The sequence below is a fragment of the Hemiscyllium ocellatum genome, chromosome 18 (genome assembly GCF_020745735.1).
Source record: "Hemiscyllium ocellatum isolate sHemOce1 chromosome 18, sHemOce1.pat.X.cur, whole genome shotgun sequence".
Taxonomy (NCBI): Eukaryota; Metazoa; Chordata; class Chondrichthyes; order Orectolobiformes; family Hemiscylliidae; genus Hemiscyllium; species Hemiscyllium ocellatum.
In genome coordinates this window covers 1957451-2101629 of record NC_083418.1, presented here as the reverse complement: position 1 = coordinate 2101629, position 144179 = coordinate 1957451, and positions in this window count along the sequence as shown.

The following is a 144179-nucleotide window of genomic DNA, read 5'->3' as shown; positions in this document are numbered from 1 at the left end:
TCAGTCAGAAAGGAACCATTCGTGAGGTCAGGAATTTGTTGGAGAAGCACAGGCTGGAGTTGCATGACAGGCCCCTGCAGAAACCTGGAAAGAGACACTGTGGTAATCAACTGTGGAGCTGAAGACTCTGATTGGGAGACCCAAATAAAGAATCCACTAAGGTTCAAGAATTTGGAGTGTTCCACTTGGAAAGTTACTCATTGTCCAGGAGATACGAGACAAAGAATGCTTTGACCCAACAACATTTGAATAGTCACTTTGGCCATGTCCTGCTCTCGACACATGCACAACATCTCGCTCTGCTAACCCTGCCATTTTTTGAATTATTCCAACTCTCCAACAACCCCAAATAACTAGCCCCAAATTCCTCACACCGTTCAACTCCAGCCTCCTTTAATCACTTTTATGACACTCCAAATCCTGAACAAACTGCCACCTAACCCCACAATTATCAAAATACGCATTCTTTCACGGCAGGTGTCAGGGTTTGGCTGTGGATCTGTGTATTTAAATCACGGTCACTGTACAGTCCTGCAAAAGAAGGACATGGCTTGACTTTGCCCACTACACATGAATTAAAGAGTACTGTGTTCATTTCAATTGTACTTTGTATTTTTGATGGGATTGGAATCGGAATTTACAACTGGATGTTCGGAGCGCAGTATAGTCAGTTCTTCTACAACACGATGGTTGCATTTCTGTGCAATTACGGGGTATAGAAACGTTCCTACTTAGTAATCGCTTAAGATGTTGTGTTGAAATTGTGTGACAGATAAAGCACATGTTTTAAAACTTTGTTCTGTAGGAGCAACATCCCAAATTCATCAATCGGTACTGTAGTTTTGTGTTGACGTTAAAGCAGAATGTTATAACAGTACGACCCGTACTAACACTTCAAATCATAAAATGATTGGTGTAGCAATGACAGTCAAAATAGCTGGAGCAATGGATTTAGTGCAGACTCTATCCCATTGATAGTGGCGTCATTTTCAACTGAACGCTGAGTTTCCTAACTGCAGAAAGGGCACATGACATCTGGAGCGTATCAGATAAAGAATTGACCAGGTAAGTTCTCCTACAAGCTCGAAAAATAACAAATGTTACTGTTTCAGTTTGAACTATATTTCAGGAAATAGGCAGGCAGTGCCTGCATCTAAAAGACTGTGGTTATAATGCATGGCTCCTGGTCTTAACAGAACAAGCCTATTTGCAGATCAGCAGAGGAAGGACAGTTTGATATTCTGGGTCAGATTCCTTATCTCATCACTCTGTTGTATTGATGCTGTTTTCATGATCTCATGACCTTATAATACAATACATTACATCTTGCTTTATTTTACACCCGAATCAGATACGGTTTGTCCATTTGTCTCCTCAGGCTTGCATAGGAAATGGCAAAGATTCACTGTATTTATTAGACGGCAGGAATTACGGAACGGTAAGAGATAATGACAGTTAATCAAAGTTTCAAGAAGATGGCAGAACACCAAAAATTCCGTGCAGTTTAGTTCAGTAAAGCTTGCAGCATTGAGTTCATTTGTTGTGGCAAACAACACCACAGGAAGGCAATGAGGCTGAGCTAGCAAGACGGCTGTCAGAAGGTCACCTCGTTTTATTCATTCAGAATGTGGCCTTCACTGGCTGCTCTGTCAGTTATTCCTCCCGAGAAGATGGTAGAGAGTGGGCTCACTTTGTTAACCACTACAGATTATTGGAATTTTGTGAGCATTTGCTCCTAGGGTCAGCACCTTCAATTATGATGATGGATTGGAAGAAACTGAGACTTTTCACATTCTGAATATTTTGGGACTTCCAAAAAATCTTTAGACGTCTGCGAGAAACTGTTCCCCGAATATAAGGTTCAAGCATGATACAACAGGGGCTGAAATTAAATGAAAATGTAACAGATATGTTGTAAGAGATTGTTTTTTGTTCCCACAATACCTGATGTGTGTGTGGAGAGAGTCTTCTGGAGTTCTAGTGGAGGTTGCTTCAACTGACTCTTTTAATATTCAACTAGATCATAATTTGATTTTCATTGAGGGGTGGAGAACGAATGGACAGAGCAGAGTGTCACAGTGCTTCCGTTTCTGAATCTCAACCTTCCAGTTTGTAATTGAAGATTTGGTCTCAGGCATCAAGAGATGTCAGCATGCTGAACCTTGGTTTGGGAGTCTTTGTTGTGGACTTTGAGCTTTACATACTGTCAACCTCCATAAAGCAGGACTGGTGTTCAGAATTTGCAAATGACACAAATTGACATTGCAGGAAACAGGGAAGAGAAGAGTAGCAGAATTTAGGAAGACACATACAGAAACTGTTTCTAGTCGGTCTGAGGATGAAAGCATCGGTCGGATTCCTGATATCCTCACAATGAATCAGTCAGAGACAGGTTTCCTTGTTGTTCCTCTTTGCTGGTAGCCAATTAGTATGAAGTACACAATTCCAGTGAAACAGACACGAAAGAAATGACAACTTTCTTTTTGTCATTTTCCTGTGAGAGTTGATTGTGGACAGTGTTGTGTGATTTAAGAAAATCTAACCTCATGCTGAACGTGGCCTGAGTTTTCATAGAGTTCCTGTCTATTGTTAGATTACTAGACACTGAACTTAGTTATCGAGTCTAGAAGCAGCAAAGATATTTTTCACTATCTAATCCCACAGTTCCTATATTGACTCTTAAACATTCATCATATTAGATGATTCTGAATTCCAGAGATACAGTCCTGCACTTGTTTCGTTTCCCTGGCCATTTAACTCCTGCCATCCATTTAAAGTTTTGTGAATCTACGTTGCATTCATTTGCACATAGACTCCCAAGTCCCCAGCTCGTTCTTGCCTTTCTATGTTTATAAAGTCGCTCTCAGCCCTGTTCTAACATGAAATGGCTGCCCTTAATAAATCTAAAATGGCTAAGTGAGACTTTTTTGAAATCAATTGTGCTGGTTTGGCAGATTAAAACACATTTTACGCTTTATACATTATCATCTCTCGGCCCCCTGCAGATGAAATAAGCTGAGATGTGAATTGATGCTTTTTCGATGTCAGAGGAGGGATAATCTGATCCGAATGAGACAATGTTAAACTGTGTGTAGGAGCAGAGAGACTTCAGTTAGAGTCTGAATTCTGTCAGCAAAGGAGAGGGGCAAATGAGTGAAAAGCATTTATTTTTCCATTCATACATTCCTGCATTGTAGAAATTTTAATTTACAAAATTAAACTAAAAAAAAAACAGGATATGGAGAACTCTGTTACACAGTTTCCATTGATTAAGATGCAGGTTCCAGAATCCTTTTTAAAGTCCGTACCCTGAGATTTTTAAAAGTCTGTCTAATATTCCAACCATCAAGAGGAAAATCGGATCGGAATATGACAGGTCTGCTTCTGAATTGTAGGTGTGTGGTCTTGCTCAGAATCTGGCAAAGCTTTCACATGGAGTCAGATGTATTTTATCAAGAAAACAGGGATTTATCAAGGACCATCCTGAAGTACACTGCCTTCAAATATTATGTTCCCCAAAAATAAATAAATTGATTTACTATTAAGCAAGCCTCCTGGATCCTTCATCATTTGCATATATTTATGATAGAGGACCTGTGTGTGTGAACAAGCGAGTTTGGCTGTGAGGTGTCTGTGACTGAAGGACTGAGAGTTGGTGGCTGAGATTGCTTGAGTGAAAGGTTGTGTTCGAGTGTAAGATTCTGAAATACGGAGATCGTAACGCTCTACTGTGTGTGACTGAACATGTGTGACTCCATGATAGTGTGTACGAGCCATCTAAGTGTTTGTGAGACACACTGCCAAGGCAGCTTTACTCTGTAACTTAACAAAGTGCTTCCCATGAGACGGGAGAGTATTTGGATAGATCTATACACTGTATGTAACCCTATTCTTCCCAGACCCTTGGACGTTTAGGTGGTGAAACTGCACAGGGAAACACACTCTGCGTCTAAGCCAGTGAATTAATTTGTTAAGTGTGTTTGATCGGGACGGTGTGGGGACAGGGGTTGATTGAGTCATTATATAATGCCATGGTGAACATGGTCTCCGAGTTTGAAAAGCTGCAGTGGAGAGACAGCTTTACTCTGCACTTAACCCCATTCGCTACCGAAATACAATCTGAAAAGAACTTCAGGTTCTGTCAATCAGAAAGAAAACCAGAAGTTGCGGAAAAACCTCAGCAGGTCTGGCAACATCTGTGAAGGGAAATCAGAGTTAAATTTTCAGGTCTGGTTCAGAGAAAGAGTGACCAGATCCGAACTGGAAACTCTGGTTTCTCTGCACAGATGCATTCCTTATGTGCAGGAAGGAGAATTATTTCCAAGTCTCAGATCAGTTCATGTCCTGAGAACAGCAAAGTTAATGTTCTACCCACTTAAAGAAGAGGAAGCTGTCTTGACTGTCTCTGCTCATTCGGACAATTAATCCTTCTTCATTCTACTTTAATTTCACTTCTCCAAGAGTTTCTGAAGATTCACAAAGCTGTAGACTGAGTTTATCGTATTCCTCCTTCATATTTTTCCCATCTGCCAACGGAAAATATTTTCCCAATATCTCTTCACATTCCTTGGCCTTACACCATTCCAGGGTCTAGAGAGCCTGGAATTTGGAGAGATTCCCGATGTTTTCTTTGGAGCAAGGAAAGTAAACTGAAGGTTTCCTACGTGATGCAGGAGGATGCGGAGGGGAATAGCACATAGACGTGTAGGAGGGAGTATTGCCACTAACCAGGTTCAGTGTCCATGAGAACTGGGATTGAAGGAATGTAATGAAATGCAGCATTTGTGCAAAATACAAGAACAGTATATTGCAGAAACCCGACGGGTCTATTGGGAACTGTGGAAAGATAAAAAGAGGTAACATTTTGAGTGTGATATATTTCTGATGAAGGACTCGGGTTTGTAGCACACTACACCACCAGCGAAACAGCCATAGTGGTATTTTTGAATAAGATTCAGGTCTATTTGTTCATTCAAAAGTCAAAAAAGAGGATGATGAAAATACTCACAGGTGGCACTCGACAGTGCAGACCGAACTTGAGGTTTTTTTCCTTCTCTGATATGCATCAGGGATCATGTGGTACCAGAAGGCCTCATCACAGCGGAAGGGATCAGCAATGTAAGACTCTGATGTGGAAATTTCCTCTTTCAGAGGGTAGCAAATCTGTGGAGTTCTTTACATCAGAGGTTTGTAAAGGCTGTGTATATGCAAGGCTGAGATAGATAGGCATTCAGTCACTTCGGGAATGTAAGGGCACAGAAATGAGGCCGAAAGTGAACTTGAGGATTAACCAAATCAGCCGTGGTCTCATTGAAACTTGTGGCTGACTTGATGTGTTAAATTGCTTTCATCGGTTCGAATATCTTTGTTGTCATTTCGAAATTGTGAATAAAAACATTGCAAATGAAGAAAAGCAGAAAGATAAGAAGACATGATTACAGTAAAACTGATAACATTTTTTCAAAGGAAAGTCACACTATGGCAATTTAGTGAAGGAGGATGCTCAGTAAAGTCCACTTGAATTTTAGCAAACAATCAATAAGGGGATATATAAAAGTTCATTGCATAATAAATTATTTCTTGGTACTGGATAATAAAGCAGCATTGTCTGCCCATTGTCTATTTAACAGAAATCACCGAATCGAGATTAATGAGCATTTTTCAAGTTGGAAAGATATATTTAGTAAAATTCAGATCGATCAGTGATTGGACTTTAGTGTTTTACCTGACTGAATGACTTGGAGGAAGTGGTAGAGTGAAATGCGTCCAGTTGTGCTGCCGATCCACAATAGATGGGCGGTCATATTGTGATGAGGATATGGAAAGGTTTGCAAACAGATATTAATAATGCGAGTGAGTGGAGAAGTTTTGTTAGGTGCAGTTTCATGTAGATGATATGAGGTCGTATACTTTCTTCAAAGAATCAAAAGTCAGACTACAATTAAAATCGATAGAAATGCACAGTAAGTGCGGTGCAGAGGCGTCTGCGTGTTCTTGGAAAGTAAACGAACAAAGGTTAATGATATATTTATTTCTTGCTGTCAAAAATGGCATTTTCTGATGCTCACAATGACAGAGATGGTTTCCAAGAAAATAGGAAAATTAATTCCCCAGTAAAGCAATCGATTAACAAGAATGCCATCTTTTGTAACTCACGCACAGTTTTTTTTTTCCCGTGCACGTTTTGTTTCGAAATTTGATTAATGCGAGTGGGCTTGTAAACTGCACCTGCTGGAGAGATCTTTCCTCACTGTTCCTCAACTCTACCCAAACAGACTTTACATCCTTATCTCCTGAATTAAGGAAATCTCTAATCATTGCATAAATGTCATTAAAACCTTTGTATTCCACATGCCTCTGTAAGTCATCTTACAATATTAATTGATCATTTAGTATGTTGCAATTATGCATAATAAGAGGAAAATAAAATAGAGATTAGTGGACCTGTACTTCACACTCACGTTATTGAATGGAAAACCCAGATTACTGCCCACAATACGATCAAGGAAGCATTCAGCGAACCGTCATGAAGCACAGAATGACTACAGTGTCAGCGGGCATGTCAGGGACATTACCAGAAACACAACAGAAATGCTGCTCTGGGCTAGTATTTTGGATGTATTTCCCAATAACCAAAAGACTTTTTCATGTGTTCCATCAGGAGTTACCACACATAAGGAAGTAACCATTGCTGCAGGCGTTCATATTATCCCACTTCCAACCCACGGAATCAGAGGCATTTAGTATTCTGTGTATAACCACAAGGATCAGCTGTCCGTGGCGTTTACTGGCCGGATGAAATTTATGAATGCATCTCGCTAGTTGTCAGCCTCATTTTCTTATGTCGTGTTTCGTGCAGTCCCTGCGTAGAATCTCGTCAACACCATTTGTCCTGCACATGTTGGGTATTGGGTCTTGTGTTCTGGTGAGTTGTTGTCTAAATGAGGATCCGGTTTCTGTGCTGTCGTAACGGAGGAGTTCGGATATTGCTTCCCAGAATTTTTTATAATACAGGGAAGCATGATTTTAAACTTACCTCTTGACATATCCTCGTTGCGAAGTTTGTGTGCCATGCACTTGCAAATGAACGTATGGGATATCAGTTCTTGGCAAAGAATTTGTGTGGACGTCAGTCCAGCAGTTCCTCGTAGCAATACGTACAGATGGCAAGGATACAAAATCCTACCTAACAAGGAAGTTAGTCAGAGCGAGAACAACAGCTGAAACTGTCATTGGCAGCCACAAACACTCTCTTTGAAAGTTACCTTCTCGTACAAAAATCTGTACAGCAATAGAATACTGGCCAAAGCAGCTTTTGCTGGGTATTCATATTCCGGACAATGTGAGTTTTTCATCGTTTTCCCTGAAAGTGAATGGATGTTTTTATTCCAACGTTGTTGTGAGGCCAGATCCTGCAATGAAGCTGCTCTCTGTTTTGTTATAACTTTGTTATATTTCTCTCATTGCCTTCACTACTGTCCTGGTGAGGGAGGCTGGAGATTGACTCTCCCGATCGGATGGAGGCACCAGCGCATCCACGACCTAATTTAATTGAAAATAAAATTACTAATTTTCACTTTTCATGGTTGATTGTTCTGCTTTGTTTTATGTTACTGGAGCACTTTCTGTACTTGGCAACGCACTAAATGCCTTTCTGTCGGAAGCACCGTTTGGAGTTGCTCTGCTGCCATTTGTATGAGCAGTTCTTGACATACACGACTTGTGCTGCCTCACAGACCGTGCACCAAACTCTGCCACTAAATGTGGAAATTTATTCAAAACGCACAAACGTTTTGTGTGGAAAAAAATGTGTACCTCACATCCCTTTCAAATTTTACCGCTCTCGCATTAAATCTATGATATCTAGCTTTGTACTTGCGTGCCTTGTGAAAAAGTATTGCTTGACTATGTACTCTGCCCGTCTTCCTCATGATTTTATAAACTTTTAAAGGATATCCCTACGGCCTGAAGCCGCAGGGAAAATTGTAGAAGAATATTCAGCTTCTCAGTAATGTCCAAACCGTGCAAACTTTTCAATTCATTGTAAATATTTTCTAAATGAAGCGAACTTTGTCATTGAATGTGCCATAGGTAACTGCCTGACGTGAAGCGAAGCGGTGGTGATACATTAGTCATGACAGGTTTGGTGCTTCGTTGTCGTTGCTGAGTGTTTCAAAGTGATGGATTTATGCTCTAGTCTCTATTGAGTTCTGGGTTCAAAACCCGCTGCTACCAAGTTTGCAATTGAACTAGCGCAAGCATCTGTGCATAACAGAACTACACAGGTCCTGATTTTGGTTTATTGGAATGTTTGTTGCTCCTCACTGCGATAAACACGGGAAAACTAGCGACTGACTCTAAAAAAAAATCGTGAGAGGACATGCTGTCCACATCCTCTCGGCCACTTCGCTTTTGGATGCATACGTGGATAATTTTGGTTCCAGTTTCTGTGTCTCAAATAGTCAGAGCGTTTGGCTGAAAGGGTGGTAGTCCTAGCCCACACAGGGCACAAAGCCTCAATTATTTCAAGTCAAGCGTTGAGACTGACCATATACCAATATTACAACCACGAGAACTTATTCGTGATTGACCCTGAGTGTGCAGTGAGTGAGAAGGTTACGTGCGTCAGACTGTGACCCCACTCTCTGCAAGCCCCCACTGCCAACAGAAAGTGGCCAATGCAGCTTCAATCAGTAGCTTCCTGCCCAGCCCTGGGACACAGCTCATGTAAAACCATTCCTCAGTAACGGCTGTTACCGTGTGAAAGAGTCAAAAAGTCCACTTTAAATTGGAAGTGGCCTCTGAAGATTTTCCTGTCCTTGAAAGGTTTTATAATCAATACTCCTGTTTCGGAAATAAGAAGCGGTAATAGTTTTAAGCAGGAAGAACAAAGAAAGTGTTGATTGTAAGGACACTGTCTCGTCAGCAGATGAGATTCCCTGCACTTTATCAGAAACGATTTAGATTCCTTCGGTAATTTACCGATTGATTTTCTGTCTGCCCGAGTAACTGGGCAGACCTAAGGATCAGAGTCAAAATATGAAAGTATGAACATAGACTCTTAAGTCCCAGCCCAAGTCCTAAATGGATTGTAATAGTCTGAAGGAATAACACCTGAGAATTGAAAAGTGTGAATAATATTATTTGTAATTGGGAGGAATGAAACAAATTCTTGAAAATTGCCAGATGAACCACACTCAGTATGAAATAACAAGCTTGCCAATTGCCACACTGGTCTGACTAGTTTTGTCGATAAAGCTTGAGACACTTAATTTCAGTGTCGTCGGTTTGAGCACCGCGGTGGTCACTTTTATTTGTCATTAGGTTCACAGCTCTCCATTAATCTTGCAATGTTGCAACCCAACAAAAGAGCAAATTTGCTCGCTGTTGCAGATTTTGGTCAGAGGTTGGTTTCTGAGAGAACACTGTCTCCACTGTACAGGAGGTGCCAGAGACAAGTTAATTGGTTCAGGCAAATATACGATAAAGGATGTCACTTTCAAATCGTGAGGTTCTATTCCAACAGTGCAACAACCAATTTGTCCAGAGATATGGAATGCGAATGGCCATTTACTGCGGGGATTGACAGTGCGGACTCTATGTCACATGGTGCTGAACCAAAATTAATTGATTTAGAACGCTCCAATGGAAACAGAGTTATGACATCCAGACCAGTGACCAGGAATAATGTGATCAAGATAGCCAGCATGGTTTTTATGAAGGGCAGGTCATGCCTCACAAAACTTATTCAATTATTTGAGAAGGTGACTAAGGAGATGGACGAGGGTAAAGCGGTAGATGTGGTCTATATGGATTTTAGTAAGGCGTTTGATCAGGTTCCCCATGGTAGGCTATTGCAAAAATATACGGAGGTATGGCATTGAGGGTACGTTAGAGGTTTGGATTAGGAATTCTTTGGCTGGAAGAAGACAGAGTGTAGTAGGTAATGGTAAAGGTTCATCTTGGAGTGCAGTTACTAGCAGTGTTCTGCAAGGATCTGTTTTGAGACCATTGCTGTTTTTCATTTTTATAAATGTCCTGGAGGAGGGGCTAGAAGATTGGGTGAGCAAGTTTGCAGATGATATCTAAGTCGGTGGAGTTGTTGACAGTGAGGTAGGATGTGGCAGGTTACTACGGGATACAGATGAGCTGCAGAGGTGTGAAGAAAGGTGGCAAATGGAGTTCAATACAGGTAAGCGTGAAGTGATCCACTTTGGTAAGAGTAACAAGAAGATGGGGTACTGGGCTAATGGTCGGATACTTGGTAGTGTCGACGAGCAGAGAGATCTTGGTGTCCATGTACACAGATCACTGAAAGTTGCTCCCCAGGTAAATAGTGCTGTGAAGAAGGCATATGGCGTACTGGCTTTCATTGCAAAGGAATTGAGTTCCGGAGTCCTGAGGTCATGTTGTATAAGACTCTGGTGCGGCCGCATCTGGAGTAGTGTGTGCAGTTTTGGTCGCCATACTATAGGAAGGAGGTGGAGGCACTAGAACGAGTGCAGAGGAAGTTTGCCAGGATGTTGCCTGGTATCGTAAGAAGATCGTATGGGGAAAGGCTGAGGCAAGTGGGGCTGTTCATTGGAGAAAAGAAGGTTTAGGAGTCACTTAATAGAGGTTTACAAGGGGTTTAGATATGGTTGACAATGAGAACCTTTTTCAACGTATGGAGTCAGCTATTACGAGGGAGGGGGCATAGCTTTAAATTAATGGGAGGTAGGTAGAGGACAGACGTTAGGGGTAGATACTTTGAACAGCGAGTCGTGAGTTCATGGAATGCCCTGCCAGTAGCAGTGGTGGACTCTCCCTCTTTTTGGGCATTTAAACGTGCATTGGATAGGCATATGGAGGTTAGTGGGCTTGTGTAGGTTAGTTGGGCTTGGATCGGAGCAACATCGAGGACCAAAAGGCCTGTACTGTGCTGTATTTTTCTATATTCTATGTTCTATGTTCTTTTTCCATGTCCATCTCCCTTTGCCTTCCCGCACCCTTCCTGTTTTTTGAATATTTCTTGACTTCCAACTTTAGACGCAGCTTTTCTTTTATTATATCCTCTTCAACCATTTTCCCAGTCTCTCAATTTATATCAGACCTGTTCCATCTCTCACTTCACCCAGATATGACCAGGGGACTTCGAAATGAACAATTTAGTCTGTTTCTATTTCCTTCGATACCGGATGGCCAGACACCAGAAGGCACTGGAGGACAGTTCGAACTTTCGGCTCATCTAGTCTGCCCGGCCATTCGATCATGGTTGATTTCGTTCCCAACCCAATTCGCCAGCCTTCTCTCTATGACACTTCACCACCACCCCCGCTACTGAAATTATGATCCTGTCACTTTTCGCAGCGTGGGTCTGAATCAACCCCAAACGTCTCCATATCCGCTGGAACCTGTTACACCGTCAGAGTCAGGAAATGAAGATTTATTTCTCTTCTTGTGGATTATTTGAATGAAAACCATTTCTTGATTTCATGAAGAACACAGACACAGAACCTGCCAGAATCATACCAGCGATTGTTTGAATCTACCTAGAAGGATAATGGCAAAAAATACACGAGACAACTTTCAACGCAAATCCCCTCAAAGGACCTCGGCCTTCTGAGCTGAAACTATGTCGCTGTTACTTCAATGTCGCTGGGTTTAATTCCTGGAACACCCTCCCTAGCGGCATCATAGCTGTATCTCTGTACTGAGCACATCCAGGATTCTGTAAAGTTACTTAATATCTCAATCTCCGCAGTAATTATGGATGGGCAGTGAAGCCTATCCCACAGAGTGTCGTGCATACTCCAGAAAATCGTGTTCAAAAGCTGCAGTATCTACGTGAACACCCAAAATTGGTTGGCAAGAAGTGAGATGTTTCGAAGGTGAAGTAGGGTTAACTGAAAGTCAATGATGACTGGGAGGCATGAGGCGGGAAGTGAGTGAGGAGCTTGAGGTGTAAGGCTCAAAGTCGGTGCGTATGGGTTGGGCCTTACTGCTCACTGTTAACACAGACAGACACACCACTCCTTGTCAATTCAGCACAATTACCCTGGTCTCTTGGTTGGAAATTCCCTTGGGACTTATACACGTGGTTAATTGACATCGAGGGGATGAACGCATCGTCTTTATCCTGTCAGATTAAAGAGTCGAAGGCATCAATTTGAAAGCAACGCAATACGAGATTGTCTCTTTCTGCTCATTTTCAATGAAGGATAACAAGCTGTGAACTTTTCGTTTCTGCATAATCGGAGGTTGAGATAAATTCTCATTGAACAGCTTTATGATAGAAAACAAGTCCGAGTTACTGTGAAAAACAGTGTCTGTGGCTTCGGCAGTTAAAGAATCTGGCAATAACCAGTCGAGTATGGTGCCAAATGCTGTCAAATGTCCTGTACATTGAAAGTTCATTGCTTAAACATTTTGTAAAAGCAGTATTGTTGACCAACATCGCCAAAGTGAAGGCTCAGCATGGTTCTTGTGATGAGCTCAGCCCGTTGTTATTTCCTGCTAGCAAGCACTGCCGCATGCTGTGGATCCATTAGTCAATGTTCTATCCTGCTAATTCAACGCAGAGGTTGTTTACCCTGTTCGAAAAGGATTTCTCCATCTCTTTTACTTTTATTTTCATCCGTCATTCAGAGGTTGTTGTGAATAATGAAGTGAGGCAAAAGACACTGCAAACTTGTCGGGCAATGTTGTGATAATTACGCTCCCACTGCGAGATGATGCCTCTCATTGTCTGCTCTCACCATTCATTAAGTTTAGACACACAGCATAGGCATCATTAAATTCCGATAATTGGACTGAAACTGTTTTTCTTTAACTGGTCAATGTGTAATTCTATTTAGAATTGTAAAAGCTCATAATGTTTTTAGTGAAGAAATGTCACCTGACCTCAGACTTCATTGACAGAGACATTATCTGGAAAACGTGAGCCCAGTTCTACACACTCCAGCCAAGGAATGGGATGGTGTGGGGAAGGGGGTGGGGCGGGAGACAGCCATTTCACAGGTATACTCTCAGACTGTCTCCGAATTTCAGATGTTTCCAAAAGTAGACATGGAAAATCAGGGGTATTGACAGACAGAGAGTTGGAAAATTAGAACGGAGAAGAGAGTGAGATGGTATAGATGAGACAAACGGAGACAATGAAGCTAGACACTGAAAGCAGAAATTATCCATTCAATGTGTCTGTTCATGGACAGAATGGAGAAGAAAGCGGTAATGAATGAAGAGCAGCCTTTCACCAACTCAGGGCCATAGTAACCGCATTGCAACTGATAAAGACATTTTACAATTTTAAGATGAGATTCTGATAAATGTGCTGATTCGCGAAGTGAAACTGACAGTTAGACAGGAATTAAAACAATAAAATGAATTAGTACCCTGATTCTGTAGATCTAAAACATTAAAATCTTTCTCTCCGCAGTTGTTGTCGGGCCAGCTGACTTTATCTGACAATTCCTGTTTTCCATCTCGATTTCCATGATTCGCAGTTCTTTGTTTAATGCTGGTCTGAACAGTGTTTGGGACGAAACTCGAGAAATTGCCAGCTCCATTAATCATTCCCGGCTTTGGGAAGGCTGTCAACACGATAGACGGTCAGAGGAATAGTCTCTTTGTCACAGCAGTGAGTGTACTGAATCCTTAACAGTTCACTTGCAGGCAGAGTGAAAAATGGCGTTGAATGTTTTCTTAATGAATTCACTTTTACTCTTTTCATTTGTGATCAGTTTGGCTGCTTAACTAATTCTTTCTTTCTTCCATTTCTTTCAGCGTAGAAAATGCATTTCCGCCCATCTGCATTGCGGGTCATCGGACATTCATCTATTACAGTGCCAGTTTCCAACATGACGCCCATAAAGTTGCATGTTCTGATATTTCCAGTGCAAATGTCAAATAGATTCTCTTTGTGCTCTTATATGACACAAAAAATGGGAGTGAACTTTGACATGGTCACACTGTTTTGTAACGCCCCTGAGGAAGTCTTCCTAATTTTCATCCACACAGGGGGAAACACAGATAAATCCTCCAAGAGAAGGAGAGATCTCAGGATTAAACCAGTTTAACGTGTCTCACATCAGCCAGTTGCCCGGACCACCTCATCGCAGCCGTTCAAAGATTTCTACAGCACGGAAAATGCACTTCAGCTCAACAAGTTTGCACCAGTGAAGCGCAGGTCTCTGACTGTTCTTGTCGCCTTTTCCAACACTTGGCTCACAGCTTCAAACGCAGTTGGTGATAGAGGTATGCATTTCAAGCCTCTCTGGAGACTTATGCTTGTTGCATCCTGACAGGCAGTGGGTTGCAGATACCCACCACTCACAATCCTTCCGTTTTGTTTTTCATTTCAATTTGACTCATACAGTCGAAGAAAGGGAGCAATCTTCCTTTCCATTTATTGATATTTCACCATCACAATAAGTAGGATTCGAGGCTGCATGGTGAAAGGCCTATCAATTTCAATTCTATTGCCTTAAACACTCATCCACGACGACAGGACAACGCTGGCGACTTCATTTTCCAAGTCTTCCTCCTTGTGGATCTAAGGAAGTGTAAATCATTATTGGGTTTGTTTGAATTCAATCATTTCACAGCTCACAATCGCGCAAAAGTTTGGTGCATGGTGAGTCTGATTGTATCATCCTGACAGTTAGAATGGGCATTCAGTTAAAATATAAAAAAAACAGAATTTGCAGGAGTAACTCTGCAGGTCTGGCAGCATCTCTGGAGAGACAATCACAGGGAATGTTTCAGAAATTCGTCAGCACTGTGCTTTCTTCCACAGGTACTTTCGACAGCTTTTTCTGTTTGGTTTCAGATTCCCAGAAAGAAGATTGATGAGTTCAAAGCAGTAGATGTGGTCGAAGTGGGCTTCAGTAAGGCGTTCGAGAAGGTTCCCCATGGGAGACTAATTAGCAAGGTGAGATCTCATGGAATACAAAGATCTAACTCACCATTTGGATACAGAACTGGCTCAAAGGTAGAGGTCAGAGGGTGGTGGGAGGAGGGTTGTTTTTCAGTTTGGAGACCTCTGACCAGTGGAGTGCCACAAGGATCAGTGCTGGGTCCTCTACTTTTTGTCATTTACATAAATGATTTGGAAGCGAGCATAAGAGGTACAGTTCGTCAGTTTTCAGATGACACCGAAATTGGAGATGCAGTGGACATCGAAGAGGGTTACCTCAGATTTAAAAAGGATCTTGACAAGATGGGCCAATGAGCTGAGTCGTGGCAGATTGAATTTCATTCAGATAAATGCGAGATGCTGCATTTTGGGAAAGCAAATCTTAGTAGGACTTATGCACTTAATGGTAAGGTCCGAGGGAGTGTTGCTGAGCAAAGAGACCTTGGAATGCACGTTCATAACACATTGCAAGTTGAATCGCAGGTAGATAGTATAGTGAAGAAGGCATTTGGTATGCTCTCCTTTATTGAGTACAGGAGTTGGGAGGTCATATTGAGGAGATTGGTTAGGACACTTTTGGAATATTGCGTGCACTTCTGGTCTCCTTCCAATCAGAAAGCTGTTGCGAAACTTGAAATAAATCAGAAAAGATTTACAAGGATGTTGCCAGGGTTGGAGGATGTGAGCTACGGGGAGAGGCTAAACAGTTTGGGGCTGTTTTCCCTGGAGCGTCGGAGGCTGAGGGGTGACGTTATAGATGTTTACAAAATTAAGAGGAGCATGGATAGGATAAATAGACAATGTATTTTCTCTGTGGTCGGGGAGTTCTGAACGAGAGGGCATAGGTGTAGAGCGAGAGGGGAAACATTTTAAAGAGACCTAAAGGGCAACCTTTTCACGCAGAGGGTGGTGCGTGTATGGAATGATTTGCGAGAGGATGTGGTGAAGGCTTGTACAATTGCAACATTTAAGAGGCATTTGGATGTGCATATGAATAGAAAGGAGGGGAGGGATATGGGTCGGGTGCTGGCAGGTAGGACTAGATTGGATTAGGATGTCTGGTCGGCATGGACAGTTTGGACCAAAGGATCTGCTTCCATGCTGTACCTCTCTCTGTGACTTCGTCACAGTTCTTGACATTAATCTTGAAAGCAATGTGGAAATGTGTTTGTGGTTCGTCACACGATAATGGTTCCACTTGGAGAATATCTTTCTGACCTCATTAGAAATCGAAACCGTGCTCTAAGGAGAGCTATCACTTTTGCATGGAGGCTCTTAAATCAGCTGTCTTCCATTCAGCTGCCTAATGCGCTGAAATTTGCGAACCAGCACCTTGCACGATCCTCTAAAGAAGATTGTTACTGAATCTTAACTTCAGTTTGCCCTTCCCAGAATGACAACTATCCTCCATCAGTCGTATTTTTTCAAACTAAAGCGTGGGACATGCCTTATGGAGACGTAGGAAGAATCTGATTCCACCCACCCATGTCTCTGGGAACCATCCTTCCGACAACTGGGACAGACAGGGTTCAAGCCTCTCACTGGTTGTCTGGTCCCAAGCTTTTTGATTGTTCAGGAGTCCCGATGAGGTTGGAATTCCTCATGTTCAAGAACGAGAAATGTTTGAATGTCTCAGATCAGTTCATGTCCCGAGAACATCAGACAGAATGTCCCATCCTCTTAAAGAAGGGGAAGATTTCTTGATTGCCTCTGCTTCGTCCTACAGTTCACCCTTGCTAATTGCCCTCCGATTTCCCTTCCCAAAGAGTTTCTGAAGAATCACAAACCTGGAGATTGGTTTCCATATTTTGCCTCCTTCATATTTTTCCTCTGTCATATGACATTATTTCCCCAAAATTTGTTCACAATCCTGTCTTGCACCATGTCCGGGGATGACAATTCCCTTCATGAGGAGAGATGCCAGCTGCTGGTAAGTTTCACTTCGGTACGAAGAAGGTTAATCAGAGATTTTCTGCGGTTGTTTATAATGATGAGGGAGGGAGCGGAGGGGATGGGCACTTTGATGAGCTGGAGAAAAACTTGCCACTTTCCCGGGTCTGGAAACAAAGGACTGGGATTAAAGGAATCTAACGTGAAAAAACAATCGAGCACAGTATATTCAGAGAATACTGCAGAAACTCGATGAGTCCAGCAAAATCTGTGGAAAGAGATATAGAGACAACATTTGATAGTGGTACGTTGCTGATTCAGGACTCGAGTTTGTGAACTGCAACAAAACAATCGGCCTGGATTGTTAAGGTAATTTTTTTTCTTCATGTTCGAGAGTGAATTCGACCTGCAGGAAGTCATTAAAAACACAGTCAACAGGATGCTAACCTATATCGCAAAAGTCCCGATAAGATTTCTAATCCATCGCCTTAATTACTCGGCCACGACTATGCATCTAAAGTTGTCGCTTAACATATCCTTTGGAATGGAGGTTTCCAACCTGAAACACCAGTATTTGGCTTGTACAGTCCGCAGCATGACCCCAGTATTCGTCGTACACCTCTCTTGATTCAGAAATGAGTAGGTTGCTGGGGAATCAAGTTGAATTACACGCATTGATGAAAGATAATTGTTGCTCAGTAGTTAGCACAGCGACCACACAACACCAGGGTCCATGGTTTACTTCCAATGTCGGGCGACGTCTCTGTGCAGTTTTTACGTTCTTCCCCTGTCTGTGTGGGTTACATCCCACGTTCCAAAGATGTGCACGGCAGGTGAATTGGCCATGGTAAATTGTCCATTGTGAAATGGGACTGGGTGGGTTACTTTTAGGAGGGTCAGTGTGGACTGGTTGGGCCGAAGGGCCACACTGGAGGGAATCTAATCTAATAAAGTTCATGGGAATGATCAATTTTCAGATACAGAGTGATTAACAAACATAACAATATATCGGGAAAGAAAAAATGTCCTTGTATCTGTCAAGCACTTTAACCACCAGGTGAATTGCAGCCAATGAAGTGCATTTGAAGAAGATTCACAAATCTAATGTGCAAATCAGTTCAATTTATTTAATCAGAGGGCAAAATATATGAAAATGTTGCAAATACCTATAGCTGGCTCTGCCACGTGCAGACCGAACTTCAGGTGTTCATTCTGCTCTGATGTACACCTGGGAAGATGTGGGAACAGAGGACCTTATCACAGCAGAAGGAGTCAAACACGTGAGACTTAGATGAGGAAGATATTCTCTCTTTCAGAGGATAGCAAATCTGCAGATTTCCATTCAACAGAGGGCTGTCAAACTGGGTGTATTCAAGGCTGAGATAGACAGATATTTCGTCGGTCCACAATCAAAGGCTACGAAGATAAGGCTGAAAAGGGGAGTTGAGGATTAAACACATCAGCCGAGCTATCATTGAAAGCTGTCGCTGACTTGACGGGCTAAATTGCTTCTATCTGCTCTGACGATTTTGCTGTCATTTGGAAAATGCTAGAAACCATTTCAAAAGAATATAAACACAAAGGTAGGAAGAGACGTTGGTGGACCTGAGCTTCAAACGCACGTTATTGCAGCTGAAATGCAGATTACTGCCCACAATACGACCATGGATGCACTCCCTGAATTGTCAGGAAGCACAGAATAAATACAGTGCTGTGGGGCATGTCAAGAGCAGCACCAGAAACGCAACAGAAATACTGCTCTGGGCTACTATTTTGGATTTATTTCTCAATGACCAATAGTGTTTTCCACGTGTTCCATTAGCGGTTACCTCACACAAGGAAGCAAACAGTGTTACAGACGGTCATATATTCCCAGTTCCAATTCGCGGAATCAGAGACATTCAGTGTCCTGCATGGATATATATAGAGCAGCTATCCATGGCATTTACGGGCTCGATGAACATGATCAATGCAGCTTGCTAGTTGTCTGCCTCTTTCTTCTACATAACGCTTCTTGCAGGCCTTGCGTGGAATCTCGTCTACTATATTTGTACTGCAAATGATGAGTATTGTGTTCTGACGAGTTGTTGTCTGCGTGATGCTGTCGGTTCCATTACCTTTCTAAATCTGAGTGTTCAGAGGAGTCTGGTAGTCAGGCCCTAACGTTTGTTTGAAAATACAACGAAGCATGGTTTGAAAATCACCTCATGACATATCCTCGTTGAGAAGTTCGTGTCACAGGCATCTGCGAATGACGTTGTGGGGATATCCAATCATGGCAAAGAATTTCAGTGGCAGTGACTAATTGCCACGACTAGCTGTCCCTAGAGACGCCAAGGGCCACACATTCGACAAGTACAGCACAACAATAATAGGACAGGGCAAACAGAAGGCACTCATCCACGGATTCCACCAATAAACATTTTGTTCTGGAACACATATGCAACCCCAACGAGGGGGAGCAGCGTGATGAAACTCATTCAATTCATACCGACACAGGTCAGCAGCGCTTCACAGGAGCCTCCTCAGCCCTGACAATGTCAGAAAGGGGAGGAAAAGGCTGCAAACCATCTTCCCAGCTCCGCTGAAAATTCGAACAATAACTCCGAGGCACCCGACCTTCACAGCTTTCCACTCCAAAACTCTTTGGTTTTCTGCAGCAGAGAATTGCATCCTGAACTCCCACGTGCAAGGTAAGGGTACCAACCTCTACACTATCAAGGTCGTTCGTAAGTGCGTGGGTAACAGCTGCCACTGTCATATGGATAGCCACAAGCACTGTCTTGTCATACCAAATTCTGAGCAGCAGTAGAATACGTGTGATTATATTCGAGACAATTTGCGTTGCACACCGTTTTCCCTGAAAGTGAATAGATATCGTTATTTCACCGCTGTTGTGAAGCCAGATCATGCATTGCATTTGATCGCTTTTTTTTAATCGTGTGGCGAAGCAGTGTGCAATCGCGTTGTGAAACGTTGTTAAACTTTTCTTATTTCCTTCATTACTGTCTTTGTGAGGGAGGCTAGTGATTGGCTCTCTAAATCAGATGGAGGCACCATTTTTGACCTATTTTAATCAAGAATGTAATTGGCAATCATTACTTTTCATGGTTCAGTGTTGTTCTGTTTTGTTTCCTTTAACTTGAGCACTTTCTGAGACTTGACAATGCCCTGAATCTCCATTATGTTTGGAAGCACCGTTTGAATTTGCCCCGCTGCCATTTGTGTGAGCAGTTCACGACATAAACGGCTCGCGCTGCCTCATCGACAGCATTCATGCTTCGGTGTGTCTGAGAATGGCTCCGCCTTTTCAGTTTTGCTTCTGCTCCACATGAACACCTGTAAATTTCTGGACTCCATTCAAAGTTGTGGGGGTAACATGATTTCTGAGGTATTTTTCTTCAGGCAAGACGTTTGGTGGATAATTTGGGAATGTATCAAGGAGAATGGTCGTGGGGAACAAAAGTCCAGAATAGCTTCATCTCTCGGTCGGTTTGAAGCGTCCATCACCCAGGAAAATAACCAAATGCGCTGACTGAGTACCAATCTGTGCGTGATTGCAAGTGCTCTATTCAAACTTGCATTAGTTGTTGAAGCATCTTTGAGTTTCCGAGCATGGAAACAAACCCTCCTATCCAAGTTGGAACTGCTTGACAGATAAATGAATTTAATCTGAGTATATTTGCCAATATTTGTCCCTTGTGTCTCCTGTCCATATACCCATTCAGATGCCTTTGAAATGTTATGAGTACACGAGACTCTATTACCAAATGTGGAAATTCATCCCACCAAACAAAGATATCTGTGTGTAAAATTGTCCCTCACATCCATTTTAATGTTCACCGCCCACATATTAAATGTATGCTATCTGGCTTAGAACCTGCATGCCTTGTGAAAAAATACTCATTGACTGTTTACTCTGTCCGCCTTCCTCATGATTTTATGAACGTATCTATGGTCATCCCTGAAGTTCCAGGAAAAACGATCAGAGCCTAATCAGCTTTGCGTTAATGTGCGAACAATTTAAAGTTCGCAAATACTTATGAATATTTTATAAATTACGCCGAGTTAGTCATTTAATGTGCGATGTGTGGCGTGGTGGGAGTGCATGAAGTGAAGCAATACTGAAACACTAGCCGTGACTAATTCAGGGTATGGAAATCCTGTGGTACATAGAACATAGAACATAGAACAATACAGCACAGAACAGGCCCTTCGGCCCACGATGCTGTGCCGAACATCTATCCTAGATTAAGCACCCATCCATGTACCTATTCAATTGCCGCTTAAAGGTCGTCAATGATTCCATGCCCCCACCACTCTCTGGGTAAAGAACCCACCCCTGACATCTCCCCAATATCTTCCACCCTTCACCTTAAATTTATGTCCTCTTGTAACACTCTGTTGTACCCGGGGAAACATTTTCTGTCTACTCTATCTATTCCTCTGATCATCTTCTCAAACTCTATCAAGTCACGCCTCATCCTTCGCCGTTCCAACGAGAAAAGGCCGAGAACTCTCAACCTATCCTCGTACGACCTATTCTCCATTCCAGGCAACATCCTGGTAAATCTTCTCTGCACCCTCTCCAAAGCTTCCACATCTTTCCTAAAGTGAGGCGACCAGAACTGCACACAGTACTCCAAATGTGGACTAACCAAAGTCCTGTACAGCTACATCATCACTTCACGACTCTTGAATTCAATCCCTCTGCTAATGAACGCAAATACACCATAGGCCTTCTTACAAGCTCTATCCACCTGAGTGACAACTTTCAAAGATCTATGTACATAGAACCCAAGATCCCTCTGTTCCTCCACTTGACTAAGAACCCTACCGTTAACCCTGTATTCCGCATTCTTATTTGTTCTTCCAAAGTGGACAACCTCACACTTGGCAGGGTTGAACTCCATCTGCCACTCCTCAGCCCAGCTCTGCATCATATCTAAATCCCTTTGCAAACGACAACAGCCCTCCTCACTGTCCACAACTCCACCAATCTTCGTATCATCTGCAAATTTACTGACCCACCCCACGACTCCCTCATCCAAATCATTACTAAAAATTACAAACAGCAGAGGACCGAGAACTGATCTCTGCGGAACTCCAATTGTAACTGGGCTCCAGGCTGAATATTTACCATCTACCACCACTCTCTGACTTCGACCAGTTAGCCAGTTTTCTATCCAATTGGCCAAATTTCCCTCTTACCCATGCCTCCTGACTTTCCGCATAAGCCTACCATGGGGAACCTTATCAAATGCCTTACTAAAATCCATGTACACTGCATCCACTGCTCTACCCTCATCCACATGCTTGGTCACCTCCTCGAAGAATTCAATAAGACTTGTAAGGCAAGACCTACCTTTTACAAATCCGTGCTGGCTGTCCCTAATCCAGCAGTGTCTTTCCAGATACTCATAAATCCTATCCTTCAGTACCCTTTCCATTACTTTGCCTACCACAGAAGTAAGACTAACTGGCCTGTAATTCCCGGGGTTATCCCTATTCCCTTTTTTGAACAGGGGCACAACATTCGCTACTCTCCAGTCCTCTGGTACCACCCCCGTTGACAGTGAAGACAAAAAGGTCATTGCCAACGGTACTGCGATTTCCTCTCTTGCTTCCCACATAATCCTAGGATATATCCCGTCAGGCCCGGGGGACTTGTCTATCCTCAAGTTGTTCAAAATTTCCAAGACATCTTCCTTCCGAACAAGTACCTCTTCTAGCTTACCAGTCCGTTTCACACTCTCCTCTTCAACAATCCGGTCACTCTCGTTCGTAAATACTGAAGAAAAGTACTTGTTCAAGACTTCTCCTATCTCTTCCGACTCAATACACAATCTCCCACTACTGTCCTTGATCGGACCTACCCTCGTTCTCGTCATTCTCATGTTTCTCACATACGCATAAAATGCCTTGGGGATATCGTTGATCCTATCCGCCAAGGATTTTTCATGCCCTCTCTTAACTCTCCTAATCCCTTTCTTCAGGTCCCTTCTGGCTATCCTGTATCCCTCCACTGCTCTGTCTGAACCCTGTTTCCACAACCTTATGTAAGCCTCCTTCTTCCTCTTTACTAGACATTCAACCTCCCACGTCAACCAAGGCTCCCTCACACGACCATTTCTTTCCTGCCTGGTAGGTACATACATACCAAGGACACGTCGTATCTGCTCCTTGAAAAAGTTCCACATTTCCACCACATCCTTCCCTGACAGCCTATGCTCCCAACTTATGCTTCTCAAATCCTGTCTTACAGTATCGTAATTTCCCTTCCCCCAATTGTAAAATCTACCTTGTTGTGCGCACCTATCTCTCTCCATAACCAAGGTGATAGTCACAGAATTGTGGTCACCATCACCAAAATGTTCATCCACTAACAAGCCCATCACTTGTCCCGGTTCATTACCGAGTACCAAATCCAATATGTCCTCCCCTCTGGTTGGACAATCTACATACTGAGTTAGAAAAGATTCCTGGGCACACTGCACAAACACCGCCCCATCCAATCTACTTGATCTAAAGAGCTTCCAATCAATATTTGGGAAGTTGAAGTCGCCCATGACTAAGACCCTGTGGCTTCTGCACCTTTCCAAAATCTGTTTCCCAATCTGTTTCTCCACATCTCTGCTGCTATTGGGGGGCCTAACGTAAACACCCAACAAGATGACTGCACCTTTCCTATTTCTGACTTCAGCCCATACTACCTCCAAAGGCAGATCCCCCTCAAACTTCCTTTCTGCAGCCGTTATACCATTTCTAATTAGCAATGCCACCCCCCTCCTTTTTTACCACCCTCCCTAATCTTACTGAAACATCTGCAACCAGGAACCTCCAACAACCATTCCTGTCCATCAGCTATCCACGTTTCCGTGATGGCCACAACATCGTAGTCCCAGGTACCGATCCACGCCTTAACTTCACCTACCTTATTTCTGATACTCCTTGCGTTGAAGTATACGCACTTGAGCCCATCTCTGTGTCTGCAAGTATCACCTGTCAGTGCTACCTTCTCCACAACCTCTCTACATTCTTGGACATCCTGACACACAGCTAGCTTACTTGCTGGACTACAAGTCCGGATCCTATTCCCCCTGCCAAATTAGTTTAAACCCCCCTCCCCCACCACGAAGAGTGCGAGCAAACCTACCCCCCAGGATATTGGTGCCCTTCTGGTTCAGGTGCAACCGTCCTGTTTGTACAGGTCCCACCTTCCCCAGAATGCAGTCCAATTGTCCAAATACCTGAAGCCCTCCCTCCTACATCATCCTTGCAGCCATGTGTTCAACTGCACTCTCTCCCTATTCCTTGCCTCACTGTCACGTGGCACCGGTAACAACACAGAGATGACGATTCTGTCTGTCCTAGCTTTTAGCTTCCAGCCTAACTTCCTGAGCTCTTGAATGACCTCCCCACCCCTCTTCCTACCTATGTCGTTAGTGCCAATGTTTACCACGACTTCTGGCTGCACACCCTCACCCTTAAGGATTCTGAAGACACGGTCCGAGGCGTCTCGGACCCTGGCACCTGGGAGGCAACAAACCATCCGAGAGTCTCGCCCATGTCCACAGAACCGCCTGTGCGTCCCTCTAACTAGAGAGTCTCCTATGACTAGCACTCTCCTCCTCTCCCGCTTTCCCTTCTGAGTCTCAGAGCCAGACCTCACGCCACAGACCCCTTCACTGCAGCTTATACCTGCAAGGCTGTCCCCCCCAACAGTTTCCAAGTCTGTATACTTATTGTTCAGGGGAACGACCACAGTGGAACCCTGCACTGCCTGCTTCTTCCCCTTCCCACCTCTAACTGTTACCCAGCTACCTCTGTTCTACGGTGTAACTATGTCCCTGTAGCTTCTATCAATCACCCTCTCAGCCTCTCGAATAATCCTCAGTTCATCCAACTCCAGTTCCAGTTCCCTAACTCGTTCAGTGAGGAGCAGGATCTGACTCCATTTCCTGCAGACGAAGTCGGCAGGAGTATGGGTGGTCACCCCTTCCTCAAACATCCTGCAGGAGGAACATTCCACTGCCTGCGCTGCCATGACTGTACACTTTGTCTCCAAAACAAGAACACTGAGTCAATAACACTGAGTCGCTTACCTGTGGACTTTAAAGTTAGGTTAGAGGAGGAGGATGGGAGGGAGGCCCTACGAGGTAGGGCCTGGGTTCTAGAACACACCCACTCAAATATCAATCACTTACCTTCCCGACCAGCTCTGCGCTCCAACCTCACTTCTGCCAGCTCGCGCCGCTCTCTGCGGTGAAAAGACCGTTGTCGTCGAGGTAAGTTCTTTAAAAATCAATCACTTACCTTCCGACCAGCTCTGCGCTCCAACCTCACTTCCACCCAGCTCGCGCCGCTCTCTGCGGTGACAAGACCGTTGTCGTCGAAGTAAGTTCTTTAAATATCAATCACTTACCTTCCCGACCAGCTCTGCGCTCCAACCTCACTTCCGCCCAGCACGCGCCGCTGTCTGCGGTGAAAAGACTGTTGTCGTCGAGGTAAGTTCTTTAAATATCAGTCACTTACCTTCCCTGGTAGTGTGGCTGAGCAGTCAAAGTCCTTGTTTCTATCAAGCCATGGGCTCGAATCCCATCACCTGCCAAAATAATGACTGAGTTATTGCAGGCAGTCGTATAATACAGAATTGGAAAGGCGCTTATGTTGTCCAATTCAGTGTTTGTGGCTCCTAAGTTGTTTTCGTTGGTAAAAGCCGGGCTGACTCTGAGAACAGTCCAAACCTCCTCAAATCCCCTCCACCAGCATGCTTTCGGATACATTGAGGGCTGTTTTTGGTGCCACGTTGTGTGTCTGAAATTGTAAGCGCATTTAGCTGAAATGTTGGTGGCTTGAGCCCACTCAGGTACAGGGCTTCAATTATTTCTGATCAATAATTTAGACCAATAACCTACCGACATTGTAATAACCAGAACTGCACCCCGAATCCGCATGGAGTGAGACGGGAACAAACAGCAGAATGCGACCCAACTATCTGCAAAAATCCGCTACCAGCAGAATGTGGCCACTGGAGCATCTATCAGCGGCTTGCTGCTCAGGCCTGGGACACAGGTCAGAGAAATTCTTTCCTCAGCAACGGCTCTTCAAGTGTGAAAGGGGCAAAAAAATCCACTTTAATTTGGAAACAGCTGCAGAAGATTGGAAGATTGTTCCTGTTCATGGAAAGGATTTTACTCAAAACGTCGGTTTCGGGAATGAGATGTGGCAAAAGCTGTAGGCAGGAAAATCAAATTAGCTTGAAAGGAGATGGTCCCGGTTGGAGGAGAGCTGGATCCAAGTGACATGGGTGTGTCTGTCGTGGGTGGGATCAGACTGTTACCATGTCTCCATAACGTCCCAATCTTGATTTTGGAAAAAAAATAATTGATAGAGGACAGTTATCGTTCTGGGAAGGGCAGACTGAAGTTGTACGTCAGTTGCAGCATGTTTTAGAGGATGGTGAAAGGTGTTAGTTTGGAATTTTCGGCGCATTCGACTGAGAATTGAAAGTGTACTGGTTCAACAGCCACTACGGCGACAGCGATAGTTGTTCTCACTGCATCTGTTTTATGTGCTGCATAGTTTCGTGTAATGCGGTCAGGAAGATGCTATCCGAATGGAAACTTTTTTGTGTGACGATGCTCAAAGAAGTTTCTGCTTTGCTTTAATGTTCAATGTGAAAAACGGTGGATTCCAGGAATCTGAAACAAACACAGAAACTGCTGTCAAAACGAGCTAGTTTGCCCGTATCTTTGGGAGATTACCGTGTTCTGATGAGGTTTTGAAATATTGTCTCTGATTCTGTCTACGTAGATGCTTCAAGATCTGCTGAGTATCTACTGCAATTTCTGATCGTAGTTTCAACTTAATGTCCATTCTATCTATCAGGATGACACAAACCATGCATGAAGATTTTACGCTTTTGTAAAATGTGAAGTGATTGGATTCAAACAAACCCGATAATGATTCAGTCTTCCTCAGCACCACTGGGAGAGAGATCTGGAAAATGAAGAGGTCAGTATAGTTCTGTTTAGGTTAAGGCGTTGGGCTTGAAATGTATTTGGTTTTGCCCACACAGCTTGGAATCTAACCGATTGCGATTGAGAAATGTCAACAAGTAAAACGGGAGACTTCACAGTGTCTTCTTTCATATTCAAACCACAGGAGAAGGGGAAAAATGCATTTCAGACAGATTGAGAATGGTGGGAACGTGAAGCCCACTGCCTGTCAGTATGCCACAAGCAGAAATCCAAGGAGAAAGTTCAGAAAAAATGAGTTGAAAAATTCTATCACACAACTTCTTGAAGCTGCGAGTCAATTGATGGAAAACGAGACGACAACAGTCAGGGGCCTGTCTTCTTCTTGTCCAGACATCATGGGCCGAAGCGATTTTTTTGTGCTGCAGACCTCTTTGACCAGCTGCAGTGAGCTGGTCGAAGAAACTAGCGGATGCGAAGCATGTGGAACGGAGCTAACCCTGAGACCTCTGTGTGTTTCCCTCGGTGGGTGAATATGAGATAAGTTCTGGAGGGGGGTTAGAGCGTAGTGTGTCCATGTCAAACTTCACGCCCATTGTTTTGTCAACGCAGGTCACAGGGAGAATCCCATTGAGATTCGCCCTGGTAACATCAGGAACGCAAGGTCACGGGCCACATGTTGGAAACTGGGCACAGAATAGATGAATTTCCAATGACCCACACTGCAGGTGGGCCTTTTACATGCTGTAAAAATTGGAAGAAAGAGAGAAACTGATCTGCAACTAAAGTGGTCACAGATGAAAAGGCAAAAGCGGTTTCATTAAGAAAACACACAGCACTATTTTTCGCTTTCCCTGGTTGTCTCTTGGGGAGGATTCAGTTCCGTCACTGTTGCAGCAAATGCAGTTTTACTCTGACCATTAATCGTGGCGACAGCCTTCTCAAAGTAGAGAATGAATTATGGATCTCGCAATTGATCGACTTTTATCCCAAACATGATTCAGACTATCTTTAAACAAAGATCTTTGAATGCTGGAAATCTGAATCAGAAACATGAAATGACGGACAAACTCAGCAGACTTGGCATCATCTGTGTAGAAAAACAGTTTTAATGATTCAGATCGATAGAACCAGGATAGGTATTCACTTTATTGTTTTAATGCCAGGGAAAATGTCAGTTTTACTGAGTGAAGCAATATATTTAACAGAATATTTCAGTAACCATTCAACGTCAACTTTATGAATGTCAACGCCTTTTTGAGTTATAATGCTGATTCCGTTGCCCTGAGCTGATGAATGGTTTGCCTTCAATCGTTCCTTTTTTCCTTGTCCTTTCTGTCAGTGGGCACCCATGTGGAATGGAGAATTTCTGTTTTTAGTCTCCACCTCAATATGCACCTCGACTTGTCTATCATTATCTCTGTCTACCCACCTCACCCTCTTCCATATTCTCCCACTCTGTCTCTTAATATTCCTCATTTTGCATTTCTGCTCTTTCAAAAGTCTGACATTCTGAGGTAATTTGAGAGTAGACCTACTAATGGGCTTTCTCCACCACTGGCTCGAATGTGTAAAACTGTATTCACATTCTCCAGTTATCATCTCTGTCACTGAGGCTTGAGATAATCTGACATTTCTTCACTTAAAATATTATGAGGTTAATTGAATTCATAATCTACACAACAAAATCAAATTCAACCCAAATATTGGTTCAATGAACCCTTTGTTGTTTGTGTAAATTGAATGAGTGGTGACAGCAGAAAATGAGAGGCATCATCTCGTAGTATATGTACTATTACAAAAACATTACCGGGATTACTGCAGTGTTTCCTGCCTCACCTCGTTATTCCCAACCAAGTGGGAATGAAGGAGGGAGAATAAAAGTAGAGGAGACGCAGAAGTCCTGCTGGAACATAGTAAAGATTTTTTTGCGTTGAATCAGCATGATACAGCATTGACTGATGGGGCCACAGCTGGCAGCTGGATGTAATAACACGAAATAACAAAGGGCTGAGCTCAAACAGAGGAAGCATAATGAGCCGTCTCTTTTGGTACGGCTGATCAACAATACAAAATTGCAGAACTGTAAGCAATGAACCTTCGATGTACAGGGCGTGTAACCCCAGGATTAGATGCCATACTTGTCTGGTTATTATCAGGCACGTGACCGAATTGACTTCTGTTGAAATCCATATGTGCATTTATTTAACTTTTCAATTGCAGTAACTTGGACATTTATTTCTGTATTAAAGTTGCTCTGTGAGAATTTAAAGCAACCTCCGACTATACGGAAAATAAAAAATTCACAGCTGGACATTTTCCTGAAAATGCACAGAAAGAGGCAGTGAATTGCGTTGATTTCAAACTGATACCTTCATCTGTTTAAACTGACAGAATAAAGAATTTGCGTTCAGATTCTTAGGGCCCATTAATCACGTTAATATGCACAGAGGGAATAACACACCAAGAGAACAGGGTCATTGCGTAGAATTGATCACGAGTGTTTGTGAGTCAGTGTAAATAGTGTGCAGTACAGGTTGACCCATTAGTTCTGGCATTGAGCTTTGTACCACCAGCTTCTGTCTCACTTACTGCCCGACAGTCATCATTGCCTTTCAATCGCTCTGCTCCACTTCTCACTTCATCCGATCGCTTGTGGGTGTCCACCTAGAAAAAGCAGATGTTCAAAAGTCAGTTGTGGCATATTGACTTCAAACAACGGGACAGGATTCACTGCCCATCCCTAATAATTCCAGAGAATGAGATGATGAGTTACTTTACAGAACCCTGAAAGAACTCAACACAGAGGTACAGCCATGATGCTGTTAGTGAGTGAGTCCCAGGATCTAGACCCAACAACACTGGGGGAACAGCGAGATATTTCCAACTCAGAAAGACGAGATCCTTGGTGGGTGGCTTGTGTTTACTGCACATAGATGGAAACACTTACTGAATTTATTCCGGCAGAATCCCCGTCAGTTTCCCATGCAGAAGGAGGAGTTCCTTTTCATTCAGATAACTGACAAGAAGAGAAATAAATCTTTATTTTCTGACTAGGAATTCTATCTTGGTCTAGGCAATGCAAGCTCAGACTCCGAAGCAGGGACTCGACTGATGCTGACAGTAAAATTTGTGACCTGACATATCCAAACTGTAGTGCTTGCTCTTCACGTCTCATCAACTTCAGCTGCAATGTTACTCTCTCCAAGTTCCCGAAAACTTCATATTATCGCTCTGGTTTCAATATGAAGAAAGCAGACCTCAGTTAATGTAATGTTGCTCGCCAGACGTACCGTAGGAAGGTACAGAACAGGCAGATGCTAACAGCGACTCGTTTTGAGGCGTTGATCTGCAGTGATGGGGCGACACCAGTAAAGTTTTCGTTCAAATCGTCTGATTCTAAATTCCAGACGGAAATGACTCGAGGTTTCTCGTTGAAATTGTTCAGGGTCTTGACTCGAAGAAACCATGACTGAAATTATGAAAGTACATTTCACTGGAGTGCATCATAATGTAGAGTTGTGACTATGAATAAAACATTGGAGATGACCAGCAGAAAAACAGTCAAGACTGAAGCAGGCACCTGAGGGCAAAATGGGTTTCTTTTGCCATTTAAATGTCCTGCTATACAAAGTGGAGGATCGTTTCTGGTTGATCAACTTTTGCATATTGTTTCCCTCGATGCCCATGTTTACATTACATAATGACAAAATGACAAGCTGATGATCGTGAGCTTGCACATTCGGCCAGTGGTAGGATAGTCAAAACATCTGTCTTTGGATCAGACGATTGTAGGTTTATGTCCTACTTGGCTTAAGTGTAACCTGCTACTGCGAGCCAATTGCATGTAGTCAATTTCTGTTTTCTTAGGTTCTCTGTGGCTGCATGGATTGGATTAGTGTGTTTTCGAAATTGAAAGTTGCATTTGGGTCTTTGCAGCTCAATGTCAGACGGGTCTATGGGAAGTCCTGTTTTGTCAGCTCCTGAGGTTCTGAAGATTTTGGATCATGGTTGTTTTCTCAATGTGAAATTTGAGTTTGGGTTTATTGTTCATTCAAAAATCCAGCTCATCTCAACGTTTTTCATTGTCTGACAAACTGGCTACTGTTCCACCTAAAGGCGCCTTTATCAGAGAAAGTTGTGTGTGAGGCGGAGAGTGGAAGTGAAGCGCAAGGAGCTGATATCATGCTGGGATATCTGTTTCTCTCGGGGTATGCTTCCCTTTATCTCCGTCTATGGGTAAAAATGAGAATAAGCTGCTCAAGGAGTTTGCAACCAGTGCGACCATTTCAAACCTCAGTCCCATTATTGTGTCCATTAAGATCACAGTGCAATCGCCATCACATTAGCTCTGGAAACATCAGAACAAATAACGTTTTGGGACAAAACTGGAAACTGGGACGAGAATGCATGGATGTCTGATGAGCCACAATGCACGATTGGCCGAATTGTCACTTCCCAATCGATGACAAGAAGAAAATAACCTGCAGTGAGAATGATCAGAAATGAGAATGCAAAAGCGGTTTCCTCGCCAATAAGTGACAGGTCGTCTGTTGCCTTCCCTTGTAATCTAGAAGTCAGCATTTGTCACTCTCACCGCTGCAGCAAAGGTTCCATTCTCGGTTAACAAAAGCATATTTTGTTCTGCAAATATATCGTGGTAATAGTATTTCTGACCACCTTTCCAAAGCTGGCAGATCCTCGGTTTTGTACCAACTGTTTTTAAGGTCAACAGAAAGGAAAGAGATGCAAGTGTTGGAAGTCTGAACCAAAAACTATACCTGACATGCAAACCGAGTAGGCCTGGCAACATCAGTGAAGAGAAATAGAGATAATGCTTCAGATAAACAGAACTACATCGGTCCGTCATTTCCAGAGTATAATGTCGAGAAAATGGTCAGCTTTAACTATCGAATCAGGATATTTACTAAAATGTGTTCTTTTTTGTCTGTTAGCAGCCAATCGTATGGGCAATTGCTTCCTTCAGTGTCTATCTCAAGATGTGTATCCAATTTACTCTCTTTATCTCTGCGTATCTACCTCACCCTCTTACACATTTTTCATTTGTCTATATCCCACATTTCCCATTTCTGCTCTTTGAAAAGCCTTACATTCAGAGAGAGTTTGGGAGTGGAGCTGCTGAGAGGTTTCCTGGCCCTGACAAGATTCTGCAGAACTTGGAATCACAATCACATCCTGTCACTTGGATGTGAGGTAAGGAGGTATTTCTTCCTCAAAAGATTAGAACATTTTCGAAGTTGAAGTTGCATTATTCAATAGAAGTAAATACAGACAACTATCGGAGAAAGTGGAAGCATTAATGATTCTGCAAAATGAATGAATGTTGACAGCAGAGTGATCCACTTGTAGTGTCTGTGCCATGTTCACAACATTCCATGGGTTTTCTGCAGTGACTCTTGCCTCAGTTTGTTATTCACTCCAAATATGGAATGATGGAGGGAGAATAAAATTGGAGGTGAAGAAGAAGTGCTTTTGGAACAGCGGGAACAAGGCCTCGTTTTGAGGTGCTAGCTTGCGGTGAATGTGTGGCACGAATAAAAGGCATCGTTCATTTCGTCTGATTTTAGATACCGGGCTTAAAATGATCAATGATTTCATGCTGAATTGTCCAGATTCTTGACTGGAAGAGGCCATGATGCAAAGTATGAAACTACATTGCACTCGAGTGGATCGTAAAATCGCATCGTGACTCTGAATACAATGATGGAATCTTCCACAGTGAAGTAGAAGACACTAATGCAGGCAACTGAGGACAAATGGGTTACCTTTATTACTGAAAGGCGATGCTTCACGAACTGGGACGGCAGAAGCAAAGCAGTGAAGATGATCATCTTTGCTTGTTGTTCACCTTACGAATATTGTGTTCCCGGATGTCCATGTTAACTTTAATATCGACTATCTGCCCGAGCCGGAGTGCTTGTTGTTCCAGTGACTTAATTGATAATGCATCTTCCATGGAATTAAACAGTCGCAGTTTCGAGTTCTACATGGGTCGAGCACAATGGACGACCTTTTCTCCACCGCATGTTGATCATTGTTGTTTCGTTCCGTTCTCTGTAGCTGCAGTGATTGGATGATTGTGTTCTCGAATTTCGAGTTGCATTTGGGTGTATGGCAGCTCAATATCAGACTGCTGTATGACCGGTACTGTTCTGTCAGGTTCTGATGAGCTGCAGGTACGGAACAGTGTATTTTCAAATTTGACAATTACATGTGGAGCTGTTAAGGTGATCAGCTCTTGGTGTCTGTGCCATTACCACAACATTTCCCTGCAAGTCTACCGTTTCTCCTGCCTCACTTCGTTATTCCCAACAAACTGGGATTGAAGGAGTTATAATAACAAATGAGCCGAAGCAGAAGTGTTTGTCAAACAGTGAAAAGAAATCCAAGTTGCATTAGAAAATAGGAAGCAATAATATCCACTGTTTGAATTTTACCAGGGAATGGAAGAAGGATCGCCAAAACAGGCTGAAATTCAAACAAGACGCTCAATTGGCTGGTGAGCAAACGTGACTTCGAGAAGTTGCAATAAAATGCCTTGTTAAAGTTCACAAGCACCACTGCGATGTTAAACCACGACAGCCTGCTGCCATGAAGGCACTCTAACAAACTGAGCCACACGTCACACCACAAGGAATCTTTCTCATCCCTGCGAGTGATGCCTCAACCACTTGACCACAGTAACTGGGAAATCCTTTTTTTGTATCAATTTTGCTCAGTCAGAATTGCATTTAAACCCGCTTTTGCAAAAACAGAGAGTTCACGGCTGAACCTTCCCACTCAAAATGGACACAAAAAAGATAATCTCCTCATCAAATGGCTTCAAACTGATATTCTGACTTGTTTAAAATGGCAGGATAAAGAGGATGTGTTCTTCCTCTCTCGGTTCAGTAACTGTGTTAAAATACATAAAACAACGTCACATCAAGAGGAACAGGGTCATTGTGGGTAGTGAATTGATTTGGAGGATATGTGAGTCAGCGAAGGCAATGTGTAAGAAACATTTGGAGTTGCTGGCGATGGATTGAGGAAGACAAAGTTGACAACGGAACATCAGTTTCGAGTCCAACAATTATATTCAGAGGCTGTTCCTTCATCAGGTTGTTGTGGATTGTAAGATGATATAACACATAATTTATAATAAAAGATTACATTGTGATGCAACAGAAATGAGTGGTTGAAACAAACTGGATTGTCTGTTACGTCTTTAACCTTTTGCAATGACCACCTGACTTTTTTTTTCAAATGTAATCCTCAGGAATTGCAAAGTTAAATTCTCAGGTTAGCTCAGTTGTCATCTCAGCTCAGATACTGCATTGAAGGTGTGAGGTTAAAGTGTGCCTGTGTCTCAATGTTCTGTCACAGTCGAAGCTGGATGTCCCCTATACAATGGGTTTCATATTGCATTCGACGGAGCCAGTGACATTCACACTTCCGGTCCCAATGCCTGATACGATGGGACACTCTGGTATGTTGGTGTGGTGTATCATCAGAAGGCAATAGAAGTTGTTTGCGCTGAATGTACTTGGGGCATCGAGGGAATACTGAAGGATTGGATCTCAGAAGTACTAACCATGGAAACAGACCCTCCGTTCCAACTTGTCTCTGCTGAACAGATATCGGAAATGAATCCAGACATTTTTGCCAACATTTATCCCTTATTCCTCTAATTCCTCCCTGTTTATATAACTTTTCGAATGCCTTTGAAATGTTGTGAGTGTACCAGACTCTGCTACTTCCTCTAGCAATTAATTCCACCATTTCGCACATGTAAAACCTTCTTTGTGAAAAGAAATACCTCAGATCTCTTTCAGGTTTGATGTGTCTCACTTTACACCGATGCTCTCAAGTTTTGCAGTCGCCTGGTCGTCAAAAAAAGAAAACTCCTTGACTATTTACTGGATCTGTCTCCCTTATGATGTTATGAACTTCTGTAAGGGCAGCACTCAGCCCGAGGTTCCAGGTAAAGTTGCAGCCTATTCAGCTTCGCGCTGCAGTCCAAACCTGCAAACATGGCAACATCCTGACAAACATTTTCAATGTTCTCAGGTTTTAATTGACTGTGACGCGGGTAAAGGGCCTGAAGTGAATTGATACGGAAACACTAGCCACAAAAACAAAGTCACTTTGGCTTTGTGTTCTAGATACCGAGGAATTTAATGTGCTGGATTTAAGCTCCACTCTTCATTGAGTCGGGATTTCGAATTTTACTGTTAACAAAATGGTGTTTGAAATTCTTCAGGCAGTTGGTTACAAAGACGTGCGCGGATTTTGATGTGTTTGCTTGGGTGATTGCTGCTCCTCGGGGCAATCAAAGTTATTTTTTAATCTGCTACAGAATGTGGAAGATGTAAGAAATCCTCCTGCTCAACGCCTCCTCAGTGTCCTGCTTGAGATGAATTCACATCCCCGATTTTGGCGCCAATTTCTCTGTCACAATTGGTCAACGCATTTGGCTAAAAGTTTGTTGGTTCGAGCCAGCCCAAGAGGGGAGCGTGACATATTTCAGATAAAACATTGAGACCGAACGATTGACGTTGCACCCACGGAAGCTCCACCATGAATCAATCCGAATACCCACGGATTGAGACAGGGAAACGGGGTACGATGGGACCTCACTGCCAGCAGAAAGCGGTCACTGCAGCTGCGAACAGCGGCTTCCTGCCCAGGCCTGGGACACAGCTCATAGAAACATTTTCTTCAGGAACATCTGTTCCAGTATGAAACGTGTAAAAATTACACTTTAATTTGGTAACGTCTGCAGAAAATTTTCCTGTTCATGGAAGTTTTTTTTGAACCAAATTCATGTATCCAAACTGAGAAGTGGCTAAAAGTTGGAAGCAAGCAGAACAAATAAATTGCTGATAGTGTGGATTTTCCCTCTGCAGGCAGGTGGGATTCAAGATACTCTGATAGAAAAATGACTGGTTTTATCAATTGTATCGCATCAGCCACTGATTGGGAATCACACTTGTGGCTAACTGAAGTGAGTAAAAACATTATAATATCAACATCGAATCTTAAATCCTGGAAAAAGTGCTAAAATGGATTGAAATGTTCTAAAGGAATAACATCTAAGAAGTGGCAGGTGTCGATGTTGTTGTTTTGATGGGGAAGAATAAACTGGATTCTTGTAAATTGAGGTGCCAGGTGGTTTATGATCAGTATGAAATGGGAAACTGGTCAGCTACTGGTGCGCCCGGCTAGCACACTCAGTAGAACTTGAGATTAGTAACGTTAGGTTTCGAGCCACACGTTAGGAAATTTCACTGTGTAATAAAATCAAAGCTTTCTATTATGATTTCAATATCACCATCCAACACAAGGGTGCCCTTGCTCTTTCATGCTCCTTTAGTTCACACGTCGATTTTTGAATAAACTTGTCTCCATTTCACTGAAAGAGACATGTTTATTAATACTGTCGAATATATGATGAATGATGCCCCATTCAATGTGAGAGGTGCCAGTCCAACCGTTCACCAATCAAACTTATGAGAGTCGTAGAAAGAGAACGGCCACTGGCTTGGTGTCTGTCAGTGACGGCTCCATGTCAAATGAGTCTGAACCCAAGTTAACTTATTCAGAATGTTCTGATGGAATCTGAAGTGAACACGCCCTGAACGTTTCGCAATTAACACGGGAAATGATATGGTTTTGTGTTCATGTGGTTTTGTGAAATATTTTATTCGCTGTAACGAATGTTGGGTTGGGGTGGGGGGATGTTTGTTGTAGCATTGTGACATTTTAGTGTTGGACATACGTAATCTGGGGAATACGGAAGAGAAATATTCTCAGAGCAGTGACAGATGATTGGTCCAGGATCACTCTCTCATCTTCTGCTTCTGTAACGAAGCCAGAAATTCCCGGAAAGTGTCAGCAGGGGACAGCATCTGGGAAATGAAAGCAGAGTTAACATTTCGGGTCCAGTGACGCTTCTTTTTCCATGTTCACCTCCCTCTGTCTTCCCGCACCCTGACGTTTTATTGGCTACCACCTGGCTTCGACATTTATCCTGAGCTTCTTTTTTATTATATCCTCTCAAACCATTTTTCCAATCTTTAGATTTTGTTCAGGCTTGTCCCATTTCTTATTTTGTTCAGTTCTGACGGGAGTTCTTCGAACTGAGCAATTAACATTTTTTTTAATCTTCGTCGATAACAGATGGCCAGACACCAGAAGGTATAACGGGACGGATTAGGCCTTTCAGCCCATCTAGTCTGCTCCACCATTCGATCCTGGCTTGTATCGTTTGTCAACCCCATTTTTCAGCCTTCTCTCTGTTACACATAATCTTCCCGTATTTAGAATCTAGAATCTTTCCAAGTTGTTGTCTGAATATTGTCCACTCTTATGTGCTGGTACATTGTTATAGAGTTTCTGTACGACCGAACTCAGTTTTAGTCCGTTGTCATAAATCCAATCTGTTCTGAGCAAAGCAATCCTCGCTGTGGGTCAGTTCGATCGGGTCTGTGGACCTGCTGAGCTTGTGTGCGTTAGCAGTTGTCATGTTTACCTCCCATGGAAAGGATTCCTGCAACAACAAAGCCGGGCAGCAAGGAAGATAGGTTTTTATTTCTAAACATTTGTGGGACTTATTAATTGGTGCTCTTGTCAGTAAACCTTACATTGCGTGTACCTGCAGGCTCTTAATGCTGTGATGAAATCGAATAAACGTCCAATTTATTGCTTTGTACGATTTTATTCAATATCTGTTCTTCCTCGTCCTGAATATGAGGTGATTCCAACACAGTTGTTCACTATTTGTTAGAGTGCAGTCGGCAGGACTTGATCCTTTCTGTCGAGTTGAAGTATCATGCTGTGCGAAAGTGACCCGTTTCAGAGTCGGGCAGAAACATATTGCTTCCTTCTTATGAGCGAACGGCATCTGGATTCTGATGTACAGGGATTTATTGTAGTCTCATCAGCAAACTTTGCTTTGAATTTACTCGGCGATTACTGCGCTCTTACTGAAATTGGATACAATTACAAATAGGTGTTCACTAACTTTCTTTTGGAATTTCTGTCTGCCATAATCTTGAATATGCGCCAGTGTCTATAGCGCTTATAGCCGTTCTGTTTAAGAGAGCAGTTATGAACTTCCACTAGCACTGGCGCTCCACGGAAAATTGTTCCATGCTCGGCTTGCAGTGTAAAACCTGCAAACCAGTGAACAAAGATAAAAATCACACAATAACAGGTTATGCTACAACTTCTCTCATTGGAAGCACACTAGCTTAAGGAGAACCGCACCTTCATCATGTGATAGTCAGAAGGAGGAGCTGTGCTCCGCACGCTAGAGTGCTTCCAATTAAATCTGTTGGATTATAACCTGGTGTTGAGCGATTTCTAACTTTGTACACGCCAGTCCAACACCAGCATCTCCAAATCATGAAAACTGTGAACATCCTTATAACTTTTTTCTTGAGGGTTTTACGTGATAATCTTTACTTTTACAAATTTGCCTGTAACACGAGACAACGTCCATCTACTTGAAAAAGAAAGGTAATGTGTTGACCAGCTGCCAATTTCAGTGTTGTGCAAAGATCAGCCGGCATGACTGCATGGAAGTGACGCCATTATTACATTGAAATCGCACACAAAAAAATCCGTGAATCAAAACCAGGCTGCAAAATCATTTGTTCTGTGTTCGAGGCGCGATTTGGACAGTCGGGAATGGAGCGTTCTAGCTCGCTGTTCTCATTAGCAAAACTGGATTTGAAATTGCTTGCCCTTATGAGCTGCCCAAGTTAAAAGGAATACAATTCCGATTAATTGCTGTGTGAAAATTAGTTGAGTTCCTGCCCTTGGAGAAAGAGGGTCTGGATGACGCAGGGCTTCGAGCCTCAATCATGTCAGATCACGTAGTATGACCAACCGTGTACCGATGTTGTACCCACACACCGTATAGAAACTCCTTTGTCGTGCATGGCCCTGCCCCTGTGAAAGGGGCTCGTTCAGTTGGTCGAGCAGGAGAACCTTAATTTCAGCGTCGTGTATTCGAACACCATCTTTGGGAATTTTGTTTTCTAATTGTATCCTATGTCTCCATTCCACTTTCAGGATCACCGCCCTACACAGTGACGCGCTCTCTCCTTCCTATTGCTTTTGTTCACAAGTCAGTATCTGAATGAAGACAGGTTTATAGGTGCAGCCGAACATGCCATAAATGATGTCCCCTTTTAAGGGCTGGATTCCACTTGAACCGTGCACCAACTACACTGCTCAGAGTCACGGAAAGAAAATGACCACTTGCTAGGTTGAGGGGTGAGTGAACTGAAAGTGAAAGTTCGACGTCAAAATGTCCTAACCAAGAAATCCAGATGCAGATGGTTTCGATGGAATCTTAAGAGGACTCTCCCTAAAATTATCCCATTTTATATACAAATTTATCTTCTTGTGTGCCCATGTTGGGTTACGCAATGGAGAGTTTATTTTTGGAAATGGCGGTGTGTGCGTGACAGGTTTGTGAGATTTTATTGTCGGACAGAAGTGATCTGTGGGAAGAGGAAGTCAAACATTCCCAGAGCTGAGAATGGTCCAGGATCAACCTCTCATCTTCTGTTTCTGTAACACAAACAAACGTTCTTGGAGAATTTTAGAATTTCTGCAAAATCTTGGTTAGGAAAACAGAGAAAACATTTCAGAGCCAGTGACATTATTTTCCATGTGCACCTCCCCCTGCCTTTCAACAACCTCCCTTTTTATTGAAACTGTCCTGTCTTCCACCGTTCTACTGAACTTCTCCTTTATTGTTTCATCTCCTACACTTTCTCCCAGTCTTTGGATTTGTGTGAGAACTGTCAAAGACACTTTGACAAGTTTTAACGGGAGGCCATTGAGTCGAACAATTAAATCTGTTTCTATCTCCCGAAATATCACAGGCCATAAACTGAATGTGGAAGTGCACAGTTGGGAGTTTCGGGCAATCTCGGCAGCTCTGCTCGTCGAACATGGATGATATGGTTCTCAGTCCTATTCACCAGCGTTCTACCTGTAACACAGGAACTCCCTGGACTGAGGTTCGAGTCTCTTTCGCCGCGGGTGTCTGAATCCAACCCCGTCCACATGTATAGGCAGTTTGTTACATCGTCTATGTGCATGACCGAATTCGGTGTCAATCCTGTACGGCAAACCCGATCTGTTCTGACCAAAGCAATCCCCGTTGGAGGAAAGCTAACACAGGTCTGTGGCCCCACTGTTTTTCTCTGCGCGAGTCATTATCACATTCATCTCCCACGAGGTGGATCTCTGCTTCAAATAACCGGGCAGAAAGAACGTTATGCTTGTATGTTAACATTGCCAGAGCATATTGCTTGCTTTTCTTGTCAGTACACCTTACTTTGAATATCCCTGCACATGTCTGCTGCGGTGGTGAAAAGGAAAACAAGTGCAATTAATTGCAGTGCCCCTTTTTGTCAGATTTTACTCTTCTTCGTCCTGAATGTGCACGGATGTTTCCTGCATTGGATTTCATTATTCTTAAGAGTGCAGCCAGCGAGTCCGACGTTTTCTGCAGTGTAGAATGATCAGTTTACCTTTGATCAAAGTGGTCCGTGCAAATCCCGCAGAAACATTGGTGTTCCCTTGTTACCAGCGACAGGCTTCTGCATTGTCATGTATGAGGCTTTCTTGCAGCTCTGATCAGCAAACTCTGCTTTGAATTTACCCATTCCTCATTGTTGTATTGGTGAAAAGAATTATAATTCCAATGAATAGTTTTGTAAATGTCTTTTTATATTTTTGTCCTCTTTTGTCCTAAATATGCACTGGTGTCTATACAACCGATATCCATCCTATTCCAGAGTGCAATTATGGGCATCTCTCAGCCCCGACACTCCCGGAAAATTTATCTTAGCCTGTTTAGCCTCGCTCGACATTCCAAAGTCGATAAACATGGTAACATTCCTTTAAATACTTCATGAGCAATTTCACGCATTTTTTTTTCTTTTCATTAATGCTAATAACACTGAACGACATTGACACTCTTTGAATTTGATGGCCCCTATCTGTTACAATGTTTAAAACGAATACAATTCGGATTAATTGCTGTGTGAAACGTTCTTAACTTTCTTTCCTCCCGATCCTGAATATGTACCAATGTGCACAACACCGATGGCTATCCTTTTTAATACTGCAGTTACGAGGCAGTGATCCTTTCCTTAAAAGTAGCGCTGCATTTCCTTTCTGTGCAAAGGCGGGCCAGTTAAGTGTCAAGAGGAACCCTCATTTGCTAGTGTCAACGTGAACATAGAATTACTGGTACGCACTTTCTGTCAAATATATCTCAAAGTAGGCTCTGGTATACCTTCATTGGGATGCTGCCTACTGTTTCCAAATGTGCAGAAATAAGAATCAAAAATTCTTAATCATGTTTTGGAGCAGTTCACATATTCGAGCGTCTAACCAGTTGGAGCGTCTGCGGGTCCTTCAGTCAAAACCTGAATGATTTGATTTACAGACTCAGTTTAACATCTTGACTCACTGTCTTATCCATTGACTAATATTACCGTGTGCTCTGAAACCTCAGCCATGGTGCAACTAACACTGTGGAGATGACAGGCTGCTGAATGATATTGTGTCCTTTTACTTTTATTTTATCAGAGGAGCAGGAAAGTCTCAGCGGGGGAGCCATAAGAAAGCGAGGCACTTCAACTCTGGTGAAACTCCTTCTTTCTGAATCAATAATCAATTAGAGAAGTGTATGGTGACTCAGACGGGAGAGCTTTCCATACGTCGAATAAAGAACAACGATATACAGTTAGTTCCTCTTTGACATCTCAGTTGTATAAGACTCTGGTGCGGCCTCATCTGGAGTATTGTGTGCAGTTTTGGTCGCCATACTACAGGGAATGTTGTGGAGGCACTGGAAAGGGTGCAGAGGAGGTTTACCAGGATGTTGCCTTGCATGGTAGGAAGATCGTATGAGGAAAGGCTGAGGCACTTGGGGCTGTTCTCATTGGAGAAAAGAAGGTTGAGGGGAGATTTGATAGATGTGTACAAGATGATTGGGGTTTAGATAGGGTTGAGAGTGAGAACCATTTTCCGCACATGGAGTCAGCTGTTACTAGTGGACACAGCTTTAAATTAAGGGGAGGTTGGTATAGGACAGATGTTAGGGGTAGATTCTTTACTCAGCGGGTTGTGAGTTCATGGAATGCCCTGCCAGTATAAGTGGTGGACTCTCCCTCTTTATGTTCATTCAAACGGGCATTGGATAAGCATATGGAGGTTGGCGGGCTAGTGTAGGTTAGGTAGGCTTCGGTCGGGGCAACATCGAGGGCCGAAGGGCCTGTACTGCGCTGTATTTTTCTATGTTCTATGTTCTATCACTTTTCTCATTCTCAATATGTTTAGAAACTCCGCATTGTGTAAGCTCCGGAGGTATCGTAACATTTAATGAATCTCATCTCTTCAGTTCCCCCACAGGTTTTCAACTCACCTGGCAATCACGTGACAGTTTCTCCTCTAGTATGTGGAAAGCTCTGCAGGAAAACGCCTGGTTTAGGAGAAACACAATGAAATTTGCTACTCGTACTAGTACCGAGTTTCAAACAACCTCGCAATGTGATCTGTCATGACCGGATTCTACAGCTCATTCAAATCTTGAGTTGCAGGACGTACTTTGAAGCGCTTATTCTTGAGAACAAGCGCTATGACTTCAAGTTGCGAAAAGATATACCTTGAAAACGGCCCGATTAGGGTTTGTTTGCGTATCTGGTAGCGTTGTCGACTGATTTTGAACTTTGGATTTAGACTCCAGCCTCAAAAGGGTGATGGGGTTGACACCTTTGCTGCCAACTGTGTGGAGTGGCTATTCCAGTTAACTTTGACAGGGAGCTGCTGTGTTGAAGTTGTGATGTGGTTCGGTACAGGGCCTACTTCGTGTTAATACCTACACTGTATTCCCCTGTCCATCTGGTTGTTATTTCCCACTCGAAAAGCAGTTCATGACCCAGACGACTCTAACTGGCTCAGAAACAGCATCCATGTGACTGCTAAAAGCCTTTCCATGTCGTTTTTGTAACGGTGCAGCATTCAGTGCTCTCTGTTTCTGGAGTAGCTCGACAGCGGAAGGGCAATCAGTCAAAACGCTGCCATACAGGTAAAATCTTGGTAAATATTTCCTGAGCAATTTCACGTCGTATTCCTTCTGTTCCAGTAATACCAATAATACATAGACATAGACATAGAATAGACACAGAACAGTACAGCACAGAACAGGCCCTTCAGCCCACGATGTTGTGCTGACCACTGATCCTCATGTAGGCACGCTCAAATTTCTGTGACCATGTGCATGTCCAGGAGTTCTTAAATATCCCCAATGACCCTGCCTCCACAACTGCTGCTGGCAACGCATTCCATACTCTCACAACTCTTTGTGTAAAAAAACCGCCTCTGACATCCCCTCTATACTGCCCTCCAACCAGCTTAAAACGATGACCCCTCGTGTTAGTAATTACTGACCTGGGAAATAGTCTCTGGCTAACGACTCCATCGATGCCTCTCATTATCTGGTATACATCAATTAGGTCCCCTCTTCTCCTACTTTTCTCCAATGAAGAATACTGGATAATATCGATCAAATTGAAAAAATATATATATAATGTGGTAACCTGCTGCAAATGTCAATGCAGCATAAAGGTCAGCGAGCAAAGCTGCACCATTGTGTTGTGGTTATGAAAAGTACTGGTTATCACGTTGCCTTTACATGCGAAAGCATCCCGGCTCAAACCAGGACAGACAGATCTATTGTAGCAGTGGTAGTCTTTGAGTTGATGTGAACGGAGTTTGCTTGTTTGTTGTTCTCATCAGCAATTTTAAATTTGCTCACCGATATCTGCTATAGTGGTGGAAATGAACCCAATTCCGATTAATTTCTGATGAAACTTTGTTAAGCCTCTCTCCTCCTTTGATCCTGAATATGCACTGATGTGTACACCTTCGATGGCTATACTGGTAAACAATGTAGTTACCGGGCTCAGATTTGTATGTTCCAGTAGCACCTCATTTGGTACATGGCATTCAAACAGTAGCAGGAAATTAGAGACAGGGAGGGATAGGTAAGCGAGGCACATGCAGCTCTGATTAATGGCATTTGTTCTGTTAGTGTAGTGCGGTAGTTAGCGTGTTCAAACTTCCACATCAACACTTCACCGGTACAAAACCGTGTAGAAGTGGGGTTATTACCGGCAGTAGTTATGCGCATTGACGTGAACTCGTTTTTTCTTGCTTGTTCGCATCAACAAACTTGCTTTCAGTTTTGCTCAATGAGTAAAAGTTATAAAATTCCAATTACTTGCCAGATGAAACTTTCTTAAGTTTCTCTCCTCTCTGGTGCTTAATATTCGTCGATGTGTACTGTAGCAATCAGCATCCTTTTTTTAAGAGTACAGTTACTGGACACTGACTCTTGCTCTAACAGTAGTACCGTATTTACTTGTGTCAACACCATGGAGAACTCTCACTTGCTGGGATCACAGTGAATACCAGATTCCTGATGTGTGCTGTCTTTCAAATGAATCCAAAAATAGGCTGTGAAAGGTCTTATTTGGGTGATGTCTGACGTTTCTCAACTTGTGTGAATCAAAAACAGAAATCCTCAGTCATGTTCTGGAACTGTTCAAATGTACCCGTTTCTGAGCACCGGACACGTTTCCAGTTCATTCAGTGAACAAAGGAATGAAACAATTTCCAGTTTCGGATAAATCTCTTGACTCGCAATCTCATAGAGTGGACTAATTTTACTGTGTACTCTGAAATCGCAGCCATGCTGGAACTGAAACTGAGGAAAAAAACTGCCAGTCAGACGAATGATATTGTGTCCACTTTGTTTCCTTCATATTACATAGTTACAGGAAATTTTAAACAGCGAGGGATACGAAAGCCAGGCATAGACAGCACTGCTGAAACACCTCCTTTATGGCACAGTTTATGTTGTGCAGAATAAGCGGCTTAGTGGAAGTCTTCCATCTAACAACCTGACTTAGCAGTCAGATATGATAACGACAGGCCACATTACGAGAGTGTTAATAACTTCTTGTCAGAATGTGTTTCCACTTTCCTTTTCTTTTTTCTTAATTGCGAATTTTCCTGAAGAGATTTCATCACCAGGATATGTGCAGCTGCCACATGGCTGCCATCTGAATTGGAAACCTTAATGGAAATCGAAGCGAAATGACTCACTAAATATTACTTTTCCAATGCTTCTTACTTAACGATGCACAAATGAACGTTTCTGAACATAATGATAGAAGTGATCCGAGTTGTTAAAGAGGTGCTAACTGTACGTTATAATTCTTTGTTCGTGATGTGAAAAAATCTCCGATCTGAGTCACCAGGCACTTTCTCTGTGTAAGGTGAACGTGATAACTAATGCACTGCATAAACCGTTCCAGACAAAAAGCGTTTCTCTCGAGGAGAATGTGTCTTGCTTTCGCATCCCTCGCTGTTTATTATTTCCTGTTCCTCTGTGACATGTAGGAAACAAACAAAATCAATATCATTCGTCAGCCTGGCTGTCGTTTCCTCAGATTCATTTTCAACATGGCTGAGATTTCAGAGCACACAGTAATTTTCAAAGAGGAGCAGGAAAGTCGAAACAAGGAGTGTTAGGAAAACGAGGCATGTGCATCTCTGTTGAGCTGCAGTTGTTGTGTTCCTATAATGTAGTGGTAAGCATGTTCAAACTGCCACGTCAACAGCTCACCCATTCAAAATCATGTAGAAGTGGAAGTAATATCGGCGATAGTCTTGCAGAAGACGTGAACGGACTATTCTTGATTGCTGTCCTCATCAGAATATCTTATTTTCATATTATACACCCGTTAAATGCAGTGGTTAAACGGAATAAAGTTCTGATTAATTGCGCAATGAAACTTTGTTAAGTTTCTCTCCTTTTTGGTGTTGAATATCCCTCAATGTGTACAGCACCAATCATCATGCTGTTTAAAAATCCAATTACCGGGCACTGATTATTTCTGTAACAGTCGTGCTATATTTACCACAGGAGCAGAAAGTCGAAACAGGTACTGATCAAAAAGCGAGGCAGAGGCTAACTCAGAATATCAGGTGGAGGACTTCCATTGTTCTGCTTATTCTTCAGAACAGACACTGTCAACGTAAGAATGTTGTAGAGTATCACCTGTACTACGGCACCCTTTGATTGATATGTTTTGCGATCCTGGTGGCATGGCCGAATGGTCTGAAACCCAGTACTTTGGTTCTCCTCCGGAGAAGACAAGGGTTTGAATTCGATTGCGGCCACTTGTGCTGACTGTTTTCAATGGCAACGTTTGGCAGAGATGGCCTATGATGACGTTCTCAGCACTCAAATGTAATAAATTCCTCCCAAGCACTTTATAATGTAATATAGCACAGGGACTCGACCAGATTAATGCATATGTCGTGTTCTCCTGGCGCTGTGGTTATCACTTCGCAGCTAAACAGCAGTATTTCACCGACGGCACTCAGGATTCAACATGTATGTAAACGACCGCATCAATGATGTGTGTGAGACAGTTCAAAGTCATCTTGGTTTCATTTTGCCTCTGGAGTAGGACATTAACGGATAGAACCAGGGAAACCCAGCGTGGACACTGCCCGATGCGATGAATGCTTTGTGCTGAAACACATCACAGAGTCATTTGGAGAAAATGTTTCTGCTTTTTTGCTCACAATTGAATATTCGCAGCAAATTTTGCCACAATAATCCCACACCACAGTTGTCAGTGATGGGTTTCAAACCCTAAATTCCTTAAACAGTGCAACCTCAATGCAAAGTTTGAGACCACATTAATACAGTACCAGACACGCAAACGAAACCAGCTGAAATCTTCCAGCAACATAAATTTACATGCTCGTTCTGCAGAAAAAAACAGGCAAAAAGGAACTCCTGCAGATGAAAACTCCTGCAGCTGACTAAGCAGTGGAATCCGAGAATAACAAATCACACTGCAAGATGAGGGGAGAGTCTGGGCTTACACGAATTGCTGGTTTCCTTGTTTTTCTCCTTAACCGTGCATTGTCCTGCAGGGCTTTCCACTCCTAATCATGAGCAACTATCACACGTGGGCTAACTGTGTCAAACATCTGTGGGGGCACCGAAGAGATGGGATTCAACAAAAGAGGAGTTATATAAAGCAGATCTTCTAAACATGTTGATAGAAGTTAAAAGGCGATCCAAGCTGTCAAAAAGGTGCTAACTGGATGTCATTGTTCGTATTCAACATGTGAAAAGGCTGAGTCACTACGCACTTCTCTTACTGATTACTGAATCAGAAAGAAGGTGTTTCAACGGAGTTGCATGTCCCTTGCTTTCCTGTCCCGCCATGTTGAGACTTCCCTGCTCCTCTCCAAGCATTTTTTTTTTAGATTAGATTAGATTACTTACAGTGTGGAAACAGGCCCTTCAGCCCAACAAGTCCACACCGACCCGCCGAAGCGCAACCCACCCATACCCCTACATATATCCCTTACTTAACACTATGGGCAATTTAGCGTGGCCAATTCACCTGATCCGCACATCTTTGGACTGTGGGAGGAAACCGGAGCACCCGGAGGAAACCCACGCAGACACGGGGAGAACGTGCAAACTCTTCACAGTCAGTCGCCTGAGGCAGGAATTGAACCCAGGTCTCTGGTGCTGTGAGGCAGCAGTGCTCACCACTGTGCCACCGTGCCGCCCACATATGAGGAGAAACTTCTTCACCCAGAGAGGTTGCTTAGGTTTCCATCAGAACCTTCTGAACCTTGTTCATAAACGTTAGACATGGAGCCATTAATTTCAACCCCCAGCAAGTGGCCATTCTCCTTCTGTGAATCTGAGCAGTTTGGCTTTTGCACGGTTGGGTTGGAATCCACCCCGTTCGAAATGGGCATCATGTATTGCATATTCAGCTGCGCCTATAAATTTGTCTCTGGCACTTCCAGTAAAGTGGAGACAGTTTTTACACAGAAACCAACCTGTGAACAAAAGCATCACCAAAAATGGAGCGCACTCATGTGTTGGGTGATGATACAGAAAATGGAATGGAGAGCTGGGTTTCCTATTCGAAAACGAATGTGCCCATCCTGGGCCTTGAAACCTTAACCCTGAAGTTAACAATAGCATGCTCAGCTGATTGAGCTAGTCAGGAGTGCTGTAAAGTGCGTTAGTTTCCTATTTCAAACTGAGTATAATCCAAACACAACTTAATTTGCAAGTATCCAATTCATTCCTCCCTATCACAAATTAAAACAAAATTGGTCCTATCAGTTATCAGCTGTTATTCCTTCGGAATATTGTAGCCCAATTAGCACCTGCTGCGTTATCAAAGTTTCAATCTTATTATTATAATACTTTGTCCTCATCTTTAATCCGCTGATGTAATTTACAGTCATTCTGAAAGATGTTGAATCAAACAGGAAATTGCTTAAGTAAACACGTTAATTTCTGTTATAGACTGCAAGAAATGCCATCTGTCTGATGTCACACAATCCACATTACCAACACTTTATTTGTTGCGCCAGCCCACAAAGTTTATCACTTCTCATTTTGGAGACAGGATTTTGGTTTAAATAAAAGGTCCAAAACAGGAATAAGCTTTTGCAACAGTTACCAAACTAAAGTGGAAATTGACACTTTCACAAGCGAAGAGCTGTCCCTGTCGAAGGAGTTTATATAAGCTTTGTGTCTCAGGACTTTGCAGGGAGGCTGCTTTCTGCTGGCAACCGGGGATTGGAAAGAGTGTAATAATTCCTGTTGTGTGTCGCTGTCTCAATTCGTGCGAATTCAGGATGAATCATGGATGAGTCCTTTAAGTCCAATGTCGATACGTGGTCGATATCAATGCTTGATTTGAAACATTTGCGGCTCTGTACCTGAGTGGGCTCGAAACACCAACATTTCAGCCAAACGTACGAACTGACTGAAACATGGAAACTGGCACCAACATTGGGTATGTTAATTCCCATGAAGCAGTATGCTCGAGAGGATTTGATGAATCTGTGGACAGAGAGAACCCTTACTCTTTTCTGAGTCTGTCACGAATTTTCCCACTTAAATCAGAGAGGATCAGGGACATGAGCAGCTAGAAACTCCCAAACGACATCATTACTATCTGCATAGGTCTTTCACAAGCGACTGCTTCAATATGGCTAGATTAATTTCGGATATCTGGTCAGCAGGGAAGAGTTTGATCGGGGGGGTGGTCTTCTTCCGTGCTTAGTACCTCTGCGATGCTGCACTGGCTGAAACAAGTTTGAGTTGATTGTTTTCAGTAAAGTATGGCGATCGTCACTCGATCAGTACATTGGGCTATTTATAAGGAAGATGGATGGTTTAAAATCAACCAGAGATGAAGGTTTTACAGACTTTAGTTGGCAATAACAATAACCATTCTTCTTCACATATTCCCAAGTTCTCCATGAACGAATTTTGCTGTGGGAAAATACCTTGCACATCGTGTTTGCCGCTCAGCTCTCCAGCGAATCTAAAACATGACAGCTCTGAAAGTGGAACAGATGCAAAACTGACAAGGATACCTCATTTTCGGAATCACTAAAACACGAATGCTGTCTGTGAGACAGTGCAAATCGTCTTGGTCACGAACTGATCTTCCAAGTGACAGCGAGGCAATTTGAACCGGTCCTTCTAAACATACTGGAGCCTCAGTGCACCACCAGTTCCCGGAAATATTCTCAACTAACAAAGAACAGAACAGAATAAGATTAAATCATAAAAAAGGTGATGATCACCAACTGCAGTCTCGATAAGATTATCTCAAAAACGCACTGGTGCCTCCACCGGATAGTGAAGACAAATCACCACTCTCCCTCAACCAGGACGGAAATGATGGAAATGAGAGAAATATAACAAAGTGTCACATCACGATTACCCTCCACTTCACCACAACACAAAAATGGCGGTTGTTGGTTTCGTAACAGTCATAAAATAGCCATCTCCATTCCCTTTCAGATAAAGCAGTGTACAATGCAAACTAATATGAAAAACCAGTGGAAGCAGCTTGGGTCCCGTATTGTGCAACGGACATTGCGATCCGGAGGTGAATGTGACACCCAAAGAAGCAGGAGAACACAGCATTGACACAGACCCGATGGAGGTTGTGTTCTGTGCCACATCAGAACCTTGTTTAGCAGCAATGAATGCGTTTTATTTGGTGCAAATTCAACGCAACTCAGTCCTGCTACACGTTGCCAGCCTAATCCGTTCGCAAAAGTGGCACCATTGGGATTCAAAACGAAACCATCTAAGAAGGCAGAACCTGAAACGAGCGTTTTAAACTGCTCAGTCATAAGACCAGACACACAAAAGCTGGAAATTTAAGCAGACTGTGCACCTGATAATAGGTACAAACACTACTAGCAGCATACCTGCAGCTACAGAGAGTGTCTTGCAGAATAAGCCACCGAGTTAGCAGACCAAGAACGACGAACCACATCGCGAGATTGTTGCAAACGCGGTGCCAGTACGATTTGTAGCAATCCTTGCCTTTCTCCTAAATGCAATTTCCAGTAGAGCCATAAGCAACTATCACCTGGCTGCCAGCTGAATTGGAACCCTGTGTGGGAAATGCGGAGATGCAACTTACTAACTGTTATTAACTGCTTATAGTGCAGCAATCAGTTCCTAAACATTTGAGAGAAAACAAAAGATGACACAAGATGTCGAATGGGTGCTGCCTGTTATTGCTCTCTTTGTACGAGGTGTGAAAAACTCTCCCGCTTGATTCACATTCACGTCTCTTGTTGCTAACTGAACCACATAGAAGGTGTTTCACCAGAGCTGCATTTGCCTCAGTTTCCTATTCCTCCTTGTTTGGACTTCCCTGCAATTCTGTGATAATAAGGAAACAAAATTGATGCAAACGGCAGGTTGTCTGTCATTTCCTCAGTTTCGGTTTCAAAATGGCTTAGGTTTCAAAGCAAAAGATCATTTTAGTTACCACATGAGACCATGAGTCAGAGCAGTTCATCGGATTCTGTAAATTTGTTCATTCCTATTGTTGACTGAATGAGCTGCAAATGTGCACTGTGCTTAGAAACTCGAACATGAGAAATGTTGCAAAACATGATTGAGGACTTCTGCTTTTAGTTCACACAGCCTGAGAAACGGCAGACAGCGTCCAAATGAGAATTCGCAGTAGGGTCCAAATCAACGAGGTAAAAACAATGTGTGCAGATGCTGGAAACCAGATTCTGGAGTAGTGATGCTGGAAAAACACAGCATTCAGGCAGCATCCGAGGAGCAGTAAAATTGACGTTTAGGAATAAAACCCTTCATCAGGAATACAATGCTGGAGCCTACTTTGGGATACATTTGACAGCGACGGTACATCTGGAATCCGGTGGTCGTTGTGACAGCAGCAAATGAGGGTTCTCCTTGTCACTGAACAGCGTAAAGTACGCATGTAAAGTAAAGCGGTACTACTGGTACAGAAAGGATCAGTGCCAAATAACTGTACGCTTAAACAGGATTGCCATCGAAGTTTTACAATTCGTCGCATATTTAGAACCAAGGAGTAGACAGTGTCGTGCTGGAAAAGCACAACTGTTCAGGCAGCATCCCAGCAACAGGCAAATCGACGGTTCAGGCACAAGCTCTTCATCATCTCCAGTTCTCACTTTCTCCTTGCAGAGAAATTTAGCAACGTCACGCACAACAATCCGTCGGAAAGGTAATCCTTTTCAGCACGACAGCAGACAGAGCTGAGAAAATTGAAAGCCAGGTTTGCTGATAAGACCACCAAGAAGGAAAACTCGTTTATCGTCAAACCAAACAGTCGGGAACAAAGCAACAAAGCTGTTTCTGCATTTTTTTTTCAATATAGGACGTTTCGTGTGATAGGAAACTAAAAATGACGTCACTACGGTGCCTGCTGATCTTCGTACAACACTGAAATCATGACGGGGAAAGATAGACTAAATAATCAATGAGTTATTTTTTTCATACGTCGGGTGAGGCGAAACCTAGACAGCACAGATTTAAAGTGATAAGGGAGAGAAAGAGAGAGATTTTGAAATTAACAAGTTTTGACTTAGTAATGTCAAGTTAACAGGAAGAACAATGAAAGAGATGATAGTTATATGTATTAATATGTCAAAACTCTGCCAAGTTTTGATGAGAAAAATGATGAAGACTTATTTCTTTGATTTGAAAATTTGACTGGGCAGATACAGTCGTACGAGGATGTATGGGTATTGCTAGTTTTGATTGAACTCTTCGGCAGAACTTGTGACTTATTTGGAACATTGTAAGATGAGGTATCAACATCTTTTGAAGAAGTCAAACAGGTATTTTTTTAAGCCTTATGAATTTGTACCAGTGTTCAGAAATATATAGAAGGAGATAGGTCAGACTTCTGTTGAATTCAACAGAATTATACATCGTCAATTTAATGGATGGATGCGTGCTTTGAAAATCTGTAAAGTGTATTCAGCAGAAGAAATTTAAAAACTCACTTCTTGAGATGGTAAACATTCACATGAAGGATGTGAGAAGGGCAACAGAATTGACAGATGAGCACATGCTAGTGTATAAATCAAGTTTTGGGCCTGGCTTTAGTCCTGTGAGAGATAGAAATTGGGAGAAGGGAAGCTCCTATGCTACTAAACAAACAGTCGAACACATTAGTAAGATTTTACCACTAGTTTAAAAATAAGCCCAAGAGGGTGGAAAGGAGTTGAAAGTCCTCAGGTGTGTTCACTGTTGCAAAGTGGGACACGCAAAGACACATTGCTGGTTGTTCGAAAAATACGGCGTGGGAACCAAAAAGATGTGGTAAAAGAAGCTGAGCCATTAGCATGACTGAAGGCAGTAAAGGAAACCCCAAAAACAGCCGTTGAGCTGCATGAGAGTTGACAACATAAGCAGGGTCAGTTTATGGAATTAGTACATGATCTCGACAAAGAATTCGCATTTGCGGGTAAAGTTTACTACAAGGAACTGGGGAGAAGAACAATAATTTATAATTTTGAGAGATACAAGATGTCTACCCAGTCCCTGTTAGTATGGGACGAGCGAATATGCACACTTTCTGATCAGTTACCCGCGAGTGTGGCAATTTCTTGGATAGCTTGACAGAAATTTAGCGTTCCCCAAGTAAGTTCACTTTGGAGTGCCAACTGAAGACAGGGGAAGTTACAATGGGAGTGATTGGCAGAGTGTTTTGGTGAATGGTTAGACATGATCCAAGTTGGGAGTGGAAGGTGTTGAGGTTCAATTAGCGGGTACCCTATTTAACATAATGGTGCCGGAAAAACCTGAACTGGCAGAGGGTCAGACAGAAGTTTTTCGTCCTGAAAGGCCAGGAGACTTGCCACAGCAAGACAAGACGATGAAAAACATTCATATGAATACGGATTCTTAAAAGGAGGCACAGGATATTCCACAGGTTTGCTATCTAAAAGATAGACTGTTAAGATGGAGTTGGAGACCCGGCAGGTTAGTGCAGAGGACAAATGGGCCGGAATGCACCAGACTGTGTTGCCGGCAGCATAAAGACAGGATGTGTTACGGTATCACAAGACCTATCATAGAAGATCACTTCGGCGTAAGAAAGTCTCAGAGTAAGGTACAATTTCTTTTGGACTGGAATGCACAAGACTCTGGTTAATATTTTTGCCTTCTGGGTCATACATTCCAAATGGTAGGTAAGCCACCGGCGGTAATAGAACCAGCATCTTTTTGCCAATTACAGCAATGGAAGAACATTTCACGCTGGTTATAATTTATTCTGAAGTCCCATTCTGGGAACTGAAAAAGGGGCCCGGTACGTGTTAACCATAATGGATTTGTCTCCCAGATTTCTGGAGGCAATTCCTTATGGAATACAAAGACAAAAACAAATGGTAGCGGAGTTAGTAGCGTTTTCATATGGTATGGTCTACCCAGAGATGTTCAGTCGGTCCAAGGGTAAATGTTTATTGCTAGGCTGAGATAAACCAAACTTTTCAAAACGTTTGAAGTCTCCATCGATGCGAGTGACATTGGAGTTGGAGCAGTATTCCTATAACAAGATGAGGATGGGGTTGAAGTGCCAGTTGGTAACTTTTCCAAGAAGATCAACATCCCTCAGTGGAAATGTTCCACAAACGAAAAGGGACTATTGAGTTTTGTATGGCCTGACAACAGTTTCATGTGTATGGCACGGACAATGCCTCAGAGATGGTTGTGCACACTGATCACAATGCGCTTACAATCTTAGGACGCTTTTAATATAAGAATATGAAACTATTTCTTTGTAGTTTTGTTCCAGACATTTAACTTACATGTCATATGTGGTACGTTTCAGAAGCATGTAATTGCAGATGCATTATCGCGTATTTAACTGATAGAGTTCAGATAAGATTTGTCTGCATTTAATGTTTTATGTGTGTATATAATATAATACACACACACACACACACACACGCACACACATATACATCGGCATTTGGCAACAAATTAAGGCGAATTTATATTAACGTTTTCTGTATGTTCGGGTAACGTGTTTGTAAGTAAAGAAAACATGAAGTTAATTATTTTCATTACGATGGGGTTTTTTTTATATAAAGGGGCAGGTGTTGTGGAGATGTGGGTATATCTTCATGGGAGTTAAAGCAGCAAAGTTACTGGACAGAGCAACAAGAGTTCTCAATAAGGCAACACAATTACACTATGTCGAACAACTCGATTATTTTATTGCTTGAAGAGAAAGACGAATTTGAATTCAGCCAATCAATTTAAATTATATTCCGAAAATATATCAATTTCCAATCAAATTTGAATTGACCATATTGACAGTCTTAAACGACAAGGCACAATCCGATGTTCTTCGATAGAAGACCGGTGGACAATTGAACCCATGAGAGGAGATCTGCCCACACCTATCAGGGAAGAGACTGCTTGAAAACAAACTCTCTTAAAAGAACATTTCCGAGTAGTAACCTGTGACGCAAAAATTCCTAATAATCAGAAAGAAGTCAACGACATTCAGCTGTCTGGTTTTGAGATGAGAAATGTTGTCTTGTAAATCTTAATTGGGACTTTTATCGGTCTCGTATTACAGAAGGAAAGGTAACAAAGAGGGTGGAGAATGAAATTGCAAATAGTTATTATTTAATTTTTCCCTGTTATAGAACATAGAAATAGAGCAGTACAGCAAAGAACCGGCCTTCAAATCTTATTGTTGTGCCGACCTGTGAACTAAACTGAGCCCATACACCTTCACTATTGCATTATCATCCATGTATTTATCCAACGATCGTTTAAATCTCCCTAATGTGACTGAGTTAACTACATTGGAAAGCAGAGCATTACATGACCTTACCACTCTCTGAGTAAAGAAACTGCCTCTGACACCTGCCTCAAAATCATCACCCCTCAATTTACAACTATGTCCCTTTGTAAAAGCTGATGTCATCATCCTACAACAAGACTTCCACTGTCTAGCCTATGTATTTCTCTGATCATCTTGTATATTTGTATCAAATCCCCTGTTAGCCTTCTTCATTCTAATGAGAACAGACCAAGCATCTCCTCATGAGACCTTCCTTTCAGACCAGACTACATCCTGCTAAATCTCCTCTACATCTTTTCAAATGCGTCAACATCCCATAAGCAATGGGACAACGAGAACTGTACATAATATTCGAAGCGTGTCTGCACTAGAGATTTGTACATTTGCAGCATGACATTGCGGCTCCAGAACTCAAATCCACTAAGAATAAAACCGAACACACTGTATGCATTATTAACAGCATTACCAAACTAGGTGGCAACTTTAAGGGCTCTATGCAAATGGACTCCAAGATCCCTCTGTACATCCACATGACTAAGAATCTTTACATTGACCAGGATTCTGCCTTTAAGAAATAAAGTTGTTACATTTTACTTTATATAGATCTTGGCCATCCAGTTTTTACAATTATTGCTAGGGATAAATCTTTGCTTTGTTGTTGGTTTTAAATTTAAAGTAGAGTTTACCCTGTGCCATAACATGACGATCACTCATGATGGACTTCTGAGTGTTCACAGATGAAGCAATTGGAACAAGGCTTATTTCTGAGGAGGTATCATATAGAAGTCCTGAAGCTGAGAGGACTGACACGGACAATGACAATAATCTTCGTTCCTCCAAGTTAATGTTTCAACTAGCAGAGAGTTTTGCCCGGATTATCATAACTGTAGTTTTACCTGTGCTCCTGATGTCACACTCAGTGAAATGCTGCTTTGGTGATAAGGTTCGTTACTCTCACTTCACTTCAGCAGTTTACCTTCTTTGAACCAAGGCTGTAGACAGCTAAATAGCATTGGAAGACCCAAACTCGTCATCAGCTATCAAGTTAATGCTGACCAGGTACTGTTTAAAAGCACTGTTGATAAATTTACCTTGCCATTTTCGCTTTTCATTCTGGACAGATGAGCCGTTCAATGACAGCATCAGATGTGCCCTCATTTATAGACGCAGAACATGCCCCAATAATATTGCACATTATAGTCATATGCCAGTGTTGCAACTGCATTGTAACACCATTGCAATGCCAATGAGTTTTCCTATCTATGAGTTGTTCTGCTCCACAAACTTTGCTGTGTTCAATACCTCCAGTCAGTTTGTAATATCAAGTGGAGTGAACTGAATTCGCTTGAGACTGGTATTAGGAAACGTGGGGACTTCAGGATAGGCTGACATGGACCAACTCATCAGTAACTTTGTTTGAAGTTTGTTGCAAATGCTTGAGCCTTACTGTATGGACTGCTGTGCTGGATCCATAACTGACGGTTTAGTTGTTTGAGAGTAGCTTTCTCACCCAGTGGACTTATGGCGAAATATGACATAGCTCAGGTATGTAGAGCTTATATCTGACAGTAAAACAAAAAATAACAGAAATTTCACGCAAAACACAGCAGCCGTTTTAGCATCAGTATGGAGAAAGCAGAGTTTCATCGATTGTGTGATGACTTCACCCTGCCATCACTTGTTGTATAATCAAGTAGTCGTGTTTCAGAGCTTAACAAAGGATTGTCACCTCATGTACTGACATTCAGTGCTCCTGCTTATATGCCCTTTCCTACACTTCATTGAACCATTCTATCCTTTTCGTTTTCATTTTCAAAACCCAGGTCCCTTCTTAATGTGATAGTTGCATCACCTTCCACCCTGAAGTCACACAGCACGGAAATAGACACGTTGAGCAAACTCGTCTGTGCCGAACTGAATCCCAAACCATTCCACCTGTCTTCACCGGGCCTACGTCGCTCCAAACCTTTCCTATTCATGTATCCATCCAAATATAATTAAAAGCTACCGCTTGGAGCTCAATCCAAATTTACACCACACACCCCCGAAGAACTCCGCGCCCCCACCTCAGATGAATATTAATTCATTTCCTTCCCACGTAAAACCTATACCTCCTCTTTTTAGATTCCAATAGTGAGGGAAGTCTTTGGTTATTTAACGTTTCCATGCCCGTTATGGTTTCTAATTCTGTACGAATTCGTCTGTCAGCCTTTGATTCTCCAGTGAAACAAAAGCCCAAGTCGAGCCATTCTCTCGCCGTCACGTAATAATCCTTCAGATATATCGGACATATTGCATATTATTGTCTATGCAAAGTATAATTCTGATGTCGCTAAGCGTCGTGTACACCTTGTCGTGATTTCTTCAATCTGTTTGAAATCTATCCTACACAACAGAATTGAATCTCGACAAATGTGTGGCAGGCAGATGGGTGAAGTTGCAGTGATTCTCCCCCCACCCCCAACCCCCCAGCCAGATTTTTGGTTCTCTCATGCCATGCAGCAATTCCAGTCCAGCGGTTTGTCCTTTTGAGCTGTCCCAGCAAAGTCATTAGTTGGTGCTGCTGAAGACGACTTGTTGATGAATACTGAGGACTTCCATCCGGAATATGTTCTCTGCCATTTCCACCTTCAATGTTGTGTCAAAATCGATAGATTCGAGGGACATGGCAATTGATAATGAGTAGAATGTTCATGCTGGTGTTTAATCTGATATTATGACGTTTCATGGTTTCTGGCATCAATGTTGTGCAAGTTTTATTCAATAAACAAATAATTTATCTTTATTTCTTTGAATTTTAACAAGCAAGGCAAACTAATTATTTTTCAGTTGATGCAGTTTTAATTATTATTCACTTCAATCATCAGAATGCGTACATCATTATTGCTGAATTTAGTCACGATCGTAACCAGCTGATTATTGCTCAGTTGGAAAACCGCAGTAAACAGCTGATTCTTGTTCAGAAGAGTAAGCACACTACCTTTGCATTGCCGCATACAGTGCAAATATTTTCAAAACAATGTCTCCAAATATGCTCTTGCTGGACTGCAGTAGAACCTCCATACAGAGTGACTGAGTGAAAAATGTATTTAGACACCTTCCAAATTGGACCTGGACAGTTAATCGAATATTTCATCATAATAGACAATTTCGCGACGTTGCTGAATAATGCACAAATGCATGACGCAGGGTGACCAATGGATTAGCATCACAGTCAGTGCAATTGTCTCCATTTATACAATGACCTCCCAATGAGCATGTCTGGCAAGTTTGGCTATGTTGATAATATCTAGTGTTCCACATAACCTCCAATATTTTGCACCCTGGCCTAGATCCTTAATGAATATCTTACAGAGGTTGTGGAATACAGTAGCCCATGGTGTTTGACATTGAATCACTCATCAACCACATCCAGTGCATATCAGATGCATAATACCAGAGTCCAAGTACAATTGTGGATCTGCATTGATGATCACCATGATCCCAACTATTATCCTTTTGCGTGAATTGAGACTGAAACTTTGCGCAGAAGTTTTCAACATTGTATTCACCATTAACAGTAAAGTCTCATTCCGGAAATTCGTAAATCCATTAATCGTAGCCACTTGATTAAGCAAATCCTCTCATCCGTTGAGCTCAATTTAAAGACTGATACCTAATGGAAAATTAATGCATCAATGATGAATCTGATTGTGACACTCAAGACCAAATTATTATTCAAAACAAGCACACTGAAATTATTTAATTATTTCCCTTTGACACATACTCCTTCCTAATTGTTTCCATGACAACAATTTGGACATGTTTTGAAATATTCTTCAGACCAGATATGAGTATATTTAAAATATATTCAAAGTTCAATTCTAAATTGTATCTTTCTCATGTGCGTGTAATCTGAGGTATGAATGTCATTGTCTGTGTTTTGTGATCGAGTCTCTCCTTGAAAGAATGATAAATTGATCCAAATAGCATATCACTTCAGCTCTTTTCACCAAGCAAGGTGCTGACTGCACCCAAGCAGCTTACAAACACAACACCTAACATCAAATGTCTACCTTTTCTCATGACAGAAATACATTATCAATGAATTCTTATCCGTTCACGGTCGTCGTTGTCTGAACCAGCATTTATTGTTTATCCGGAATTGCTGCAGAGAATGTCTTTTTCGGCTGTTTCCATGATCTGTTGCTGTCCATACGCAGCACAGACACATACAATCCCATTTTGCAGGTCTTCGAAACTGAGACACTGAAGGAATAGTGATATGTTTCGAAACGGGGATGGTATTTGGATGAATGGGAACTTGCAGCACGTGGTGAACTTATGATTCTGTTGTTCATGCCCTTCTACAGGATCGTGGGTTTGGAATATGATGTTAGAGGAGCTTTGATTACTTTCTGTCATGCATCATAAAGTTGGTACATATTGCTGCTAATGAGTGTCTGTACTGATTCTCAAACGGATGTGGTGACAAACTAGTGAAAAGCTATATCCCAGATGGCATAAAGCTTCTTGAGTGCTGTTGGAGCTTCACATCTAGCCGTATGAGCAATACACCAACACAGTCCTGACCTGTGCTTTGAAGAGTGTGGACTGAGTTGGGATGTTAGGAAATGAGCTACCTGCTGCAGTATTCCTAGCTTCTGACTTTCCCTGGCGCCACTGCATTTATAAGGATTATCCACTTCAGTTTATAATTAATGTTAACCCAAAGATGTTGATAGTTAAGAACGTAGTAATGGTGACCACACAGAATATCAAAAATGATATTTTGATTCTCTGATCTTAGAGATTCCCACACTCTCGTATGTCTTGTGAATTTAATAATATTTACTACTTTTTTTCCCCAAGCCAAGACATTTTCCAACTTTCCCTGCACTTGCTGTGGAGTACTTCAGTATCTGAAAAGTCACAAATGCTGCTGAACGCTGGGTAGTTAACAGCTAACTTTTCATCTCTGAATCTCTGTTGGAAGGAAGTCAATTAATGTTACTACCGAAGTTTGTCAGACGAAGTCACTCTCTTGAGGAAATGCGATGTTCTGAAGCTGTGACAATTGACTCCCTGCAACTGCAACTTGCTTATTTTCTGCCAGAGATCACTCAAACCAGAAAAGAGATTCCACCGATTTCCACTGAAACCAGTTTTGTTCAGACTCCTTGATACCACACAAGGCCAAATGCCTTGGTGTTCAGCACCATCAGACTCACCCCACATCTGGAAATCAACTCTTTCCGTCCATGTTTGATCCACGTCTGAAAGGAGGTCAGGAGATGAGTGAACCTGATGGAACCAAACTGTGCATCTCTGAGCAGGACAACTGTTACAACATAGAAGATAGGCAAGTACAGACCAGAACAGGCCCGTCAGCCAAAGATGTTGTGCCGAGTATTTTACCTACTGTAAAATAAAATAATCTAACCTACGCACACCTGAATGCACTGCTGTCTATGTGCATGTCTAGTAGTCAATTAAAAGTCCTGAATGACATTGCTTCCACGATCATCGCTGGCAACGCATTTCATGCATTCACAACTGTCTGTGTAAAGAACCTACCTCTGACGTCCCCACTACACATTCCTCATAATACCTTAAAACTATGACCTTTCGTGCCAGTCAATCCTGTCGTGGGGAAACGTCTCTCGCTATTGGTTCTGTCCATGCCTCTCATTACCTTGAAAACCGAGATCAGGTCACCAATTTTCTTCCTTGTCTGCAGAGAGAAGAGTTCAAGCTGAATTAACCTATCTTCATAAGACAAACCCTGCAGTCCAGATAGCAACCTGGTAAACCTTCTTTACACCCTCTGCAAAGCCTCTGTACCTTTGCTATAATAGGGCGACCACAAATGAACATATTCCAAATGTCGTCTGAACACGGTCTTGTAGATCTGCAGCAAAACTTCACAGCTCTTAACCTCGATCTCCCGGTTAATAAAAGCCAAAACACCATCTTCTTTGTTAACACTCCGATCCACTTCTGTCGCAACTTTGAGGGATCTCTGCATTTGAACACCGAAATCCTTCTGTTCGTTCTCAGCGTTGTTGCATCGCAGTATTGTTCAAACTTCAGTTCACATTTTCGTGACCGAGAACATACTGATGAGGTGATAATTCGCTGGATGTCTTTCTGTCATTTCATACACAGCACATAGTTGGACAAAATTCAACAACTCTCATAGTTTAGCTTATCAGGAACTGTTTGACGTGGAATGTTGTCAATTCCCCAACATTTGCACACTAAGCTGGAAAATCCGATTAACATTTCTGTCTGAAGATACTTGCGAACTTATATCATCTTTTCTTTGCACTGATATGTTTGGCTTGCCCATTGGTTTTTATAGTCGTAGGTTGAACCTCCTCCACCAATATGTTGCTTGGAAATTCACCATCATTCACGATTGGATGTGGCAGGATTGCAGAGCTTAGATTCATTTTTCTTTGTCGAATCACTTAGCTCTATCTCTCACATACTGCCCATGCATATGTCAAACGTGTTATTGTTGATCACAGTTTGGATGCCAATGCGAAGTAGGAGGAGAATAATGACATAATTCCATGGGCATCCAAAGTTGAGGAAGATGTCCCATCACCCCTCACAGTTAACAGTGTCGAAAAACTTGATGAGATCGTAGAAGGACAAAGTATCTGTTGTTCCCTGAACAGGACTTGGATTTGTCACACGGTGAATTAACTGGTCATTCTGCTTCCTGACTGGTGAAAGCTGACCGAGACTCAGGAGGGACTCTTCAGCTACAAAGAGGAGGCGACTGAGGAGGATCTCATGACGACTTTGTCCATGGAGAAGAGGGGGAATCGTTCTGGACAATCGAACCTGCATAGTTTCTTGAAGACGCTCACAAATACAGTCTCTCTGAGATTACCCAGCAAAATTGCCTGTATTCCAGACAAGAGGTCGTGGATTCTTATAAAAGGTGACTTTCTACAATATTTCAGGCCGTCTACAGGGATTTCATCTGTGCTGTCGGCCTTGTTGTTTTTCAGCTGGCGGAGAGATTTTCGGTCTCACGGTGAGGTGGAGTATTCTTGAGATTCCGATAGCTAGTGTATTGCAGGATAGCGTCAGAAACTCTTGTAATGAAGGTTGAAAGTTGCTGTAGGAAGTACGCTTTCCAGCGAGTGCTGACTGCCTCTCCATCTTTGATGTGGTGTTTTGTTTTGGCTTTCAGTGGGGCCATTCCCTGGGTACTCCGTCAGTAGATAGCTTTGATTGTGGTAAATAAGCCGCCCACATTCTGGCTCTCAATGAGTCACTGATTCTTCTGCTGTCTCTGTCACTCTATCTACCACCAAATCTCGAGATCAAGGATTCTTTGTTTGAGTTCAGACGTCATTTTAGTGTCTGTCTGATTCCATTATGTTGGGTTTTGGTGACGCTGCCAATGCACCAATATCTTACATTTGCGGTCCAGGAGAGACTTAATCTCACTGAGCCAATCTTGGAGTATTGTATTCGAAAGGCCGAGGCTCTCACGCAGTTGCTACTGTTGGAGTGGTTCGGGTGTACCAGATGCGTTGGCACTCTTGTGACGCAGATATTTTGGTCGACATCAGGTCAGTTGTGAGGTGCTTCCTCAGAATCACATTCTTCTGTGGAAATGCGATAGAGTCATGTAGTCATAGAGATGTACAGCATGGAAACAGACCCTTCGGTCCAACCCGTTCATGCCGACCAGATATCCCAACCCAATCTAGTCCCACCTGCGAGCATACGGTCTATATCCCTGCCAACCCTTCCCATTCATATACGAATCCAAATGCCTCTTAAATGTTGTAATTGTACCAGCCTCTGCCACATCCTCTGTCAGCTCACTCCATACTAGTACCACCCTCTGCGTGAATACGTTGACCCGTAGGTCTCTTTTATATCTTAACCCTCTCACCCTATACCTATACCCTCTATTTCTGGACTCCCCAACCCCAGGGAAAAGACTTTGCCTGTTTAGCCGATCCATGCCCCTCATAATTTTGTAAACCTCGATAAGGTCACCCCTCAGCCTCCGACGCTCCAGGTAAAACAGCCCCAGCGTGTTCAGCCTCTCCCTGAAGCTCAGATCCTCCAACCCTGGTAACATCTTTGTAATTCTTTGCTGAATCCTTTCAAGTTTCACAGCATCTTTCCGATAGGAAGGAGACCGGAATTGCATGCAATATACCAACAGTGGCCTAACCATTGTTCTGTACAGCCGCAACATGACCTCTCTGCACCTGTACTCAATACTCTGACCAATAAAGGAAAGCATACCAAACGCCTTCTTCACTATCCTATCTACCTGCGACTCCACTTTGCTTTGAGGCTGATGTGAAGTGACCCTTTTGTCTCATCCATTGAGTCTTGATTCAGAACATCACAGTGACGGCTGTGAGGTACTGTTTCTGGTCCAACGTACGTTGGAGGCTCATGAAGAGCGGTTTTAACCCACTGGAAGATTTGTTTAGGCATCTGACCAGAATGCTACTTTTGGTGAAGCTGATCCCAATCAGTCGATGTTCTACTTAAGCTTTTCCAGAAGAACTTTTAATTTTGGCTTTCTCCACCCCGTTATATCTCTCTCAGAGTGGTGATGTCAATCTTGTGCTGGCTGATGGCAGCAGTGTGGCATTCAGGTCCACTGTTGTTGTTGTTGCCCATCGGCTTCCTGTTGATTCCCGCTCCCCAAAACTTTGGTATTGGGGCAAGATGGGGATGAAGCTGCCTGTTTGTGCAATGGAGTGTTCATTGCACACCAAACAACACACGTCGGTTGCAGCATAGGCACGGCCAGATCGAATGTTAGGTAAAATCCGGTGCAAGTGAAGAGGAGACTCTGTTTTGGGACGCTTTAGCACTTGCTTGAGCAGGGTCCAGATCCAACATTTTTTCCATTTGCTGGAATCTTCGAGGGGTCTTTTGTGCGGAGGGAATGACGGAAAAGAGACCAGTGATGAAAATGACCAGATGATTGTTTTCATTTTAATTTTGCTTGAATACGCTGTTTTGAATTCAGGGACAAACATTTTTGCCATTCTCAAAGACTTTCTGGAAGATTTTCTCAACACTGTAATTTCTGAGCATGCTGTGTCTGCCCTCACTGTGTTATGATTTCACTATCTTGGGTATTGTGCTCAAGATCACACAGACAGATTTAGAGATGATGTGAACTTTAATAACAAATACATTCATTCGACAAAAGTTTGTGAGCGTTTGTGTGAGTGCGTGTCTGTGTGTGTGTGTGCATCTGCGTGTTTGTTTGTTTGTTTCTCTGTGTGGGAGTTTATGGACGCAGATAACGATTTCTCTTTCTGCGTTACTGATAGTTTTGTTTGCCAAGAATTCCATCTTCTTTAAATAAGTTGCGGTTTGATTACATATCAATCATTTTTTAAAAAGAATTCTGGGTGATTAATCTCTTTATTTCTAGCTGACAAGATCATATGTTTACTTCTCCGAATTTACAGTCTCCCAATTTTGCACCCCTTCATCCATGACCCTACCAAATTTTCCTCGCCTGTGCAGTTTCACGACGCTGGACTCCACCCGTTTTTCTCGTTCTCCCATGACACTCTGAATGTCACTCTTAATTTTCATGCATGCACAATACGCTACAACCCCTCGCAGAGTCTGTGTGGACCGACGCTAACCAGAATATAGCTCCAAATCAGCAAGTGAGGACATGCAGGAGATCCCACATGCCACAGTGAATATTGCTGGTAGAACAAATGAGTGTTTATTGATGTGGTGCCAGTGGGATGGGCTGTTTTGTTCTGCACCGTGTCAGTCATCCAGAGAGTTGTTGTAGATGCACTTGTCGGAGCAAGTGAAACGTGGTCCACTTGGAGGGGGCTGGTGCTCAGTACGCTGCAGGATTCCGAGTTTTGGAACGCACTTGGATCTTTATATCACTGTAACTCTTCAGTTTCTACTCCATTGTAACTCTTGAGATGTTGGTAGTAAGGAACCTATTAACTTCGTTGAAGATTAACGATAAGCAACTTTTTTTTCTATAGCTAGAAACAGTCATTGACTGATGAAGTGTGGAGTGAACATTATGGATCAGTTGTTAACCCGAGTCTGGATATTCTCCAAGTCTTGCATCATATGGGCATGGAATCCGTCAGGATTTGAAAAATCAAAAATATACATTTTAAAATCATCAGTGAGTATCCCACTTCTGACCTCATGATGGAGCAAAGGTAATTCGTGAAGCTACTGAAGATAGTTTGGTCAAGGAAGAGTAGGGCTCCTTGATGCCACACTCAGTCAAATGCGCATTTACATCAAAGGTAATAATTCTCACTTCATCTCTGGAGTTGGTCTCTTTCTCTCAAGTGTGCGGCGAAGTTTAATGAGGTCATGCTGCTCCTGGCCCTGTCTCAAACCCTTTTGACTGCCTTTGACCATGTCATAACTTTGCAAGTCCAGTTTAATAATGATCCTTTCTGTTATTTGGCAATCTTGGAGAGAAGGCAGAAAAGGTATTAAATTACGAGATTGACGTTTTTCTCCTGTTGATAGATTAGGACATGGTTGAGAATGTTGTCACATTGCCAGTATTGTATCTCACTTGGAGCTGCTTGGCTGGATGTAGCATTGCAAAATACTGTTACAAAACTATTTCCCATGCAAGTTTTAACATTGACTTGTGCCTCAATAAAGTTTCATTGCATGGAATCAAAAGTGGGCAATGGGATCTCATGTTGCTTCCTTCTGATTTTCACTCTCACCAGTTATGTAGCTTATGCATCACTACGGAGGGAGCACTGAAGGAGAAGCAGCAAATACTATCCATAGCTGTCTGCCTTTCTTCACCTCTATCTCCCACAAGTGTTCTCTTTCTTGCCCTGTCTCTCTCTCTCTCTCTCTCCACTCCACACCACTCCCCACCCCCGCCCCAGAAGTCTTACTTTTACGGTTTTGCTGAGAAAATACCAGGAACAACATGGAACACTTTTATCCTCAGACGGAATGTAAGCAACTTCTGTCAGTATCCTCCTAAAGTCTACTCCGATTGCTGTCCCTATTCACAAATTGTCAATTTGTGTGATATCTGCAAAATTGAAAGCTATGTTCTGAAATTTCATGTGTGGTGATTGTAGTGAGGTCAGTCAAGTTGACCTCATTGAAAGTGAGTTCACTGTTTCGTGCTATTAATCTGCTGCAATCGGGGAGCCCCAGCTGACAGCGAGAAATGAAATGAGTGCCAGACATCCTGATACCCTGAGAGCAGTGTCAAAAATTTCCAGTTCATGAAGAAAGGTTCAGGTGATCGTGGGATACTAGCCTCTATGGGGAAATTTCATCAAATAAAGAAATGTTCTGCATACTATCTGCGAGGAGCACACGTTGGGATACTCTATCCAGGATTATAGTAAATTCCAGTCTGTTATTTTCAATGGATTGATCTTGTGTTGTTTGTGCTATTGAATTCAATATTTCATTGCAACTTAACACAGCACTTTAGCGAGAATACGTTGCATAATATTCAGGGTCTTTCAAATATAGTCAAAGACTATAATGATGAGATTGAAATTGTCATATATAATGTCCTAATTGCATTCAGAACCAGCAGTAAGAGTGCTGTTTTGCTTTCCCTATTCCCAATTAACTTTTTTTTCCAATTTGGAGGTGGATCCTGTATCGCGTTCGATCAAATGATCGATGCTGCTCCCATATCCAATGCTGTTGTATCTTTCTCTATTGCGTGCATTACTCTGTAAAGCTATTCGTCATGATAGCTCAGTTGAGAAACAATCTGTGAATATTTGCAGGATTTTGACAGGGGGCACAGAAGGAATCACTTTAGTCCCAGAGGGCCGTTCCCTCATGCAAATAAAGAGACAAGTGATGGTGATTTTAAACTAAGTATCAACTCGTCGCTCTATATCTCAAATCATTCATCCAAACAACTGTGTTAACACACTCTGACTTATGACATTATGTTTGAGGGATGGACTGATATATCATCATGAAGGGTAGCTCGGCCTATGTCACGATTGAGAGAAACTCCTGCTGCGACGTCCTGGAGCTCAGCTGACTGACTTCCAACAACCAAATCAAATTCTGTAGGTCTGCTCTCACGTGCAGCACAAATCTCGCAAGTATAGTAGTTTTCTTTCCAGAACATCTTTACGATAATTGACAGTATTTTCATGGTCAACATTAATTTATAATTGGGAGAAGCTGTTATCAGACAACTCCATATTTGACGTGTGGGTGTTGGTTATTGACCTGATTATGAGAGTTCAGAACCAGCATGTTTTAGTGAATAGAATATGGAAGGATGGTTTGATAAGGAACCCTTGAAAAATGAAGGGCGGGGGGATGAAGGCAGTAAAAAGGAGAAAATAAGCATATGAAAGATTTTGGAAGTCTAATCCGACAGTGCCCATGTGGAAATAAAGAAAATAGTCAAGAACGCAAGCAGTGAGTTACGAAAGCAAGAAACGTCAATGAAATTACCTTAGTAAATAGGGCTACAGATAATCTAAAGGCGTTTTAAACACACATTACAAACAAGAGAATGACTAGTGACAAGGTAGTGCACCTCACGCAGTTGTGCTTCGAGGCAGAGAATGTGGTCGAGATCCTAAATAAGGATTCATATATTTGAAGGATATGAATAATAGTGAGATTAGTATGGAACATACTAGCATGCGAGAGCATTTTGTGATTCAGAGAGAAGCTGTGTTGGGTCTCTTGAAGAGGGTACATCCCCAGGACATGGTGGTATCTTACCCAGGTTGATTAACGAGCTAAGAGGGGAGATTGCCGGAGCCTTGACCAAGAATTTTGTTTCTTCATTTTCCTCTGGAGAGACCCCGGAGGACTGGGAGGGAACTAATGATTTTCTTCTATTCAAGAAGTGAAATACTATGAAGAGAATTATTAGGGATACGATTTATATTCGTTTGGTGAAGTCATGGTTTAATTAGGGACGACAATCCTGGCTTTGTGTTGTGCAGGGCAGGTCAGGTCTTACTAACACGTAGTGAATTTCCCGAGGACGTGACAAAGGTGATCACTGAGGGTGGAGCAGTGGATGTTGTATACGTGGGTATTATGAAGGCTTTCGACAAGGTTTTTCATCGTAGGCTCACGAAGAATACTTAGATGCATGGGTCAGCAGTGGCCTGCCTGCATAGATTCAGTATTGGCTGACACACAAGAGGAAGATGGTAGTGGTGGAAAGGTGGAGGTCTGTGAAATGTAATGTTCCATGGAGTTGCCTACTCACACCTCTGCGGTTTATGGTATGTCTTCACAAAGCTCCATTTAGAAAAGCAAGACTCGGTCTTGTACAGTCAGCATGACTTTCTCAGAGGGAAGTTATCCTTTACAAAAGTCCGTGGGATTTCTACGAGGGGTTACAAAGTCTGTCGATGAGGAAAGGGCAATTGATATCATTTATTTGGATTTCAACAAAGACTTGGAGGGATATATGCCAGGTGCTGGCAGGTGGTGTTAGATTGGTTTTGGATATCTGTACGGCATGAACGACTGAAACCTAAGATAAACACACATGGCCTCCAGAGTAAATTAGAAAATTGCCTCCAAATTCTGCTCAGCCAGAAGAGGAAAATGATGTTAAAGAATGTTTTCTCTGTAATTGGAACCGATGTCCAGTCGTGTACCACAGGGATCAAGACTTGATGTCTTACTGTTGCGGTATTCATATATGATAACAATGAGAATGAGTGAGTGCGTGTTGCTGTGCAGGATATAGGGGGAAGGTTGGGGATGATAAGTCAGTTTTCAGCTGGGACGGATATTGTTTGTGTGGTTGGCAATGAGGAAATAGTTTCAGATTACAGATAGGTATAAAGAGATTGGTCAGACTGGTAGACAGTGGCAGATGAAATTTTACCCTGATGAATGCCATTTGATACGCTTAGATAGCAGTTGCAAACAATGGAGTACTCAAAGAATCGTCGGACACGGGGAAACTCACCGAACCAGAAAGATCTTGAAGTGATTGTTAACCAGTCCCGGACGGGGACAAGTCCGTTTAATAGGGTAGTTAAGAAGGCATACAAGACATCAGTAGAAACATAAATTACAAAAGTAGAGAGATTTCGTAAGAGGTGTACAGGAATTTTGAAGGTCACGTTTGAAGTATGCGGTTCTGGTCACTGCACCAATGTCAGGATGGAAATGCATTGGAGAGAGTGCAAAGTGATACACTAGAATCTTGCTCGGTGTGTGGCAGTTTATCCTACAAGATGGAGGCTGGATAAGCTCGGGCTGCTTTCTTTAACACATAGATCTTGAAGTAGTAGTCAACGATGAGCATTCACGGTGTGATTAGAAAGCAGTTGCTACACTCAGTTCAAGGTCCAATAATAAGGTGGCATAATTTACAGATGAATGGCACGATGTTGAATTGGGGCATGACACTCAGAAGATTGTAAAGGTTTGCATTGTCTTGCACGGGAGTTTATTGAGATTGCTGTCGACAAAAATTTTCGAAAGTGTTTGACTGAACACTTGAAATATTATAACTGTCACAGCTATGGACCATGTGCCACAAATTGGTACGAGTGTGGCTTTAGTGTTGTTTTGGAGATAAAAATGCGATGGCTCAAAGGGGGAGCCATAATGCTTTTATTCTGTGATTTTGCAGTTAATGTTTGGAATTATTTATTTTCTTCTTTGTTTTGAGAAAATATTACCGAGTTTAAGCTTATGCCGTTGTTGTGGTCAGTATGATTCAGTTTCAGTCTTAGATTGCACATTCACAGACTGAATGTCACAAATGTGTTGTTCTTTACATAATCGTCTGGATGAAAATGGAGTAGTGCAGAATAGATGAGCTTGAGATTGGTTCCACAGGTTAGTGCGACATCGAGGACTGAAGGGCCTGTACTATTCTGCATGTCCTGTGTTCTGTGTCCGATGTTGCAAAACTGAATGAACAAGAAACCAATGGTGTTACAGTGTACAGCAGGACAGCTCTAAAACAGTTTACCAACATTTCGTATTGAATGGCAGAGTAGCCTCAGTAAAGTGAAGGAAATCACTGAAAAGTTTAGAAAAAGAAACTGTTTGATCTGTTAGTGTGGGAAGTGATACAATTATTGCTGTATGAATGCAAGTTATAATAGACAATTGAGAGCTAATAGGATCAAATTAATTCAGTCTTCAGGGGATTCAGATTCAGATGTAAATCTCAAGGATATCATAGCCCTCCAATAAACCTGTCGTAATCTGTTTTTTGAAATGATTTTTGAAAATGAAGATGGAAATAAATTGCCCAGCGGAGATCCAACAGTATTTAAAATATTCTCTCTGTAACTGCATTATCTCCAATTCTGGGAGAATTCTCCAATTTTCAGAGATTGCCATCAGCATGAAGGGATGGGTTGTTCAGAAACATAAAATGCATCATCTGTTAGAAACAGTTGGACAACTATACAACACCATTCTTGTCATTATTGGTGCTCCTGATAAGTATTGTCCAGCATAAATTATTTATTCTCTGATTGAAAACGCATTTATTTCAAAAACGTGGCAGATAATTATTTTAATTTCGTTTTGCAAGGCAGATACTTAAGCCAGGAGGAGGAAGTGAGGTCTGCAGACGCTGGAGATCAGAGCTTAAAATGTGTTGCTGGAAAAGCGCAGCAGGTCAGGCAGCATCCCAGGAACAGGAAATGCGACGTTTCGGGCGAAGGGCTTATGCCCGAAACGTCGACTTTCCTGTTCCTTGGATGCTGCCTGAACTGCTGCGCTTTTCCAGCACCACATTTTCAGCTCAGATACCTAAGCCAGCCAGAAGTGAGTACTGCAGATGCTGGAGATTATAGTCAAGATTAGAATGGTGCTGGAAAAGCACGCCAGGTCAGGCAGCAATCGAAGAGCAGGAAACAATACGTTTTGGCAAAAGCCCTTCACCATTCCTGATAAAGGTCGTTTGCACGGAACGGCGATTTTCCAAATACCTCTGCCCGACAATAGTATTCTCATTTCCTGAGATTGAAGTGAACAGCTTGTTATTAAATAAGCTCCTCAGCAATGTTCAACATTGTCTGTTTCTCTACACTGTGCAGAATGGGTTTGTACTGACGCCATAATGATGGAGATTAGCTGAGCACTATCCCTGGCTGATCTGGAAAGTGTTTAGGAAAACCACACTCTCTGTGTTATTTGGATGGGTCTTGAAACAACATACCTCTTCGTGACAGATGGCTTCGACAATTTTCTGTGTTTCTGTCAGTCAGTACACTTGTGGAGACATGATATTTGTGAGGATAGTTCACGAGGTTGGTCATGCATTGCTTTAACGTATAAAGTTAGCATTTCTGTGGTATACTACCTCAACTGTAGAAAGAAAACTTTACCTATCGCTGATAGGCACTTTGCATTGTACAACGACTTACTGGAATGTTGGGTACTGTTGTTGCTCATTGCAGGAATTACTTTGAGTGAAGGAATTACAGATAATGGAATTGTTTCTGAATGGCGACCATAATGCTCTGGCTGTACAGTGCGAATCTTATGGTCTCATTTTGCTGGGAGAATGTCTAATTTTAGAATTTTACCGAATGTGGGTAACTTCTTTATTATAAATTTCTTTGGGTATTTATATAGTCAGAATTTTATTATTTGAGTATCACGAACCAAAGAATACCCATGCCTACAACTGCACATATTTCTGAATGTATGCTTCTCTGGATAACTATACTGCATGTGGGTCAATATCCTGAAAAGAGCACATGATTCCTTTGGAAATGTCATTCAGTGAGCATCCTTCAGTTAGAATGTAACTAAATATGCTTCCCGAGGTAAACAGGAAAAATTTACACTTGGCTCCAAATGTCAATAGAAGCAAGAGAAAAATCTCTAAGGTAAAATACATTGAGTAGCGGACACCTGGAGGAAACAAATTATCCCAGCCATCATTGGCAAGGAAGAGTATATCTGACCATGCAATTTGACAGCGGTGGTGAAATGAATGGAAGTCCATATCTGATTTAATTACAAAACAAGCCAGTACATCTCTCATTTCTGATCTGGTCACCGATGGAACTGTCCATGTAGTTTATAAAATGATGTATCACCAGTGGGAAAATCTTTGCAGTTGTTTGAATACATTTGGTGCTAAATTTACAACGTGAAATATCCTAATTGACTTTAATGGATGAATCCTTTTTTGTACTTCAAGTGAAAGTAGCAGAGCAACAGTGTTAATTCAAACACTTGGCCCAAGGACATATACTGCTCAGTTAAATATAATGTTTCGGAGTGATTAATCTTCTAGAAAGGTGAGGACGAATTGTGGGACATCACTCTTCTAATTTATTATGTGGATGTTGTGAAGTATGGATATAGAACTCGAACGTTTGCGAATATTTCAAGTGTCTTCCATGATTAGATTTGAATTAATAAATATTGAATCTATAATCCATAGTTAATTTTCCAGTGATTGCCACTCTTTTCTTTGTGATGTCTGTCCTCTTTGGGGCGGAAATGATTTGGATGATGAACGTACATCAGTCTGTTGCCTGGCAATATAGAAAATTAATAATTGCAATAGAAAAATAAACCTGTGTTTCAACAGCCAACCAACTTTAATACAATCAATATTATGATTATTGTTTATAATTGAGTTGAAAATCATTAGATAGAATTAACAATACTGAACCGAGCACGGTACATTCAACACAGAAAATTGTGAAGGAGAATGAGACCTGATACATAGTGAATCAGTTTTGCCTGCGATCTCTGCACTTTATATTATTAACAGAGCACATAAACCCATTTCCAGAATTTTAAGCGTTTCTCTGCTTTTCATGTGAAAATGACGAACACTTAGACTCTATCGAGTGCCCAAACTCTCTCACACCTTGTCTATTTTTGTCCATAGCATCTCACCATCCACTGCAAGGACATGTTAACCTGAATTGTGACAAACCTCACAACTGGTTAGTTGGCATTTACAGATATGTTGATTATCTGTTCCTCGAGCAGTTGCATCTATTTTAGAGTTACATTTCAATAACAGAAATGAAATGATCAGTTCTTAAACTTATAAACTATGAAAACTTATTCATTACATGGGCACCTCATAGACCGATTTTACTGAGACTACAACGCTCTTTGGTTTCATACAGAATAGAGGGTAAGATTGCTATGGCTGTTGGAGACCAGTCATCTCAGCCATCGGAAAAATAATGCAGGAATTCATTAGGATCCTGTCCTCAGCCCGAAATATCTTCAAGTACCAACACAATATCCTCCCTTCCAGCTTCATTTCAGGAAATGGAAAGGTTTGTTTATGAACAGCACCATTTACAACCCCTTAGGTATACAGAATATAACATTCTGCTTGAGCTGATAATTGACAAGTAAATATCTCCAAATTTGAGAATCTTTCAATTTTTCATTGGTTTAGAATGACATTACCATCACTGAATGCTGACGGGAGGAATAGAGTCGTACCAGACAGAAACAGATTCGGCAGATGAACCTATCCATGTTGACCAAGTTTCCCAAAATACATTTGTCCCGTGTGCCTGTATTTGGACGACTTTAGACCTTTCGTATTAGCCAAGCCGTCCAAGGCCTTTTAATCTTTGTATCTGTACGTGGATCTATCACTTCCTCTTGCGGTTCATACCGCATATGCCGCGGTTCAAACAGTTGCCCCCTTACGTTTTTCCAACTATTTGTTGTATTGGTCGTGAGAGTATTTGTGGGAATCTTGTGGTCTTATGCAAATATCCAACGAGTTGGAGTGTGCCATAAAGCAGAAGTAAACAAATGTTGTTGAAACCAAACACACTGATGACATGACTCCGTTTCTGAGGGCAATTTTCTGCTCATATGATTCCCAATGTCTTATACACGTGCATGTGATTCGTTTGGGACGAGTTAGTGTCCTGGTCCAGATGACACGATGTCGTAAAATACATAGATCTGTGCTTAGTACCATCAAGACTATCATATCAATAACTTCACTCACTGTTCTCCTTTCTGTCTCTTACAGTTAGTCTAGCGGCGATTGCATTTTTGTCTTGGGGCAAATGTGGTTTTCAATATGCAGGACTCGTTATATGATGGCTATGGCAACGTCAGATCTACTGTTCATTATTTTTGATATCATACTTGATAAGTTTACATACTATAATTAGCCACGTTCTTTCCTCGACAAGACACCTGTTTGTAGTGTTATATTTGCCCCGAGCTGCCTGACTATTGATTGTTCCGTCTCGTTCACTGCTGCATTCTCTTTTGATCGATTTGTCGCCATTTATATTCATCACATGAAATCTCCATATTGCAAAGAGAAAACTGCAATGCGAGTTATGGCAACAATCTGTATTTTTTTTCTGTCAAGGATATTGCTAAATATTTGCGATTTGAAGCCGGAAGGATAATTAATAATGTTCCATGGTACTGTTATAACAGAGATAGTTTTTACGATGATGTTCATTGGGTGCTTTATTGTTATATTATGTGTTTTTAACACCACTTCTCCCATTTATCTTTATTGTCTTTCTCAAAATTCTGACTGTCATGCACATCTTCGAGACAGTTAAGGCACGTAAAGGATTGAGTGGCAAGACAGAAGCAAACAATGATACAGAGATAGAGAGCAGAAAGAAATCTGTGACTTTACTCTTTGCCATATCTGCCAGTTTCATACTTCTCTGGTTTTTATACATTTTATACATTCTAGAGATTGGTTATTACTTCAATTATTTTGATCTCTTTGACAAAGTTGCATATATGCTACGTAACCTCAGTTGCTGCACAAACGCACTTATTTACGTGGTGACACAGAAAAAGTTCAGAGATGATTTAAAGTATGTCATTAAATATGCAGTTATAAAAATAATGTAATTGATGGACAAAGTCAACCAGCTAAGAGACCAAAGTAGATGTTGCAGATAGGGCGTCAGGAATGCACGTATACAATGGACTGAGTGGATAAGGAGGAATATCAACGTGCTGAAGCTCCTTTCTGAAAAAGACAACGATTGGCTATTTGTCAGGCGCAAAATGAAAGAGCATGCAGGAGCAAAGTGTTTCTAAAGTGCTCTGAGATAAAAGCAAGAGTTAGTAGAAAACTGAACTACAAAAGTGTAACTGAAAGTGGAATTAGGCACGCAAAAAATAAGTAATTCCAAGCAACCAAGAAATGCAGTTATCTGAAACAATCTGTCCCTAGTGCGTGAACGGGACACACAGAAAAACAAACGACCTCGAGGTAGTGATCAGTCTTCAGTGCAGGCCAGAATGGCAAAAGAAACTTCCAGGTTCTCCATTCTTCCTCAAAAAAACCTTGCATTAAAAACAAGTCTGGAAACAATTTGAAAATAAACGTTAATGAGATAAAATAGTGTGTTACGTAATCTGCAAATATTCTCGAAAATTAGATCAAATATGGCAGATGAGATGACACCGTCAGTATTTCCATAAAAACGTTCGGTGCTTTTCATTGACTCCATCGTGCTCAGCAGGAACTGACTCTGGATGAACCATGTTTCCAATGTGAACCATAAGTAGTGATGCTATAAATTCAAAACGGTATTTGCTTCATAATGAAGAATTGCTTCCGACTGAAAAACAGCTCGGAATTCCCGATTCCAACACAGAATTAGTGAAAAAGTCATTTATTCAATTGCTATGTCGGGAGCCTCGTATTTCAATGCTATATCATTTGGACAAGAGACTATAAGCACCATACATTTAACTTTGACGTACTTTCTCACCTTTTTGGATTTGCTTCTCTGCAAATTAACATTCCCTAATCATCTGATCACCGCAGTGACCTGAGCAGGCATTTGTCCTTCAAGTTCTCAATTTTACATTCTCAGTGGTCTTCAGAATTTTCCAAAGTCATCAATTGATTGCTTTGTTGAAGTGTGGTGAACCTTATTTTGTAAAACCTCGATCTGATTGTTAAATGTTCTGGTCTGATGTAAATGTTCCCAACGAATAAAATATCAGACTTTGTATTGGGATAACTAAAATGAAATGTCAGTTAAGAAACAACACTAAGTCTGAAAATTGGTAATGTGATGACTCTGCCTCTTTAAGATGGTTATTTTGGTGCTGTTTATTTCTTTTTTAAGAAGGGCCATAAATACAGAGGCGCCCATATGTCTGGAAGTGGCTTACAGATACTGCCTCAGTCAATAATCAGAGGATTCCTTTCGCTTTTAACATAGAACATAGAACATTTCAGCGAAATACAGATCTTTTGGCCCTCGATGTTGCGCCGCCCTGTCACACTAATCTGAAGGCCATCCCATATAAACTATTCCATGTACGTCCATATGCCTGTCCAATGACGACTAAAATGCACTTAGATTTGGTGAATCCACTACCGTTGTAGGCAAAGCATTCCATACCCTTACTACTCTCTGAGCAAAGAAACGACCTGTGACATCTGTCTTATACCTATCTCCCCTCACTTTAAAGTTGTGTCCCCACGTGTTTACTGTCCCATATTTGGAAAAATGGTCTCCCTGTCCACCCTATCTCAGCCTCTGCATTTTTTGTTTGTCTCTATTAAGTCACCTCCCATCCTTCTTCTCTCTAATAAGTACAGCGTCAAGGCCCTCAGCCTTTCCTCTTAAGACATTCCTTCCATACCAAGCTACATCCTAGTAAATCTCCCCTGCACCCTTTCTAAAGCTTCCACATCCTTATAATGCGGTGACCAGAACTGTATGCAATAATCCAAGTGTGGCCGTGCCATAGCTTTGTACAGCTGCAGCATAACCGATTGGTTCCAGTACTCAATCCCCCTAATAGTAAAGGCCAAAACACTGTTTGCCTTCTTAACAATCCTGTCAATGTGGGTGGTAACTTTTCGGAATCTGTGTACATGGATACCGAGATCTCTCTGCTCATCTGCACTCTCACGACTCTTACCATTAGCCCAGTGGTTGGCATTCTGATTACTCCGTCCAAAGTGTATCACCTTACATTTGTACACATTAAACTCCATTTGCCAGCTCTCAGACCATCATTGCATCCTATCTGTGTCTCTCTGCAACCTATTACATCCTTCGTCACTATCCACAACTCCACCTAACTTCGTATCGTCAGCAAATTTACTACTCACCCTTTTAAGCCCTCATTCAGGTCATTTATAAAAATTACGAACAGGGGTGGCCCCAACACCGAAACTTGCAGTACGCCGCTAGTAATTGGGCACAAGATGAACAGAACCCTGTTTGCTTTGTGCAAGCCAATTACTGACCCAAACTGCAATGTGTCCCACAATCCCATTCCTCTGCATTCTGTACGATAGCCTACTGTGCGGAACCTTAAGGAACGCCTTGCTGAAATCCATGTACACCACATCAAACAGTTTACTTTCATTTTCCTGTTTGCTCAATTCGTCAGAAATGTCAATGAGATTTGATAGGCACGACCTACCCTTCACAAAACCGTGCTGACTGCCCCTGATAAGATTATTCTTTTCTAGATGGTTATAAATAATGGCTCTTGTAACCTTTTCCAACACTTTACCAACAACTGAAGTGAGACTCACTGGTCTGTAATTATCAGGGTTGTCTCTATCATCCTTTTTGATCAAGGGAACCACATTTTCGATCCTCCAGTCCTCAGGCAGTATTCCTGTAGACAATGATAATTTGAAGATCAAATGTCAAAGGCTTCACAATCTCTTCCCTTGCTTCCCAGAGGATCATAGGACAGATACCATCCGGCCCTGGGGACTTGTCTATGTTCACACTTTATAAACAGCTGTACAATAAAATGGGAATTGCCAGCATTTCCACTTCAGATTTTTTCAGGCAAGCAATCGAAGACTGCTGGTGACCGAGGTAAGAAACTCGAGGGAAAAGTGTTTCCATGCCCCAGCAGAGGTCTTGCCTGAACTCTCTCTAAAAACCCACCTGCCAATTAGGATCTGCGTTTGAATTTAACTATTGCCAAGAGTTGTGTTAATCGGATTTTGAAGTGAACTGAACAGGTTGTGTTGAGTTTTGATATGATGTTAGTTGGCTTATAAAATAGTTAAGTTATTATAAATTCTGGTTCTTTTTGTTTGTGTTTCAACCATGATGTTTAAATAAATTCTGTATTATTTCAAACCGAGTATTTGGATCGCTGGCATCACTTTTGCCTTATACATTTTATATCTGCCTGAAAAGAAATGTGGGTTTGGGGCTACCCTTTTATAATGTTAAGAGGGGTTTGGTCTGTTCCATAACAGGAAAATTCTTTATCACTGATCTGTCTACATTAATAGATTCCATCATAAACTCGTTCTGATTACCCTGCTCTTTTCCCAAGTTAACATTTACGGTCTTAAATAAGTTATTGTCAGCTAACCTAATATCACCTTCAGTTCATCAAAATCAACTTTATTTTATTTGTCATGACAAAGCTCATTTTAAGTTTGCTTACAACCGTACACATGCACAGCATGGAAAAAGACCTTTCTGTCCAACTCGTTCATGACAACTAGGTACCTGAAATTAATTTAGTCCCATTTGTCAGCATTGGGGCCCAACCATGTTAGCTCTTCCTTTTTAACATACAAATTGAAATGCTGTTTAATTATTGTTATTGTGGCAAACCAATTTGACAGCTCATTGCAAACATGCACCGCCCTCTGTGAGAAAAGATTGCCCTTAAGGGGGTCCTTCTAAATTTTGTCCTTCTCACCCTGATTCATTGGCCTCTAATTTTGGACTCACGTACTCTGGCAAAAAAAAACCTTGCCTATTGACCCTATCCATGCCAGTCATGGTTTTATCAATCTCCTTCTATGCGTGACTAAAAATAACCAGATCATCGATGTGAACCATACAATGGAGTAATCCAGAAATGACGTCATTGTTTAGCATTTGAAATTAGGCTGTCACTTTTTTTTTGAAGCAAGTGGCATACATTTACAGTCGGTCCGGAATTATGAGACCCATAGTTGCCTTTGCTTGTTCAGACAAAGGTAACTGCGAGTGTCCTCCTAGTAAGTCAAACTTAGAAATATATGTTGTTTTCCCATCTTTGCTGTTGTCTGAATATGTTGGGTGCTACATTTACAACGTGAAATGTCCTGTGTGACTCTAATGGCTGTGTCCCTTTTTTTACTTCAAGTGAAAGCAGAAGAACAATAGTTGTTCCATGGACATATACTGTTCCTTCACATATGATGTTTGGAGTGATTAATCTTCTACAAATGTGAGGATAAATTGTAGGACATCTGTCCTCTAAATTATTGAAGGGGAGGCACGGTGGCGCAGTGGTTAGCACTGCTGCCTCACAGCGCCAGGGACCTGGGTTCAATTCCCACCTCAGGTGACTGACTGTGTGGAGTTTGCACATTCTCCGCGTCTGGGTGGGTTTCCTCCGGCTGCTCCGGTTTCCTCCCACAGTCCAAAGATGTGCGGGTCAGGTGAATTGGCCATGCTAAATTGTCCATAGTGTCAGGGAAGGGGTATATGTAGGGGTATGGGTGGGTTGTCGCTTTGGCGGGTCGGTGTGGACTTGTTGGGCCGAAGGGCCTGTTTCCACACTGTAAGTAATCTAATTACCTCAATGTTGTTAAGTATGGACATAGAACTTGAAATGTTGCCACTAATTCACGTGTTTTCCTGTTTAGATTTTGATTAACAATTATTCAATCCATAATTAATAATATATCCATAGTCAATTTTCCAGTGAATGCTACTCTTTACTTTGTGATGATTGTCCTCTTTGGGAGGAAAGAGTTTGGATGAGGAATGTGCATCAGAATGTTTTAGGCAATATAGAAAATTAATAATTGCAATAGAACAATTAACCTGTGCTTCTAAAGCCAACCAACTTTAGCACAATCAATATTATAATTATCAATTATAATTGAGTTGTAAAGCGTTAGATATAATTAGCAATACTTAATACAGGACATGGTATATTCAATACAGACAATTGTGATTGTGACATTCGACCTGGCACATAGTGAATCAGTTTTGCCTTCCATCTGTGCACTTTATATCACTAACAGATCTCATAAACCCATTGCCAGAATTTTAAGACTTTCTCATATCTTCATGTGAAAATGACGAACAGTTAGTCTCTATCGAGTGCCCAAACTCTTGTCTATTTGTTTGTCCCTTAGCATCTGACCTTCTCCTGTAAGGACATGTTAAACTGAATTGTGAAATACTCAGAAATGTTTAGTTGGCATTTACAGATACTTTAGTTATCTGTTCCTCGATCAGATGCATCTATTTTAGAGTTATATTTCAATAACAGAAAATAAATAATCAGATTCTAAACTGATAAACAAGCAAACATATTCATTACTCGGTCACCTCACATACCGGGCTTTATGAGACTACAACGCTCTTCGGTTTTGTAATGAGTACAGATGAAGATTGTAATGGCTGTTGGCGATCAGTCACCTCAGCCATCGGAAATGCCTGCAGGAATTCATTAGGATCCTGTCCTTAGCCCGAAATATCTTGAGGCGCCGAAACAATATCCTCCCCTTCAGCTTCATTTCCGAATTGGAGAGGCTTGTTTATGTTCAACACCATTAACAATCCCTTAGGTATACAGAATATAACATCCAGCTTGAGCTGATAATTGACAAGCAAATATCTTCAAAATTTGAGAATCTTCCAATTTTTTATTGGCTTCGAATGACATAACCATCACGCAAAGCTGACGAGAGGAAGAGACTCATGCAGCACGGAAACATATTCAGCGGTCTAATCTGTCCATGCTGACCAAGTTTCCCAAACCTTATTTATCCCATTTGCCTATGTTTGGACCACAACACGTTAAACGTTTCGTATTAGCGTAGCTGTCCAAAGCCATTAAAGTTTGTATCTGTACGTGCATCTATCACTTCCTCTGGCAGTTCATGACACATATGATCACTTGTTTGATGGAAAGAGTTGCTCCTTTACGTTTATCCAATTATCTGTTTTATTGGTCATGAGTGTATTTGTGGGAATCTTGTGGTCTTTTGGAACGCTCCAGCGAGTTTGAATGTTCCATTAAGCAGAAGAAATCAAATGTTGTTGAGCCCAAACATACTGATGACATTACTCCGTTTCTGAGAGCAATTTTTAGCTCTTGTGGTTCCAAATGTCTTATACTGGTGTTATGAAAGCTGAAGTTGTCTTTGCTGTTTCAGATAAAGCTAACTGCAAGTGTCTTCGAAGTAAGTCAAACTTAGAAATATATGTTGCTTGGCCCATCTTTTCAATAAAGTATTCTAAACGTGGAATCAGATTGAAACAGACTTTCTAACAGCATTGTTGAATTCGGCAGTATTTGTTCGCCCCTTCCATGCATATTGCCACCTCTGCCATCATGACGACTCTGGATAAGATGATGGACAGCATAACTTTGTTAAAGAGACAACATCGTCACAATGACAAAATGCAGTGGACCCTGCACTGATCCTTGTGGCAAAATATTGATCATAGGCCTCTGGTCTCTCTCTTTATTTCTCTCTCTCTCTCTTTCTTTCTCCCCTCTCTCTCTTTCTTTCTCTATCACCCACTTATCTGTCTCTCTGCTAGTCTCTTAGTCTCTTCTTTTTTCTTACCCCCAGACATTGCCCTCTGAATTTGCTCCCCTTCTTTTACTTGCCCCCGAGAGTCCCCCCATACGACTTTGCCCATATCGTTTTTTGCTCTCATTTTTGCTGCACATACTTCCACTCCTCCCCCACCCCCGACATTTGCCAACAACTTTTGATCCCCAGACTTTTGCCTCACATCGACTTTTGACCTCCAATTACTTTTGTCCCTGTGCACTGCCACTTCTGTCCATGAAACTACACCTCCATTATATCCCTGAAACATGAAAGCCTCTGTGTTTCACTCCATGTCCTATATAATCCACTCTCACTGACGTCCCCTCCACACTCGGGTGGATTTTCCCCTGTACGGCCCCTTCTTGAATCCCCATTCCTGCAGAGACCGTTCCTCCCTAATAACTGACTGTGAATCAATGCAGTGAGCGTGTGCAGACACTGACTGGTCTATTGACTGACTGCAATGAGGCACAGCGAAATCTCTCTCTCCAGCTCTTCCCTGCTGCAGACACCTCCCCAATCTCATTGTCAAATGGGTTTTGTCTGTCATCCTCTGCTCCCAGTTTGCCTGAAGCATTTTCTCAATTACGTCCCAACCACACGTTTTTTTCCCACCCCAGGATATTATGTCCATAACGAGTTCCCTAGCTCAACACTCCAAATTCTCCCCTGACTCCTTGTCTAATTGCCACCACCGAGTGTGACTTTAAACCGCTCCACAAACTGCCCACTGAAAGACTACCATCAAAATATTTGCACCTCCCCAGGTTCCTCCCCGCCTTGCCCACCATTTAGCATCTTGCAACTTTGGTACCTCCACCAAATCGTACTCTACCCAACATATTTTATCCCTGCCACTTACCGTTATACATCCTGATTTTGTTTCACTTTCAGTTTCGAGGGTCCTTCAAAAGTGAGTGTGTTGGAACATAACTGCCCTCGACTTGTGACATCCCATTTTCTGTCAACCCAATGTCTCACCTACCTCAATTATATGTTTCCCCAATCCAGAATTTTCAGCCCCTACTCCAGGATATTATATTCCCCGATTCTTGGCCCCTTGTCTCTTTTGCCCCGTTCCCCACATTGTGCTCCTACACCCATATATGTTGCCCCTCGGATATAACCCCACCCCCTCCCACTCATTCCCCCCTCCCCGGTGCAGCTTTATCCAAACTAGCACACACCGCTTGCCTTCATTTTACTCCCACCCCTACCAATCCCTTAATGGTGGTGGGGAGACAGAGAGTGCCTGCAGAGACTCACGGACCACATAAAGGACTGCCATACTGCACAGCAAGATCCCAGGCACTCCCTCTCTTACCCACCTCCCGAGACAAGGGCGTTATGAAAGCCTCCCCAGTCAAACATTCATACACCCACCCACCCATTCCAGAAAATAAACCCTCCCCCTCCCTCAGTATGTTGCTCCCCACATTTCCCAATCCACCCTGTCTTCAATGTCTTCCCCCACCCATCACGCCCCCGCCCCCCCCCCCCCCCACGCCACCCGGGATATCTAACCGCCACATATTGGCCCTTCCCCAATTCTCTGCTCGCACTACGTTATTTGCCCCATACTCCTGGAAAATACTCCCCTGCAATTTTTGACCCACCCACAATCATCCACTCCTCCCCCGGATTTGCTAGCCCCCACACGATTTCTCTCCATTACACTACATTAGATCTAATTGCTCCTACCCGTGCAGTTTCCTTTACACTTGAACTAAACTGCCCCTTGTATTCTTACCTCCCCTCGACATAGGAAAATCTTTTTGGTGTCTCCATCATGTTCAGTTTCTCACCCGGACAAAAAACAGTCCCCTCCCTTGGTATGTCCCAAACAGTGGGCAGGACGGGTTGTGGGCATGGGAAGCGTGTGCTGAGACTGATCCCATTGCCACCTGCCCCCACCTCATTAGAAAATTTGGTTTATCTATCTCCCCCGCACCCACAGTTGTGGAGAGAGTGAGAGATGTTGTAAGGCAGATAGAATATTCCTCAGCTAGGAATAACAATATCCCACACAGCTGAGTGAGTATGGTCTGGAGAGAGGTGCACAGGGATGTTAGAGATTGGGAAAGACTGAACGATTAAACAATTCCGCGAGGAAAAAGAAGAGCAAAGAGGCAGGGAACTGTATCAAGGGAATTTACAATGGAATGTGAACAATATGGAGTTGGGAGGATGGGGAGAGATGGGGATTGAGACAAATATGTTTGGGATGTGGGAGGGATGGTTGAGAAAGGAAGAGATAGTGAGAAAACACTGGAGTGCCAAAGGGAGCTGCAGTTCGAGAGGGAGGAGGTGACATCTGTCGGATCAGACTATTTAACAACGCACTCTGAACCTTTTTGCTACTTGGTCTCCCCATCCCACCCCACCCCACGCCATCTCCCCATCTCCACAGCTCAGATCTCGCCTATTGTCTTAAGAATTCCCGAAGTGGCCAATATGTGTGTGTGTGTGTGTGTGTGTGTGTGTGTGTGTGTGTGTGTGTGTGTGTGTGTGTGTGTGTGTGTGTGTGTGTGTGTGTGTGTGTGTGTGTGTGAGAGAGAGAGAGAGGGCGGGAGAAAGAGAGAGAGAGAGAGATTGAAATTGATTAAATTGACCATATGAAAGCCAAGACCTTCTGAAACAAAATAAACATAAACAAACGAAATCCCATCACTGACTGACTTCACAAACCTTTCAATTTTTAGCTGCACTTTCACCGATTTTAAACGTAGGGGATGGGAGAGATTTCGGGTTGACCAAGGGGCATTTTTTTCTGACTACCACCCCAAGGGTCTACTTTCTGAGAGAAGGAATGGGCATTCACTCAATGGTAGGGATTTGCTCCCAGATCCAGTCCCTTTTCCCTCCCTACCACCCTCTGTTTTTAACCAGCCCCCACCTGCTGACTTTGTGACACACTGGGGGCAAAATAACATAACAGACGGAACGGATGCCCCCTCTGTCCCACTGCCCTTCACTGCCGACACCGCCTTGCCTGGTCTGTCAGGGATTGCAAATGCACAGCAGTTCAGGCAGCACCTGATGAGCTGGAGAATCGACTGTTCAGTCAAAAACACTCCATCAGCCTTTTGATGAAAATTCAATTCTGCTGCTCCTTGGATGCAACCTGACTACTTTACTTATCCAGCATCACACTCTTCGACTCTGATAACCAGCATCTCTGTCCTCATTCTCGCCTCTGGAGGGGACTAGGTCTGTTTCTACATGAAATATACAATAGCCCTTAACTTCCGTGGACTTCTCCTTCTCTCTTTCTTGCTCTCCGCCCTGCCTTTCCCTAATTCCCTCTCTCCCTCCATCTTCCCCCACTATTTCACTCTTATTTCTCTCTTCAAACTCATTCCCTCTCTTCCCCTTCCTCTCCCTGACCTAATTCCCATCTCCATCTCTCCACTTAGCTTTATTCTGCTCTGGAAAAAAAGATTGCTTTCTCCTTTTCTGTTTTCATCCGCTCTGCGTTCTGATTGATATGTGTTTGCATCTCAACCTCCTGTCCTGCCGAAATTGGCCCTATCACTATCACATTGTGGCGTTGTGGTGGAGAGTTGGGTGAGTCTGCACTGGATAAAGGACTGATGATACACACGACCCACTATCACGCTGTAAGCAACTGGCGCCCGGGCCCTGTATACATGCCCTTGTGATGTCTTGTGATTAGTTGGTCTCCTGTCTTCATCAAAGATGGACTATCTCCAGCATTTCACTTCACTGAAATTTTCTGCTCAAAAGCAATTTCGATCAAAAACAGCAGAGTGAGCACATGCGCTTTCTCAAACTCCTCCTTCAGAGAAATCTGGGATATCTCTGGCGACTGACCCATGTGCTCATTTTAGGAGTAGCTTCTGCCTCTGATGTCGAATCCGCTCTCTGGAGGTTAGGATTAACAGCTCCCGATAGACAGCAGACAGCAGGCGCTCGCATGGGCAAGGTCAAATCTGCAGATGACCACATTATTTGTATTGATATCGTCTCAAATTACACGAAAAATACGTCAAAGTTCTGCTCTTCAAATTATAGTAAATACTGCACAACCTTGAACATCTACTGATTGAAACATGGATTATGCCGAGAACAAACCTTTTCTATGTATACCCAAACCTCTATTTTAGCTGTGGTAAACCGAAATATGTTTAATTTAAAATGCTGTTTTTGCCTTTAGCCGAATTTTTCTTTCATTCCTCTCTTCCCAAAGAATTCCAGTTCAAATTTTCTTTGCTATTACCTGAGATTTTGAGGAAGAGTCACAACACTTAAAATGGCAAATCTGATTTCTCTCCCCAGGTGCTGCTAGACCCGTTGATCTTTTTCAGCAATCGCTGCTTTTGATATACAGAATCCGCAGTTTTTTAAAACAGTTTATTTGGAATTCTCTTTCTTCTTCTGCCCATTGGAGCTCGATCTGCAATTTTCACGTGCACATTTATCTCGAACAGCAACTCAAGTCTCAATGAAAATCCAATGCAGTGTATTTGGTGAACTGTCTATTTCCACTCAAACGAAATGTTTCATTGCTAAATGTAGAATGCCAGCTTTCTTAGCTTTATCTGGCAATTTTTTTCATAGATTCACTAAAGTGCAGACACAGTCCATTCAATTGATCAAGTCCACACTGACTATCCTGATAGACAACCAACCAGAGTCACCACTCATCCCTATATCTCGAAATTTTCGAGCAGAAAATTTCAATGAAGTGAAATGCTGGAGATAGTCCATCTTTGATGAAGGATGAGTGGTAATTCCATGGTAAAAGTATCGAATCTGCATATTTACGGACTGCTTGAGGAGACTGGAATATCCACATGAAACTCAAGCAGCCATGGGGAGAATGTGCAAACTCCACACAGATCGAGACCCGAGAGTGAAATTAAACACGCGTCCCTCGTGTTGTGACATGATGTGGTAATCAGTGTGCGAGACAGTTTCAGTTAGCAGGTAAGCTCTGTTTGTTTGGCTGTAGTCATAACCTGCAAATATAACAAGGGAGCATTTGACACTGTGAAAACTCTTTAATATTTGCCGTGTCATCTGATGTTTGACCACAAACCCACTATGTGATTATCCACACTGAGTGCCACAGTGGAATTGCAGATCTATGTTTCCTAGCACCAAGTATGTTATAACGTGAAAGCAGACAGCTGTAATAAATCAACGTTCCTATGTCTTAGTGCGGAAAACAACAAAATTACAATCTGCAAAGACCCTTAGAATTTAATGAAGTGTTTCCTAACTCGTCGATAGAAAAAACAATTCCGGATTTTACAAATAATTAATTCATGGCAACATTTTGTACCTCAACGAAAGGCTTATTATACTAAGCACACCATAATTTAAAATTAAACCACGAGGTAGTCTGATTAACATTGATACTTTCAATCAATTCATTTGTTTTCAATTCCCAATCACACAAAGACAAACACATAATCAAACACAATAAAGAGATGCAAAAATGGATTACGAAAACTGGCCAGTTTATTTAAATGGTTTTCATGACACATTTTTTTCACAGACATCGAAGCGTCTCAAGTTAGGAACAAGTGCAGTTCTGCTCAAAGTTTGCAGTGGACATTCACTTGGCATGAAGACGTTAAGTTACGAATGAAGTCTGAAAAAATGTCGGGCTATCTTCTTTCGAGCTGAGAACATAGAGGGGGGCAAGGCGGGAACTTTCTTTTATAGGTACCATGATGAGGGGCACGGACATGGTGAACACAAAGCAGCTGTTCTCTTCAGTTGATAGTGACCACTGTCTATTTGGTGAAATAAGGGTGAAAGGCTGGATGTGTGGAATCTTGTTTTCACGTGGATGTGGTGGAGATCAGGAATGCACTGCCTGAGAGAGTAGCTGAGGCTGGAAGACTCATCAATATTAGCCAATATTTAAAGGAATGTTTTAAATGTCGTCACATTCATGGTTCAGACCCCAGCGACAGAAATTGGGCATTAGTGTAGATTTGGAATAACCTTTTTAATGACACTGTAGACGTGACGGGCTGAAGGGTCTCTTCAGTATCATATGAGTTTATTATTCTATAAACACGTTTGTGTCATTGGTGACTTGAGAAACAGAATGAGATTTGAGCTGACCAATGCATGGAAACTGCTTCCTAATTTTATTCAAACGCAAATGAAGAGATAGATTACTGCATTGCTCAGCATATCGAGCAGCATCTGTGAAGAAAAATCAGAATTACCGTTTCAGGTCTGCTGGCCTTTCCTCTGATCTCTCTAATTTGATAATTGTTTTCCCACAAACCTGGCAGTTGGAGAAATGGTCCTAGTCACAAATGACGAAATTGTTCCTTCTGAGAAGGCGACCCCAAAGTCTGCCACCTCAAAGCTGAAAGGCACAATGAGATTTTGAAGAATAATTTGCAAAGAAAGAAGATAAGATCCTTTCCGAGTCAGAAATGGAAAATAAGTATTGCGTATCCTGAAAGTCTGATTTATCTGAATCATCTGAAGATGAAAAAATATTTTGCAGAGTGTAATGAGTCTTTCAAACTATTTTTTGATGCAGTATCTTTCGATATTTTTAAGGCTGACGCATTTATTGTGAAACTCTGTGAGAAACTTCATCAGGGTTGGCAGGAATGTGGAGTGATTACACGAACCATGTTCGTTCTAATTAGTATAAGAGGCATGGAGGCCATTGGTTCACCTCTTGCTCCTAATTTGCATCTTTGAACATACATTGGGAGCTGTGTGAGAACAGGAGAAGTAAAACTCAAGATGAGCTTGTAGCATGCCAAGGTACAAAAAATATTTGGCCGAACTTGGTGACTTACCAACTCAACTAAAGTCAATAACCTGAAATTAATGTTCAGGAGTAAGCAATTCAGATGTTTAATATTATTGTCGTTGCTCGTTTCCCAAACTCACCTCCAACTTCATGCTGACTTTGCAGAACTTTACAACCCAGTCCTAATTAAAACTCTTTCTCTTTTTTAAAGGTATTCAATGTCCCAGAATCCATATCACAGTGGGTTTAGGGAATTCTGCAGCCTCATCTTTCTTTGCCATTTTCTACTATTTATGCTAAAATTATGACCATCATTCTGGATTACCCCATATGAGAAAGCATCCTTTCTACAGCAATTTCATAAAAATCGTACAGCTTCTTATACACCTCAGTTCTATCTCTTTTAAGCTCTATGGAGTATTAGATTACTTACAGTGTGGAAACAGGCCCTTCGGTCCAACAAGTCCATACCAACCCTCCGAAGAGCAACCCGTCCAGACCCATTCCCCTACATTTACCCCTTCACCTAACACTTCGGGCAATTTAGCATGGCCAATTGACCTAACCTGCAGATTTTTGGACAATGGGAGGAAACCGGAGCACCCAGAGGAAACCCACACAGACACGGGGAGAATTTGCAAACTCTACACAGACAGTCTCAACTGCTTAGCACCTCTCCATAAGGAAAACTTGTCATCTCCGGAAACAATCAAATGAACCTAACCTGAACTGCCTGCAATACTATTGCATCCCTTTAGAAATAAAGAGACTTTTCTTAAAATTTTCAATTGAAGGCTAAAAATCAAGCGGTCAAAACAGATCAAAATTTACACAATAGAGAAGCATGAATAAAATGCATAGCTTTTTTTTCCCTCAGCGTTGAATACCGAATCTTATGGGAAATAGATTTCAGTAAAAGTGGTAAATTTGAAGGAGAGATGAGAAGCAACTTTTAAAAGCATGGAATGCACAGCCAAAGATGATCGTGAAGGCAGAATATTTTTCAATTGTTAAGAGACATTTTGACAGATAAATGAAGAGACAGGTAATAGAGGAATAAGGATCACAGAGCAGCAAAAGGTATGTTCGTGGTCTGAAAGTCCTGTTCTGCGCTGGTCTGTTCCTTATACTCTGTTGCATTTCCGGTCTGGTCTCTCTCGTGATTTTATACTGCATTTCTTTCGCAATAAACACCAAAATTCGGTTTGCCTTCCTTACTTCATGTTGTGCTTGGATTCTATAATTTTGCGATGACTGCATAATGATATCCAGACCCCAATGTGCTCGAAATGCTCTCCAGTTTCTTTTCATTTCGGTAATACGTTGATTACGTATTCCTTCCACCAAAATGATTGATCTCACACCTATCCACGTGAAACTCCATTTGACAAATTTTGACCCATTCATTTAACCCAACTATAGACATTGTAAATTTCTTATTCCTTTCGTACAGTTCATTTTGCAATCCATTTTTATACAACCTGCAAAGTTTGCTATAGTGTCCACTTTTCCTAACTCCAAATCATGTAGACAAATTGTAAATGATTCAGCAAAACGATCGAATGCTTTATTTTATCATATATTGTTCAAGGGAATTAAGTCCAACATTGACTGTCTATTCCATTCCGATGCTTTACCAGCAATTCCCAACTGTTGTCATGAAGTTATGTAGCCAACATTGTGTCGAATAGCCCCACATTGCTGTTTGAAATATATTTCCATGATATTGACCAACCGAATATGATTGATATTCCAATATCGTTCCAACTAGATTTACGAGATTCCACTCAGATTCACCATGATTTTTTTCAACTGATCTCACTGTTAAATGTCGACATTAATGCATCTAAATATGAGTACTGTGTTTCATACTTTGGAAATGTACACGCAATTTTACGACACACATATGAAGTTAAGCTGGCTGATGCTTGACCCAACTTAATGCTAAACGCATCCAAGTACATTGATCATGACTACTCCTCCCTATCACTGCCTCTTACGCATGCAATGAATTAAACCGACCTGAGCCAACAACAAATAACCTATTCATGGACTCTTGCTCCCTATTTGAATTTTCATTACCCATGGGCCCTTTATGCATTCATTCATTCATGCTCCCAGTTAATCATTGAGTTACTGAAGGATCAATTCAAGTAATAAAACAATTATCGTGGGAGCTTTGGAAACTTCACTAAATATGTTAGAAACGTGAACATGAAGGAATATGCCATAATCTCAGTTCCTCCTCATTCGTCATCGATGGAAGATACTCCCCCTGCTCTATTTATAATCATTCAATCTGGAAAAATCATTTCACAGAGATTTGCCTGGAAATGCATGTAGTTTTGATAGTAATGAGATTATCTGGAAATATGTCTTCCCTCTTCATAAATGTGACTAACTTTTGTTGATAGTCGAAATCTGCTCAGTACTTGTGCTTTTGGTAAGATATTGTATAGTTATTGAAATCGTTTAATGAACTTCAGAATGGTAATAAAGGGATATTTCAATACATTCTTCAATTGCTGTCTGAACTTCGTTTGTGTTGAGACATAAATCACAGTATTTGTGCAGCTACTCAGGAGTTGGAACATAAATCCAAGTTCTTGTATGTAGCGAGGTGGTATTTTGGAAATATATTGCAAAAAATACATACGAATCCACAGAGAAGATACCAGAAACACGACCCATAAAAGAATGAAATTACCAGAGACCAAAAGGAGAAAAATGACCGATTTTCTTCTGTTCTCCATTTCAGGATCTCTAGTCTTCACCCTGTTGCCTTGGTTACGAATTCTCCTGCGCGCTCTGCTGGCCAATAAAATGTGTTTTATGGTAAAAATATTCAGCATCATGATCACAAGAAATGGGATAAAAGGGCTGATAATGTAATGAAGTAATTCAATTGTTGTCCAGAATTGAGAGACAAGAATTTTGATTGCTACATCACAAAACCAAGGATTATTATCAAGCTTGTACTTCTTAGAAAACATAAAATACCAGAAGATATTCTTGAAAGAACTGAGCGCGGTTATAATCCCGAGAACCACAGCTGCTCCTTTCTCAGTGCAATACCTTGATTTGAGCTTCTGGACACAAATGGAAACAAATCTATCAAAGGTGAACGAGACAGTAAACCAGATAGAACAGTCAGTAACTGTGTAAAGCACAATGGCATGGATATTACATATGGGAATGGACAACAGAAAACTAAAGTGACTCTTGTAAATGATTGGAATGTGCCTTGCTATTAAATCAGTAATAACGACCAGTAGATCAGCCGTTGCCATGGATATGAGGTACCAAGAGATGCACTTCGAAAGCCCACAGTTTCCACGATACATGATCACGATCGTAAGCAGGTTAACTGTAACAATAAAAAAAGAGACATCCACCTGATGACTTATCTAAAAAGAGATGGGGATACTTATTATAGAACATAGAACTATGCAGCACAGATACGGACCCTTCAGACCAAGATCTTGTTCAAAACATAAAAGCAAATTAATTGGCTCCCTTCTGCCTGCCCTTCGTCCATATCACTCTACATTCACTCATGCTCCCAGTTAATCATTGAATTACTTTTGACGTCAGCACGAGACATGATAAAATGGCTTGCCACTGCTGTTTTGTTTTTGATTCACGGACCTAACACACCATAGATCCTGTATCCAATGCGAATGTAATGCTGTGCCAGATGTTGCTGTTAATATCAGCACGATTTCATGGTCGAACCGCTATTAAAAGCAAATGGCTAAGTATTTATTTATTCTGATTGTTAACTTCATCTTGGATGCATTTTAATAATGAACTGAGATATGTTGGCAATGAAACTGAGCCACTTTGGCCATTTGGGCCAGACGGTGGCACAGTGGTTAGCAATACTGCATACCCAGCTTCAATTCCCGCCTCAGGTGACTCTGTGTGGAATTTGTACATTTTCCCCGTGTCTGCGTGAATTTCCTGCGAGTGTTCCGGTTTCCTCCCATAATCCAAAAATGTGTAGATTAGGTGAATTGGCCATGCTGAACGGCCCGTAGAGTTAGGAGTAGGGGAATGGGTCTGGTTGGGTTGCGTGTCGGTGTTGGCTTGTTGGGCCGATGGGCCTGTTTCCACACTGTAAGTAATCTATTTCTTATTTTTCAGAAGACAGATCGCCTCCGAATCTATGGATTCCTTGCAGAAAATAGTGCGCAGTCTGGATTCTTTTTAAATGTCAGCATGGGCTGTGCATTAGCTGTAAATATTATTGAAAAGTAAGGTTTCTCTCGATGTCTTATCACAGAATAAATGATATCGTCTATGTAGACTGGAGACATCCTTAAAAATCTACATAGTTCGACTTGTACATTATTTATGTGAGTTTATTGAGAGAGGGGATTACTGTGGACTTTACGAAGATCCTCGAATTCTCTTTAGCCACTGGCGACGTCCCGAAGGACGGACTCGTATCTATTGTTGTTCTGCTGCTCAGGAAGGGAAATAGAGGTAATGCAGGATAATGTTGCTGCAAATGCAGAGACTTGGTTGAGAGAGGGGCAGGATTGGCTGCTCAACATTCCAGGGTTTCGTTATTTCAGAGGAGAGAGAGTTGAAAGTAAAAGAGGTGAAGGAGTTGCATTACTAATCAGGGAAAATGTCATATCTGCACTCAGTGAAGACTACTGGTAGCTGGTTGGGAGGGATGGGTGAAGGGTAGTGGTCACTCATCGATTGTAACAATATGGGTGCATCTCAAAAAGAAGAAAGGCATTATCATTTTTATGGGATTATGCTAAATACTTATTATACATACTTATTAACATCCATGCAGCAGCCATCGAGACTATGAGGAACAAATATGCCAGCAGAATATGGAAAGATGCAATGACAACAGGGTTATCATAGCGTTTCCTTCAACTTCGGCAGTATTGACTGGGACTACCTGAGAACACGAGGATGAGACAAAGCAGAATTTGTTAAGTACCATCCAGCAAATGCCTTGAAACAAGACGTATTTAGTCCAAGTAGTGGAATGGTGATACTGAACCTCATATAGGCGAATGATCCTGGTCAGTTTACTGATGGTTAACTGAGACAGCATTTTGGAAACATTGATCAAAGCTTCTTCATTTTTAAAATAGTAATGAATATGGATAAGATAGGAGATTGTCAGAAGTTATTCAATGGGTTATTGCAAAAAAAATGTCAACATCTAGCAGTAACATGGGAACGTTAGTTAGGATGAACTGCTATCCGTTTATATTGAATATGTGGGAGTTATTTAAACACCTCGTGATCAGATTTCAGGACCAACACGTTCCATTAAGGAAGAAGGAAGAGGATGGTAAGTCAGGGACCGTTTTATGATATTGGAGAAAGTGTATTTAGTGAAAACGAGAAAAGAAGCATGCACTAAGGATTAGCAACCAAAATCGGACAGGGCCCATGAGGAATATAAAGAACGTAGGAGGGAAATCAAGCAGGAGCAAGAAGGTGTCATGAATGCCCTTGGTAAGTAGTGTAAAAGAGAATCCCAATGCATTCCATACATATTTTCGAAAATAGATGGATGGCTAGGGAGAAAGTAGGAATACTCAAAGACAAAGGCGCGATCCTGAGGCAGCGGATGTGGGTGAGATCTTAAAGGAGTGCTGTATGTCCATATTCATCCAGGAGGATACCAGGAGAACGGTATGCGGCATAGAAAATTAGTGTGGAACATGCTATTAAGCAGGGGCATTTTTAGATCAAGTAAGAATTGCTGATGGTTTCTTAAAGAGCCTTAACTTGGTTAAGTCGCCACAGCCCGACGATATCTAGCCCAAGTTTTTAAAAGGCATGAAAGGCGGTTGATCGAGCATTGACCAAGATCTTTGCATCCTCAAAAACCACTGTAAAGCTCCCAGACTACTGGCGAGTACCTAATATTTTTCCTTTGTTGAAAAGATAAAGCATATATATTTTAGAAAATTATAGATTCATAACTCTTATGTTAGTGATTGGGAAGGCATTGGAGAGAATTTGGAGGAATAGGATTTACATGTATTTGGAAAAACATGAACTGATTAGCACAGTCAACATGGCTTTGAACGAGGATAGTCATGTTTTACAAACTTGATTTATTTTTTCAAGGAATTGACAAAGGCAATCAATGAGTGTCGAGCAGTGGATGGTGCCTACATGTATTTCAGTAAGGCTTCTGACATGGTACCCATGAGGAAGATTAAATTACATTGGAAACACGGCGATTTGGATGCGTGTAATTAGAATTGACTTGAACATGTAAGATAGAATGTAGTGCTGGAAACGTTTTTTTTTCTGGCTGGAGGTCCAAGATGAGTGGAGTTCCAAAGGGATTCTTACTGGAACCTCGGATTTTTGTGAACACTGAATGACTTGGAGGAAACTATAGATGGGTAGGTTTGTATGTTTGAAGACGGTAAAAAGTATCAGTGAAGTTGTCGACACTGGTGAAGGTTGTCAAAGGATGTACCGTGCTCAGTTGCTTATATGGGCAGAGAAATGATATATAGAGTTTAGTCCGGTTAACTGTGAGATGCAGCACTTTGGAAGATCACAGTTAATGCCAGGACCTTGAATATCGCTGGTGAAGAGAGGGATTTGGGCTTCATGTCCATAGCTCGTTGAAATAGCACTCAAGTAGATAAGTTGGTGAAGCTAATATATGGCTTCCTTGCCTTCACTGTTCGGGAAATTGCATATTCGATTCAGGCCGTCACGTTGCCTTTTTATAAAACTTTGGATAGTTCACACTTAGGTGAACACACTTGTGTATAATTCCTCTCACCACATGACCAGAAGGTTGTGGAGACATTGAAAAGGGTGCAGAACATGTTAATGAGAACCCGACCTGGATTGGAGGATGGGAGCTACAAAGAGAGGCCAATCTCCGGACGCTTTCTCTGAAGTTGCGGAGGCTGAGTAGAGAATTGATAGAAGTTTATAAATTAAAAGATGCGTGGACAGGTTTGATGTTCACAATCTTTTTTCCCAAAATTGAAAGATCGTATATTTGGAGCCAACATTTTTAGGCGAGGTGGCAAAATTTAAAGGAGATGTCAAGAACAATTATTTTACAAAGATAGGAACAGTATAATGCGCTGCCAGTACCGGTGGTGCAGGCCGATACAGTAAGAGCGTTTAAGGGACTGTTAGATAAACACGTGAATAAGTAAGGAATGTCAGGCTATGGACCAAGTGTCGGCAGAAGGCATTAAGCTCGTTTAGCATCACGTTCAGCACAAAATCTTGGGCCAGAGATCCCGGTTAAATTATTTGGGGCTATCTGGAAAACCAATGATCTGGCACTTCTTGCAAATGAATCAGTGAGTATCTACTGTGTAGATTGAGGCCTGAAAGAAGGAAAACATATTTTCAAAGAAACTGATTTAAAAAAATTTAGTCGGATGGTATGTTCATCAACTTATGTAGCTTAGGAAATGTATTTGAATTTATCCAATGTATTAATTTGCTTGGAGTCGGACGTTAGCAGAAGAGAGAGGGCACAAACAAAGAACAGGGATTAAAACGGGCATGTTCCCTGTTTACAAACCATCACATGGAACGCATTCCCATATGAAACGTACTCGGATCGGATCAAGTGGCTCCGTTAGCATGAGAAGAAGGCCAGGTGTTGAACCCGAAGATGTTAAGACATTGTTCTGGAGAAATAAACACTGATGATATTCCAACTATTATACTTAAGTGATCACTCCTAAGAAGAGTAAAGACATAGCATTGGGCCATTTGTTTACCAGCCCCTCGTCCTGAGCCTATACTCTGCTGTTAATTCAGTATTGATACATGAGCAATAGAATTTGACCATGTTTGGGTGAATTGAATCATATGAACATTTTAATTGATGGTTTCAAATAATATAATTTCCATGTAAAATAACAAAAAAAAAATCAGTTTTCCAGCAGAAAGAGCTCCTCTCCATTGCATATGCATGAATAAACATTGACAAAGGTTCCAAATGTCTCCGTGTGTTTTAGTTTGGGATTTAGGTGAATGGCACATAACATTTCCACGAACAGGAGCACGCAGACTCAATGCCCACCCCAGTTTTATTAGACATTAACAATGACCTGCCTTTTCCCAAACCGCGAGAGTACTTTCTCCATCAAAAGGATCACCCAGTGCCCACTTGGGTCGGCCAGTAGGACTTGCTAACAGTACAATTACTGGCAGAATGATTCCATACCCCAACTAATCGGTGCAAGAATGAAGCACTTTGTGACATCAACTTTTCTTCATTTGCATATTACCTCAACTCTATTCGCTCGTAATTCTTCTCTTTCATTTTATGCAGGAAGAGTTGCTTTTGTTCGTAGAATTCAACAGCGTTGAAACAAGCTTCTCGGCCTAACAAGTCCACGTCAACCCTCTGAACAGCATCCCACTAACGTACCCCTTTAATTTCCATGACTAACGCACCTAACATAACTTATTTGAAAATTGCGGGTAATTTTAACATCATCAAGCTTGCACATCTTTGCACGATGGGAGGAAACCAAAGCAACCACCAAAGACCCACACAGACACAGGGAGAATTTGCAAGATTCACAAAGGGAGTGGCCTGAGGCTCAAACCGAACTCATATTCCTGGAACTGTGAAGCAACAATGCTGACCACTGAGCCACCTTGCCATGTGCTGGAACTGACAACCGGAAGTGGCATGTACAAATCGCTATAAATTCCGGAGGAAACATCACAGAAGCGCTTCACAGGAGGCTCCCAAGCACTGAGAATGTCACCTAGACGAGGACGAATCGTCTGCAACACAAATTCCCAGTTTGGCGAACAGAACCACAACAACGACCACTCGAGCTACAAATCTTGTCCCAAACTTTGAATATATCGTATGTGATCTCCGAACTCCTTTAATCACTAGGATGAAAACCGTTAGGTTTTGCAGATCTCCCACTGTTTAATTTATTTAATTTCCTCATTACTGATGTTTCACTTACGTCAATTTTATTCAGTCTCTTTTCACAACTACTGTAATTTCGTCTTTTTTGTACAGTAAACACCGAGGCAAAGTAAGTATTTCGTGCACCCGCTGGTTTCCATTAGTCATCGACAATATCCAAATTTCAGTTTATGGTACACCAACATACCCTGACAAACTGTTGTCCTTTTATTTCATGAATCCATTATTTGTAGTTCTCACAAACTGTCTTGTGGTCCTTTGCGATGCTTTGCATTTTTCCCATAAGAAGAATTTTTGCTTTGTTTTCCCCCATTTTTAAAGGCTATTTATTTCATTGTTATACTTTCTCTCTTGTCTGTGACTTTCTTTTCCCCTGTGAAGTGGAGATTTTCATTTTCAGCGTTATAAATAGCTTTGTATTGTGTTAAATGCTTCTTGTGTTCAATGCCCTCCGCTGTCCTTCGTTAGTTTGATCCATTTACGCAGTTTACTGTGGCCAGACTCTGTCTCACTTTGTTCCATTCGACCTTACATAAATCTAAAATTCTGATGGCTGATTCATGCGTTATCATGCAATTTTAAACACTAACATTGAACTTAATCATGTTGCAGTCAGTATTTGATAACTGTTCATGCACAGTCATTTTATGAACTAATTATGTCTCATTTATCATTACTGAACTCAATATTGTTTATCACTTTGTTGCATCCGTGACAAAAATTTGTCGGAAGCTAACTTGTACACAATACAGGAATTAATCACTTTTCTCACCATCTTACTGTTTAGATGCCTGTAGACAATTTTAGAATTCACATTATGTTTGCCACTAATGTTTCTCATAATGCCTCGTTGCTTCTTTTAATTTTGCATCTCCACGTCAAATCTTCAGTACTCCTGTCTGTTATCAATTGTACATTAGATCCGAGACTTATCCTAAATATACACTTTTTTCTATCGAATGTTAGTTTCTACCTTGTGTGTGATCTCGTGAACTCGAAGTTTGTTGGCCCTACTCTGAGAAAATATGCAACGACTGCATCTGACTCACATGCTTCGTGAAGGTAGTACTATTTGTTTTCCCACCAATCTCTTAATTCAATGAATCCTATCCAGCTCAGTTCTTGCCAAATGACTTTTTTTCTCTCTTACAGTTAATTCTTCCTCCTCTGGATTGTTGCATATTATACTCCATCATCATCCTGAACCTTAGTACACAGAATATAGAGCAATACAGCACAGGAGCATACCCTGAAACTCACAATATTTGGCCAAACATGACGCCAAATTAAACTGATTCTTTCTGTCTGGATTTGGTGCGCATCTCTCCATTCCATGCTTATTCGAGTGCCTCTGAAAAAGCCCGTTAAACACACCTATCGAATGCGTTTCCGCCACGACCCATGGCCGTGTGTTCGAGGCATCTACGTTGAACTTCCTCCTCTCACTTTAAATGCATACTTCCAAGAACTAAATATAGCTACTCTAGGAAAAATAAGATTTCAACCATCAAGACTATCCATGCATCTCAACTTTATAAACTTCTTTCATGCCTTCCCTCGGCCCCTGCTGCACCAGAGAAAACAATCTGAGTTTCTCTTGCATCTCCTTGTATCAGATCCACTCTGATCCAGATAGCATCCTCGTTAACCTGCTCTGCCTCTCTAATGCCTCTAGATCCTTCCCGTTATATAGAGAACAGAATTAAATAACAAGGGGGCCTCGGTTTAGGATGAAAGGGGAAAAATATAAAAGAAACCAAATGGGCAACGTTTTCACGCAGAGGGTGGTACGTGAATGGAATGAGCTGCCAGAGGATGTGGTGGAGGCTGATACAATTACCACATTTAAGATGCATTTCGATGGGTATATGACTAGGAAAGCTTTGGAGGGATATGGGCCCGGTGCTGGCAGGTGGGACTACAATCGTTTGGGATATCTGGGCGGCATGGACGGGTTGGACCGAAGGTTCTATTTCCATGCTGTACATCTCTATGACTATGACTATAAATGCAACACATTAAGAGTGGCTTAACCAAAGATTTCTAAAGCTGCAACATCACTTCCATGTCAATGTCTCAACCATTAAAGGCAAGCAAAGCAGACGACTTCTCTGTCACCTTATCTATCCTGAGTGGAGACTTTCAGAGAGCTATGGACGAGATCCCAATGATGCCTCTGGACGTGCTTTTATTTGTCCTTCCATTAACGGCATAGTTTCACTCAACATTTTCTCGCTGAAAGTGAAGCACCTCACACTTTCAGACTGTGAAATCCATCTCCCATTTTCAGGCCCATATCTGAATTGATCTATCTCCCACTGTATCCTTTCACTGCCTTTTACACTACCCGCAACTTCCGAACTATTTGTGTTATTCGCAAACTTGCTCAAACAAAAATCTGCATTTTCAGTCAATTCCTCTATATAGATCATAAATAACAAAAGTACCAGTCCGTGCCTGAACTCTTCCGTCTTCGAATCCCTAACTTAGATACCAGGTCTTGTCATCACATCGACTGTCATTTCATATTTCTGATTGTTAACGCTCTCCATTAACAGCTATTCCTCATCCTAGCCAGAAGGTTATGTTCTTCTTTGTGTGTCCAACTGTTCCTCTTTCTGCTTCGGTGCTAACCGCGCGTTTCATTTACTCCTTAGTCCTAACTTCTGTAGAGAAACTGATATTTCATTGCTGCCGTCAGTTCTGGTGAAGGGTCATCATACCTGAAACGTAAATTCTGAATTCTCTTCACAGATGCTGCAGATCTGCTGGCCTTTTGCAGCAAACTCTGTTTTGTTTCTGGTTTAGAACATCCTCAGTTTTATTCCAATTTTCACTTTGTATTTCACCCACTGCCACTTCTTTTCCATCCCTCCCTTGGAGATGTTCTACTTTTCTCTCCGACAGGATTTCCTTTCCAATCTTCCTTATTCTCCATGAGCAATAGTTTTAGGCTTCTGGTGTTTGCCCAGGTGTTTGCGAAAACTTGTTTCCATAGCCAAAACGCATCCTTAGTGGCTGCCTCCGGATCAGACACACCCCATATAGGTCCCAAGTAAAATCAAGCCAGTATCACATGCATGTCTTTGATGTTCAACGTTCCACAGACCGCTAATGCATCCTGAGGGCCACACTCAGAACAATGTGATGTCACATGCACTATCTCGACCTGTCTCTCCAACCGTGTCACATGACAATGTCTCGGGCTGCACCACACCAAGGTCTCATTTCATCCTGTGGCTAATTCGTTGTATGATCAAGAAACCTCTTCTCTTCCTTTCGGGCATCAAGGCACTAAATATGCTCCAACTGAGCGATACTCAAGGCCCTCCTCACCTCCCCTTACCGCTGACTGGATCCTCCCACATAAACTCCACATCCGCCTGGGTGTTTTCAATTCCTTATACACTTTCTCTGCACGATGCTGAATGTTATGTCCTCAGCAACGTATCAGCTTTATCCAAATGTATCCCCACCTTAAAGAATTTCGGGCATGACGCGACTTCGAAGTCTTATTCTGTTACCTTTGCCTCCGTGCATATGACGTTGGACAGGAGTCCACTCCACGTTCCACAGACTGCTAACCGAAGCTCCAATGCACTCCCATCACCCGGACCCCTCCCTCTGATCTTTTATCTGCACTCAAACTATTCATTGATACCTTTCGACGTGATATTGGTCACCTCAATTTCTCTGACGACTCCCCACCATATTTGAGCTTCTCCTTCGGGACTGGCTGTATTCAATGCAATGAGATCCAATCCTAACTTTGTCATTACGCCTGCTAGCAAGTTTGTTGAGGTTATTGTTTGGAGCTCTGACCTTTATACTTAGACTGCCAACTCTCAGATACCACTTCCTAGCTCCCCGGACCATGATAACACAATGGAACTTAGGCCGTTGTTTCAATTATGGTCACTGTTGTCAATTCAGCAAGAGATCTCTCCTCATTGCTCCTTGCTGATTGTCCCATGCGGCTCCCTTTGACATGCTTCTGAAAATCCACGAACCGCAAAGACAGACACATTGTTTCTACCTTCTCCTGCCACACAAAAGCTTGTCTTTCCTACTCTGGCACAGTCTTTTCATCCCCACTCCAGGCTCTGCCCATTCAGATCGCAATTCTTCTGTCATTCCATGACATTTTTGTAATTTCCACTTTGGAGACTCCTGCAGCCTTCTCTTTGCCATGGACCTGCAATCACTTTACACGTTCATTACCCACCAGGATGGACTCAAGGCTTTCAACAACTTCATGGGGAAAAAACAAATCATTCACACGCACCGCACAGTCGACCTTGCTCTGGAAGACAAAAAAACACTTCTCTTTTAACTCCTTCATTTTGTTCATGTATCTGCATGGGTCCTAGTTATGCATATCTCTTCATGGGGTACATGGAACATGCCTTGTTACACTCTTATTCTGGCACGCACCCAGAACTCTTTCGTCGGATGTATCCGTGATATCATCGATCTGCTTCCCTGTCTCTCCTGGATTTCAAAAAGATAATCTTCCAATTTCCATACTTCCCTGCCTTCATCCTGGTTAACCTGTGCCTCCTCTCTTCCCTTTCTCGACATCAACGCTTCCATTTCTGGCGATAGACTTGTCTCTATGGTCTATAATAAACTCACTGACTTGCAGAGCCACGTGGACCATGCATCGTGATTCCTGTGATGACCCCATTCCATTCTCTCATTTCTTGGTAAAAATTCTGATGAGGCCAACTTCAACAAGGTAGCCTCTGAAATGTCCACTTTCTTCCACAGTCGAGTTTTCCCCAGCACCGTTATCGACAGGGCCCTCAAATGGGTTTGACCCATCTCCTGCTCTTCAGCCCTTACCCACTCTCATGCCCGTGTGACATTGATACAGTTACCCTTGTCCTTACGTACAATCCCACCAGCAACTATACCCAGAAGATAATCAGCCACCATTTTGTTCACTTCCAGCGGGATGCCCCCAATGGACACATGTTCCCCTCCTCTCCCTTGTCCGCATTCTGCAGTGACTGCACTCAGCAGAACTCCCTGTACCACTCTTCTTTCACTCCCAACACTACCAGATAGCCCCGCCTCACCTTCCCCTGCACCTACCGAAGGTGAAAGTTTTGTCCATTTGCCTCCCTCCTCCTCATTATACAAAGGCCCGAAAATATCTTCCAGGTGAAGCAGCACTTTGCCTGCATTTCTCACAATCTAATCTACTGCATTCACTGGTCACAATGTGGACTTGTCGACATTGGGAAAATGAAGCATGGAGTGTGTGACCACTTCAAAGAACATCTGCGCTCAATCGGCAAGCAAGGCCCTGTGCTTTCAGTTGCTAGCCGCTTCACCACGCTGTTCCCTCGTCAACATCTCTACGACAGGCTTCCTGTACAGTTCTAGTGAAGCTCAGCGCAAACTGGAATTACAACTCCTCAGTTTTCACTTGGGGACGCTGCAGTCCCCCGGGTTCGATGTCAAGTTCAATAATTTTCAGTTTGAACTCTACCAAATCCAAACCCGCTATTTTACAATGGATCGTTTTTCATATTGTCTGCCATTAAACACTATCTATTGTTAATCATGAACAGTATCGATTAAAAGCTATTCACCATCCTCGTCTGATCATTACCTACTCCTTTGCATGTCCAACTGTTGTTGACTCTCTTTGGGCTTTATCTCCCTCTCTCATTTGCTCCTTTCCCTTCACTCCTCCCTCCATTCCCCACCCGTGCATGTAAACTGACTCACCATCAGTTCTGAGCAAGTGTCACAAGACCTGAAAAGTTAACTGTGATTTCTTGTCATAAATGCTTGCTGATGCACTGGTCTTTTGCAGCAACTTCTGTTTTTTTTTTGTCTTTCTGATTTTTAGCATCCGCAGTTCGTTCGGTTTTTATTTTGTGACAGTATACGTAGCTGTACAGAAGCGCTAGTCACGAATATCCAGCCAGAAATCACTCTTTCACTACCACTGTATGTTTCCTATATGTTAGCTAATTCCAAATCGATGCGGACAGGTCACCATGGAACGCATGCATCTTAATATTCTTAATGAACCTAACATGAAAGACCTTGTTTACAGATCCAAGAAAACTACTTTTTCTACAATATTCTCATCGTTCCTTCTCTTCACCTCCTTAAAATATAAATCAAAGTAGTAAGACATGAATGTCCCATACAAAGCAATGCTGACTGTCCCCAATCGCACCATGCTTTTCCAAATGGGTGCAAACCTAGCCCTAAGAATTCTCTCCAATAGTTTCTGAATCGCTGATGCTAGCAGGTGTGGTGGCAGAATCATTGGTCTGTAATTTGCTGGATTAGCCTTTTCTCCCTTCTTGTACAAACGGAAAAAAATTAGCTCCTAAACAGTGCTCCAGTGTTTAGCGAGTATGAAAAGATCTGGGTCAGGGCCCCAGAAATCCTTTCTCTCAAATACCTTGGGTAGCTCCCTTCAGGCCATCGAGATACATCAAACTTAATGTTCTTCAAGAGACGCAAAATGACTTATGTCGAAATGTCCCAGTAAGTTTCGAAACCCAACATTAATCTCACGATCCTGTAGGACCTTTCTTTGGGCGAATACAATGCAGAGTACTCATTTAGAATTTCGACCACATCCCGGGCCTTCACGCACAAACTCCTCCCTTTATCCTGAAGTGAAACTAGCATAGTTATCCTCTTCCTTTCAATGTGTGCATAAAATATCTTGGATTATCTTTAAACCTGATTGGCAAGGACATTCTATGGCCCCTCCTTGTCTCGAATTCCCTGCTTGAGTACTTTCCTTGTTACTTTATATTCTTCATGGGCCGCATCCGATTTTAAAATATAAAGATTAGATTAGATTATTTAGATTACTTACAGTGTGGAAACAGGCCCTTCGGCCCAACAAGTCCACACCGACCCGCCGAAGCGCAACCCACCCACACCCTAAATAATACATATGCGTCCTTTCTCAATTAAATTAAATGTTCATCTTCCCTCATCATCTAAGTCCCATATGTTGTTATCCTTGTCCATCCTCCGTAGTGAAATTTTCCAGTCCTCATATCAGAGCAGCAGATCTTTAAACAGCTGTCATGTGGCAAATATGGACATGATACAATTAACTTGCCATGGCACTTGTTTAATATTGTCATTATTTGCCCTCCCCAGTTTAATATTTTCCCACAATTTCCTGACATTTCCTCAGTCATCGTTAACTTAAAACTTAAGGAGTTGTGATCACAGTTTCTAAAATACTCTGCCACTGAAAGCTTAGTCTGATTGGTCAAGATAAGGTCCAATACGTCCTCTCTTCGAGTTGGTCTGACCACATACTGATGTATGTAACTCTCTCGCTGCCGCTAGCAGTTTCAATCACAAATAAGCCTCTTGCTCGAAGGAAGTCTCAATTAATATTGGGGAAGTTAAAGTTACAACTATGAGAATCCTGTTGTTTTTTTACATCTTTCCAGAAACTGCCAACATTTTTGTTCTTAAATGTTTTGTTGGATATTTTGGGGGCGTGCACAGGTACTCTTGTAAAATATATGTTTTCTCAACGCGAATTTGTTATAATGCTATTACCGAAGCATGGACATGGTTTTGATAGTGCAAACTGTCTTCTTCACAGTTATAGTGAATTTGCATAGCACGATGTTGCACAGGAACAAAGCATCATTTTATCGCAGAAACACCTGCACTATAATCCAAATCAGAGTGATTATACCTTTCTTATGTTTGAGCTCGAATTATATTTCCTCACGGGATGAGGCTACCATCATGTCCATTCTGAATGAAACTGTGGCATAATTAATAATACAACTTCTCCACCTATTTTAACTCCATCTCCATCTTGGCAAAAACTTTGAAACCTTGGCACATTGTGACGTTTGTTCTATCTGTCTCTGTGAGGAAGGTCTCTGGGATGGTAACATCATCACTGTCCTATGTAATGATCCAGGTTTTAAACTCATCTGCAGTACATACAATACTGTATTATTGAAATAAACAGACTTCAGCCAATCAGCACCATTGGTTTCATTAATTTGTGCATGTAGGTTTGCTCGCTGAGCGGGAAGATTTGTTGACAGACGTGTCGTCAGCATATTCAGTAAGATGATCAGTGAGCCTCTGGATGAAGCCCGAATGGCATGACCCGAAGCTTTTTGTACTTCGGTTCCTTTGGGTTGCTTAAGTCATTTCATGTGGTGACATCATTTCATGTGGTGATGTTATTTCCTGATATTTTTGTCATGGTTTAGTAAATGGAAGCAAACTTAAGGTGTTTCTTGATAGAATTGCAGTTGAATGCCATGCTACGAGGAATTCTCGTGCATATCTCATTCGAAGTACTGTCTTTCCTCAACCGTATGTAAGGATACTAGGGATAGTGGGGTGTCTCTTTTTGCGGTTAGTTGATGTGTTAATTTGACCCTGCCAGTCCTTTCTTTCACACTTACTAGTCATGATATCTAAATTTCCCACAATCCCAACACTTGCCGGACTGCTGTTCTGGTTTCCCGCTCCCGGTACTCCAGTTTAAACCCTCCTGAGCGACATTCGGGAACGTCACTGTGAAGATATTGGCTCCCATCCAGTTTACATGCAACCGCTCCACCTGGCCAACATTCCCCAGCACCAGAAGAAGTCTCAACGATCAATGATCAAGAACCTGAAATCCTGCTTCCAACTACTGCTACTTAGCCAAAAACTCGGCTGTTCTGTTTTTTTTTTGTTTTCTGCACTCACTGTCATGTGCCACTGTGAATAATTCACATATTACAACTTTTGAGATCTTGTTCTTTGACTGACTGCCTTGCTTCCTGAGTTCTTACTGCAAGATCTTATTTCTCACTTTGCCAATTCCACCGGTACCATATCTAGTAGCATATTTGTATCTTCAGTGATACTTCAGTATTTTTTGATATACAAATTGGACCATTAAATATGCAATTTTTTGGGAATCCATCCATTCTAATGGTACACACTCAGCCCCTCCATTTGAGACATATTATCTGAGCACATTAATCATATTTCTAGTTCTTGACCATGCCCCTGAAATGGCTATTTAAATGTTACGTGTTAAGAATTTCTGATTCAAGCACCCCATCAAGCAATCAGTTCCAGGCTACCACTGTCCTCTGAAGGGAAAAAACAAAGCTCCTCAACTAGCCTCTTAGTCTTCCATCTGTATTTAAATTCGAGCCTGCTGATTGTAGGTTCAACTTCAAGTAAAATAATGCATTCAGACCCATTCTACATGCGTCACTCATAATTTTATACGCGGTCTCCATTCAGTCTTTGCCGCTGTGAGGAAATCAACTTCAGTCTATCTAGTCTTTCCTGATAGCTCAGACCTCAGAGACTAGGCATTTGCAATTCTTCTTATAGGCCAAGACTCAGCCATAAAGGGAAACAGCTGACATTGTGGAATTATCACTAAACCATTAATCCAGAGTCACAGGAAATGTTCTGGAGACACACGTTTGCATCCTGCCATGGCAGATGGTAGAATTTGAGTTCAATAAAATCTGGAATTAAGGGACGAATGATGTCCGTGAAACTATTGTCCAAAAAGTCACCAGGTTCACTCATACCATTCTGGGCAGGAAATATCTGACTTATGTTTGACTCCAGACCTGCAGCACTTAAGTTGTCTTTCAATTGGGTAATTGATCAGGGATTAGGTATGTGTGATAGCATCTGAACCAGACAGTGACACACACACCCTATGACTGAATTGAAAAAGGGCGAATTATCAATAGGCATTCTTAACTAAGTCTGCCATGATGTTTTCAGAGATTTATCGATATGCACGCCAAGGTTCCCCTGAGGGTTCATACTGTTTAGGGTCTTATCATTCATCCTACAATCACTTGCATTGGCTGGTATCCGCGTGAGCATCCTTTCATAGTTTTCTCTCCTAAATACCACTTCTCACTGTTGTCCACGCATGGGGACGCTGATCATGCCCTTCTGCATCTTTTACCATTTTCTACCACCGACTAATTTAAATGTCGTCTGCAAATATCTGAATCATCCCACCCCAATATTCAAGTACTAATACATCAAAACGTAACACCTTGGAACACATGAATTTAGGAACAAACGTACGCTATTCAACCTCATGAATCTGCTGCACCATTTGATGTAATACTGTCTTATCACATGTTAGCGTCGAATCCACATTATTCCCTGCTCTCTATAACCGTTCATATCATTCAATTAAAAATTTTGTTTACCTCCACCTTAAATTTTGTCAAGGTCCCTGTATTCAATCCAGGATAATAAATTCTACCGACTCATGATCCTTTGAGAGAAGTTTTTTTTCCTTACTTATGCTACCTTCTTATCCTAAAACTACGAATGTTGTACTAACTTGGCCCACATGAGGAAACATTATTTCTTATATCCACTTTATGAATCCTCTTTTCCATCTTCCGTCTATTGATTACTTCTCCTCTCATAAGAGCCAAAGGGATACCACAGTAAAACATGGTCCGCTTGTTCCTCAGTCCTCCCCACCATTCAATGTTTATATCCTTCACTATTAGACATCACATTTATCAGAACTAATTTGATCAGCCATAACTCTGTCTATTTTTAAGATGACCAATAACAATATGTCGCCTTAGATTATCCTCTAATGTACAACATCAACAATTTTCGTTTCATGTGAAAACTTACTAATTAATCCTTCCACATTTGCTAACGCACACAACAAACAGAAATTGTCCCAGCAACGAGGTCTGTGGTCACAGGCATCCTTTCACAAACGCAACCTTACTCTATCATGCTTTACCTCGTATTTGCCAATTAACTTTGAATCCAGTTTGCCAGCCCGTCTTGAATCTCATGCGCTTTTACACTTTGGATGTGTCCACCATCTGCGACGTTGTCAAAAGCCTTACTGAAGTTTATGTAAACCAAATCAACCGCGTGACGACCAGAATTAAATTTGGTCACATTTTTTAAAGAGAAACTGAATTTGTACAGCTATTTAAAGAAGATTTGTTTTAAGTAAGTAAATGTGTCCTTTCTAAGGGATTAACTGAAAAGCAACAGGAATAATTGGATGTCAGGACGAATATCACAAATGAATGTAGGTAACCAATGTCGAGTAGGGCAAGCACATTTTATGAAAGGGAAGCAAATTAACAGTATTCCTGAAGAGGCATAATTATTATATGCTTTTAGGAAAGAAAGTCACTTAGTGGACTTAAAAGACGTCATTCACAGCCGAGCTGGCACTTGTGATCGGCTTCTTCTATGCTTAGCGACAATCATGAATCCATTAGAGCATCCGTAGTTTTTAATCTCTGAGAAAACAGATGAAAGCACACTATTCAGAAGCTGGTGATCTATGGATTATTAATGTACCATGTGGGTGTATGTAGGAGTAGAGGATTGGTTCAGATGAATACTTGGCTGGCAGGATGGCACAGGATGGAGGGCTTTGTAATTCGAGGGCCTTGGGCCTACTTCTGGGCTGGGAGGACTGGACGTTTTGGAGATGTTACTCATGAAGCTGAAGAGAGCCAGTATCCTTGCAGACATGCTTGTTTCTGCTGTCCGACAGCGTTTTGGTAGGAGATGGTGATAGACAGAGAGAATGTCCAGCACGGAAACATGAACAGCTCAAATTACATGGTGCAGCACGTGAGTCCCGAAGGTACAGATGTCCGGGGCCAGTTAAGGCAAAAGGTAGATTGACAAGGTCTTTTTTCATGCAAATAGTTTGACAAACAAGGCAGATGAATAGAGGACATAAAGGAAAACTGAGTGCCCGATGTCATTGTTGGTACTGAGAAATGATTGCGATGGGGCAAGATTGGCAGCTCAGCATTGCAGGATATAGGTCTTCAGGCAAGACAGGAAAGGAGGTAAAAGAGGAGAGCGTGTCACAATATTGATTAGGTAATCTATTACTCCAGTAAGGATGGTTGACATCTTAAAAGGCTCCTTACAGGAAACCACGTAGGTAGATCTGAAAAACAAAAAAAGGAGCAGTCGCATTGCTAGCAGTTTACTTTCGCTTCCATAAAAGTACAGGAGAAAGAGAAGAACAGACATATCGAAAATTTCTGAGAATTATGCAATTAATAGGCTAGTGATAGGAGATTTTACTTTCCCCAACATGAACAGAAAGAGTTATCCTGTGAACGGTTCAGAGAGAGGGAATTTTTAAAAGGCGTCCAAGAGAGCTCTTCAATCCAATAGAGAGAAAGGATTACAATACACGAGGTGTCCGTGGATGTTGACTTAAGCAGATACTTTCAGATAAATAATTTTCGGAACAGTGGAATGTATTCAAGAAGCAAATATCAGGAATAGAGGACAAACGTGTCCAAATAGAAACAAACGACGGGATAAGCAAATTTGCTGAACCCTATTTACTGAAGACTATACATCAATGGATTAAAATAAAAATAGTAGATTATAAGTGTTCCGAGATCTCAAAATTCTAAAATCCCGAGAAGAATATCGAATGTGCAAAGGTAACCTCAAAAAGGATATCAGGAGAACTAAAAAAGTATGAAGGGATACTTAAAGTATGTTGAAACAAAAGCCAAACTTGTTTTTGTTTTCAGTTCTATTAAGGAGGTTATAAGAAAACAATTGAAATTGTAGGACCGATTTGTGCATTGAGCCATAAGATTTAGTTAGGATACTTAATTATTTATTTGCTTCCGTTCTCAAGATTGAGAGAGAGGATTTGTATCTCGTGATAAGTGTTGTAGTCTGCGAATCAGTTAAATAAATCAGCATAGATAGAGAGGAGTTCCCAAAAATCTCTGACAAGAAATAAATCTCCAAGACCGGAAAGGATGTGTACCCCCTCTTCCAGGCCATTGAGATAAGGAAACGAGGAAATAACAAGGGAATTTACAAAACATTTGAATTCCTGGCTGGCAGCAAAAGACGTGCCAGAGGCCTGGAAGAGAGAGAATCTGTATAATTATATGCTGAAGGCACCAAGGCGTAAATCAGGAAATTATACAACGGGATAAGCTCAATAAGAGGGATACTATGAGAAGCAATCCTGATGAACAGATTTAACGTGAGCTTGGAGAGGCAGGCGTTCGTCAAGAACAATCAGCATGGCTTTGTTAAGAGGCAGTCATGTTTGATGATCTTGACTGAAATCTCTGAAGAGGTGAGCAGATGTACAGGTGATGACAATGTTTTTGAAACAGTCTGTTTGCGGTTCTACAAAGGTTTTGACAAGCTCACACATGGTAGAATATTGACAAATATAAAAGTCTATTGGATCCAAGAAAATTTCAGAATTTTGATCAACAATTGGCTGAGTGGCACGACGCAGAGAGAGAACGTTCGGGAATGTATTTGAAAATTGAAGGCTGTGTTCGAAGTGGTGAAGTTTCAGTACTGGAGTCCCTACTGTTTGTGTTCATACAAATGATTTAAAATTTTAAAAAATAAAAAGAGATATAATTTACCTCCAGTAATGAGACTTTAACTTTAAATAAACAACCCAGAACCAGACACAAACCTACTAATGAAAACTTTATAAACTGTGCAAGTGTCAAGTTCACGGTTAATGAACTTCATTCCTGATGAAGGGCTTATGCCCGAAATGTCGAATTTCCTATTCCTTGGATGCTGCCTAACCTGCTGTGCTTTAACCAGCAAAACATTTTCAGCTGTGATCTCCAGCATCTGCAGACCTCATTTTTTACCTCACGGTTAATGAGCCAAGAATAAAATATGTAATATTGTGCAATACAAAGGTTGTGAAAGGAGTTCAATTTCAGTTCAGATTCGCAAGGATATCCGAGATGATTACTGTGCCGTTTAAAACATTGCTTCACGGTTTTCCTTTTTTTTGATGCGATTGTTGATTTTCAACAGGCAGAGTGTGTCTGGGTCACAGTTTAAAATCACAGATTACTGCAAATGATGGAGTAAAACAAAATTGCCTTTATTCAGGCTTAATTTAGCTAATGCTACAGAAGGCAGTGAGTTCATAGATTACTTATGACAGTATGGAAACAGGCCCTTCGGCCCAACAAGTCCACACCGACCCGCCGAAGCACAATCCACCTAAATCCCTACGTTTACCCCATACCTAACACTACGGGCAATTTAGCATGGCCAATTCACCTGGCCCGCACATTTTTGGACTGTGGGAGGAAACCGGAACAAACTCACGCAGACACGGGAAGAACGTGCAAACTCCACACAGTCAGGCTCCTGAGACAGAAACTGAACCCGGGTCTTTGGCGCTGTGAGGCAGCAGTGCTAACCACTGTGCCACCGTGCCGCCCAGTTCTATCGTGAGCCAAGTCCACTCAGTTACGAATGCAATCCAATACTCTATCAGTACACATCATTGAGAATTAGCCTGTCTGCACTATGCTTCAACCACCACTGGAACAAATATCCCTTCACAGGTTATTGGTGTGAAACATGCAATAAAACTAAGCAAACTCTTGGATTTAAAACAGCTGCTTTATCAGTTCAGTTAGCAATTTAAAATACATTAAAATATTATTATTTTCAAGGAACTGAATGAACATAGTATTATCAGATAATTGAATTAAAAACTGATAGCGAGACTTACCAATGAGAGCAATGGCGGCAAGGACTGGATAGTAAATCATTTGTATATCCACAATTGTATTGTAAACTGAACCAGAAAGTAATGAATCAAAAAATACAAAGAAAAATTGGATAAACGAGAATGAAACATCCTCACCAACAAATGGAAAACCCGTGTTCATTCTTGAAAACTTCCTTCTACTATTTCATAAAAATGTATTTAACACTACCCTGTGGACTCGCGGTCAACAGTAGTTAAGATCAGTTAAGTTTTCACTGGTATTTTGAGTTTGCATATTTTCTTATTTATTCCAGTCAGAAACGTTTCAGTTAAGTAATTATAACCCATAGAGACTGATATTAATTAGTCACGAAACAAACAGATTGTCTCAACTGTCTCAGGAGTTGACCTTGCTTTTCTATCTAAAAAAAATGTTCAATCAATAGTACATGGCAGGGAAAAAAAACAAATTCATTTGTTATGTAGCAAGATTTTTGTCGGAGAAGAGATTCTGCAAGTGAAGAAATCTTCATCAGCTTGGAAAGTAGTTTTATTTATCATTCATGAAATATGGTTGGCATTGGGTAAAACGACAATTGTTTTCCGTGTTTCTTGCAGTTAAAATGTTAACTTTCATAGCCATCTTAAGTACTTTTTATTCATTTGTGGGACTCGGCGTCGCTGGCTGGCCAGCATTGATAACCTATCCCAAGTTAACCTTGAGAAGGTGATGGTGAATTGGCTTATTAAATCGCTGCATTCCAATTGCTGTGAGTTGTCGCACAATACCAGTAAGGAGGGAATTCCAGGATTTTGATTGAACGACTCTAAAGGAATGGCAGCACATTTCCAAGTGAGGACTTTGTGTGGTTTGGAGGGGAACTTGCATGCATATGTGTTCCCATGTAGCTGCTGCCCTTGTGCTTCTAGGTTGAAGTGGTCGTTGGTTTAAAGTGGTGTCTTAGGATCATTATGGAATTTCTGCAGAGATATTTGGAGATATTACATGCTGCTGCTACTGAGAGCCGATAATGTTGGGATTGAATATTTGTAGATTTGATTACTTTCAAACCGGTTGATTTGTCCTGAATGGTGGGTGTGATGCTAGAGCAGGACAGCCGGCCAGGCAGCATCCGAGGAGCAGGAAAACAGACGTTTCAAGCATAAGAACTTATAATCTCTAACACCAGTCGTCTTCATCACCTCCTCCTTGACCTGAATGGTATCATGTTTCTTGAGTGGTGTTGATGCCGCACCCATCCAGGAAAGTGGGGAGTATTCCATCTCACGCTTGCCTTGTGTCTTGTAGGTGGTCGATAGACTCTGGGGTGTAAGGAGCTGAGGTATTCGACACAGTATCCCTAGTTTCTGATCTGCTATTGCAGCCATAGCCACTGTGTTTATCTCAAGAACCCAGTTGTATTTACAGACAATGGTTACTCCAAGGGTGTTAACAGTGGGGTATTCGGTGATGGCGACGCCTTTGAATGCGCAGGGGCAGTGGTTAGAGTCTGTATTATTGATGGTCATTGCCTGGAACGTGTTGCATTTTAGCACGGACTGTTTCAGCATTTAAGGAATCACGAATTGTACTGAAAACTGTGTAATCATCGGTGGACATCCCCACCTCTGACTTGTGCTGGAGGGATGTTCATTGATGAAGCAGCTGAGGGCACTACCCTGAGGGACTCTTGCAGAGATCTCCTGGAACTGAGATGACTGACCCTCCACCATCTTCATTTCTGTCAGGTATACATCTAGCCAGCAGAGTGATTACACCTGATGCACATTGATTCTCGGTTTGCCATAGATCCTAGATGACATTTGTGGTCACAAAACGCCGTGATATTGAGGGCTGACAGTCTCACGTCACCTATGAAATTAATTTCTTTTGTCCATGTTTGAACCAACGCTGTGATGAAGTCAGGAGTTGAATGAGCCTGCCGAAACCCACACTGGGTTTCTCTGAGCAGGCTGGTGCTGAGCAGATTTTGCTTGATAGCACTGTTGATGACCCCTTTCCCTCACTTTGCTGGTTATAGAGAGTAGACCGATTGGGCAGCAATTTGCTGGGATGAATGTGTCAGATTGGAGAGAAGGGTGTGTTTCCATGCTGTACATCTCTATGACTCTACAGGACATATATGTGCAATTTTCCCCATTATTGGGGAAATGACAGTGTTTCAACTGTCCTGGAAGAGATTGGGCAGGCGAACGGCACATTCTGGAGCACATTTCGTCAGCGCTATTGCTGGACTGTTTTTAGGGAGCATTGACTTTGCAGCTGTTTCCTGATATCACTTTGAATGAATTAATTTGGCTGGGGACTGGTGTCTATGATGCTGGCGAGCATTGGAGGAGGCCGAGATGGCTCAGTCACTGGACATTTCTGACTGAAGATTTTTGCAGATTCAACAGATGATCTTTAGCACTGATGTGCTTGGATCGTCCATCATTGAGGATGGGGATATTTGTGAAGCCTCCTCCTCCAGTGCGTAGTTTAATTATACACCAGCATTCACAACTCTATATGGAAGGAGTGAAGAACTTAGAGCTGATTCTTTGGATATGGAATCACTCAGCTCTGTCTATTACCTGTTGTTTCTGCCACTTGGCATGCAAGTAGTCCTGTTTGGTAGCTTCATCAGTTTGAGACCTCAATTTTTGGTGCACCTGATGCTGCTCCTGGCATACCCTCCTGCACTCTCCATTGAACGAGTGTTAATCCCCTGGCTTAATGATAATGGTTGACTGGTGGTATGCTAGGCCATGAGGTTGAAGATTGTACTGGAGTACAGTTCTGCTGCTGTCGCTGGCCCACGGCGCCTCATGAATGCCCAGTCTAGAGAAGCTACATCAGTTAAAAGTCTGTCCCATTTAGCGCAGTGGCAGTACCGCACAAAACAATGGAGGTTATTCTCAATGTGAAGTCATCCACAAGGACAATACAGGGATCACGTTTACCTACACTATCATGGAAAGATTTTTCCACAGCGGGCTGTTTAGTAAGAATGAGGTGAAGTATGTTTTTTCCTGAATTGTTCCTTTACCACCTGACGCAGATCTAGACTAGCAGTTGCATCCTTTTCGGACCCGAGTAGCTGGATCAGTCATGCTGCTGCCGATCCACACTTGATGGTGGACAGTGAAATCCCCCATCCAGAATACATTTGCACCCTAGCCACCCTTACAGCGTCATTGAAGTGTTGTTTAGCATGGAGATGTACTGATTTATCAGCCAAAGGACGAAGGTATGAGGTTCCCTTCCCAAAGAAGATAGAGCATAGAACTTAGAAAAGTACAGCACAGAAAAGGCCCTTCGGCATACTGTGCTTTGCCGAGGATCAGTCCTAATATAAAATAAAATAACATAATATTCGTAGCCCTCAATTTACTGCTGCCCATGCACACGTTCAGCAGTCGCTTAAATGTCCTGAATGACTCTGCTTCCATTCGCACAAGTGCCAACGTATTCCATACATTCAAAACTCTCGGTGTAAAGAATCTACCTCTGACGTCACCTCTATACCTTCCTCCAATTACCTTAAAACTGTGGCCTCTTGTGCCAGTCAATATTGCCCGAGGGAAAGGTCTCTGGCTATTTACTCTACACATGCCTCCCATTACCTTGCATACCTCGATCAGTTCACCACTCTTCCTCCTTCTCTCCAGAGAGAAAAGTCCGAGATTATTCAACCTCCCTTCGTAAGACAAGTCTTTCAGTCCAGGCAACATCCTCGCAAACCTGCTTTGGACCCTCTCCAAAGCCTTTGTAGTTTTCCTATAATGGGGAGACCAGAACTGGACACAGTATTCCAAATGTGATCTCACGAGGGACTTGTAGAGCTACATCAAATCTCGCAGGTCTAAACTCGACCGACCCAGCTGCCCCACCCACCCGTTAATGAAAGCTAAAGCAGCATTTGTTTTCTTAACAAACCTATCCACTTGGTTGGCAACTTTGACTGATCGATGCACTTGAACACCAAAATTCCTCTTTTCCTCCACACTGCCAACAATTCTGTCTTTAATCCTATATTCAGCGTTCAGGTTCGACCTTTCAAATTGCATCGCTTCGCATTTATCCAGAAAGCGCTCTATCTAGGACAGCTCGGCATCCTGTCTAAGTCACGCTGCAGTCTGTAATACACTTCGATACTATCAACGGCAACTCCAACCTTTGTGTCACTGGCAAATTCACTAATCCACCCTCAGCCTCCTCAGTCAAGTCATTTATAAAAGATGAGAGGCCGAAGAAAAAATCCCTGCAGGACACCACTCACCAACGACCTCCAAGCAGAATACTTCACATCTACAAGCACACTCTGCCTCTGTCAGCAAAACAATGACGAATCCAGACAGCCAAATCTCCCTGTACCCCATTCCTTCTGAATTTATGAATGAGCCGACCATGGCGAACCTTATAACCTGCTTTGCTGACGTGCATATATACCACATCTGATGGTCGACCTTCGACGACATGTCTTGTCATCTCCTCAAAAAACCAATAAGATTTATGAAACATGATCTTCTCCTCACAAAGCCATGCTGACTGTCTTAAAGCACGTTATTCATTTCCAAGTGGACAGAAATCCTATCCAGCAGAATTATTTCCAAAACCTTGCTGACCACAGCCTTAAGACTGACTTGTCTGTAATTGCCAGGGATTTTCCTATTGAACTTCTTGAAAAGTGGAACAAGATTAGCCTCCTTCCAATCTTCCAGTCTGACTCCCGTGAAGAGCTGAAAATGTGTTGCTGGAAAAGCGAAGCAGGTTAGGCAGCATCCAAAGATCCAAAGAGCAGGAGAATCGATGTTTCGGGCATGAGCCCTCTGCAGTCCTCATTTTCTCCTCGACTCCCAGGAAAAGTATGGAACCAAGGATTTTCCCCATCGGCTTGACAATTTGTTTTCTCGCTTCACAGAGCAACCTACGATAAATCTGGTCTGGCCCGGGGGCTACGCAATGTTGATGTTTGCCAAAAGTTCCAGCACATCAACTTAAACAATTTTGATCTGCTCAAGCCTGTCGCCAGCTCTTCATAGTTTTCATTCACGACATGGTCACTTTCTTTCGTGAATATGAAAGCAAAACAAATCATTTAGGGCTTCCCCCATCTGTTCAGACTACACGCACAAGTTCCCTAATCTATCTCTCTCCGGCCCTACCTTCTCCGTGATCATTCTCTTATTCCTCACGTCTGAGTAAAATGCCCCTATGTTCTCCTTAAGCCTTCTTGGCAAACCTTTTTCGTGCATCCTCCTGCCTCTCTCGACATATTTTTGAGTTCCTTCCTAGTAAGCCTGTAATTCTCTAAGACTGTGCTCGATACTTGCTTCCTCCATGTTACATAAGCTGCCTTCTTCCTTTTGATGAGGAGCTCCTCTGTTCTCGTCATCCAAGGCTCCTTAATTTTATACCTTCTTGCCTGTCTCAGATAAACAAAATTGTACATCACTCGCAACAATTACTTCTCAAACAATCTCTGTATGTCTGTTGTGCCATTTCTGTGGAACAATTGCTCCCAATCTGTTCTTCCCAACTCCTATCTGGTAGCGTCATAATTTCCTTTCCCCCAACTAAATAACTCCCCTTGGAAATTTCTCCTTTCTCTCTCCAAGTCGATGTTAAAAGTTAGGCAATTGTGATCACTGTCACCAAAGTGTTCTCCCACCGCATGATCTGACACCTATCGTGGATCATTGCCGAGCACCAAATCCAAAATGGCCACTCACTTCTTCGGCCTGTTCACACACACCGAGTAAGGAAACCCTGCTGAACACACCTGACGAAAACGGCTCCCTCCAAACCATCTGCACTAAAGTTGTTCCATGTTTGAATTGAAACCACGAGACTGCATGACTTCCTGAGACGATGTTACGGACTTCCAGGGCAACTCCTTCTTGACTGTATATCACTGAGCCGCCACCTCATCTGTCTCTGTGCTACCGGTGCGACAGGATGTATCCAGGCTTGGTAATGGTTGTTTCTTGGGTGTTCTCCATAAGGTACGATGCCGTAAAAATGTCTATTTCGGACTGTTGCTTCACTTGTCTGTGGGTCAGGTCTCTTCTTTTCCGCAGTAGCCATCCCGTCATTGGTAAGGTGTACGTTGCATGTTCGACAGAACTGTTTGTGTTCTTGATGTTTATTTTCCAGTGCCAAAGTGGATACCATAGTATCTGTCAGATTTCATTTCTTTGCTGTATCTTTCGAAAGATTGATACAACTGAATGATTTGCTAGGCCAATTCAGGCTACAGTTGAGAGTGAACCACATTGCTCTCTGGAGTAACATGTTGGCTACAACAGGTAAGTATGCAGACTTCCTTCCCTTAGGGACATTACGGTACCCGATGGGTTTTTCCGAACAATTGAGATTCTTTTCATGGTCATCAATTGACTCCTAATTCGACATTTTTGTTATTGAATTCGAATTTCATCATCTCCTGAGGCTGGTGTCAAACCCCGGTTTTCAGAATATTATTGTAGGCTTCTGGGTTAAACTTCAAGAAATTATAGCACAAGACCATCTCCTCCCCTCCAAAACACACTTCATTCACTTTTTAAATAGTACTCTATTTAAGAATCCACCCAGATATTGAGCTGGGGAATGTAGGAAATATACAAAGTTTGTGCGAAAATTTGTAGCTCGGGTGCTTGATGTAGTGGTTCTGTTCGCCGAGCTGGAAGTTTTTGTTGCAAACGTTTCGTCCCCTGACTAGGAGACATCATCAGTGCTGTGGAGCCTCCTGCGAAGCGCTTCTTTGATGTTTCTTCCAGCATTTATAGTGGTCTGTCCTTGCCGCGTCCGGGTGTCAGTTTAAGCTGTCCGCTGTAGTGATTGGTATATTGGGTCCAGGTCGATGTGTCTGTTGATGGAATTTGTGGATGAATGCCATGCCTCTAGGAATTCCTTGATGGAATTTATGGATGAATGCCATGCCTCTAGGAATTCCTAGAGGCATGGCATTCATCCACAAATTCCATCAACAGACACATCGACCTGTACCCAATATACCAATAACTACAGCGGACAGCTGAAACTGACACCCGGAAGCGGCAAGGACAGACCACTATAAATGCCGGAAGAAACATCAAAGAAGCGCTTCACAGGAGGCACAACAGCACTGATGATGTCTCCTAGCCAGGGGACGAAACGTTTGCAACAAAAACTTCCAGCTCAGCGAACAGAACCACTACAACGTAGGAAATATAATTTATTTTCAATATTGGACGGCATGTCAGGTGAAGCAGAGTTTGGAGTGTCTGGAAGTAACAACGGAAATATCACATAATGCATTGTCAGTAGAAAAAAAGTTGTCGGTTCTGATATGTTGTCAAGGAGTTACTAAACACTTTGGAAGTTGGAGAGCGTTAATTTTGCATCAGTTAGAGACTTAGAAATAGGGCAGTACAGATCAGGAACGGATCATTTGATCCACGATGTTATGATAAGCATGTTGCCAGATCTGCTTAATTGATTCAATACCCCTTCATTCCTTACATATTCATGCACTTATCTGAAAATCTCTTAAACGCATCGATCATAGCTTTCTCCACATATGCTCCGAGCGGAGTGGTCCAGGATCCTCGAAGGATGTGTGTCAAGAACGTGCCCCAAACAACTTTTTTGAACTTTCCCTGTCTCATCTTAAAGGCTTGCCTCTTGTGTTTTGGCTTTTTCAACTCTGAGAAAAATATTATGCCGGTAAATCCATCAATGCATCTTATAATTGTGTACACTTCTATCAAGTCTCCCTTCGGCATCTGTCACACCAGGGAAATCAAATCAATTTTTTTTCTGACCTCTCCTTGTAGCTCATGGACTCGAAACCAGGCAACAACCTAGTACACATGTTTCGGCACCCTGTCCAAAAACACCACATCCTTTCTGTAAGGAGAAAAGCAGAAGTAAACGCAGTACTCTAAGTGTGGCTGAACCAAAGTCTTGTGTAGCTGCAACATGATACCTTGAATCTTGGACATAGTTTGCTGAAAAATAAAGATAAACATGCCATATGCCTTCTCTACCACTCTACCTACTGGCGTGGACACTTTCAGGGAGCTATGAACTTGAAACCAAAGATCCCACTGTGTAACAATGTTATTCAGGATCTTCATGCATTGACCCCCGTATTGGCACCACCTTCACCATCCATGAGGAGGTTGAACAGTTCCTCAACTTCCCTAACTCCATCCACCTCGACCATCTCCATTTCAGGTTACCAAATCAACACAGCCTTTTATTACAAACCCACCAACTCTCACAGCTATCTTGAATGCACCTCATCCCAACCTGCCTAATTTATTCCCAAATCCTTCGCCTCCGCAACATCTGCTCCCAGGAGGAACACCTTCACGATAGAATACTCCAGATGGTCTCCTTCTTCAAAGACCGCAATTGCTTCTCCTGCATAGCCGGCAATGCACTCGACCACACCTCCTTCACTTCCCATACCTCCAAACTTAACACAGCCCTTTCAATTGCAACATGGACAGAACTCACTATCGTCCTCAGCTTCCACCCCACCAATCTCCGTATAATTCGCATCGTCCTCGGCCATTTCTGCCACCTACAAACATACCTCACCACTTGGGATATATTTCCGTGCCCATCCCGATCACAGTTTCAGAGAGTCCAATCGCTCTTCCACGGCTTGGCTAGGTCCATGCCCCTCAACCAACCCACCCTCAACACTCAGCATCTTCCCTTTTCCTTCGCAAGGAATGGAAAACTGCACCTGCAGCTCCTCCTTACCTCCGTCCCTGAACCCAAATACTCCTGAGAGATTTGGCAGACAAATAGGGCGACATCGTGACTGAGCGTTTAGTACTGCTGCATCACAGCACCAGGGTCCCAGGTTCGATTTCAGCCTCGGTTGACTGTCTGATTGGAGCTTGCATGTTCTCCCTGTGTCTGTGTGAGCTTCCTCTGAGTGCACCGGTTTTCTCCAGTGGTCCAAAGATATGCAGTTCAGGCGAATTAGCCATGCTAAATTGCCCATAATATTAGGTGCATTAGTCGGAGGGAAATGGGTCTGGGTAGGTTCCTGAAAATGTGTTGCTGGAAAATCGCAGCAGATCAGGCAGCATCCAAGGAACAGGAGAATCGACGTTTCCGGCATGAGCCCTTCTTCAGGAATGAGGAAAGTGTGTCCAGCAGGCTGAGATAAAAGGGAGGGAGGAGGGACTTGTGGGAGGGACGTTGGAAGTGCGATAGGTGGATGGAGGTCAAGGTGAGGGTGGTAGGCCGGAGTGGGGGTGGAGGCGGAGAGGTCAGGAAGAAGGTCGATTCTCCTCATTCTTGGATGCTGCCTGACCTGCTGCGCTTTTCCAGCAACACATTTGCAGCTCTGATCTCCAGCACTGCAGTCCTCAATTTCTCCTGTGTGGGTTGCTCTTCGGAGGGTCGGTGTGGACATGTTAGGTTGAAGGACCTGTTTCCACACTGTAGAGAATCAAATCTAAAGAAAAAACTGTCCTTACACACACGTGATCTAGTGTGTATATTGCTGCCAAAGTGGTCTCCTCGTTATGGGGGAGACCGGACACCAACTTGTGGAATATCACAGAGACATCCCTGGGGCATCCACATTAAACACCGTCCTGTGGCCAAATACTGTAAGTCTCCCTCTCACTACACAGAGTATGAAGTGGCATCCGGGTGATGGTATATTCCTCCAGCCGTGATAGGTGGGAGAATCAGGTTGGCATTAAGGAAGAGGGACACGGTAGAGTGGGTTCGAAAGTTAACGAATTGAGCTCGATAAGATAGCACCAGGAAACCGGCTGGGAATATTGCGGACAATCTATCTGCCACGCAATGTAAATGATATTGAGACAAATTTTGTTGAATTCAGTCCAATTATACGTAGAGTCTGATCACCTCACATCTAGTTACAAAGGTGTAAGACAGATGTTCTTCCAAAATTCGCCATCATCAGAACTCACACCAGTATCTGGTTAAATTATCATTCTGAAATACTCGCCTCTGTTTCAAGGTGCTCTCGAGGTGCCTTGATTCCAGCATTCTGAAAGCTGTGAATGGATCTTTCCATGACATTTTATCTCACTATATCCCTCTCTGTCTATTTTGCAAATCCTTCCCCATTGATTAGTATTTAAACTGATTTCCCCGACATCACTGTTGCCAGTGCCTTTCACATCCACATCACCCCTTGTCGTGGCAACGTGGAGATATGGAGCTGCAAATGAATGACAGATGCATATCCTGTCACATCCAGCATGAGGAGGATGATTCCGTCCGCTGGGCAGCGATCTAACACATTGTTACTGCCAATGTACTACGGTGGTATACACAATTCTAAGGGCTGGAAGAATACCTGCTGTAGGTTTGAAAACTTTCAGTGTTGTTCGCTGCACAGGTCTCTATGCTGAACAAATATCTCGCCCAGGTTAATACAACAATGCATTTGGTGTGGTCCGAACGGTCTCCACTCTCGAAAGATTGTTGGATCGGCATTGAGCAAGACACTGGACTAGCTTGCATACTACTCTGTGCTGAATAAATATTTCATCTGGGTTTATGGCTTGTGGGCTGGTTTTGTTAGGTGGATTGGATATGTGATGTAACTAAAAATTTCAGCTGATCAGGCAATGTCTTTATTTTATATTCTCATTCTTCTCATTGGATCTCAAAGGTGTGACCCCTCCTGTTAGTCCTATTACTCTCTTTACACCCATATTTCTACAACTTGTTGTCCATTAAATAATTGTCTAGTAGTATTGTGAATAACTGTGGCCTTTTAGTGTCAAGCATCCTGGAGCATCGGGTTCCACTGTTCAGAAGCTCAGAAGCTTTTTAAAAATGTTTTGCTTGTGTTTTCTCTCCTCGCAGTATGCTAGGCCACACTGCATGCTGATCAGCACATTTTCCCAGATTTGAGACTCTCCTTTATAACTTGACCTGTACCAACAGATTTATTTTGCAGTATGGATTTTCTGAGTGTTGCACTTTCATCAGGTGATTGCAGAGTATATGATCAGTGGACACAGTCTTTACAATAAATGTTTACAGTGGGATGTATCTGACAAAAGTTGAAAATGCGACGAAGTTACATTACACTGTAAACATCTGCTATCATGTCTGTGTTCAACGATCTCATACTTCACAACCACCTGTTGAAGAAGCATTGCTTCCGCTTCCAATTACACCTTTAGAACTATAACCTGGTGTTGTGTGATCTTTCACTTCGTAAACCCTAGACCAACACTGGCACCGCCAAATCTTGATGTGTACCTGTCCATTGAACGTCTAAAGTAGTCACTCATTGACACTTACGTGTTCAGTAACATGAGGCATTCCCGCGACTGCTATTGATTCCGACCAAGATTTTAACTTGTCGTTGAGCCTGCAGATTTATATTGGAAAATTTCCTGGAGCTTGTGTTATAAGTTGCTGTGCACATTCAGGAGGAACAGAGGATTTTGTGGCCAACACTAGATCAGTCGTCACGACTGCAGTTCCAGTAGCTAGGACTGCAACATGACGAACAAGTGGACCAAAAGCTGCAGAGAGCTGAATACCTGGAAGACGGAATAATGAGTCACAATCAGATCAGGCATCATCTTACCGAATGACGCAGCAGGATTCAATGACAAACTCATGCAACTAATTCATACGTTTCAGTTTTAACGAAACAATTTCCTTTTTCTCCAGAGTACGATATTGATGAGCCAGTGTGACACCTCTTCCTGTACACGAGAAACAGGATCTTGTGGACTGACGGGTCTCATTATTTTACTGTTTACTAGACTTGCGCAGTTGAATGGCTGCCTCATGTTTTTGTGAACAAGGTTTCTGAAAATAGATATCATCTTCCAGCCCCTGATTAATATGTATCAATTGTTGTGTGGTCTCTTGCTCTTCACGTGGAAGGGATTTGTGGGTCTGAATGTCCTCTTCCGATTGCTTACAGCTTTTATTGTGAAAACCTTTCCCTTTTTTGTGAAACATCCTCAAAATCTGAATGAGGTGTTAGTGTGTTTTTTTTTCATCTCATTATTTTTAGCGAACAAGCAGAGTTGTTGTATGTTTGGATGAAAGAATTCGAAGCGGAATTGTCTCCTCCTCTTCCTCTGTAGCATACTGGAGAGGCTAAACGGCCTCCTCCTATTCCAGTGTTACAGGTTCGAGGGACTGAATGGCTCCCTCATGTTCTCCTGCAACAGACTCGAGAGGCTATAACCGTGCTGGGATATGACATGGCGCAGCAACCTATGGATTGTGAGCAGCTGGCAAACAGTATCTGATGGATGTCTGTCCCTTCTCAGTTACAAAAACACAGACAGCAAAGTAGGAAAGATGTTGTGAAACTTGAAAGAGTTCAGAAAAGATTTACAAGAATCTTGTAAGGTTTGGAGTATTTGAGCTACAGGGAGAGGCTGAATAGGCTGCGACTGTTTTCGCTGGAGCGTCGGAGGCTGAGGGGTGACCTTACAGAGGTTTACAAAATTATGAGTGACATGTATAGGATAAAGAGGCAACGTCTTTTCCCTGGGATTGGGCAGTCCAGAACTAGAGGCCACAGTTTTTGGGTGAGGGGGAAAAATATAAAGGAGACCTAAGGGGCAATTTTGTCACACAGAGGGTGGTGCATGTATGGAATGAGCTGCCAGAGGATGTGGTGGAGGCTGGTACAACTGCAACATTTAAGAGTCATTTGGATGGATATATGAATAGGAAGGGTTTGGAGGGCTATGGGCTTGGTGCTGGCAGGATGGACTAGATTGGGTTGGGATAGCTGGTCGGCATGGACGGGTTGGACCGAAGGGTCTGTTTCTATGCTGTATATCTCTATGACTCTATGACGCTATGTCCCTCAGTAAGATATCATACATTTGCAGTAAGACCTTTACATTTTGAATGATTCGTTTTGCAAAATGTGTTAGCATTCCAGCTCGTTCAGATATTCCCACTCCCCGTATTTGTCCCCAATTTTCCAGAAGATGTTCTCATTTAATTAATTATGTTTTTCTATGTTTAATGTAAATTCTTCTACTGCTCTGTATGTTTCGTTACCTTGCGTTTGCCGCATAGTATCGACAGTGCTGACATTGTGAACGTCAAAATTAATAAAATGTTACGTGTCAAACTGTTTACTTCTCGGTGTGCTCCATGTTGTGCTCCATGTTTGACCAGGGGTGATTCTGCATATTTCAATCAAATATTTGAAACTTGCTCTCTGTTTGTCCACTGAACGCCTGTGTGTGCTTCTCTTAGCTAATCATGCGGTCAGTAACACAAGGAAAGCCCTCGAATATTATTGTAAGAAAAGGCATTTAAATTGTGTGACGTCGGTATTGCTTTAAAAATGTTATTTTCTCCTTTGTTCGAAATGCAAAGGTACCAGTGACTACTGAAAACGGCTTACATCAGCAATGTCTGAAGCCTTTCTTGTCTTTATAAATGGGGCTGACAATGGAAGGGGCGTGGCCAGCTCTCACATACCGTGCCTTGAAGCTTTTTTCGCAGTATCAGTGTGGATTTGCTTGGGGCCACAGAAGGGTTGAGAGCTTCAATAAAGGATTCATAGCCGTTGTTATTTCTGAAATCTCTTCGGATGTTGTTTCCTCCTGAATTGAGAACTGTGTGCAAGAATGCATGTCTGAATGTTTTTCTTTTGCCAACGTTATGTTTGTGTTACCTTACTAAACTGGAACAGTTAATTAATAATTGACGCTGTGTCTATTATTTGGTTACGTTTTCAAACGGTTAAGTTATTCTAAATTTGTCTTTGCATTGCTTGTATTTTTATGAGAGAGTTTAAATAAATAGTATGTGTCAGTTGGAAATGGAACAATTAATTAATAATTGGCACTGTGCCTATTATTCGGTTACTTTTTTCCAATAGTTGAGTTTTTCTGGTTTGTCTTTGAATTGTTTGCATTTTAACCAAAGAGTTTAAATAATTTTGTTTTGCTTGACATCAAGTCGATCAATCAATTGCATCACACTTCGAACACCCATAGATATCGAACCCTTCAGCCCACGATGTTGTGCCGAACATTGATCCTCATGCAAGGTTAAGGTAATGTACGAACCATCAAATTATGTGACCATATGGATGTCCAGCAGTCACTTCAATATCCGCAATGACCTCGCTTCCAAAACCGCTGCTGGCAACACATTCCATGTGCTCACAACTCTCCGCGAAAAGAACCCGCCTCTGACATCCAGTCTATACTCTCCGTCAAACAGCTTAAATCTATGACCCCTCGTGTAAACAACTTCTGCCCTGTGAAAAAGTCTCTGGCTATCAACTCTATCTATGCCTTTGATTATCTTGTACACCGCAATTAGGTCCCCTCTCTTCCTTCTTTTTTCCAGTGAAAGAAGTCCGAGCTCAGTCAACCACTCTTCGTAAGTTAAGCCCTCCATTCCAGGCAGCATCCTGGTAAACCTCCTCTGAACCCTCACCAAAGCATCCACATCTTTCCTATAATAGGGCGACCAGAACTGGACACAGTATTCCAAGTGCGGTCTAACCAAAGTTTTATGGAGCTACAACAAGATCTCACGGCTCTGAAACACAAGCACCCTGTTCATGAAAGCCAAAGCAACATATTGCCTTCTTAAACATCCTCTCCACTTGGGTGGCAATTTTAATGGATCTATGTACCTGCACACCAAGATGCCGCTGTTCCTCCACACTACCAAGAACCCTGTCTTTTTCCTGCACCCAACATTCAAGTTCGACCTTCCAAAATGCATCACTTCGCATTTATCCAGGTTGAACTCCATCTGCCACCTCTCAGCCCATCTCCGCATCCTGTCAAGAACATGCCGCGGCCTACAACAGTCCTCTGTGCTGTCAATGACACCTTCAACCTTTGTGTCGTCTGCAAACTTTCTAACCCATCCCTTCAATCTCCTCATCCAAGTCATTAATAAATTTATAAACAGTAGAGGCCCAAGGTCAGAGCCCTGTGGTCCACCACTCACCGCTAACTTCCATGCAGAATACTTTCCTTCCACTACCAGACGCTGTGTTTTGTCGACCAGTCAATTCTGTATCCAGACATCTAAATTTCCCTGTATCCCATTCCTCCTGACCTTCTGAACGAGCCTACCATGGGAAACCCTATCTAATGCCTTGCTGAAATCCAAATACACCAAAGCTACCGCTCGACCTTCATCAACGTGTCTAGTAACATCCTCAAAGAGCTCACTAAGATTCATGAGGCATGACCTGCCCCTCACATAGCCGTACTGACTGAATTTAATCAAGCCATGCTCTTCCAGATGGTCACAAATCCTATCCCACAGGATCCTTTTTAGCACCTTGCAGACGTGACACGCACTGGTCTGTAATTGCTGGGGATTTCCCAATGTCCTTTCTTGAAGAGAGGAATTACATTTGCATCCCTGCAGTCCTCAGGTATGACTCCGGTGGAGAGCAAGGATGCAACGATCTTCGAAAGTGGCGAAGCAATCACGTTTCTCGCTTCCCAAAGCAGCTGAGGACAAATCTTGTCTGGCCCTGGCGACTTGTCAATCTTTACCTTTGTCAACATTTTCAGCACATTAGCTTCCTCAATCTCTATCCGTTGCAGCATTCTTACCTGCTCCTCAATGGTTTCATTCACTACAAGGTCCTTTTCATTAGTAAAGACAAAAGCAAAAAAAACTCGTGTAGGGCTTCCCCTACCTCCTCAGACTCTATACACAAGTTCCCAGACTATCCCTGATTTGCCATAATCTTTCTTTGATCATTCTCTTATTCCTCACATACGAGTAAAATTCCTTTGGATTCTACCTAATCCTACCTGCAAAGCCTTTTTCGTGCCCCCTCCTGGCTCTCCTCAGACAATTTTTGAGCTCCTTCCTCGCTTGCCTGTAATCCTCTAGAGCTGAGCAAGACCCTTGTTTCCTCCACCTTACCGAAGCTGCCTTCTTTCTCTTAACGAGAAGCTCCTCCTCTCTCGCCATCCAAGGTTCCTTTATCTTACCTCTTCTTGCCTGTGTCAGAGGAGTATATTTGTTAATCACTCACAGGAACTGTTCCTTAAACAGTCTCCATATGTCTACAGTGCCCTTTCGTTGGAACAATTGCTCCCAGTCCATGCTTCCCGAATTACATCTGATAGAATCATAGTTTCCTTTACACCAAATAAATATCCTCCCATTGTGCCTGCTTCTCTCCTTCTGCATAGCTACGTCGAATGTGAGGCAGTTGTGGTTACTATCACCAAAACGCTCTCCCAGCGCAAGGTCTGACACTTGTACCGGCTCAGTGCCGAGCACCAAATCAAAAATGGCGTCTCCCTCGTCGGCCTGTCAAGGTACTGAGTTCGGAAACCTCCTGAACATCTGCTCGAACGAGGTTCCAATCAATATTGGGAAAGTTAAAGTCGCTCATTACAACAACCTTACTACATTCACATTTTGCCAAAATCTGCCGACCTATGCTAACTTCAATCTCCCTGCTGCTAGTAAAAGGTATGGTTTGCGCTACATGCTTAAAATAATTTGAGGAGGTCTGGTCAATAAATACTCTTGGTAACTTAGAAAGTGCACTTCCAAGTTGAGTTTAGTATTGTTGGACTCATGGCGGCAAATGTTAGTTTTCAGTGTATTTTGTTTCACGTGTTGAAAACGGTTCGTTTAAACAGGGTATGTTTTATATAGTAATGGCTGCTTCAATCACTAAGACCCATTGTGGGTGGAAGAAGTGACATTCGGCGCTTTTTGAGAAGTAAGCAAGGCAAAGCTTTTGGAATTGGCAAACAAGCTGAACTTTCTGTTTGAAAAGGGGAGGCCATTGCAACAAAAGCTCCACATATAAATTTAATGGAAATGCCATCAGACGTTTTCGAAATAAGAACACTTTTATTGCCGATGAAGCATCTTTGTCATTAAAACGGAATGAAACAATCTGAAATACGATTAAAACAGGCTAAAATGAATGAAAAAGAGGAAAAGGCCCACGCTGAAGACAGAGAAAAACAGAGAGAAGCGAAACTGAAGAAACGAAAGTTGCAACTTCAGAAGATAGCAGCTAGATGGGAAAATGGACCTAAAAGGGCATAGGGCAAGATAGAAGAAACGCTGAGTGAGGACGAGAGTGATGGCAAACAGACACATTGTCGCCAATGGCCTGGTGAGGATCTATGTAGCCATATTCTAGCATCGCCCAAATTTGACAAGAAAGATACACCAGCCTTTCTGTTTTTCGTTGAGAAAGTGACTAAACAAACGAGTTGGTCAGTGACCTTTGGGCTTTGTTGATTAAATCAATGTTGGTCAGTAGTGAAGTATTTGCATCACTCTCAGAGGGGGTATATCGGGACAATAAGGTTTCGAAGAAAAACAACTTAAGTGAGTATGAGCTTATGCCAGCAGACTACCAACCACGTTTTATAAATATAAGGAGGTATGTTGGTCAACCACGCATTGAATTTGAAAGAATCAAACATTCTAATTTTGCTAGGTGGATAATTGCATTAAAATAGAACACACATATGATGATGTAAGGCAGATGACTTATTTTGGAGATTTCAACAAATGAGTTCCTGACATCGTAAGAACTCGTGTAGAAAAGCAGGAAGTTAAAACTGCTCTGTGGCAGCTGAAACGACTGATGATCATGAAGTGGTTCGTAAATCACAAGTTGGCTGCTTACATTAATTTCGATCAATGAGGAACAAAAATTGGAGTAAAAAATGTCCTCACATTGTAAGGGAAAACTAGATATCACTGCATATAATAAAGATAGCATACCACAGGGTGTAAAATACCCATGAATGTGAAAGAAGTAAACCTGCTCAAGTCGTGCAATGAAGTCGTGCACAAGAAGGCACTGTGGTAGTGCTTCAGAGGAAAAAAATGGAAAATTGGTTAGAGGAAAACAAGATAAGACAATATTTTTTGTTCAACGGGTAAAGGAATGCAAATTCCAAGTGAAAAAGTGGCACCCAGAATGCACAATCTGGTCCGTTGTTGTCTGAGAAGAAAGTGTCAGATCTGGGTGTAGGTTTGCTCGCTGAGCTAGAAGGTTTATTTTCAGAGGTTTCACTGAGCCTCTGGACAAACCCCTGTTACTGTTTATGCTTTTTATTTATATGTTTGGGCTTTCTTGGGTGGTTGATGTCATTTCCTCTGGTGATGTAATTTCCTGAGGTGATGTCTTTTCCTTTTCTTCCTCTCACGGGGTGGCAAATAGGGTCCAAGTCAATATATTTGATGTTAGATTTCTAGTTGGAATGCCATGCTTCTAGGAATTGTCATGCGGGTCTCTGTTTCGCTTGTGCAAGGATGAATGTCCTCTCCAAGTCGAAGTGGTGTCCTTCCTTAACTGTATGTAAGGATAAAAAAAAACACTGTGCAAGAACTGTAACAAATATTACATTGGACAAGCAGGCAGAATACTAACCACCAGGGTAAATAAACATCAACCAGCCACAAAACGGCATGACCCTCTCTCAGTTGTATCCTTACATACAGGTAAGGAAGGACAGCACTTCGACTGGGACTTGTGAGCTGTTCTCAGCCCGTCCCCTTACATTATCACATTATCATCCATGTGCCTAATCAAGCTTTGTTTAAATCTCCCTAATGCGGCTGAGTTAACTAAAATTGGCCGGAACGGTATCCATGCTCTTACCACTCTCTCAGTATAGAACCTGCCTCTGATATATGCCTTAAACATATCAACCCGTTATTTGTAGTTATGCCCCATCTTGACAACTTAATATGCTGCTCCTCTTACTGTCGTGGCCAAACTTCGTTGTGGTACATTCTTTCACTACTCCAATCATTCATATATTTTGCAAATAGATGAGGATCGAGCACGGGTCACAACACGACTCCACTGGTTATGTTCTGTCGAACAGATTATGGTTGACATATATGGAGTGTCTACTTCCTGTCTGATAACCAGTCCTCCCCTATTCCTGTGTAATATATTCCAAGAGCTGAATCAGTAGAAGGAGCATCAGTCAGCAATTCAACCCCTTGAGCCTGCTTCATCATTTAATTCAATAATGGCTTGCATCTCCTCAGACACAATTCCAGATTTTTGCCCGCTATCCAAAACCCTTACTTTACTCAATGTCCCAGCACCCTGGACAGTGAATTACAGAGACTGAGAAAACTTTTAGAGAAGTAGCATCTTCTCACTCCTACTTTCACGTTGGTCCACCTCACACTAAAGAAATGATGTCAGGCCTTTTCCTTTACCAGCTTTATCAGCATGCGAGAATTCTGTGATCTGTACGAGGACACGCAGATCTCTATGCAGCCATGCACACTTGATGTTTATGTCTTCTGTAATAGTAAGTTGTATTTCGATTCCTCTGACCATAATCGATTAACCCAAACTTATGCATGCTAAATTTTACTGATGAATGTTTGTCCATTCAACAGACCTATCCGTATCTCTTTGACTGAACTCGGAAATTTTTCAATGGAGAAAAGGATGAGGAGAGGGGACCTAATTGAGGTATATAAGATAATGAGAGGCATAGATAGAGTGGATAACCAGAGACAATTTCCCAGGGCAGAAATGAGTAACACCAGGGGTTTTAGTTTTAAGCTGGTTGGTGGAAAATATAGAGGGGATGTCAGAGGAGGTTTCTTTACACACAGAGTTGTAAGAGTATGGAATGCGTTGCCAGGAGCAGTTGTGGAGGCAGGGTCATTGGGGACATTTAAGAGACTCCTGGGTGTGTGTATGGTCACAGAAATTTGAGGGTGCATACATGAGGATCAGTGGTCGGCACAACATCGTGGGCTGAAGTGCCTGTTCTGTGCTCTACTGTTCTATGTTCTATGTTCTAAGCTGAGCTGGGAGAACTGGCACCTCCACTTTTATTGTACAGGCGTTTTTTTTAAATTTGCATACCTTTATGCCTAAGGCAGTACCTTTTGCCAAAACCAAACTGTCCCTAAAACTCTTAAAACCTAGACTTTTCCGATTTGCTGCTCTTATGACCTCTCGGGAACAAAGAAACGGCCAAGGATAGCATAACCTTGTTAAAGGAGCAAGATTGTCAAAACAATTTCCTTCTTTATGGTCATTTAAGCGGGCATTGGATAGGCATTTGGAAGTTATTGGGCTAGTATAGGTTAGGTAGGATTCGGTCGGCGCAACATCGAGGGCCGAAGGGCCTGTACTGTGCTGTATCCTTCTATGTTCTATGTTCTATCAGTGAAGGTGACCGGATAGGTCAATTGGGTGTCTCGGAAAGCATGCAAAAGACATATCTTTATCAGTAGAGGCATGGACTACAAGAGCAGGGCGCTGTACAGGACTGTGTTAGGCCACAGTTGAATTACTGTATTCAGTCCTCGCCAATGCACCATCTGAAGCGTGCAATTGCATGGAAAGAGCGCAAAGGAGATTCACCAGAACGTCGCGTCGTTCTGCGGCAATTTAGCTGTGTAGAGGGAAGCTGGATAATTTCAGGCAGCTTTCTTTACAGCAGAGATTGCGGTGGCATGGAATAGAGAAGTGAATAGAAAGCAGTTGCTCCCATTAATAGAATAGTCAATAACAGGGTGACATGATGTTAAGCTGAGAGGCTTTAGTTTCAGAGGGGACATACGGAAAAATCTTCTCACCTCGAGGATAATTGGTTCCTGCTCGGAACTGCCTGGAAATGTAACTGAAGTGGGAATTCTCAAAGCTTTTAAGATGTACTTGAATGAGCACTTGAAATATCAGAAGTTTCAAGACTGTGGACTAAGTGGACGGAACTGATTTTGGTGTAACCCTGTGGAATTTGGAGGCACGAACTCAATGGAGCGATGAACCACCTCTTTCATTCTATGGTTATGAAGTCAAGGTTTAGAAATCCTTTTGTCTTTGTTTTGAAAATTTATAGCAGAGTGACAATTACAGCTGTTGTTTTGGTCAGTAACAGGTTTCAGATTCTGTATTATATTACTCACTCACAGGTACAATTTCTCAAATAAGCTGTATAACTGAATGAATAAGGAAAACATTGGTACAGCAGTGTGCAATAGAACAGCGCTCAATGACTGAATAGCCTCAGCAAAATGAAATTCTCATTGAAATGAATAGCAAAAGATATTTAAATATTGACTAGACTGATGTTGTGTGAAGTGATGTAAGTTTTGTTGTTTGAAGACAAATTGTAATTAACACTTGACACCCCGTAGGTCCAGACTAATTCAGTCTTTGGGGCATTCCATTACATACGTAAATCTCAATGTATAAAACTCATTAATATAAACATGTTGTCGGAATCTGTTTGTTCAAAATGATTTTTAAAAATGAAGAGGGCAATCACATCTTCCCCGTGGAGACAGCACACGATATGAATTAAAGTATCTGTAATGCCTCATCTCCAATTATGAGCGAATTCTCCAATTCCAACAATTCTCCAGGAGCAGGGCGGCAGAAGTTCTTTCACAAACAACAGAATGTGTCTTCTAAGACAAATATTCGTGAAAGTATACTGCAGCATTCTTGCCGTTATTAGTGTTCCTCATAATTCTAGGAACGATGAAATTGCATAAATCTTTGTATCAAATCATACTTACTTCTACTCTGTGGCTGAACATTATTTTGTTTCGATTTAGCAAGGCAAATCCTAACAATCGTGCAGTTGCTTATTGAGCTTAAATTGAGTAGTTTGTCAAATTTGAGGCCCCTTAGCATTGTTCAGGACTATCTGTTTCTGTATCATGTGCTGAATGGATTTGCACTGATGCCACATATAATTAGTTTCGCTGACCACAAGCCCTGGTTGATCTCAAAGATGTTTATCAAGAACACGCTATCTGTGGTAATTCAAAGCCTGTTATTTGTGAGATGTATCATCCCACCTCTTAGTGACACATTATATTTCCCATCATTGATATAAAGGTATTTTACTGTTGGATTTCGCTCAGACAGATTGGCCGAAGTGGGAACCCAGAGACAATGTGTGAAATAGGATGGTTGCGTAAGTCATTATGCTGTGATACGTGAACGTCAGAACAGATGGCTCCGACTAACTTGTGTATTTTCATCAATCAGTGGTTGTTTTGGACATGATATGTTTTAGGAAAATCGCCTTGACTTATGTTGAGCACAGGTTTCCAAGTATGATGTTGGATTATTTAATTGTCCAAAGTATGTGTGAGTTGTGCCATTTGTAAAAGGATGCACTCTACTATCGTGCAGAGATCAAATGGATAAACACTGAGATCTGAACTTTTGAGTCAGCAGCTCTCCTTCAGAGGATCAGAAAAAAATGCCCAACATTATGTTTTCCACACTAGCATTAATTAGTGTTATCGTTTGATGTTCCCCGAATAGTATGGTTTTTGTGAAGGTGCTCTCATGAGCATTGTTGGGATTGTGAGCTTACTTTAGCTGTCATTTGCACCTGTATGTATATTTTCCATTTCTTCATTATTATTATTATTTTGTTAATAATGATATTTTTCAAGACGAATACCCTGATTTAATCTGTAAATGCGAGTCAAACGATTCTGAGTATGACACATTGCAGTTAACATATGGGTGTGATGTAAGGTCAGAGATTGTAAAACAGAATATACTCAGAAGCTGTGACAGACTGTTGGACCCTGAGTGTGCCAGAACTTTGTTCTTCTTTTTGTTTGTCTTAAGCACATTAAAATATGACTTTGCTCATTAACCTGGAAACTGAACTTGTGAGCTGTGTTAGTGACACATTATACAGATGCATAGCATATAAAGGACTTTATAATACAGTAACGCGAGACTTAACAATTCAAACGATCAATATGGAACAGTTATTATAATTTCGAACATATCATAATGGAAAAAAATTGGACGGATATACAAAAATTCAATGCTAAACATTCAATAATCTTGACTGTTAATTCTACGTAACACTCTGCAACTCAATTATTAACCACCGTCATAGTACTACAGGTTTTATTTGTTAAGATATTTTTATTCCTAATTATTAGCATAATTATTTTTCTATATAGATTAAAGCTGATGCATGACCATCATCAAAACCCAGTTTGAGCCAGGAAAGACACAGTACAATGCGAAGAGCATCAATATCTGTAAATTGAATGTGAAAAGATTATTCATTACAGACTTCACAATTATCATCAAAATCAAATCAAATACAATCATGAAACAGTGTTAAGATTTCCAATTTACTATCGTTCCTTACTAATCTACAGGGAATAGGTTATTGTAGTCATGTCCCAAAACTGGCCCTATCATTGTTGGAAGGTTAATCAAGTCTAAGAAATTGTCAGTATAATACGTCTGTAGTGCATTTTATTGAATTAACAATGGTGCTGTGTCATTTTCCTTTTACAGAGGATATTATGTCTGTTTTTCTCCAATGAGACAACTCATTTTGTAAACTTAACGGTAAACATATAAAACCAGCTGCCATAATTTTCTCAGTTCCAACCCATTGTATGTTCACAAAGGGCATTGTCTGCTCCATCAATGGACAGACAGAAATCACGCATGGGATATAAAAGAAGTACCACATGATTGATATCATAATGATCCCAACTCCCGGTGGGATCGAATATTCTATATTTTTCATTTCCCCACAGCAGTAAAATTTTATAGTTAGTTGTACCTATACTTACGCAGGATCACTAGGATAAGCTGTTCGCCTCTGGCTAAAAATTCACACTCAGTCAATTTCTAACTGAAAGATGTTCAATGAATCAAATTAACACGGGGATAAAGTGTTCCCCCCAGGCTTCTGATCCACGTGCAATGTTGTTCTATATGGTAAGATATTCATAATGACACCTTCATTCAATTTTAGCTTGTTTTGAAGTGCTTCCAGTAGACACTTGGACACTAACCAAAGTTCATTCGCTTTGACCAGGAACCTACGTTCAGTAAAATTCTCATTGAACGATGCTCAATGAATCATATTACCACTGGAATCAGGTGGTATCACCTCCCCCCCAAAATCCCAGGATTCTGAGACACATGCAATACAGTTCTACGTGATCTACAATTGTGCAACGTTAATGGGGCGACACAGCATCTCATTTGTTCGCACTGCTTCCTCATAGCGCAAGGGATTCGGACCAATTTCAGCCCCGGGTGACTGCCTGTGTGGAAATTGCACGTTCTCACTATGTCTGCGTAGATTTCTTCACGGCAATCTCTTGTCCTCCCGCAGTCCAAAGACTGCAGTTTAGGTGAATTGCCTTAGCGTTCAGGGATGTTTGGGTTATTTTCATAAGTCAGGGCAAATGTAGACTGACAGGGAAATGGGTCCACATGGGTTATTCTTCGGAGGATATTGGGCCGAATGGCCTGTTTGCACACAATAGGTTTTCTATAATTCATCCCAGTAAAACTTGTTATTGGTGTCACAGGTATGCTCCTGTTAGTATTCAACACTTACTACAGTGTTGCATTTTCTGGTACATGCATAAAAACAACAATAACGTTTCTGATGTTTATATTTGAGCAGTTACCGCACTCAATACAATTTTGCAATCAGATATCCTTCCAGCAAATAACACCATAGCAATCAGAGTTCATGATCCTGATTCAGTAAACTTCCACCATCAGTACGTTCTCTCAAAGTGATTCTTGGAGAGCGATGGAACAATAATACACAGAACTCCAATCAATCACTGGTTGCTGCAAAGTGCCTGTGAACTACAGACAAAAGAGTTTTGTTTATCTCGTCTGTGGAATTACACCACAGTTTCCATTTGAAAATGTTAACTGCGTACGTTGTTATGACAGATGCAGAATTCGTATTGCCCAAGTTCAGTCCCTGTAATTCAAGGTTTAGAAGTATCCATCATGCACAACACTTGATCAGCATTCAGGCAGCAATCCGCATCAGTGAGTAGGATACTCTGTGTAAGTAAAGATTGAACATCAAGAGAAAAAATAAAAGGCTCCAAGAGAATCCATTGCAGACCGCTTGTGTTGCAAACACCTCAAACGTCTGTATTCTGCTGACCAGTGGCATTATGGCAGTGACACTTGTTCTCCGAATCTTACAGATTCTTAACGGATACCAGGTTACATTTGTGTGATGTCATACCATCCAACATTCTCACCGACAGCATTTTGCTTCGGATGAAGTGTCTTATAATGGAAGAAACAATGCGTTATTGAATCAAAGATGTTAATCCACTGTTCCAACATTCAGAGGTAAAACACTGTGCCAGATATGTCCAATCCAGCAGTGTCGATGCAGCAGCCCTGACACTTACAATATTGAATTATTCAACACTGTTATCGAAAATGCAAACATAAATGAAGAAACAAGTTCCAGCTAGCAAACACAAGCCGCTTCAATGCTGCCTCACAACCAACCTGAATGAACTGCCACACCCTATAGCTACAAATCAGCCTGGGGTAACTTCGTACCGAAAAGCTACCTTCAACAATACACCTCGCCATAATGCAGTGAGCTGAAAAACATGAAAAAAAAACCTGGGCAGATGAAGTTGAACATACCGAACTGTCCTGTTTGTGGTCAATTCTTGAATGGCCATCCTCATCCAGCACGGGGTCTAGTCATGAACAACTTGCAAAAAAGTGAGTCTCGGCAATCTGTCATTCCCATTCATCGCACTTTTCAATCATCCAGATTGCGACGAAGATGTGACAAAAGGTTTGACAGGCAGATTCTCTCAAATTGATCAGCGAGCTCCTAAACTATATCGCTATAACTACGGAAAGTCGCAGTATAGCTATGAGAATTTATGTTTCTCCATTAAACGGCCTCTATGGTGTAAACCTTAATCACTGGTCAACAGACATCCTGCATGACAATCGGCGTAATGTTTCCCACACTATGAGACAAAGACCATCATGATATATCAGTATCAAACATTATTCATATTCATTTAGCAGTGTTCTGCTGATGGACTATGAATCAACTGGTGAGCATGACCTCGTATCTAATTCAATCCCTCAATGCTGAACATCATTTCAAATTGACGGCACGGCTATAGGGCAGATTTCTATTCCGTATGGCTGGATTTTCATAACGCTGATTGAAACGACGGAGCCGCACAACAATATCACGTACCCCAAATCGTGCATCAGTAACTCCAAGTTGTCTTTCATCATTGAAATGTCCTTTTGTACTGCACAATCTCTACAGTTCCAAGGCGTCTGGACCAGATACAATCACAGAGATTTCATAAAGTTGACAGAGTAATCATTTCATAACACTATAGCCTCTCAGCGAATTGTTCTTCTGGCATGGAAACATATTGCCATTCCAACACTGCTGTTGGATAAGAATTCTGCAACTCTTCCCCCTCAAAGGAATTTTAGGTTTCCTGCCCCCCAGGAGAATCAGACATTCAGAAAACTTGATCTGGATTACCATCACAAAGCTGCTAGAGTTGGCAATGGAGCCTGGCCTGGCAAAGAAAGCATATGTTCCATGAGTACATTAAAAATATTCACTTTTTTCAAATCTGCAAGAAGATATCTCTCTGAACGCAAGGTATGGGTAGTGTTCAAGGAAATATAACACAGAATAACAGAAGTGACCAAGGGGAAAGGCTGTATCTTGGTGGTCAGATTCTGCCAAATTCAGGGAATCAGCTAAAACAGCAGATAATTGGTGCCTCAGTTTATTTCCCCGAGGTCAATGAGTTTGCCAATTCTTCCTGATCTCAAATCGAGAATGTGCAGGTGACCGTTTTGGACGTGGTTGGACAAGGTCAAAAATCACAAGACAGTAGCTTATTGTGCAACATGTTTATTGATAGCACAAGGATTTCTAAACCCACACCTTCTTCAGGTGCTACTGAGAGAGAGAGAGAAAGAGAGACATTTGAGACAGAACTTATAAGTGGAAGTCCAAAGGGTTATATAACTGATGTGAACAAATTGCACACACACAAGATGGCTGGTAAACTTCAAATCGGTTAGAATGTAGGTTAGAGGTTTGGATTGAGTAATATGTAAACACCACTCACTGTCCCGTGGTAATTAAATACATTTTCAATTCCGATATTTTATTGAAGGTGATACTTTCGGTCAGCCCATGCATTTTCGGTTTGAGGTCTTGTTTAGAACCTGCCTGTGTCTTGACCTGGATTCAGACTATTTTTATTTCCAAAGTAGAATTTTACAGAATGCAATAGTATTTTACACCTACTAATTTACTGTCCATTGAAGAAAATAGAACCTTATATATGACCATTGCTACTCATAGATTGAAGAATGCAAAAAGTAAGGATAAACATCTAAATACTAAAAGTCCATCACTCAACTAAACAAACAGCAAAAACCTTTTCAAATAATCCATCACTCAGTTTTTAATCTTGTTTATAAAAAAAAATCTCTCACCAGAGCTGTCCGTGTTTTGGACTCTCCGCAAACTCCCTGTATAAACCAAGTTTCCTTCTTCACGTATTTTTTACGTAATTGCTATTGCGAAAACGTACCAAACATTGACGTCGTGCTCAGTGGTCTTTGTTTCTCTGCTGTTTCCTTACCAGCCTCCTTCTACAGTGACACCACAGCAGAAGCCCTCCTGTGTTCTTGCACCTGAACTGTCGTTGTTAATAATAAAGTTATCTGAGCAAGCGACACAACAATGTCTTCCCTAGCTGATATTGTTCAAGATCAGAGAATCGTTATCTAACTGTATGATGCACAGTCAACAAATAGCAAAGACTGCCATTCGCTCACATCCTACATCATAGAGACCACGGACAGTAGTACATGGGAGAGTCCAGAAAAACCAGTAGTACTGGATAATCCTTGAAAAAGAACAAAACTCCCACAAGTAATGACCCCATGACTTGATTTTTTTCTAAATGTGCTTTGCCGAGTCATAACGCCCATGTCGTGTACTAGAACATGACTCTCCCTGGCAGCATGTCAAATCCACGAGGAAAAGGATCTAAACCGTTGACTGGAAGGGGAAGTTGGAAGGACATTTGCATTACCACGCTATATCCCTATCACTGATCCAGAGGAGAGTAGATTGACTCCAATGTGTCTCTATTTCAGAATATATAGTCGCCACGTTCCTGGAAGATCACTGCCTCGCTTCAGAGAGGCGCCTGCTGGTGAGTTTAACTTGTGAACTGCAACAGGGTTTTAGAAGTCCGGATCTTCAGGGTGACAGGAGCTGCTATGGGTAATAGTAGCATTTAGAGTGATACTCCTTCATCAGGTAGTGCTTACATGTAAACCTGTTGGATTATAACTTAGTGTTGTGTGATTTTTAACTAAAGTCATTCAGACAGCTGCTGCTGACTTCACCTCCTGACCACACGAGGGAGCCGAACTGCATCGTGACGTCAAGCGCCTCCACTCTCTCTTTATCTGTCCTTCCTCAGAGTTCAACCTGGGGTGACAACACCGCACAACTCCTTGCGCCTTTGCTTCACCCAGATCGTTGCTATTGGGGATGTAAATATGTAGGTAGACTGGGGGAATCAAGATGGGACTGGACCCCAAGAAAAGGAGTTTGTGGAGTGCCTCCGAGATGATTCTGAGAACAGCTTGCACTGGAGTCTACCAGGGATAAGCAACTCTCGGATTTGATCAGGGACCTTGAAGTAAAGGAGCGACTAGGAGGTAGTGAGCATAACATGAAAAGATTTAATCTGCAATTTGACAGGGAAGAGGGAGAATCGGAAGTGTCAGTATTGCAGTTGAACAAAGGGAACTATGGAGCTTTGAGGGAATAGCTGGCCAAAGTTCGATGGTTCAATATCCTAGCAGGGATTACAGTGCAATAACAATGGCAGGTATTTCCGTATATAATGCAGAAGGTGCAGGATCCGTTCATTCCAATTTGAAAGAAAGATCCGAAGGGAAATCAGGCGCAACTATGTCTGAAGTCAAGGTCTGCATAAAGATGAAAGAGCAGAAATATAGCATAGCAAAATGTGCTGGAATCTGGAGGACAGGGAAACTTTTAATGAGCAAAAGAGAACAATTAAAAAGGCAATATGTGCAGAAACACAAAGAGATACGAAGGCAAATTGGCCAAAAATATAAAGGAGGATAGTAAAAGCTTTCTCAGGTATGTGAAAAGATAAAAAAAAAGTTAAGACTCATGCCGATCCCCAGAAGACAGGTACGGGTTAATTTATTATGGGGAGCAAAGAAATAGCAGAATAGTCGAATAGGTACTTTTGATCTGTCTTCACTGGGGAAGAGAAAAGCAAACTCCCAGATGTAATATTGGCCGAAGTACCTATGGTAATGGATGAACTGAAGGAAGTTTATATTAGGCAGGAAAAGATGTTAGTTACACTGTTTGGTTTGAAGGTTGATACGTCCCATGGACCAAATGGTCTGCATTCCAGGGTAATTAAGGAGGTGGCTCTAGAAATCGTGGACGCATTGATAATCATTTTCAAATGGTCTGTCGATTCAGAATCAGTTCTTGCAGATTGTAGGGTGGCTAATGAGTTCCCACTTTTAAAGACGGAAGGGGAGAGAAAACAAGAATTACAGGCAGTTTAGGCTGATGTCAGATGTGGGAAAGATGGTGGAGTTAATTTTAAAACATGAAACTGCGACTTAATTTGATAGCAGTAACCGGATAGGTCAGGGTCACATTGGATGTACAAAGTTGAAATCCTGTTTAATTAATTTTCTGGATTTTTTTTTGAGGATGTAACTATGAAGAAGGACAAGGGAGAACGAGTAGATGTGGTGGACCTGGACTTCCAGAAAGTCTCTGATAACGTCTCAGATAGGAGACTAGAGAGCAGAATTATCGTGCGTGGTACTGGGAGCAAAATACTGACTTGTATTTGAAATCAGTTAACTGACAGGAAGCAAAGAGTAGTAATAAACGTGTCCCTTTCAGAATGGCAGGCGATGACTCGTGGTGTACCACAAGGTTCTGTTGTTGTACCACAACTGTTTACAATATACATTGATGATATAGATGAAGGCATTAAAAGTCATATCAACAAATTTGATGATGACACAAAGCTGGTTGGCAGTTCGAAATGTGAGGAGGTTCTTATGAGAATATAGGGTGACTTGGACAGGCTAGGTGAGTGGAGGAATGCATAGCAGATGCAGTTTAATGTGGACAAATGTGTGGTTATCCACTTTGGTGGCAAGATCAGGAAAGCAGATTGCAATCGAAATGGAGTCAATTTTGGTAAAGTGGAAGCACAAAGAGATTTTGCTCTTCTTTTATATCAGTCAATATAAGGAAGCATACAGATACAGCAGGCAGTGAAGAAAGCTCATGGCATGTTGACCGTCTTAACAAGAGGAATTGTGTTTAGAAACACAGTGGTCCTTCTGCAGTTGTACAGGGCCCTGGGCAGACCACACCTTGTGTATTCTGTCCACTTTTGGTCTCAAATTTGAGGAAGGACATTCTGGCTATTGAGGGACTGTAGTAAAGATTCACCAAGTCAATTCCGACAATGGCGGGACTACCATATGTTGAAACGTTTGGAGTGACTGGGCTTGTATACACATGAGTTTAGAAGGATGAGAGGGAATTTGATTCAGAAAAAAAGCTTATTACAAGATTGGATACTCTGGAGGCAGGAAACATGACTTGGCTGATGAGTGAGTCTAGAACTGGAGGACACAGTTAAAAATAAGGGGTAGGCGATTTCGAAAAAACTTGTGGAGAAACGTCTTCACCCAGAGAGTGATGGATGTATGAAATGCTTTGCCCCAGAAGGCATTGGAGGCCAAGTCTCTCGATACTTTCAAGAAAGAGATGGATAGAACTCTTAAAGATATTGGAATCAAGAATAATGGGAATTAGGCAGGAACAGGATACTGATTGTGGATGTTCAGCCATGATCATAATGAAAGTTGATGCTGGGTCGAACGTCGGAATGGCCTACTCCTGCATCTATTGTCTATTGTATATTGTGGATTTGTCAGAAATAATGGTATTAACAGGGACAAGAGCAAATTGTCCCAGAGTAAAGAAAGTCTGCTGCTTGGCAGCAGCATCTGGAGGCATGAGGAGGGCGGTATGTTATCACTTTAAACACAAGAGGGACAGACACAGACAGAGACAGTGTCATATACATTGACTCGTCACTTTTAAAATTCTTCTTTCATGCAAACTTCCCCCCAGTAGAAACTGTGTCCCATTGCAGAAAGATTGACAGACAAACATGTCAAGACAGGTATGCACGTGAATACACAAATTCTCAGAAGCAGAAATACACAGACATTCAATGCACGGATACACACATTCACACAATGACATATATACTTACACAGAGTAACAGTAACATGTACATGTGCTTAAACAGACAGACATGCACACGCACTGTCAAACACAATATACATAGCAAGCTTCATAATCAAAAACTTACATACACGTACACGCAATGGACATATATAAACACAGACTCACTCACACAAGCACAATATGCAAATGCACAAAGTTACGCACACACCCATGCACAAAGACACACACACAAAGGGACACAATCCACACTAGTACAAAAGAGAAAGTGAGGACTGCAGATGACAGAGATCAGAGCCGAGAGTATGGTGCTGGAAAAGCAGAGCCGGTTCAGCAGCATCCATGGAGCAGGAGAATTGACATTTCGGGAATAATCCCTTCATCAGGAATGAGGCTTTTGTGCGGCATGCTGAGAAATAAATGGGCTGGCGGTTGGGTGTAAGGTAGCTGGGAATGTGGCCAGTAGAAAAACGTGACATGGAGGTGATAGGCTAGAGTGGAGGGTGGAGTGGATAGCTGGGAAGATGGATAGACAAGTCAGAAGCGCAGTAGATAGGTATGAGATAGGAAAATGAACGTGGAGGTGGAGGTGGAGGTGATAGGTCGGAGAGGAGTGTGGAGTGGATAGATATGAAGGTAGATAGAGAGAACAGAAGGACGATAGTTGCAAATGGATTGTAGATTAAGGTGGTCGTGGTGGTGATAGGTCGGAGAGGAGGATGGATTGGATAGATGGAAAGGTAGATAGAGAGGACAGAAAGGTGGTAGTTGAGAATGGGTTAAGTAGTTGAAGGTGGTCGTGACGGTGATAGGTCGGAGATGAGGGTGGAGTAGGTGCGGAGAAGGTAGATGGACAGGTCAGGATGGCGGCACCTTGGAATTTGATAGATAGATGGAGGTCGATGCGAAGATGATATATCAGAGAGGTGGGTGAAGTCGATAGATGGGAAGCGAGAGGGACAGTTCACGATAGTGATAGCTGGGAATGTGAAAAGCAGATGGAGATAGGAGTGAAGGTGATAGTTCGGAAATGAGGGTGGAGTGCATAGGCATGAAAATTGATAGACAGTGCAGAAGTGCGGTAGTTGGAATGGGATAGGTAGATGGAGGTGGCTGTGATGGTGATAGAATGGAGGGGAGTGGTTGTGGGCAGGTTGGAAGGACAGGTCAAGAGGCTGCTTGTTTGTACTGTGATAAGTGATGGAAGTGGGGTG